General features: G+C 39.2%; 2 protein-coding genes across 2 annotated transcripts; both read left to right on the top strand.

Annotated features, from left to right (window-relative positions):
* Positions 1-48,073: 48,073 nt before the first annotated feature.
* On the top strand, positions 48,074-99,604 carry LOC132562304 (uncharacterized). The gene is made up of 9 exons (XM_060227046.1): positions 48,074-48,154; positions 89,031-89,232; positions 91,686-91,867; positions 92,083-92,214; positions 92,767-92,852; positions 94,969-95,089; positions 95,263-95,343; positions 95,726-95,847; positions 96,144-99,604. Exons 1-9 carry the CDS (start codon positions 48,112-48,114, stop codon positions 96,549-96,551), a joined length of 1,377 nt encoding a protein of 458 aa, XP_060083029.1. The 5' UTR covers positions 48,074-48,111; the 3' UTR covers positions 96,552-99,604.
* Positions 99,605-118,528: 18,924 nt separating this feature from the next.
* LOC132562303 (uncharacterized) lies at positions 118,529-122,233 on the top strand. The gene is made up of 2 exons (XM_060227045.1): positions 118,529-120,166; positions 120,233-122,233. The coding sequence occupies exons 1-2, from the start codon at positions 118,529-118,531 to the stop codon at positions 122,231-122,233; spliced, it is 3,639 nt and encodes a 1,212-aa protein (XP_060083028.1).
* Positions 122,234-134,305: the final 12,072 nt, after the last annotated feature.

The raw sequence follows: 134,305 nt of genomic DNA, 5'->3' as shown, positions 1-134,305 counted from the left end.
AGATTGCGATAATAGACACTAACAGTGTTTCCCTCTAACTGCCCCACCCAATCCAACCCCACCCTCGTCTTTATCTGCAATGCTACAGGCAGGTTTTGCCCTCTGGTATCATTTGTGTGTGATTCATTGGGTATTCCTTGGCCGAGATTGCGATAATAGACACTAACAGTGTTTCCCTCTAACTGCCCCACCCAATCCAACCCCACCCTCGTCTTTATCTGCTACAGGCAGGTTTTGCCCTCTGGTATCATTTGTGTGTGATTCATTGGGTATTCCTTGGCCGAGATTGCGATAATAGACACTAACAGTGTTTCCCTCTAACTGCCCCACCCAATCCAACCCCACCCTCGTCTTTATCTGCAATGCTACAGGCAGGTTTTGCCCTCTGGTATCATTTGTGTGTGATTCATTGGGTATTCCTTGGCCGAGATTGCGATAATAGACACTAACAGTGTTTCCCTCTAACTGCCCCACCCAATCCAACCCCACCCTCGTCTTTATCTGCAATGCTACAGGCAGGTTTTGCCCTCTGGTATCATTTGTGTGTGATTCATTGGGTATTCCTTGGCCGAGATTGCGATAATAGACACTAACAGTGTTTCCCTCTAACTGCCCCACCCAATCCAACCCCACCCTCGTCTTTATCTGCAATGCTACAGGCAGGTTTTGCCCTCTGGTATCATTTGTGTGTGATTCATTGGGTATTCCTTGGCCGAGATTGCGATAATAGACACTAACAGTGTTTCCCTCTAACTGCCCCACCCAATCCAACCCCACCCTCGTCTTTATCTGCAATGCTACAGGCAGGTTTTGCCCTCTGGTATCATTTGTGTGTGATTCATTGGGTATTCCTTGGCCGAGATTGCGATAATAGACACTAACAGTGTTTCCCTCTAACTGCCCCACCCAATCCAACCCCACCCTCGTCTTTATCTGCAATGCTACAGGCAGGTTTTGCCCTCTGGTATCATTTGTGTGTGATTCATTGGGTATTCCTTGGCCGAGATTGCGATAATAGACACTAACAGTGTTTCCCTCTAACTGCCCCACCCAATCCAACCCCACCCTCGTCTTTATCTGCAATGCTACAGGCAGGTTTTGCCCTCTGGTATCATTTGTGTGTGATTCATTGGGTATTCCTTGGCCGAGATTGCGATAATAGACACTAACAGTGTTTCCCTCTAACTGCCCCACCCAATCCAACCCCACCCTCGTCTTTATCTGCAATGCTACAGGCAGGTTTTGCCCTCTGGTATCATTTGTGTGTGATTCATTGGGTATTCCTTGGCCGAGATTGCGATAATAGACACTAACAGTGTTTCCCTCTAACTGCCCCACCCAATCCAACCCCACCCTCGTCTTTATCTGCAATGCTACAGGCAGGTTTTGCCCTCTGGTATCATTTGTGTGTGATTCATTGGGTATTCCTTGGCCGAGATTGCGATAATAGACACTAACAGTGTTTCCCTCTAACTGCCCCACCCAATCCAACCCCTGACCCTCGTCTTTATCTGCAATGCTACAGGCAGGTTTTGCCCTCTGGTATCATTTGTGTGTGATTCATTGGGTATTCCTTGGCCGAGATTGCGATAATAGACACTAACAGTGTTTCCCTCTAACTGCCCCACCCAATCCAACCCCACCCTCGTCTTTATCTGCAATGCTACAGGCAGGTTTTGCCCTCTGGTATCATTTGTGTGTGATTCATTGGGTATTCCTTGGCCGAGATTGCGATAATAGACACTAACAGTGTTTCCCTCTAACTGCCCCACCCAATCCAACCCCACCCTCGTCTTTATCTGCAATGCTACAGGCAGGTTTTGCCCTCTGGTATCATTTGTGTGTGATTCATTGGGTATTCCTTGGCCGAGATTGCGATAATAGACACTAACAGTGTTTTTCCCTCTAACTGCCCCACCCAATCCAACCCCACCCTCGTCTTTATCTGCAATGCTACAGGCAGGTTTTGCCCTCTGGTATCATTTGTGTGTGATTCATTGGGTATTCCTTGGCCGAGATTGCGATAATAGACACTAACAGTGTTTCCCTCTAACTGCCCCACCCAATCCAACCCCACCCTCGTCTTTATCTGCAATGCTACAGGCAGGTTTTGCCCTCTGGTATCATTTGTGTGTGATTCATTGGGTATTCCTTGGCCGAGATTGCGATAATAGACACTAACAGTGTTTCCCTCTAACTGCCCCACCCAATCCAACCCCACCCTCGTCTTTATCTGCAATGCTACAGGCAGGTTTTGCCCTCTGGTATCATTTGTGTGTGATTCATTGGGTATTCCTTGGCCGAGATTGCGATAATAGACACTAACAGTGTTTCCCTCTAACTGCCCCACCCAATCCAACCCCACCCTCGTCTTTATCTGCAATGCTACAGGCAGGTTTTGCCCTCTGGTATCATTTGTGTGTGATTCATTGGGTATTCCTTGGCCGAGATTGCGATAATAGACACTAACAGTGTTTCCCTCTAACTGCCCCACCCAATCCAACCCCACCCTCGTCTTTATCTGCAATGCTACAGGCAGGTTTTGCCCTCTGGTATCATTTGTGTGTGATTCATTGGGTATTCCTTGGCCGAGATTGCGATAATAGACACTAACAGTGTTTCCCTCTAACTGCCCCACCCAATCCAACCCCACCCTCGTCTTTATCTGCAATGCTACAGGCAGGTTTTGCCCTCTGGTATCATTTGTGTGTGATTCATTGGGTATTCCTTGGCCGAGATTGCGATAATAGACACTAACAGTGTTTCCCTCTAACTGCCCCACCCAATCCAACCCCACCCTCGTCTTTATCTGCAATGCTACAGGCAGGTTTTGCCCTCTGGTATCATTTGTGTGTGATTCATTGGGTATTCCTTGGCCGAGATTGCGATAATAGACACTAACAGTGTTTCCCTCTAACTGCCCCACCCAATCCAACCCCACCCTCGTCTTTATCTGCAATGCTACAGGCAGGTTTTGCCCTCTGGTATCATTTGTGTGTGATTCATTGGGTATTCCTTGGCCGAGATTGCGATAATAGACACTAACAGTGTTTCCCTCTAACTGCCCCACCCAATCCAACCCCACCCTCGTCTTTATCTGCAATGCTACAGGCAGGTTTTGCCCTCTGGTATCATTTGTGTGTGATTCATTGGGTATTCCTTGGCCGAGATTGCGATAATAGACACTAACAGTGTTTCCCTCTAACTGCCCCACCCAATCCAACCCCACCCTCGTCTTTATCTGCAATGCTACAGGCAGGTTTTGCCCTCTGGTATCATTTGTGTGTGATTCATTGGGTATTCCTTGGCCGAGATTGCGATAATAGACACTAACAGTGTTTCCCTCTAACTGCCCCACCCAATCCAACCCCACCCTCGTCTTTATCTGCAATGCTACAGGCAGGTTTTGCCCTCTGGTATCATTTGTGTGTGATTCATTGGGTATTCCTTGGCCGAGATTGCGATAATAGACACTAACAGTGTTTCCCTCTAACTGCCCCACCCAATCCAACCCCACCCTCGTCTTTATCTGCAATGCTACAGGCAGGTTTTGCCCTCTGGTATCATTTGTGTGTGATTCATTGGGTATTCCTTGGCCGAGATTGCGATAATAGACACTAACAGTGTTTCCCTCTAACTGCCCCACCCAATCCAACCCCACCCTCGTCTTTATCTGCAATGCTACAGGCAGGTTTTGCCCTCTGGTATCATTTGTGTGTGATTCATTGGGTATTCCTTGGCCGAGATTGCGATAATAGACACTAACAGTGTTTCCCTCTAACTGCCCCACCCAATCCAACCCCACCCTCGTCTATATCTGCAATGCTACAGGCAGGTTTTGCCCTCTGGTATCATTTGTGTGTGATTCATTGGGTATTCCTTGGCCGAGATTGCGATAATAGACACTAACAGTGTTTCCCTCTAACTGCCCCACCCAATCCAACCCCACCCTCGTCTTTATCTGCAATGCTACAGGCAGGTTTTGCCCTCTGGTATCATTTGTGTGTGATTCATTGGGTATTCCTTGGCCGAGATTGCGATAATAGACACTAACAGTGTTTCCCTCTAACTGCCCCACCCAATCCAACCCCACCCTCGTCTTTATCTGCAATGCTACAGGCAGGTTTTGCCCTCTGGTATCATTTGTGTGTGATTCATTGGGTATTCCTTGGCCGAGATTGCGATAATAGACACTAACAGTGTTTCCCTCTAACTGCCCCACCCAATCCAACCCCACCCTCGTCTTTATCTGCAATGCTACAGGCAGGTTTTGCCCTCTGGTATCATTTGTGTGTGATTCATTGGGTATTCCTTGGCCGAGATTGCGATAATAGACACTAACAGTGTTTCCCTCTAACTGCCCCACCCAATCCAACCCCACCCTCGTCTTTATCTGCAAATCTACAGGCAGGTTTTGCCCTCTGGTATCATTTGTGTGTGATTCATTGGGTATTCCTTGGCCGAGATTGCGATAATAGACACTAACAGTGTTTCCCTCTAACTGCCCCACCCAATCCAACCCCACCCTCGTCTTTATCTGCAATGCTACAGGCAGGTTTTGCCCTCTGGTATCATTTGTGTGTGATTCATTGGGTATTCCTTGGCCGAGATTGCGATAATAGACACTAACAGTGTTTCCCTCTAACTGCCCCACCCAATCCAACCCCACCCTCGTCTTTATCTGCAATGCTACAGGCAGGTTTTGCCCTCTGGTATCATTTGTGTGTGATTCATTGGGTATTCCTTGGCCGAGATTGCGATAATAGACACTAACAGTGTTTCCCTCTAACTGCCCCACCCAATCCAACCCCACCCTCGTCTTTATCTGCAATGCTACAGGCAGGTTTTGCCCTCTGGTATCATTTGTGTGTGATTCATTGGGTATTCCTTGGCCGAGATTGCGATAATAGACACTAACAGTGTTTCCCTCTAACTGCCCCACCCAATCCAACCCCACCCTCGTCTTTATCTGCAATGCTACAGGCAGGTTTTGCCCTCTGGTATCATTTGTGTGTGATTCATTGGGTATTCCTTGGCCGAGATTGCGATAATAGACACTAACAGTGTTTCCCTCTAACTGCCCCACCCAATCCAACCCCACCCTCGTCTTTATCTGCAATGCTACAGGCAGGTTTTGCCCTCTGGTATCATTTGTGTGTGATTCATTGGGTATTCCTTGGCCGAGATTGCGATAATAGACACTAACAGTGTTTCCCTCTAACTGCCCCACCCAATCCAACCCCACCCTCGTCTTTATCTGCAATGCTACAGGCAGGTTTTGCCCTCTGGTATCATTTGTGTGTGATTCATTGGGTATTCCTTGGCCGAGATTGCGATAATAGACACTAACAGTGTTTCCCTCTAACTGCCCCACCCAATCCAACCCCACCCTCGTCTTTATCTGCAATGCTACAGGCAGGTTTTGCCCTCTGGTATCATTTGTGTGTGATTCATTGGGTATTCCTTGGCCGAGATTGCGATAATAGACACTAACAGTGTTTCCCTCTAACTGCCCCACCCAATCCAACCCCACCCTCGTCTTTATCTGCAATGCTACAGGCAGGTTTTGCCCTCTGGTATCATTTGTGTGTGATTCATTGGGTATTCCTTGGCCGAGATTGCGATAATAGACACTAACAGTGTTTCCCTCTAACTGCCCCACCCAATCCAACCCCACCCTCGTCTTTATCTGCAATGCTACAGGCAGGTTTTGCCCTCTGGTATCATTTGTGTGTGATTCATTGGGTATTCCTTGGCCGAGATTGCGATAATAGACACTAACAGTGTTTCCCTCTAACTGCCCCACCCAATCCAACCCCACCCTCGTCTTTATCTGCAATGCTACAGGCAGGTTTTGCCCTCTGGTATCATTTGTGTGTGATTCATTGGGTATTCCTTGGCCGAGATTGCGATAATAGACACTAACAGTGTTTCCCTCTAACTGCCCCACCCAATCCAACCCCACCCTCGTCTTTATCTGCAATGCTACAGGCAGGTTTTGCCCTCTGGTATCATTTGTGTGTGATTCATTGGGTATTCCTTGGCCGAGATTGCGATAATAGACACTAACAGTGTTTCCCTCTAACTGCCCCACCCAATCCAACCCCACCCTCGTCTTTATCTGCAATGCTACAGGCAGGTTTTGCCCTCTGGTATCATTTGTGTGTGATTCATTGGGTATTCCTTGGCCGAGATTGCGATAAGACACTAACAGTGTTTCCCTCTAACTGCCCCACCCAATCCAACCCCACCCTCGTCTTTATCTGCAATGCTACAGGCAGGTTTTGCCCTCTGGTATCATTTGTGTGTGATTCATTGGGTATTCCTTGGCCGAGATTGCGATAATAGACACTAACAGTGTTTCCCTCTAACTGCCCCACCCAATCCAACCCCACCCTCGTCTTTATCTGCAATGCTACAGGCAGGTTTTGCCCTCTGGTATCATTTGTGTGTGATTCATTGGGTATTCCTTGGCCGAGATTGCGATAATAGACACTAACAGTGTTTCCCTCTAACTGCCCCACCCAATCCAACCCCACCCTCGTCTTTATCTGCAATGCTACAGGCAGGTTTTGCCCTCTGGTATCATTTGTGTGTGATTCATTGGGTATTCCTTGGCCGAGATTGCGATAATAGACACTAACAGTGTTTCCCTCTAACTGCCCCACCCAATCCAACCCCACCCTCGTCTATATCTGCAATGCTACAGGCAGGTTTTGCCCTCTGGTATCATTTGTGTGTGATTCATTGGGTATTCCTTGGCCGAGATTGCGATAATAGACACTAACAGTGTTTCCCTCTAACTGCCCCACCCAATCCAACCCCACCCTCGTCTTTATCTGCAATGCTACAGGCAGGTTTTGCCCTCTGGTATCATTTGTGTGTGATTCATTGGGTATTCCTTGGCCGAGATTGCGATAATAGACACTAACAGTGTTTCCCTCTAACTGCCCCACCCAATCCAACCCCACCCTCGTCTTTATCTGCAATGCTACAGGCAGGTTTTGCCCTCTGGTATCATTTGTGTGTGATTCATTGGGTATTCCTTGGCCGAGATTGCGATAATAGACACTAACAGTGTTTCCCTCTAACTGCCCCACCCAATCCAACCCCACCCTCGTCTTTATCTGCAATGCTACAGGCAGGTTTTGCCCTCTGGTATCATTTGTGTGTGATTCATTGGGTATTCCTTGGCCGAGATTGCGATAATAGACACTAACAGTGTTTCCCTCTAACTGCCCCACCCAATCCAACCCCACCCTCGTCTTTATCTGCAATGCTACAGGCAGGTTTTGCCCTCTGGTATCATTTGTGTGTGATTCATTGGGTATTCCTTGGCCGAGATTGCGATAATAGACACTAACAGTGTTTCCCTCTAACTGCCCCACCCAATCCAACCCCACCCAATCCAACCCCACCCTCGTCTTTATCTGCAATGCTACAGGCAGGTTTTGCCCTCTGGTATCATTTGTGTGTGATTCATTGGGTATTCCTTGGCCGAGATTGCGATAATAGACACTAACAGTGTTTCCCTCTAACTGCCCCACCCAATCCAACCCCACCCTCGTCTTTATCTGCAATGCTACAGGCAGGTTTTGCCCTCTGGTATCATTTGTGTGTGATTCATGTATCATTTGTGTGTGATTCATTGGGTATTCCTTGGCCGAGATTGCGATAATAGACACTAACAGTGTTTCCCTCTAACTGCCCCACCCAATCCAACCCCACCCTCGTCTTTATCTGCAATGCTACAGGCAGGTTTTGCCCTCTGGTATCATTTGTGTGTGATTCATTGGGTATTCCTTGGCCGAGATTGCGATAATAGACACTAACAGTGTTTCCCTCTAACTGCCCCACCCAATCCAACCCCACCCTCGTCTTTATCTGCAATGCTACAGGCAGGTTTTGCCCTCTGGTATCATTTGTGTGTGATTCATTGGGTATTCCTTGGCCGAGATTGCGATAATAGACACTAACAGTGTTTCCCTCTAACTGCCCCACCCAATCCAACCCCACCCTCGTCTTTATCTGCAATGCTACAGGCAGGTTTTGCCCTCTGGTATCATTTGTGTGTGATTCATTGGGTATTCCTTGGCCGAGATTGCGATAATAGACACTAACAGTGTTTCCCTCTAACTGCCCCACCCAATCCAACCCCACCCTCGTTTATATCTGCAATGCTACAGGCAGGTTTTGCCCTCTGGTATCATTTGTGTGTGATTCATTGGGTATTCCTTGGCCGAGATTGCGATAATAGACACTAACAGTGTTTCCCTCTAACTGCCCCACCCAATCCAACCCCACCCTCGTCTATATCTGCAATGCTACAGGCAGGTTTTGCCCTCTGGTATCATTTGTGTGTGATTCATTGGGTATTCCTTGGCCGAGATTGCGATAATAGACACTAACAGTGTTTCCCTCTAACTGCCCCACCCAATCCAACCCCACCCTCGTCTTTATCTGCAATGCTACAGGCAGGTTTTGCCCTCTGGTATCATTTGTGTGTGATTCATTGGGTATTCCTTGGCCGAGATTGCGATAATAGACACTAACAGTGTTTCCCTCTAACTGCCCCACCCAATCCAACCCGGCCCTCGTCTTTATCTGCAATGCTACAGGCAGGTTTTGCCCTCTGGTATCATTTGTGTGTGATTCATTGGGTATTCCTTGGCCGAGATTGCGATAATAGACACTAACAGTGTTTCCCTCTAACTGCCCCACCCAATCCAACCCCACCCTCGTCTTTATCTGCAATGCTACAGGCAGGTTTTGCCCTCTGGTATCATTTGTGTGTGATTCATTGGGTATTCCTTGGCCGAGATTGCGATAATAGACACTAACAGTGTTTCCCTCTAACTGCCCCACCCAATCCAACCCCACCCTCGTCTTTATCTGCAAATCTACAGGCAGGTTTTGCCCTCTGGTATCATTTGTGTGTGATTCATTGGGTATTCCTTGGCCGAGATTGCGATAATAGACACTAACAGTGTTTCCCTCTAACTGCCCCACCCAATCCAACCCCACCCTCGTCTTTATCTGCAATGCTACAGGCAGGTTTTGCCCTCTGGTATCATTTGTGTGTGATTCATTGGGTATTCCTTGGCCGAGATTGCGATAATAGACACTAACAGTGTTTCCCTCTAACTGCCCCACCCAATCCAACCCCACCCTCGTCTTTATCTGCAATGCTACAGGCAGGTTTTGCCCTCTGGTATCATTTGTGTGTGATTCATTGGGTATTCCTTGGCCGAGATTGCGATAATAGACACTAACAGTGTTTCCCTCTAACTGCCCCACCCAATCCAACCCCACCCTCGTCTTTATCTGCAATGCTACAGGCAGGTTTTGCCCTCTGGTATCATTTGTGTGTGATTCATTGGGTATTCCTTGGCCGAGATTGCGATAATAGACACTAACAGTGTTTCCCTCTAACTGCCCCACCCAATCCAACCCCACCCTCGTCTTTATCTGCAATGCTACAGGCAGGTTTTGCCCTCTGGTATCATTTGTGTGTGATTCATTGGGTATTCCTTGGCCGAGATTGCGATAATAGACACTAACAGTGTTTCCCTCTAACTGCCCCACCCAATCCAACCCCACCCTCGTCTTTATCTGCAATGCTACAGGCAGGTTTTGCCCTCTGGTATCATTTGTGTGTGATTCATTGGGTATTCCTTGGCCGAGATTGCGATAATAGACACTAACAGTGTTTCCCTCTAACTGCCCCACCCAATCCAACCCCACCCTCGTCTTTATCTGCAATGCTACAGGCAGGTTTTGCCCTCTGGTATCATTTGTGTGTGATTCATTGGGTATTCCTTGGCCGAGATTGCGATAATAGACACTAACAGTGTTTCCCTCTAACTGCCCCACCCAATCCAACCCCACCCTCGTCTTTATCTGCAATGCTACAGGCAGGTTTTGCCCTCTGGTATCATTTGTGTGTGATTCATTGGGTATTCCTTGGCCGAGATTGCGATAATAGACACTAACAGTGTTTCCCTCTAACTGCCCCACCCAATCCAACCCCACCCTCGTCTTTATCTGCAATGCTACAGGCAGGTTTTGCCCTCTGGTATCATTTGTGTGTGATTCATTGGGTATTCCTTGGCCGAGATTGCGATAATAGACACTAACAGTGTTTCCCTCTAACTGCCCCACCCAATCCAACCCCACCCTCGTCTTTATCTGCAATGCTACAGGCAGGTTTTGCCCTCTGGTATCATTTGTGTGTGATTCATTGGGTATTCCTTGGCCGAGATTGCGATAATAGACACTAACAGTGTTTCCCTCTAACTGCCCCACCCAATCCAACCCCACCCTCGTCTTTATCTGCAATGCTACAGGCAGGTTTTGCCCTCTGGTATCATTTGTGTGTGATTCATTGGGTATTCCTTGGCCGAGATTGCGATAATAGACACTAACAGTGTTTCCCTCTAACTGCCCCACCCAATCCAACCCCACCCTCGTCTTTATCTGCAATGCTACAGGCAGGTTTTGCCCTCTGGTATCATTTGTGTGTGATTCATTGGGTATTCCTTTGCCGAGATTGCGATAATAGACACTAACAGTGTTTCCCTCTAACTGCCCCACCCAATCCAACCCCACCCTCGTCTTTATCTGCAATGCTACAGGCAGGTTTTGCCCTCTGGTATCATTTGTGTGTGATTCATTGGGTATTCCTTGGCCGAGATTGCGATAATAGACACTAACAGTGTTTCCCTCTAACTGCCCCACCCAATCCAACCCCACCCTCGTCTTTATCTGCAATGCTACAGGCAGGTTTTGCCCTCTGGTATCATTTGTGTGTGATTCATTGGGTATTCCTTGGCCGAGATTGCGATAATAGACACTAACAGTGTTTCCCTCTAACTGCCCCACCCAATCCAACCCCACCCTCGTCTTTATCTGCAATGCTACAGGCAGGTTTTGCCCTCTGGTATCATTTGTGTGTGATTCATTGGGTATTCCTTGGCCGAGATTGCGATAATAGACACTAACAGTGTTTCCCTCTAACTGCCCCACCCAATCCAACCCCACCCTCGTCTTTATCTGCAATGCTACAGGCAGGTTTTGCCCTCTGGTATCATTTGTGTGTGATTCATTGGGTATTCCTTGGCCGAGATTGCGATAATAGACACTAACAGTGTTTCCCTCTAACTGCCCCACCCAATCCAACCCCACCCTCGTCTTTATCTGCAATGCATACCCCACTGAATCACACACAAATGATACCAGAGGGCAAAACCTGCCTGAAGCATTGCAGATATAGACGAGGGTGGGGTTGGATTGGGTGAGGGTGGTGTTGGATTGGGTGGGGCAGTGAAAGGGAAAAACTGTTAGTGTCTATGATCGCAATCTCGGCCAAGGAATACCCACTGAATCACACACAAATGATACCAGAGGGCAAAACCTGCCTGAAGCATTGCAGATATAGACAGGGTGGGGTTGGATTGGGGTGGGGGTGGGGCAGTTAAGGGAAACACTGTTAGTGTCTATGATCGCAATCTCGGCCAAGGAATACCCACTGAATCACACACAAATGATACCAGAGGGCAAACCTGCCTGAAGCATTGCAGATATAGACGAGGGTGGGGTTGGATTGGGTGGGGCAGTTAGAGGGAAACACTGTTAGTGTCTATGATCGCAATCTCGGCCAAGGAATACCCACTGAATCACACACAAATGATACCAGAGGGCAAACCTGCCTGAAGCATTGGAGATATAGACGAGGGTGGGGTTGGATTGGGTGAGGTGGGGTTGGATTGGGTGGGGCAGTTAAAGGGAAACACTGTTAGTGTCTATGATCGCAATCTCGGCCAAGGAATACCCACTGAATCACACACAAATGATACCAGAGGGCAAAACCTGCCTGAAGCATTGCAGATATAGACGAGGGTGGGGTTGGATTGGGTGGGACAGTTAGAGGGAAACACTGTTAGTGTCTATGATCGCAATCTCGGCCAAGGAATACCCACTGAATCACACACAAATGATACCAGAGGGCAAACCTGCCTGAAGCATTGCAGATATAGACGAGGGTGGGGTTGGATTGGGTGAGGTTGGGGTTGGATTGGGTGGGGCAGTTAAAGGGAAACACTGTTAGTGTCTATGATCGCAATCTCGGCCAAGGAATACCCACTGAATCACACACAAATGATACCAGAGGGCAAACCTGCCTGAAGCATTGCAGATATAGACGAGGGTGGGGTTGGATTGGGTGAGGTTGGGGTTGGATTGGGTGGGGCAGTTAAAGGGATACACTGTTAGTGTCTATGATCGCAATCTCGGCCAAGGAATACCCACTGAATCACACACAAATGATACCAGAGGGCAAAACCTGCCTGAAGCATTGCAGATATAGACGAGGGTGGGGTTGGATTGGGTGGGACAGTTAGAGGGAAACACTGTTAGTGTCTATGATCGCAATCTCGGCCAAGGAATACCCACTGAATCACACACAAATGATACCAGAGGGCAAACCTGCCTGAAGCATTGCAGATATAGACGAGGGTGGGGTTGGATTGGGTGAGGGTGGGGTTGGATTGGGTGGGGCAGTTAGAGGGATACACTGTTAGTGTCTATGATCGCAATCTCGGCCAAGGAATACCCACTGAATCACACACAAATGATACCAGAGGGCAAACCTGCCTGAAGCATTGCAGATATAGACGAGGGTGGGGTTGGATTGGGTGAGGTTGGGGTTGGATTGGGTGGGGCAGTTAAAGGGAAACACTGTTAGTGTCTATGATCGCAATCTCGGCCAAGGAATACCCACTGAATCACACACAAATGATACCAGAGGGCAAACTTGCCTGAAGCATTGCAGATATAGACGAGGGTGGGGTTGGATTGGGTGAGGTTGGGGTTGGATTGGGTGGGGCAGTTAAAGGGAAACACTGTTAGTGTCTATGATCGCAATCTCGGCCAAGGAATACCCACTGAATCACACACAAATGATACCAGAGGGCAAACCTGCCTGAAGCATTGCAGATATAGACGAGGGTGGGGTTGGATTGGGTGAGGTTGGGGTTGGATTGGGTGGGGCAGTTAAAGGGATACACTGTTAGTGTCTATGATCGCAATCTCGGCCAAGGAATACCCACTGAATCACACACAAATGATACCAGAGGGCAAAACCTGCCTGAAGCATTGCAGATATAGACGAGGGTGGGGTTGGATTGGGTGGGACAGTTAGAGGGAAACACTGTTAGTGTCTATGATCGCAATCTCGGCCAAGGAATACCCACTGAATCACACACGAATGATACCAGAGGGCAAACCTGCCTGAAGCATTGCAGATATAGACGAGGGTGGGGTTGGATTGGGTGAGGGTGGGGTTGGATTGGGTGGGGCAGTTAGAGGGATACACTGTTAGTGTCTATGATCGCAATCTCGGCCAAGGAATACCCACTGAATCACACACAAATGATACCAGAGGGCAAACCTGCCTGAAGCATTGCAGATATAGACGAGGGTGGGGTTGGATTGGGTGAGGTTGGGGTTGGATTGGGTGGGGCAGTTAAAGGGAAACACTGTTAGTGTCTATGATCGCAATCTCGGCCAAGGAATACCCACTGAATCACACACAAATGATACCAGAGGGCAAACCTGCCTGAAGCATTGCAGATATAGACGAGGGTGGGGTTGGATTGGGTGAGGTTGGGGTTGGATTGGGTGGGGCAGTTAGAGGGATACACTGTTAGTGTCTATGATCGCAATCTCGGCCAAGGAATACCCACTGAATCACACACAAATGATACCAGAGGGCAAAACCTGCCTGAAGCATTGCAGATATAGACGAGGGTGGGGTTGGATTGGGTGAGGGTGGGGTTGGATTGGGTGGGGCAGTTAGAGGGAAACACTGTTAGTGTCTATGATCGCAATCTCGGCCAAGGAATACCCACTGAATCACACACAAATGATACCAGAGGGCAAACCTGCCTGAAGCATTGCAGATATAGACGAGGGTGGGGTTGGATTGGGTGTGGGTGGGGTTGGATTGGGTGGGGCAGTTAAAGGGAAACACTGTTAGTGTCTATGATCGCAATCTCGGCCAAGGAATACCCACTGAATCACACACAAATGATACCAGAGGGCAAAACCTGCCTGAAGCATTGCAGATATAGACGAGGGTGGGGTTGGATTGGGTGGGACAGTTAGAGGGAAACACTGTTAGTGTCTATGATCGCAATCTCGGCCAAGGAATACCCACTGAATCACACACAAATGATACCAGAGGGCAAACCTGCCTGAAGCATTGCAGATATTGACGTGGGTGAGGTTGGGGTTGGATTGGGTGGGGCAGTTAAAGGGATACACTGTTAGTGTCTATGATCGCAATCTCGGCCAAGGAATACCCACTGAATCACACACAAATGATACCAGAGGGCAAAAACCTGCCTGAAGCATTGCAGATATAGACGAGGGTGGGGTTGGATTGGGTGAGGTTGGGGTTGGATTGGGTGGGGCAGTTAGAGGGAAACACTGTTAGTGTCTATGATCGCAATCTCGGCCAAGGAATACCCACTGAATCACACACAAATGATACCAGAGGGCAAACCTGCCTGAAGCATTGCAGATATAGACGAGGGTGGGGTTGGATTGGGTGAGGTTGGGGTTGGATTGGGTGGGGCAGTTAAAGGGAAACACTGTTAGTGTCTATGATCGCAATCTCGGCCAAGGAATACCCACTGAATCACACACAAATGATACCAGAGGGCAAACCTGCCTGAAGCATTGCAGATATAGACGAGGGTGGGGTTGGATTGGGTGAGGTTGGGGTTGGATTGGGTGGGGCAGTTAAAGGGATACACTGTTAGTGTCTATGATCGCAATCTCGGCCAAGGAATACCCACTGAATCACACACAAATGATACCAGAGGGCAAAACCTGCCTGAAGCATTGCAGATATAGACGAGGGTGGGGTTGGATTGGGTGGGACAGTTAGAGGGAAACACTGTTAGTGTCTATGATCGCAATCTCGGCCAAGGAATACCCACTGAATCACACACAAATGATACCAGAGGGCAAACCTGCCTGAAGCATTGCAGATATAGACGAGGGTGGGGTTGGATTGGGTGAGGGTGGGGTTGGATTGGGTGGGGCAGTTATACACTGTTAGTGTCTATGATCGCAATCTCGGCCAAGGAATACCCACTGAATCACACACAAATGATACCAGAGGGCAAAACCTGCCTGAAGCATTGCAGATATAGACGAGGGTGGGGTTGGATTGGGTGGGGCAGTTAGAGGGAAACACGGTTAGTGTCTATTATCGCAATCTCGGCCAAGGAATACCCAATGAATCACACACAAATGATACCAGAGGGCAAACCTGCCTGAAGCATTGCAGATATGATCGCAATCTCGGCCAAGGAATACCCACTGAATCACACACAAATGATACCAGAGGGCAAACCTGCCTGAAGCATTGCAGATATAGACGAGGGTGGGGTTGGATTGGGTGAGGTGGGGGTTGGATTGGGTGGGGCAGTTAAATGGAAACACTGTTAGTGTCTATGATCGCAATCTCGGCCAAGGAATACCCACTGAATCACACACAAATGATACCAGAGGGCAAACCTGCCTGAAGCATTGCAGATATAGACGAGGGTGGGGTTGGATTGGGTGAGGTTGGGGTTGGATTGGGTGGGGCAGTTAAAGGGAAACACTGTTAGTGTCTATGATCGCAATCTCGGCCAAGGAATACCCACTGAATCACACACAAATGATACCAGAGGGCAAACCTGCCTGAAGCATTGCAGATATAGACGAGGGTGGGGTTGGATTGGGTGAGGTTGGGGTTGGATTGGGTGGGGCAGTTAAAGGGATACACTGTTAGTGTCTATGATCGCAATCTCGGCCAAGGAATACCCACTGAATCACACACAAATGATACCAGAGGGCAAAACCTGCCTGAAGCATTGCAGATATAGACGAGGGTGGGGTTGGATTGGGTGGGACAGTTAGAGGGAAACACTGTTAGTGTCTATGATCGCAATCTCGGCCAAGGAATACCCACTGAATCACACACAAATGATACCAGAGGGCAAAACCTGCCTGAAGCATTGCAGATATAGACGAGGGTGGGGTTGGATTGGGTGGGGCAGTTAGAGGGAAACACTGTTAGTGTCTATGATCGCAATCTCGGCCAAGGAATACCCACTGAATCACACACAAATGATACCAGAGGGCAAACCTGCCTGAAGCATTGCAGATATAGACGAGGGTGGGGTTGGATTGGGTGAGGGTGGGGTTGGATTGAGTGGGCAGTTAGAGGGAAACACTGTTAGTGTCTATGATCGCAATCTCGGCCAAGGAATACCCACTGAATCACACACAAATGATACCAGAGGGCAAACCTGCCTGAAGCATTGCAGATATAGACGAGGGTGGGGTTGGATTGGGTGAGGTTGGGGTTGGATTGGGTGGGGCAGTTAAAGGGAAACACTGTTAGTGTCTATGATCGCAATCTCGGCCAAGGAATACCCACTGAATCACACACAAATGATACCAGAGGGCAAACCTGCCTGAAGCATTGCAGATATAGACGAGGGTGGGGTTGGATTGGGTGAGGTTGGATTGGGTGGGGCAGTTAGAGGGAAACACTGTTAGTGTGCCTGAAGCATTGCAGATATAGACGAGGGTGGGGTTGGATTGGGTGAGGTTTGGATTGGGTGGGGCAGTTAGAGGGAAACACTGTTGTGTCTATGATCGCAATCTCGGCCAAGGAATACCCACTGAATCACACACAAATGATACCAGAGGGCAAAACCTGCCTGAAGCATTGCAGATATAGACGAGGGTGGGGTTGGATTGGGTGAGGTTGGGGTTGGATTGGGTGGGGCAGTTAAAGGGAAACACTGTTAGTGTCTATGATCGCAATCTCGGCCAAGGAATACCCACTGAATCACACACAAATGATACCAGAGGGCAAACCTGCCTGAAGCATTGCAGATATAGACGAGGGTGGGGTTGGATTGGGTGAGGTTGGGGTTGGATTGGGTGGGGCAGTTAAAGGGAAACACTGTTAGTGTCTATGATCGCAATCTCGGCCAAGGAATACCCACTGAATCACACACAAATGATACCAGAGGGCAAAACCTGCCTGAAGCATTGCAGATATAGACGAGGGTGGGGTTGGATTGGGTGGGACAGTTAGAGGGAAACACTGTTAGTGTCTATGATCGCAATCTCGGCCAAGGAATACCCACTGAATCACACAAATGATACCAGAGGGCAAACCTGCCTGAAGCATTGCAGATATAGACGAGGGTGGGGTTGGATTGGGTGAGGAACGAGGGTGGGGTTGGATTGGGTGAAGGTGGGGTTGGATTGGGTGGGGCAGTTAAAGGGATACACTGTTAGTGTCTATGATCGCAATCTCGGCCAAGGAATACCCACTGAATCACACACAAATGATACCAGAGGGCAAAACCTGCCTGAAGCATTGCAGATATAGACGAGGGTGGGGTTGGATTGGGTGGGGCAGTTAGAGGGAAACACTGTTAGTGTCTATGATCGCAATCTCGGCCAAGGAATACCCACTGAATCACACACAAATGATACCAGAGGGCAAACCTGCCTGAAGCATTGCAGATATAGACGAGGGTGGGGTTGGATTGGGTGGGACAGTTAGAGGGAAACACTGTTAGTGTCTATGATCGCAATCTCGGCCAAGGAATACCCACTGAATCACACACAAATGATACCAGAGGGCAAACCTGCCTGAAGCATTGCAGATATAGACGAGGGTGGGGTTGGATTGGGTGAGGTTGGGGTTGGATTGGGTGAGGTTGGGGTTGGATTGGGTGGGGCAGTTAAAGGGAAACACTGTTAGTGTCTATGATCGCAATCTCGGCCAAGGAATACCCACTGAATCACACACAAATGATACCAGAGGGCAAACCTGCCTGAAGCATTGCAGATATAGACGAGGGTGGGGTTGGATTGGGTGAGGTTGGGGTTGGATTGGGTGGGGCAGTTAAAGGGAAACACTGTTAGTGTCTATGATCGCAATCTCGGCCAAGGAATACCCACTGAATCACACACAAATGATACCAGAGGGCAAACCTGCCTGAAGCATTGCAGATATAGACGAGGGTGGGGTTGGATTGGGTGAGGGTGGGGTTGGATTGGGTGGGGCAGTTAAAGGGATACACTGTTAGTGTCTATGATCGCAATCTCGGCCAAGGAATACCCACTGAATCACACACAAATGATACCAGAGGGCAAACCTGCCTGAAGCATTGCAGATATAGACGAGGGTGGGGTTGGATTGGGTGAGGGTGGATTGGATTGGGTGGGGTTTAGAGGGAAACACTGTTAGTGTCTATGATCGCAATCTCGGCCAAGGAATACCCACTGAATCACACACAAATGATACCAGAGGGCAAACCTGCCTGAAGCATTGCAGATATAGACGAGGGTGGGGTTGGATTGGGTGAGGGTGGGGTTGGATTGGGTGGGGCAGTTGGATTGGGTGAGGGATACCAGAGGGAAAACCTGCCTGAAGCATTGCAGATATAGACAAGGGGTGGGGTTGGATTGGGTGGGGCAGTTAGAGGGAAACACTGTTAGTGTCTATGATCGCAATCTCGGCCAAGGAATACCCACTGAATCACACACAAATGATACCAGAGGGCAAACCTGCCTGAAGCATTGCAGATATAGACGAGGGTGGGGTTGGATTGGGTGAGGTTGGGGTTGGATTGGGTGGGGCAGTTAGAGGGAAACACTGTTAGTGTCTATGATCGCAATCTCGGCCAAGGAATACCCACTGAATCACACACGAATGATACCAGAGGGCAAACCTGCCTGAAGCATTGCAGATATAGACGAGGGTGGGGTTGGATTGGGTGAGGTTGGGGTTGGATTGGGTGGGGCAGTTAAAGGGAAACACTGTTAGTGTCTATGATCGCAATCTCGGCCAAGGAATACCCACTGAATCACACACAAATGATACCAGAGGGCAAACCTGCCTGAAGCATTGCAGATATAGACGAGGGTGGGGTTGGATTGGGTGAGGTTGGGGTTGGATTGGGTGGGGCAGTTAAAGGGATACACTGTTAGTGTCTATGATCGCAATCTCGGCCAAGGAATACCCACTGAATCACACACAAATGATACCAGAGGGCAAAACCTGCCTGAAGCATTGCAGATATAGACGAGGGTGGGGTTGGATTGGGTGAGGTTGGGGTTGGATTGGGTGGGGCAGTTAAAGGGAAACACTGTTAGTGTCTATGATCGCAATCTCGGCCAAGGAATACCCACTGAATCACACACAAATGATACCAGAGGGCAAACCTGCCTGAAGCATTGCAGATATAGACGAGGGTGGGGTTGGATTGGGTGAGGTTGGGGTTGGATTGGGTGGGGCAGTTAAAGGGAAACACTGTTAGTGTCTATGATCGCAATCTCGGCCAAGGAATACCCACTGAATCACACACAAATGATACCAGAGGGCAAAACCTGCCTGAAGCATTGCAGATATAGACGAGGGTGGGGTTGGATTGGGTGGGGGTGGGGTTGGATTGGGTGGGGCAGTTAGAGGGAAACACTGTTAGTGTCTATGATCGCAATCTCGGCCAAGGAATACCCACTGAATCACACACAAATGATACCAGAGGGCAAACCTGCCTGAAGCATTGCAGATATAGACGAGGGTGGGGTTGGATTGGGTGAGGTTGGGGTTGGATTGGGTGGGGCAGTTAGAGGGAAACACTGTTAGTGTCTATGATCGCAATCTCGGCCAAGGAATACCCACTGAATCACACACAAATGATACAAATGATACCAGAGGGCAAACCTGCCTGAAGCATTGCAGATATAGACGAGGGTGGGGTTGGATTGGGTGAGGGTGGGGTTGGATTGGGTGGGGCAGTTAGAGGGAAACACTGTTAGTGTCTATGATCGCAATCTCGGCCAAGGAATACCCACTGAATCACACACAAATGATACCAGAGGGCAAACCTGCCTGAAGCATTGCAGATATAGACGAGGGTGGGGTTGGATTGGGTGAGGTTGGGGTTGGATTGGGTGGGGCAGTTAAAGGGAAACACTGTTAGTGTCTATGATCGCAATCTCGGCCAAGGAATACCCACTGAATCACACACAAATGATACCAGAGGGCAAACCTGCCTGAAGCATTGCAGATATAGACGAGGGTGGGGTTGGATTGGGTGAGGTTGGGGTTGGATTGGGTGGGGCAGTTAAAGGGAAACACTGTTAGTGTCTATGATCGCAATCTCGGCCAAGGAATACCCACTGAATCACACACAAATGATACCAGAGGGCAAAACCTGCCTGAAGCATTGCAGATATAGACGAGGGTGGGGTTGGATTGGGTGAGGGTGGGGTTGGATTGGGTGGGGCAGTTAGAGGGAAACACTGTTAGTGTCTATGATCGCAATCTCGGCCAAGGAATACCCACTGAATCACACACAAATGATACCAGAGGGCAAACCTGCCTGAAGCATTGCAGATATAGACGAGGGTGGGGTTGGATTGGGTGAGGGGGGGGTTGGATTGGGTGGGGCAGTTAAAGGAATACACTGTTAGTGTCTATGATCGCAATCTCGGCCAAGGAATACCCACTGAATCACACACAAATGATACCAGAGGGCAAACCTGCCTGAAGCATTGCAGATATAGACGAGGGTGGGGTTGGATTGGGTGAGGTTGGGGTTGGATTGGGTGGGGCAGTTAAAGGGAAACACTGTTAGTGTCTATGATCGCAATCTTGGCCAAGGAATACCCACTGAATCACACACAAATGATACCAGAGGGCAAAACCTGCCTGAAGCATTGCAGATATAGACGAGGGTGGGGTTGGATTGGGTGGGGCAGTTAGAGGGAAACACTGTTAGTGTCTATGATCGCAATCTCGGCCAAGGAATACCCACTGAATCACACACAAATGATACCAGAGGGCAAACCTGCCTGAAGCATTGCAGATATAGACGAGGGTGGGGTTGGATTGGGTGGGACAGTTAGAGGGAAACACTGTTAGTGTCTATGATCGCAATCTCGGCCAAGGAATACCCACTGAATCACACACAAATGATACCAGAGGGCAAACCTGCCTGAAGCATTGCAGATATAGACGAGGGTGGGGTTGGATTGGGGGAGGTGGGGGTTGGATTGGGTGGGCAGTTAGAGGGAAACACTGTTAGTGTCTATGATCGCAATCTCGGCCAAGGAATACCCACTGAATCACACACAAATGATACCAGAGGGCAAACCTGCCTGAAGCATTGCAGATATAGACGAGGGTGGGGTTGGATTGGGTGAGGTTGGGGTTGGATTGGGTGGGGCAGTTAAAGGGAAACACTGTTAGTGTCTATGATCGCAATCTCGGCCAAGGAATACCCACTGAATCACACACAAATGATACCAGAGGGCAAAACCTGCCTGAAGCATTGCAGATATAGACGAGGGTGGGGTTGGATTGGGTGAGGTTGGGGTTGGATTGGGTGGGGCAGTTAAAGGGAAACACTGTTAGTGTCTATGATCGCAATCTCGGCCAAGGAATACCCACTGAATCACACACAAATGATACCAGAGGGCAAAACCTGCCTGAAGCATTGCAGATATAGACGAGGGTGGGGTTGGATTGGGTGGGGCAGTTAGAGGGAAACACTGTTAGTGTCTATGATCACAATCTCGCAGATATAGACGAGGGTGGGGTTGGATTGGGTGGGGCAGTTAGAGGGAAACACTGTTAGTGTCTATTATCGCAATCTCGGCCAAGGAATACCCACTGAATCACACACAAATGATACCAGAGGGCAAACTTGCCTGAAGCATTGCAGATATAGACGAGGGTGGGGTTGGATTGGGTGGGGCAGTTAGAGGGTAACACTGTTAGTGTCTATTATCGCAATCTCGGCCAAGGAATACCCAATGAATCACACACAAATGATACCAGAGGGCAAAACCTGCCTGTAGCATTGCAGATATAGACGAGGGTGGGGTTGGATTGGGTGGGGCAGTTAGAGGGAAACACTGTTAGTGTCTATTATCGCAATCTCGGCCAAGGAATACCCAATGAATCACACACAAATGATACCAGAGGGCAAAACCTGCCTGTAGCATTGCAGATATAGACGAGGGTGGGGTTGGATTGGGTGGGGCAGTTAGAGGGAAACACTGTTAGTGTCTATTATCGCAATCTCGGCCAAGGAATACCCAATGAATCACACACAAATGATACCAGAGGGCAAAACCTGCCTGTAGCATTGCAGATATAGACGAGGGTGGGGTTGGATTGGGTGGGGCAGTTAGAGGGAAACACTGTTAGTGTCTATTATCGCAATCTCGGCCAAGGAATACCCAATGAATCACACACAAATGATACCAGAGGGCAAAACCTGCCTGTAGCATTGCAGATATAGACGAGGGTGGGGTTGGATTGGGTGGGGCAGTTAGGCCAAGGAATACCCAGAGGGCAAACACTGTTAGTGTCTATTATCGCAATCTCGGCCAAGGAATACCCAATGAATCACACACAAATGATACCAGAGGGCAAAACCTGCCTGTAGCATTGCAGATAAAGACGAGGGTGGGGTTGGATTGGGTGGGGCAGTTAGAGGGAAACACTGTTAGTGTCTATTATCGCAATCTCGGCCAAGGAATACCCAATGAATCACACACAAATGATACCAGAGGGCAAAACCTGCCTGTAGCATTGCAGATATAGACGAGGGTGGGGTTGGATTGGGTGGGGCAGTTAGAGGGAAACACTGTTAGTGTCTATTATCGCAATCTCGGCCAAGGAATACCCAATGAATCACACACAAATGATACCAGAGGGCAAAACCTGCCTGTAGCATTGCAGATAAAGACGAGGGTGGGGTTGGATTGGGTGGGGCAGTTAGAGGGAAACACTGTTAGTGTCTATTATCGCAATCTCGGCCAAGGAATACCCAATGAATCACACACAAATGATACCAGAGGGCAAAACCTGCCTGTAGCATTGCAGATAAAGACGAGGGTGGGGTTGGATTGGGTGGGGCAGTTAGAGGGAAACACTGTTAGTGTCTATTATCGCAATCTCGGCCAAGGAATACCCAATGAATCACACACAAATGATACCAGAGGGCAAAACCTGCCTGTAGCATTGCAGATAAAGACGAGGGTGGGGTTGGATTGGGTGGGGCAGTTAGAGGGAAACACTGTTAGTGTCTATTATCGCAATCTCGGCCAAGGAATACCCAATGAATCACACACAAATGATACCAGAGGGCAAAACCTGCCTGTAGCATTGCAGATATAGACGAGGGTGGGGTTGGATTGGGTGGGGCAGTTAGAGGGAAACACTGTTAGTGTCTATTATCGCAATCTCGGCCAAGGAATACCCAATGAATCACACACAAATGATACCAGAGGGCAAAACCTGCCTGTAGCATTGCAGATAAAGACGAGGGTGGGGTTGGATTGGGTGGGGCAGTTAGAGGGAAACACTGTTAGTGTCTATTATCGCAATCTCGGCCAAGGAATACCCAATGAATCACACACAAATGATACCAGAGGGCAAAACCTGCCTGTAGCATTGCAGATAAAGACGAGGGTGGGGTTGGATTGGGTGGGGCAGTTAGAGGGAAACACTGTTAGTGTCTATTATCGCAATCTCGGCCAAGGAATACCCAATGAATCACACACAAATGATACCAGAGGGCAAAACCTGCCTGTAGCATTGCAGATAAAGACGAGGGTGGGGTTGGATTGGGTGGGGCAGTTAGAGGGAAACACTGTTAGTGTCTATTATCGCAATCTCGGCCAAGGAATACCCAATGAATCACACACAAATGATACCAGAGGGCAAAACCTGCCTGTAGCATTGCAGATATAGACGAGGGTGGGGTTGGATTGGGTGGGGCAGTTAGAGGGAAACACTGTTAGTGTCTATTATCGCAATCTCGGCCAAGGAATACCCAATGAATCACACACAAATGATACCAGAGGGCAAAACCTGCCTGTAGCATTGCAGATAAAGACGAGGGTGGGGTTGGATTGGGTGGGGCAGTTAGAGGGAAACACTGTTAGTGTCTATTATCGCAATCTCGGCCAAGGAACCCAATGAATCACACACAAATGATACCAGAGGGCAAAACCTGCCTGTAGCATTGCAGATAAAGACGAGGGTGGGGTTGGATTGGGTGGGGCAGTTAGAGGGAAACACTGTTAGTGTCTATTATCGCAATCTCGGCCAAGGAATACCCAATGAATCACACACAAATGATACCAGAGGGCAAAACCTGCCTGTAGCATTGCAGATAAAGACGAGGGTGGGGTTGGATTGGGTGGGGCAGTTAGGGAAACACTGTTAGTGTCTATTATCGCAATCTCGGCCAAGGAATACCCAATGAATCACACACAAATGATACCAGAGGGCAAAACCTGCCTGTAGCATTGCATTCACCTCTCAGGAAATTCATTCAGTTGATGCAATCATTGCAGGGTTTTAAATAAAATTCCGCGTTCATTCAGTTGATGCAATCATTGCACGAAATCAAACTTAATGCTTAAATCAATTTGACAGAAACAGGACAGCAAAAATTGGAAATCCAAATGCCAATTGAGCCTGTATTCCTCATTTTTCATGTACTGAAGCTTATTAAGATTATCAAAAAAGCAACTGATGGATGTCTTCTCTTTAACAAGAGGCCCCCGAACCTAAACAGTCATGTGACCAATTTCAACAATGTCCACCAGTAATAAAACTGCAAAGGGCCATAACTCTGTAAATCGGTTCCATAATACCAAGGTTGCAGACCCAGGTTTCATCAAGGTTCATTGAAAGAAAGTAACAGGGCCATATCTCTGTAAATTATGAATGAATCGGTGACATTGTCAAACTCATCCAAATATATTGTACAATTTTGGAGACTGGAGAAAGCAAAGTGATTAATAGCTATAATGTAATACAAGCAGTTCCAAGTATCCTGTATTTTATTGTTTTTCAGTTCATTCATCTATTTACATTCCACGAAATTAAAGTTAGCCATTTCATGCCTTAAATTTTTTTATAGCAAGTCTGGAGGTCTTATGCAATGAATGGTCAAGGTCATAACTTAAACTAGCGTCAGCAAATTGTCAGGGCCTGTGTACCAAAAATAAAAGACGAGATGTATTGATCTATCTAAAAACACACTACAACAACTTACATTATCTGTCTACAGGATACACACTTTACATGTCATCAAGAAAAAGTGATAGAAACACTATGGGGGTCTAAATGGGTTTTTTAAAACTTTTTAAATGCCTGTGGAGTAAGTATTATGATTAATAATAACTTTGAATATCAATTACATAATAAAAAAGACGATGGTATGGGAAATATGTTAGCTCTTGACATAACTATTGAAAAAAATAGAATTACTCTTGTAAATATATATGGCCCAAATAAGGATTGTCTTGATTTTTATGAAAATGTAAGAAACACTTAAGAGAATTTAACAATGCAGGCAGGATACAGAACAGATCATTTACTAATAACACTGGAACTAAAAATAAATAATTTTGAAAAAGGTTGTGGATTATGGAAATTCAATAATAGTCTTTTATATGACACTCAATATGTAAAGATGAAATAGAAAATTACTGACACTAAACTACGATACGCATCACCAAGGTACAACCAAAACATAACAAATATATCTGATATTGATCTAGACTTGACAAAAAATGACCAGCTCTTTTTAAAAACTCTTATAGAGATTACAGGATTGTCTATACAATATGCATCAAATAAAAAAAGAAAAACTAGTAAAATAGAAAGCAAACTAAAAGTAGAAATCGGATGACATTGAGAACAGTAATACTACATTAACAGACATACATATACAAGAACTTCAAAATAAAAAAAAAAAAAATGAGTTAGAAAATATTAGAAAAGAAAAGTTAAAAGGAAACATAAGATCAAGAGCAAAGTGGATTGAAGAAGGAGAAAAGATAAGTAATTTTTTCTGTAGTCTTGAATAAAAAAACTACATAAATAAAACTATTTACAAACTTGAAAAAAAATAGGGAACTTATCACTAGTCAGGAGGCAATATTGAAGGAAATTGAATTATTTGATAAAGATCTATACTCAAAACACTCTGAAAATATGAGGATGTAGACTTTGAAGAATTTCAGACAGATTATGAATTAATAACAATGAAGGAGATTTGAAAGAAAATGAAGTACTATTAGCTCTAAATAATATGAAAAATAATAAATCTCCACGATCAGATGGATACATTTCTGTATTTTCAAAAAAAAAAAAAAATTTTGGCAAGACCTAAAACATTTTATTATAAGATCTCTTAATGAAGGATATAGAAATGGTCAACTATCTGTTACACAAAAACACCAAAAAAATCATAATTCTTCCAAAACTTAATAAACCAAGACAATATTTAAAACAAGAGGCCCATGGGCCTTAACGGTCATCTGACAAAAAGCAAGCCAAACCTAGAAAGTGGGTTGAGGTCATTCATTTGAACAAACTTGGTAGCCTCTCCTCCAAGCATCTTACGGGCCCAATATCAGCACTCATGGACTTTTGCTTGTTGAGAAGAAGTCGTTTGTATATTTTAACATATTTGACCCCTGTGACCTTGAAAGTGGGTCGAGGTCATTCATTTGAATAAACTTGGTAGCCTTTCCTCCCAGCATGCTACAGACCCAATATCGGCACTCATAGACTTTTGCTTATTGAGATGAAGTCCTTTGTATATTTTAACATATTTGACCCCTGTGACCTTGAAAGTGGGCCAAGGTCATTCATTTGAACAAACTTTGTAGGGCTCCATGCCAGCATGCTATGGGCCAAGTATTAGCCCCCTAGGCCTTCTAGTATTTGAGAAGAAGTTATTTAAAGATTTTAACATATTTGACCCCTGTGACATTGAAAGTTGTTCAAGGTCATTCATTTGAACAAACTTGATAGCCCTTCATCCCAGCATGCCACAGGCACAATATCAGCAATCTGAGCCTTTTGGTTATTGAGGAGAAGTCGTTTAAAGATTTCAACTTATTTGGCCCCTGTGACCTTGAACGTAGGTCAAGGTCATTCACTTGAACAAACTTAGTAGCACTTTATCCCAGCATGTCACAGGCCCAATATCTACACTCTGAGCCTTTTGGTTAATGAGAAGAAGTTGTTTAAAGATTTTAACATATTTGACCCCTGTGACCTTTAAAGTGGGTCAAGGTCATTCATTTGAACAAACTTGGTAGCATCTCCTCCAAGCATCTTACGGGCCCAATATCAGCACTCATGGACTTTTGCTTGTTGAGAAGAAGTCGTTTGTATATTTTAACATATTTGACCTCTGTGACCTTGAAAGTGGGTCGAGGTCATTCATTTGAATAAACTTGGTAGCCTTTCCTCCCAGCATGCTACAGACCCAATATCGGCACTCATAGACTTTTGCTTATTGAGATGAAGTCCTTTGTATATTTTAACATATTTGACCCCTGTGACCTTGAAAGTGGGCCAAGGTCATTCATTTGAACAAACTTTGTAGGGCTCCATGCCAGCATGCTATGGGTCAAGTATTAGCCCCCTAGGCCTTCTAGTATTTGAGAAGAAGTTATTTAAAGATTTTGACATATTTGACCCCTGTGACCTTGAAAGTGGGCCAAGGTCATTCATTTGAACAAACTTTGTAGGGCTCCATGCCAGCATGCTATGGGCCAAGTATTAGCCCCCTAGGCCTTCTAGTATTTGAGAAGTTATTTAAAGATTTTGACATATTTGACCCCTGCGACCTTGAAAGTTGTTTAAGGTCATTCATTTAAATAAACTTGGTAGCCTTTCCTCCCAGCATGCTACAGACCCAATATCGGCACTCATAGACTTTTGCTTATTGAGATGAAGTCCTTTGTATATTTTAACATATTTGACCCCTGTGACCTTGAAAGTGGGCCAAGGTCATTCATTTGAACAAACTTTGTAGGGCTCCATGCCAGCATGCTATGAGCCAAGTATTAGCCCCCTAGGCCTTCTAGTATTTGAGAAGAAGTTATTTAAAGATTTTGACATATTTGACCCCTGTGACATTGAAAGTTGTTCAAGGTCATTCATTTAAACAAACTTGATAGCCCTTCATCCCAGCATGCCACAGGCACAATATCAGCAATCTGAGCCTTTTGGTTATTGAGAAGTTGTTTAAAGATTTTAACATATTTGACCCCTGTGACCTTTAAAGTGGGTCAAGGTCATTCATTTGAACAAACTTGGTAGTCCTTCATCCCAGCATGTCACAGGCCCAATATCTACACTCTGAGCCTTTTGGTTAATGAGAAGAAGTTGTTTAAAGATTTTAACATATTTGACCCCTGTGACCTTTAAAGTGGGTCAAGGTCATTCATTTGAACAAACTTGGTAGAGCTCCATGCCAGTATCCTCTGTGCCAAGTATTAGCCCCCTAGACCTTCTAGTATTTGAGAAGAAGTCGTTTGAATGAAAAGTTTACGGACGGCGCACGGCGGACGGCGCACGGCGCACGACGACGGACGAAGCATGATGACTATAGGTCATCGGACCCTTCGGGTCAGATGACCTAAAAAACTGAAAACCTATCACCCTTCTCAACATATTTTACAAATTAGCTTCTGCATGTATAGCAATAGATGAAAATCAGTCCTTGATTCTATAATTTCTAAAAAAAACCAGGATTTTTAAGTGGAAGATACATTGGTGAAAATACAAGGTTAATTTATGACATAATGAACTATACAGAACAATATCATTCCTGTACAACTTATTTTCATCGATTTTGAAAAAGCATTTGATTCCATGTCCTGGGACTTTCTAAATAAAGTATCAACTTTGGAACTAGCATAAGGAAATGGATTCAAGTTTTTAATACAAATACTTCTGCTATCATACAGAATGGCTTTTTATCTAGTTTTGTTGACATAAAAAGGGGTTGTAGACAAGAGGACCCTGTTTCATCTTACCCATTTCTTTTAGTAGCTTAAATACTAGCCATTATGGTTAAAAATAATAAAAAAATTCAAAGGCATACGAGTAAATGATAAAGAACACAGGCTATCACAGTCTGCTGGTGACACTTTCATTTTAATGGCTCAGAATCTTCAATCATAGAGGCTATAAACATGTTAGACAAATGTGCTAAAATATCTGGGCTGAAAGTAAATACAGACAAGATGCCGCAAAGCGTGGCATTATCCTCCGTGCACAGGTGTTGGTATGGAACCCAAAGATTTACTATATAAGAGATGTAAAACATATAATGATAATGATCACACTCTGAGGGGCCAATGACTTGAAGATGTAGCTCAGAAAAAGCCTTCTTTTGTGGTTTTTAACTATATTTTTGCAAGAACTGAAAAAATATAATAAAAAAATGAAATGTTGTTAATAGCAAAAGGTTCAACTATGGCACCAAGTTAATATGTGCAGAAAGTTTTGTGAAGTTGAGTGGAACAGTTTGGAAGATATAGCCTGGAAAAGCCTCTTTTTGTGTTATCTGACTATGTTTCCATGGAAACAGAAAAAAAGATATATAAAGTGAAAGGACGGAAATAGTTAAAGGCACTAATAGGGCACCCACTTAATATGTGCAGAAAGTTTTGTGAAGTTGAGTGGAACGGTTTGGAAGATATAGCCTGGAAAAGCCTCTTTTTGTGTTATCTGACTATGTTTCCATGGAAACAGAAAAGAAGATATATAAAGTGAAAGGACGGAAATAGTGAAAGGACGGAAATAGTTAAAGGCACAAATAGGGCACCCACTTAATATGTGCAGAAAGTTTTGTGAAGTTGAGTGGAACGGTTTGGAAGATATAGCCTGGAAAAGCCTCTTTTTGTGTTATCAGATTATGTTTCAATGGTAACAGAAAAAAATATAGAAAGTGAAAAGTTGACAATAGCAAAAGGCACAACTAGGGCACCAACTTAATATATACAGAAAGTTTTGTGAAGTTGAGTGGAATGGTTTGGAAGATATAGTCCGGAAAAGCCCTCTTTTGGTGTTTTCTGTTTCCATGGCAACAGAAAAAAAATAAAGTGAAATGTCGCCATTAGCAAAAGGCACAACTAGGGCACCAACTTAATATATACAGAAAGTTTTATGAAGTTGAGTGGAACGGTTTGGAAGATATAGTCCGGAAAAGCCCTCTTTTGGTGTTTTCTGACTGTTTCCATGGCAACAGAAAAAAGTATAAAGTGAAATGTCGCCATTAGCAAAAGGCACAACTAGGGCACCAACTTAATATATACAGAAAGTTTTGTGAAGTTGAGTTGAACGGTTTCAAAGTTATAGCCCGGAAAAGCACTTGGACGGACGGACGGACGGAGCTCAATTTAATATCCCCTACAAATGCGTTTTGCAGGGGATAAAAAAACAAATGTTATTTGGATAGGGAGTAAAACATTTAGTGCCTATGTATACCATCAAAGATGGAAACTGAAATGGGGAACAACCAGATTTACTTTACTTGGAATAGATTTTTCTGTCAATTTGGAAGACATGGTTCATCTAAATTTCAATAAAACAATTACCGCTATTGATAGCAAACTTGTAACACAGTAGGCGTAAACACACATACTTGTTTGTAATAGCCATGTTTATTACATGTTGAATAATAATAATGTTACATGTACAAAAGCAACATCTTATCAACATACAGAGTTCAAATACTAGTGCTTCACATTGTGTCACGTATCAGAACTGTCCATCTTGTGGGCTCCCCCCAAAGGCTGTCTCTGACCGTGCAGTTGGGTGTCCAAACCCCTTCTCTCCTATCCCCAGAATCTAGCTTCTATTTATCTCCTCTTGACCGATTCTGTCCCGTTATCCCCTTATATGGACTTCACTTGTTACTAGATGATACGATTGTTGAAGTATAGCCACCTGTACTCGAGGTGCAATGTTGAGATTCCTCCTGCTAATTTGTTACTTGAAATAGACCCTAATAATTACTCCACCACTAGGTGGCCACTGTCCGAACGGTAAATTACCTAAGTTTAATTATCAAGGAAGTGGGGATAGTCTCTAACTGGCCAAAGCTGTACACCCACTGATAAGATTCTCGGGGCCCAGACTACACCAACCTAAGTGTTTATATGAACTACCTATATGTGTTTTATTGATTGATTATAAGATTATGATTCATAAAAAAACGTTAAAAATTAGAATGTTATAAATTAGTGATATAGCCATGTTTGTAATGGATACGCTATAAAGCTAGCATGTCATTTCATTTCATTTCAGTTTATTTCCAAATGCAGTACAGCATATAGGATTTACAAATCAGGGTACACAACAATATCAATACAGTTTATGCAACATGACGGTGGAGAACACTACACACAATTAAAACGTAAATAATTTCATCAGGTATTCTGACAGTAGCAATTGTTTCCCTATTAATTTCGATTTGATCTCACAAGTTTTTCTAACTTATGAGATACAAATAATTGTAATCAACTTATTGGATACAGACAATTTTACGGATTTATAATATAGTTATATAATTTGTAGTTAAATTACAAAAATAGTCATGCCTTACATCATCATCATCATTATTATCGATGTCAATTCATCATCATCATCATCATCATCATCATCATCGATGTCAATTAATCATCATCATCATCATCGATGTCAATTCATCATCATCTTAATTATCATCATCAACAACAACGTCAATTATCACCATCATCGACGTCATTTCATCATCATCATCATCATCGATGTCAATTCATCATCATCAATTCATCATCATCATCATCATCATCATCATCATCATCTTAATAACAATAACGTCAATTATCATCATCATCGACGTCATTTCATCAACATCATCAGCAGCAGCAGCAACTTTAATTCCAATCAGTTCAAATTCAAATCAGTCAAAAAAATTAAAACCAATATCATAAACATGTATTTAAGATGGCGTAGAACACAACAGACACAGTTAAAACATAAACCTCTACATTCATTTATAAACACACAAATTTACTAACTTGTTCTAGCATTAAGAAGTAAAGTTCTTCTTGTCAAAGCATAACTTAAGTATTTACTGAGGTTTCTCAGCATTTTAACATTTTTAACTGCCAATAATTCAGTTAATTTATGTACAGATGGACGTCGATAATAATACGGTTTAATATATATAATGCTCTTAAATCTGAGTATGTTGGACATAATAAAATAAAATGAATCTCGTCCTCCATTTCTCTTTTGTCACATAATATACAATACCTTAGAGCTCTGGGTATACCATGGTATCTACCGGTCTCAACGTTTAGACTGTGTGCCTGAATCCTAAACTTAGAGAGGATATTTTTAGATTTAAAAGTCAAAGACTTACGAAGATAAAACTGCAGTTCAAACTGGTCAACAATATGTTTATATAGTATACACTTGGATGAATTTTCAAAACTGTTTCTTGTCTCTTGAATGAAAACATCATGTAACCGTTGAGTATATAGCATCAAAAAATGCTTTTCATTTGAAATACACTGAGTCAACCAAACATCATGAAACCCTAAACTACTAAGCTCTTGCTTTATATGGTACATAAAATTCATCTTAAATCCAGGTTTTCTTAGATTTAGCTCTACAAGTTCATTATAACATGACTTTAAAACACAATTATCGGTATGCAGTAATTTAGGCCAATATTTCATAACAGCTATTTTACGATTTATTAACAAAGGGAAACGACCCAGCTCATGGTAGACCATAGAAGAATTCACGTTCTTTTTAACACCCAACACATTTTTTAAGAACAATAGATGTATTTTCTCTAACTGGGGTGCCGGACTAAAACCCCAAATTTCACATGCATAATTAAGTAAACAGGAAATATAGGTATCAAATAATGACAACTTTGTTTCACAAGTTAAACAGAAAAATGAAAAGATTCATGTTAACAGGAAATAAGCTTTTCTACCTTGCACAGCAAAGTTATCCAAAGCAATACTAAATTTGCCATTGAAGTTAAAAAATAAACCAAGGTAACAAAATTGATCAACCAACTCAATGGGTGAACCATTGTAATTCCAACGTTCATTAGGGTAAATATTTTTACTTTTCCTGATTACCACAATTTTCGTTTTGTCCAAATTAACATCTAAATTCCACCTTGCAGAATAAGAATGTAGAAAATCTAACATCTTTTGAAGGTTGTCTATATCTTCCGAAAACAGGACAGTATCGTCAGCATACATCAGTATGAACAGGTTAATCAGCTGCAACTCGTAGCTTTGACAATTGGAATTGATTATTCAGACTCTATGTCTTTAATGAACAAAGAAAATAAAATCGGGGACAAAGATTCCCCTTGTAACAAGCCGACATGGAGGTCGTACATAACAGATAGTTTACCATTCAACCTGACACAAGACTTAACATTATCATATATAGGTCCAACAATACCCAATAATTGACCACTTACTCCAGCTCTCCATAACTTAAACCACAACTTTTTATGAGATATACTATCAAATGCCTTCCGGTAATCAACGAAGACACAATACAACCTTTTGTTATTTTGTAAAGTCGTAGTAATCAAAGTATTTAAAACAAATATTGCGTCTCTCGTACCAAAGCCCGGCCGAAATCCAAACTGGGCGTCTGAAACGACATTTTCATTTTCACTCCATGTTAACAATCGCTTATTTAAAAGAGAAGTAAAAAGTTTTGCTACATGGCTAATAAGAGTAATACCTCTATAATTATTAACATTGTTCTTGTCACCCTTTTTGTGTAGAGGTACAATAACACCTTGTGCCCAAACTTTAGGGAAATAACCTACTTGAAAAATAGTGTTAAACAACTTTAATAATGTGTATTATATAGTAACATGGATAAGAGTATTTCTGATAGTTGTGTCTGAAAGGCATAGTACAAACCGATATAGGAGTTGGTTCTACTGTTAGACGGCAGTTTTGGTATTTTCGTACGTTCCAGCCAATCAGAGCCAAGGATTGACCGCGACAGGGTGTTCCCGGAACGCATACATGTCCATGACAATAGGTAGAAACATCAAAGAGAGGGTAATTATAATCTGTTTCATATAGGTACTGCATTTACCCGAGATATTTTACCTGTGGATCTACCTGTAATTTTTACAGATATTACAGATGTATCATTATAAATCAACAATTATTGATATTTTGTCTCTTAATATAATATGTATGCGTTCCGGGACACAGCCACTGGGACATATACCTGTAGAAACTGATCCTCATGCTGAAGATAGGTCTTCGTGGTGATGATGATTTCATAAAATGACGTAACTAAAGCATCGATTGCTCATATGTTTCAGGTAACGACCTACTGTGCGCCAACCAGTCATTCCATATCGAAACACACCAGTGTTATTCCTAGGTTTTTTTCGGAATCCTTTCCATATGTTTCTTAGCGACATCGTCTGATGTAAGAGCGAAACCAGACCTTGTAGAATTTTGTTTTGTTTCATTTCCAATGCCGATAACGACGGTGTCGGAATAGAATATACCAATTGTGTCAAAGAAATGTCTTCACAGTCCGTTTTCAAAATATCGATAAAATCGTCCCTAAAAATGTCCGCAAGGGGTATCTCAACTGATCGTTCCCCTTGCTGTATGAGATCAGTCACAATATTAAAATCTGCCTCGCTCACATAATACGACATGCTTACACCTGAAGAATTTTCATAAAAATGAACTACGTGGTCGGGAGCAAATAGAAAATACTGCCCTTTTTCAGCATCTTTCAATCAACGCACTGCCTTACATCGGTTAACCAATCATGTGCAAGTATACCCTTAATTGGACCATAATTGACTCCGCCTTGTACCACTCAGTCAGAGCACCGGAGCTGACACCTGCCAGGGTGGTGGGAGAAGGGTCAAAGGTTAAATGCATGTAGCCGTCTAAATAGGTTAGATGTATTAAGTGAAACTGAAATGTATGTTTGGATTGTTATATACCGATATAAGTACACTGTTTATGTGAGAAATAAAACTGAATATGGAGATAAATTCAAGACATAGCACAATTAAATAACAAAGTCAAATTAATTATCAACATTACGTTAAAATCTTAGTGTAAAACATGTACGAAGATGTTCCTTATTAAATATAACGATTACACAGGTATGGTGATTACAACTCTTGTGATTTAATTAAATAACTATTGAATTTTTAAAAAAAAAAAAATGCTGACGCCGCCACTGCCGTTTTCATGAAACGTATTTCAAACGTTTCTGATAGTTTTCACGTTTTACACCCATGGGCAAGATCTTTTACACAAAATTGATTGATTGATTTGTGGAAGACATGTTTTATTACTGAATGAAACGTAATGAAATAAATGGTCAGCTCCCGCTTAGTCACTCACTTGCATATTAAATACCTTAGGATTTTTCTAATGATCTATTTTTTCTATAAGAGTTACTTCCCTTACATCGCATCTAGGGTCCAATTCTTGTGCAGAGAGATAGGCGGACTTAAAAAAAATATATCACCCGCTCCCTGCAGTTGGCCATAAATTGAAATGGATTTCGGAAGAAACATTGTTGAGTACTTGAAACTCTAAAAACCAGAAAATTTATGACATTTGTATCAAAGATTGGCTAAGTCACCATTACATTAAGTGGCCATTTCAATTTTTTGTTATTATCGTATCTTTTTAATTAGATATGGAATATTTTGATCAGCTGTTGGAAACGAGGGCAAAACATCTGCAATATAAAACCAGAATAACGATAGGAGGGTAGGATTTTAAGCATTTACTCACTTTCCCATATGGTGTCCAGCTCCTCCCTCCCCAGGAGGCCGAGACTTACGTCTATACACTTAGGGATGTTAGTCTCTTATAACAGGAATCAATAATGATCACGCCCATAAACCTAAATATATAGGACTAGGGACTATCCTTACCCCTTAGGACTATTAAACACTTGTAATAATAGAAAGCAGTAATGGTCCCGTCCTTAAACCTATATATAGGACTGAGGCCTTCATTACCCCTGAGGACTACTAGTCTAAACCTAAATATATAGGACAAGGGACTATCCTTACCCCTTAGGACTATTAAACACTTGTAATAATAGAAAGCAGTAATGGTCCCGTCCTTAAACCTATATATAGGACCGAGGCCTTCATTACCCCTGAGGACTACTAGTCTAAACCTAAATATATAGGACTAGGGAGTATCCTTACCCCTTAGGACTATTAAACACTTGTAATAACAGAAAGCAGTAATGATCCCGATCATGAACCTTTATATAGGACTGGGGACTATCCTTACCCCTTAGGACAAAAAGTATCTTGTTATAATAGAAAGCAGTAACGATTCCGCCCGTAAACCTATCTATATAGGACTTGGGGCTATGACAGAATTGCTTGAAATATTGTTGATTTTTTTTCTTCCTCCAAACATTTCATTTCTCACGTCCTTAAATTGATACTGTCACTCTTTATCAGATCCCTTAAATTTTAAACCTATATATAGGAATGGAGGCTATCCTTACCCCTTAGGACTATTAGTCTTGTTATAACAAAAAGCAGAAATTATCCCGTCCATTAACCTTCATAGGACTTGGGGCTTCATACATCTTAGGACCAAAAAGTTTCTTTGTTATACCAGAAAACAGTAATTTCCCTCCCAAATTATTTTCATGGTTCTCACAATGTTTTAATTTCAACTACGACATGACTATGGCGAGACTCTCTTTAGCTGTAGGAACTCACAAATGTTCTCTTATTCCCGTGAAAAGAATGAGATATCGACACTACAAGAGTACAGATTTCTATGGCCACACCGGGTCACACAAAGGGACAAACATGTACATTTTCTCGTGTGTGTATACGCTACAGTCACAACATACATGTAAAAGGTATGTTTAAAACATAAAGGAATTCTTATTTCTTCAAGTTTTACACTTAGTACATAAATATATATGAGAAAAATGTCACTTACATGTTAGTTTCGCAGCAGGTGTTTTCTGAATGACCAGTCTCGTGCCCAACGCTAAAAAATTGTCGCAGCACTGAGCAGATTTTATAATAGTCCAAGCTCATTGGTTGTCCCTTTTCCTTAACGTTTTCATTGGTCAATACGATCTTGAGACCCAAAATTCTTGCACGCGCCTGACGCACAGCTCAGGTGTACACTGTGTTACTGAAACAATAAAACGCCCCGGGAAAGCCTGGTTCTTAAATATATCTAAAAAAAACACATTGGACGAAAAGATGAAAATTTTCAAGAGTTTGATGATGATTATATCGATAATGTTTTTGTTTTGTATTTATTGGGATTAGGGTTGGGATGGGGGTGGGGGAAGGGGTCGACTGTAACCCCGGCCCGCTTAATTACAAACTATATATAGGCACACAGGAAATTAAAATATGTATCCACATCTTAATGTGTCAGCTTAAAAAAGAACAGAAGTTTCAAAATATATTTTATATAAACTACGGTACTCTGTATCTTCTATTCACATTAGAGACATTCTTTTAGCCTCATGTGTTTTATGTATATTCAATGAAATTTGACATATTGATGACACATTTATAATAAATTGAACTTCAGTTAAAAAATCAAGAACACCGCAAACGGATGTACGACATCCGTCTGACCAGGGACGTGTAACATGTCACTGATCTGACCCAGGCTGATTTTTTTTCTCTCCGATTAGGCGGGTTCTGCTAGACAGAATTGCTTGAAATGTTATTTTTTTTTCTTCCTCAAAAAACATTTCATTTCTCACGTCCTTAAATTTATACTGTCACTCTTTATCAGATCCCTTAAATCTTAAACCTATATATAGGAATGGAGGCTATCCTTACCCCTTAGGACTATTAGTCTTGTTATAACAGAAAGCAGTAATAATAAGACTGGGGGCTTCCGCCCATAAACAGAAAGCAGTATATAAACTATATATAGGGGCTATCCTTACCCCTTATATATAGGACTGGGGTCTATCCTTACCCCTTAGACTATTAGTCTTGTTATAACAGAAAGCAGTAATTATTCCGCCCATAATATATAAGACTGGGGTCTATCCTATATATAGGACAGAAAGCAGTGGGGGCTATCCTTACACCTTAGGACAATAAGTCTTGTTATAACAGAAAGCAGTAATTATTCCGCCCATAAATATATAGGACCTATATATAGGAGTAATTATTCCGCCCATGGACTGGCTATCCTTACACCTTAGGACAATAAGTCTTGTTATAACAGAAAGCAGTAACGGTTCCGCCCGTAAACCTATATATATAGGACTGGGGGCTATCCTTACCCCTTAGGACTATTAGTCTTGTTATAACAGAAAGCAGTAATTATTCCGCCCATAAACCTATATATAGGACTGGGGGCTATCCTTACCCCTTAGGACTATTAGTCTTGTTATAACAGAAAGCAGTAATTATTCCGCCCATAAACCTATATATAGGACTGGGGGCTATCCTTACCCCTTAGGACTATTAGTCTTGTTATAACAGAAAGCAGTAATTATTCCGCCCATAAACCTATATATAGGACTGGGGTCTATCCTTACCCCTTAGGACTATTAGTCTTGTTATAACAGAAAGCAGTAATTATCCCGTCCATACACCTATATATAAGACTGGGGTCTATCCTTACCCCTTAGGACTATTAGTCTTGTTATAACAGAAAGCAGTAATTATTCCGCCCATAAACCTATATATAGGACTGGGGTCTATCCTTACCCCTTAGGACTATTAGTCTCGTTATAACAGAAAGCAGTAATTATTCCGCCCATAAACCTATATATAGGACTGGGGGGCTATCCTTACCCCTTAGGACTATCCTTACTCCTTAGGACTATTAGTCTTGTTATAACAGAAAGCAGTAATGATTCCGCCCATAAACCTATATATAGGACTGGGGGCTATCCTTACCCCTTAGGACTGTCGTAGCAAAAATAAATCAAGGTTTGTTTGCTGCTATTTAGTTTAGTCCCCTGTCAGTCATGTACGACGCAAAAAATAGAAGGAAAACCACTGACCAATATAAAAAGTGTGGCCTTAGTCAAACGAACTATATATATTTATACTATGTAACTCTCGAAACACTGTTATAGTTAATTCAATTACAGAATATTACTATTTATTGCTATAATATTCAGTGTAGTTACCTTCAACGACGTGGTCGTGTCGAGTATACAATATATAAACGTCTACCGTAGGGACTCCGAAGGATGCGTCCCGCGGTCGTTCCGTGGCCGTATGCGCCGAATGTCTGCGAACTGATAGTTTTGTTGAAAAGCTCACCCACTCTCGCACGATATTCTCACACAACATACCTGTTCACGTAAACAGGTAACTTCCAAATATGGACAGACACGGACACTACTGAACAGGTAACACAGCCATATAAGGACATACAAATCATAAGTAAGAAAAAATGCTATTCTCAAAAAAATATGAAATCTATTTTTTCAACTCTTTTATGGAATTGAGTTATAAACCCTGTGACTTTTTATCTGAGTATGTGTATGAATCTGTCTGTAACCAGATTCTCCCTAGTATTATCAACTTTAATTCAACTTATATTTTCAATAAAAAGGTAACATGCCAGCATTTACACGAGACTAAATCGATTACCAGAGTCGCGCATTCACACTGTTGTTGTAAAATGATTACCAAATCAAGTGGGTCAAAAATTCTGGTTTAAACTACAAAATTTGCTTTTATGGCTTAAACGAAACTTAAAATTAATAAATAAAATGTTATATACATGTATGTCACTCGTTTAAATTACGTATTTTGGTGGCTCCGATCTTCTATTTGAACAGATTTGTGTATGTATATATATATAGCAGGATTAGAAATTATCAGTATTGACAAGTAAGTGTTAATGAATCATATCGGTAATCATTCACGATTTTTTTTTAGACATTTTTTTTCAAGCTTACAGCTAAAACAAATCTATTGATCAGCATCGCAACGCGCTAGGTGTCAGGCTTTAGGGAAGAAAATCAAGTATTCGGACATAGGAACTCATACCATTTCACGTCCAACCGGGGAATCGAACTCCGGTCGTCCAGGTGAAAGGCGCCTTGCTAATTAGAGCACCGTCTGATTACCGAAAATTTTGAATAGAAGATTTGGATTTATTTACAATGGGACTACATTCCTTCCAATTACATGAATACGAAGCGATCGTGATAAATATTTGAAATTATGGTGACCTCTTTTAAAACGCGCAAGTGTATTTCACTTTTAAAAAATCTCAGATTACCAAATTGAATCTTAAATTAACGCACTACAGCTTCAATGATTGCCTATAAAGTTATTCATTTGGTGGAATTGCGTAACTTTTCATTATCTATAAATTTATAATGGCCCATCAGTATAGAGTGGCTATTGGTTGCTTCTACCAACGAACACACGGTATATTAACTATATTATGTTTTTTTCATCTCTATTTCTATTGGTAAAATGTTAAAAAGATGCAGGTCTAGCTTGATGCTTATCACTAATACATTATTATTAGCCATTTATGTTACTCTGTCTTCTATTACTAACAATTCTTGCTTTTTACTTAAATTACAGCTGCTCATTCTATCTTGTAACGACGTTCATCCCAACCCTGGCCCTAACCAAAAAACTGACATTTCTATCTTCCATTTAAACATTCGTCGTCTGAAAAACAAATTATCATTTCTAAAAAATACAGTTTCAGATTGTGATGTTGTCTGTGTCATGGAGACTCACCTTGATACCTCTACTGTAGGTACTGGTATTTTTTTTTTTTTTTTTAGCTTAACGTCCTTGTTCCGGTTATAAAGGACGTTAAGCTAAAAAAAAAAGTACTGGTATACTCCTAAGTGGTTATAATTTATACCGTAAGGACCGTGGAACACCGGGAGGGGGCGTGTTTGTTTATACTTCCAGTCTCTTGTGCACCCGTCGTAGAGCTGATTTGGAATTTCGGGAAGGTGAGATGATTTGGACAGAACTCCAGTTTTCAGAGCAGAAATATCTTCTCTGTACTGTGTATAGACCTCCACATTGTGTTAATCCCTTTTGGAATTTTTTTCCGACACTCAATTGAAAATGTTCTTAATGAAACTTCATATGTAGTAACTGTTGGCGACATAAACGTTGACCTTTTAACTGCTAGTTGTAATCACGTACTTGTTGATATCCTCGACTCCTTTCATCTATCAAATATCATCCACAGACCAACACGTGTAGGACGCACTAGCTCGACCTTACTTGACCCAATTATACTGTCCGACACGTGCACATTTATCTATTCTGATGTAATTGAAATAGACAGTGACATTTCTGACCATAAGGCGACAACCGTTGAATTAACTGTTAGGACGAATTTTAGAAGGACATACGAAAGGAAGATAAGATGCTATAAAGATGCAAATTACGAATTACTCAATTATAAATTAGACGAAACAGACCGGGTGGACTTATACGCGACTGCTAACTCACCTGCTGATATGTGTGACATTTTTACAACACGATACCTCAACATAGCTAGTGAATGTCTACCGACCCGGACAGTGACGATTAGACCTAATGACAAACCCTGGTTTGACTCAAACTTACGATGTCTTTATTTCTCATACCCACATTTTTTGACCGATTCTCATACAAATTGGCATGGTTGTTCTATATTTTATGACTGATTAGGTAGTGAATTAATTTTTAATTCATCACTTCAATTATAATTAAAATTTTAATTAAATTTCAATCTTAAAAAAAATTAAACTTTATTTTCCGCTCGGTGTCCAGTTCAAACTCTGGTACCATGCATGCTGTAGTGTTAGGTTGTCCGGCATGAAGTCTGATGATGTCGTTACACATTTTCACCATCAACACTACGTCTATGATCCTGTTTCCTTCTATCACAGGCTCAGAGTTGGATTCTTCAGCTGTAACAGTTGCTGGCCGTAGTATCCGTGTTGGACATGGTCTGTATCCAGTATCTGTTGCTACCAGGGAAAGGCCATCAGGACTAGGCTTGGTGATCAGCTGAAATTCCTGGGTGGTCAGTCTTCTGGTCAGAGCTGGTCTCTCTTCTCTGGTGACAGGTACTTCAGAAGTAGTCAGATGTATTAAGAATACAAAAATCAAACTGAAGCTGACCATTTGATTGGTCATTGTGATATACACATCATTGCCTGTTTGATAATATAACATCAAAGGTGTTTAAGAAACAGGGAGAGCCCCCATAAGTAAACAGAAAGGCCCAAAGAGAACATCCACCCCCACCCCCTGTCTTTGGCATGGATAGTCTGTGTATGTATACATGTGGCTGTTAGTTAGTCCAATGGGTGTCATTCACTGTGATTGTTTACTGCAAGTCTTTACTGTTATCTATTGATTATTTCATGTCCAAATCAAAGCTGAAAAATGCTTTAAAGCAGATTAAATGTGCAGTTAATATTGAAATTTGGTAATTTAAAAAAAAAAAAAATTCTACAAAAAGATGAAGTTGTAATTTGAAATTGAGAAACGTTTTTGTATAGGTATATGTAGGACTTATTCAAGTTCATATACCAATTTACAGAACTGAAATATCTTAATAATTGCGAAATCTGTTTCATTTTTCCTGACACTTGGTGTCTGTGATATGTACAGCAAAGTGTATGTAAAACTGAGTTAAAATCTCAGTCTGAGAGGGGTTTTTCAATTCTTCATAACTCCTGTTTTATTTGACCTATGCTGATTCTGTTTACGCCAAAATGTTTGAAATAGCTCACAGTTGATGAAAATATTTCTTTTTTAAATTAAAAAAAAAGTGTCCTATAATAGGACTAAGACCACAATTAAATGAAGTCCCTAAAAATGTATGTATATTAGGGAAAAAAATAATATGCCTCTTTGAATTGGATGTTTGCCTATAAATTTGATGTAGATGTGTTATAGAGATGATAATCTAACTGTCAGTGTGTAAATCATTCATATTGAACATGTATTTTGTGCTGCAGGATCCGGTGTAAAAAGTCCTGTTTTCACCTTTACCCCTGACCCGGATGTATATAATTGACGTTGGTGACACACATGGAGGTATATCTCCAGAAAATGCCCAACATGATGGGTTGAAACTTTTACATTTTGCTTCTCAGATGTTGATCTTGGCCAGGTGAAATGGAAATTTGCAGATGAAACTTTGGGACTTAGTTATGAATTTTAATGTTACAATGAAACATATAGTGAAATTAATTGTGGTCTTAGTCCACATACATACATCACCACACATTTCACATGACCAAAAATTTATCAAGATTTGTCTCCCTTTCACCTACGATTTATGTCCAGAGAGAACTTCAACCAAGCTTTCTTCTGCTTAAATTCTTAGTAAATGTACATGGATTTACAAAACCTTGTATGATATTTTACTTGGGATTTGATGTGAGGTTACTTTACACCAAGTCCTTGGTCTATCTGCATGTAAGGTTGTACATACATGTTATAAATACATACTTTATACATTTTACTACTGGTTGTTCTAACCAAACTGACGTCATCCACTTAAAGGCCTCAAGGCAGAAATAGTGGACGTAAAATCCATTTGATAGATAAATAATGTAAAATTACACTAACATCCTACAATAGCATCGATGACACTGACATTAAGAGGTAAAATAAGTTAAATAGTGCCAACAACGGGTCAGAAATGTTCCAATGTATACTAGCTGTTCTTATTTATCAACCAAAGGAGATATCTCCACACGATATCAGAACTTAACACAAAGTCGTCTAATTTCTAAATGTATAACGATAGTATCAACTATTAAGGTAGCGATGTTTCTAGTGTGATGCTGCATATGTAGGGTAGTTTATTGTAGGAAACAGTTTAGACTTGAAACTAACTCGTTGAAGTTTTGACGATGAAAGAAATCTTTATCATTTTTAAAAATGTTTTAAAAAGAATTGTATAATCAAACTGACATTCATGAAAGCAATATTTTAATCTTTTGACATTTGATATTTAGAAAAAAATATACACAACTACATAATTATATGTCTAAGAGCTTGTAATGTATATTACTAAGTTAGCGTACTACATGGAGCAAAATATGTCATACACAGAATTTTAGTGCCGTGAAATATGATCATATTTTAAACGAGAAAGGTGCAGTTGGTTGGTGGGGAGTTACTTACACGTGTTTCAGCCATTGGAATCTCGTTAAGGTGTTACACGACGGGAGGTTTAAGAGATCAATAACCTGGCATGTTTAAGATCAATCAGATTTTGATAATGATCTTCAAGATAAAGGCACAAAACACAACGGTTTATACTAAATTTCAATATGGCCGCTGATTTTCCTCACAACTTTACCTAAGTCTCGTGACGATGGCGTCATTCATTACATACAATACTATTTATCACAAGTTTCTGATCAAATCTTCCACATTGTTCTGTGGACTATAGGGATCAAACTATTTCTTAAGACAAAACTGTCTACGGTGTTTTCCAGCATCTTCTACAGATAAACCGGAACTGCGTCTTAAATAAAACAACACATCGAACAACATCAAATATAACTTAGAGCTGAAATAAACAAACAAAAGATTAGAGAAAACAATGGAGACATATATTTGACAACCACACAATATAAAATCCATTTTTTGACATGGCCGACGTCATACTCATTTACATTTAGACAAGTTATTTCCATTTCTTCTTACTTTCTCGCAAACGTTAGAATCACGAATCAGAAAATACAATAATGCAGTTTGGATTTCACACAATTTTCCACATTTCTGTATTCTAAATAAATTCCCTGAACACAATCTTCTGATTTTGAACATGAGTGTAGTTTAGTCCAAGTTGGTCGGATTTTTCCATTTCTTTAACTTTCTTATGCAGGAGGTCAGTGACGTGTAGTTGGTGGGTTGCATTCCCGTTTCCACTAAATTCTGTTTATAAGGTTTGTATGGGATGGAGATATATCTAAGATAGTATAGACTGTAAAAAGAGACACAGTGTGATGATCATATAAAAACAATAAAGAAAAAATCTGTTGGGGGGGGGGGGGATATGAACAAAAGAAAATTTAGACGGTCATCTATGAAAAAAGTACATAGAGAACAGGTCCGTGAATGTTCATTGGTGATACTCCCGTGAAAATCTCCCTCACTCCAAATTCAATAATGTGAACCTTATTTGTCTGAGAAGACAATCACCATATTCCTTGTGAGGGAACCCCTCTTTTTTTCTGTGTTTTGACTATCTCATATCTCGATGTGTTGATGCTTTGAAAAACAGACACTACCTCAACAGAAGTCTTCTTACACTCAGGGGACGTATGGTAGAATCCCGAGTGTCACGTGATGGCGATGGTGATCGTGTGATAATGGTATCGGAGAGGCGCAAAGCTTCCTCACGTGACAGAAATCTTAATAACAGGAATATCAAAATGTGCCGAAGAAAAATAAGGATGTGGGATAAGCAGCGATCATACAAGAAAAATATATTAACTGCCAACCTGTCAATTTACTCCAATGAACTAAATATTTTTCTGCTACATGGGCAAGAATTAGCTAATGTAACCCTATGTGTGACATTGCAAGTAAAAAATAAAAATATTCATAAGCCTACAAATTTTGTTTGAAGTATAACTGTAAATGGTGTCTTCCTATGTGTAACAAAAAATCATTTTGAAACTTACTTCCGTTAAGAACAAAGAGAATTAATTAATTTAGAGCATGTAACATTGACACTATTCCCAAACTATGATGGTTCTTTGACCTGTTTAAAGGTTAGTATTAGGTTTGTTTATCTCAAAACATTGTCCATCATCTCGACTTAAAAAATTGCATTTTTTAAATTTATCATGTATTTCAGAAATTCTATGAAAACAGGTTTCCTCTTATTGTTCTGTCAATGTTACGTGCAATTATTAAGTGATAAATATAATCAGAATTATGTTCTTGGTAAACAAGACAATTCTTTTTTCATTGTGTTACTGTCGTATAAAGAAAATTCTATCAATATTATTGCAACCTTCTCATTTCAGTAATAAAGTAGTTACACATATGTTGCATGTAACATGGACACAAAAAAATATGAATCATAAAGCATAAAGCATGCCAGAAATACTATTAAAACATATAAAAAGCCCCCCCCCCCCCCCCCCCCCCCCCCCAATACACTATCTGTATGTAAATTATAATTATACTCCCACATATATCAAATATAATATCGTTTGAGTAGTCGCATGTAACACTGACACCAAAAACGTGCAACTATTTATTTTCGAGTCAAGGATACGTACGGAAATCGTTCCCTCCAAAAAATCGCTATCGTGAGGTCAAACCTGTTTCAAATACCAGATCTACTGGGGTTTTTTTTTGTTAAAAAATACAAAGAAAAAATCACACAACATTATCAAAGATCATATTTTACTCCGAATGTGTGCGTAACACTTTGTTATGTGATCAAAATTACCAGATTCCGTGGTCTCCTCGATTTCTTCTACACCGATAGACGCTATTTTGGAAAACTGCATAGCCACGTGTTAACGTTACTTGGAGCGGATCGTAATATCGCAAAAAAAATATTATCGTTACGCGATCTGTTACAGAAATACAACAAAGAGAGGGGGTATTTCAGGGTAGTTTGGACACGAAAATTAATTATATTTTATTACCTGATATATTTTCCGAACTCCAGTTGATTGATGAAAATTATGACAATCATATCGTACCTTGTGTTGACACTTCGTAAAAAATGTCGTGTCGATGATGCGTTTCCGAATAAATTTACTGAGGGAAACGTGCACGTAACGTTTGTTGACGCGAAAAGTTACGTACATTGGTCTATTTTTTGCAGCATTAATAAAATCCTGTCCAAAGAAAAAGCGTTTTTTATCGATAGACCGATCATTTTGCAGTTGATTAACAACTTTTACAGCACCACAATTCTTCAGGCATTTAATAAATACGACTAGAAGTTTCACTACTGCAGAAATGTCACACTTTTTGCCTATAATCTATCCACTGGCGGCGTACAACTTGTGCTGCTTCCTTGTTATTTAATCAATTAGATAAATTTGTTTTTCATATGACGATAAAAATAAAACAACTTTAATATATAAACAATGTTTATTCTCCATACTTACATGATTTTGTTTGTTTTTTATTGGATAAACTATTTTGACACTTAAATTTCATTAGCGAATTCTTGCCCATATACAAATCACGGAACTTTTGGGATATTAACCGTTTTGAATATGGTAGACTTATTTTTAAGATTGATTGTACAAATATTGTGATAACAATATAAAGACAATGTTGAAAAACGGAAATATTTCATCAAAACCTAGCGAATATCTTGGTGAAACAAATACACACAAAGCAACAAACAAAACACAAAATTCGTCAATTAGCATAATTAATTATCTTCGCCTGACTGCATTCTAAATACATTATAACAATGTGTGTTATGAACCCTATATATGTTACACACGTGTGCCTTTAAATGTTGATGAATTAATCTGTGTATGTACGTGTGTCAACATTGATAGACACGTGTAATGTGCGATGCATTTTAATGAGTTACTTGTTGGGATATCTTGACAACAATCAAATATTCCATGTAACCTTTACACAAATATTGAACCTACCTCCGGTTTCATTAATTTATCTATTTGTGTGTGTTTTTTTTTTTTCCGCTTTTTTAGTTTTTTTTTTCTTTTTCACATGCAATGTATATTTAGTAAGACGATGAACTCCAATTCCTCAATCTTGATCCTGCCTTAACATTCTTAAATGTTTTATTTCAATTTTACTATCAGTCGTAGAAGAATATGATTTAAGTGTGTTGTTAATATAGAGCTATGCATTTAAATTAGTATATGTAATTGTCTTTATGTAAGGGAAGCCTGACATGTAAACTGAGTCACTATTACTTCTATACTATTTAATCATAGCAGTAAAATCGACTTCCAACCATGCATCATGTACACCCCTCTCACTTTACATAAAAAATAGAAGCACGCAACAGAAGCCTTTACTTCGCAACCCAGACGAAAACCCGGAGTTATCTCCCTTCATCTCCGCCAAAACGTATGTCAATTTATCCAGGGTGTGACTCAGCTCTGGTAGCCTCGTTTTCAATTCTCAGCAGAAGCAGACGCCGGCTTTTCTCATTCGAATGATCTCTATGTCAACCATGGCTGCTGTATCAGAGACGACCCGTAAGTACGAATATCGAATTTACTTTTCTAGGCATTCTAAGCGATGGAAAATTACGGAATTTGAACAAATTATTCTGTGAATGTTGTTTTATAAATATGAAAGAAGAAATAACGCCTGTATGAAAAGGTAAGTGAGATTTTTGCTGTTTGATATTAACGGCTGTTAGACGAGATTGTCTATTGAAAAGCTGCAGGGAATCGGCTGCATACTGGAATCGCGGCGGCCGCCGGTACTCGTTTCCTTTTCTTTGGAAATTTTCATTTTCAAATAAAATATGCAAAATGTCGCTTTATAATTTATAATTTTATAACAAAGGAAAACAAATTTAAAATGTTTTATCGCAAGTATCATCTCATTTATATATCAAAGATGACAAAATTTTCAAATCGTTTAAAACTAAAATGACATTTCTAATTTTGTGAAATTTACTTATGTTAAAACCTGATTTGTCATATGTTTTTTTTTTATGATAATCAAATCACATGCATTGTCTGGGATAGAATTAGATGAAATTAGCATATAATATTGACTGGCATAATGACGGGGTATATGGGTTTTTACAGTACGTATGATTCAATGGGCGCGATGAAGTCACCGCAGCCGACCGGCTCATGCGCCGGCTAAGTCTTGGATTTTCTGACTCAGGAGCCGTACCACAATATGCATGTCATCTGCATTATAATCTGGGGTGCCATACGGGGGTATTAGATTCAATACCATATAGGTATTTTCTTTTTTGTCTGGGGCTTGGATAAATATATTTTTCTAATTTACACAGTCACTATGATATTTATTTTACTTGACTGACTGGCATATTCATGTGAATGTTATGTGGACCCTGCAGGGGCAATGCACGCCTGTTTTTGCCTTTGCCAGCTGAGAGGCACTATGGGGAGATTTAATGAAATGGGTATTTCATAACTGCAATATGTTGTTCTTTATACAATTACTCGACAAATATAGCTTCCGTACAAAGGAAAATATCGATTTGATTAATTGAAACTGTTTTATAAATAGTAATTAAAACAAAATGGCTTGTAACATCATACAGTAAATATAGGTGACAAAACCGACAAGTGATATATTGAGGAGGAAGACAATTATCGTGAAAACGATTTCCGTTCTTCCTCCAATCTGTATATCTGAGATATTCCTCTTATCTGAAACCAAATCGATACCGAGCGGTGTTAGTGAGTCTAAGAATGGCCCGGGGGTGATGATGTGTGGTTCCGGTTGAGTGGTGTTATTTTGCTTGTTGGAGAGCCATTGATATCAATTACCTGTGTAGGGACATGGCTGAAGGCATGTTGCTATACAAAATACACACATGTATACACACACGTGTATCAGCTGAGGACACAGAATCCGGTCAGATAAACACGATATAGAATTTACTACGACACTTTATAGGTAGGATGAATACATTAAAATATTTAAGAAAGGGGGTTGTATCAATTCAAGGGAAATTACCTACGTTTGAAAGGGTTGTGTTTGGGACCGTTAATAAAGGAGTATTTCGGTTTAATAAGGCTGATTATCACTTACGCTGACAGGGGAAATTTTGTCTGGTTTTCGGCCCGTGGGAAACATCCTGCTTCTGGACCTCAACGATACTAGGCATTGGTGTTCATTAGTATGATTATATGTTTAAGCCATATCAGTGTTGTTTGTGTTGAAGGCATTCATCGTTTGTTTACTAGGACTGTTTATAGATGGTGACTAAGACACTAATCGTTGACATATAAGAGATCTTTAGAACGCGCCAAATTATACCTATCATCATTAATTCCTCAAGGTCTTTGACAGGCGTTCTTAAAAACCACGAACCATGTACGCGATAAATAAATTGCGTCCCTCTCTATTTTTAACAATTAACTTTTGCTAGCTACGTTTTCTAGCCATGATAGAGGAGATCAGACTACTTTTTCAAGCCTCACTTGGGAACACGGAATTTTCTATTCAATAAATGGTTTTTATCAACACCCGACAAAAAACCATCGCCAAAAATTATATGAATAAAGATATATTACCAGACTACAGTCAGTGACCTTTCAATATTGCCTAAAACACAAACCAATCTGTTATATGTAGTGTGCACAACAACATGATTGTGTTAATATTATACTGTAAACACAACGCTATGTTTTGTTTTCCTATTCGGTGACAGTCCCGTAAAGTATCAAATTTATTTTTCACTTTCGACCTTTTTGTTTACCATCATGTGATTTTGATTTGGAACACGTGACCGAACATTATGTCACAAGACTGTCCTTGGCACACGAGCTTTTATTTTCACCATTAACATATATTCCGAAATTTCGAAATCCACGGTATTGTTTTCAGATCTTTTAAAGCTGCAAAGTGCAAAACAAACGGAGCTTATAGACAAAAAAAGGGAAGTTAAATCAAAAGCAAGGTCTGTTTATCGATTATTTTACAGGGATTTGTATGTTGTCCCCATCTGGAGCCTCGCATTGCAAAAGAATTACTGAAGGGCCCAAACAATGTCATATGTTTCGGCGATTTCCTACCTTTTTACTCAGCATCTCGTCCTGTTACCATAGAAACCTTTTTTTTCTGAAGTTTTCTTTAACTTAGTTATGCAATAAAAAATGTTCACAGATGGCAAGCGAGTTTGTCCTTAACAGTGGTCCCCTGTCTCGTTCTCTTGTTACCCCTCCCCCTCCCCCCTCCTCCTTACATATAATCATCAAGTCCAGTGTTTAGCGTCCCCGTCTCTCTCTTATAACCCCGGGCGTCCCTCCCTCCGTCCTTCTCATTACTAATGCTTCTCCCCCATTACATTATACATAATAAATGGGGTTATACAATTTGTTAGCATTTGTAAATAGGTTAATTAACTCAAAACAGGTTCTCTACTTGAATATCCAGATGTGAAAAATTTCACTGACTGAACCAAAAACATCTGTTTACAACTGGTATGTAGGGTAGCTTGACTGATATTTGACACCAGCTCTATACAAGCAGTCTTGACTCAATTTCCGAGCGATTATGACATAGAAATGTGTCCTTGACCGCCTATTTCAGTCTTAGAAAGCGTTAGTCATAATTTGGCTTCATAGCGTTACTCATTTGGATGTTACGGGCTACTACCCAATCAGTCCAAAACGTATATTGAAGATCGATATTGGGATTAGTCATAGATACAGCACATATATATATATATATATATACTTTCATATATATATATTGCTCACCTTGGCTGTCCACCAGAAAGTGGACATGCCCTTATATGGTAGTCTGATCACATTATGACGGACAGATAAATTTGTCACGTCGAGAATTACACGAGAACATGCTTGCAACGTATGACTCAAAAATGTGTATATTTACAGATGTGCTCGGGACACTGAAGAATCGAGTATAAAATCTTGTGTGGAAACCATTTCTGTAAAGTGTGTTTTGTGTTTGTATCCGTGTTCACTTTTCTAGCCTCCTTGTTAATTTCTACATCTGCGGCATTGCGAGCTTCATATCATTAAAGTTTTGACAAGATAACACGACCCTTTATGATAGTATTTTGACAACTGCGTAGTTTTTGTTTGGTTTTTGAGGGAGGGAGGTGGAAGGGATAGCTAGCTTTTGGTTATGATGACGTCATTATATTCCGTTCGTTTCTAACAAAACGTCTGCTTGAAAAAAAAAAAAACAAATAAAAAACAAAACAAAGGTGATATTTGTTTGTAATTGTATATACAGGAAAATAATTCTGCACTATTTTTGAAAACTTGATGACATCGTGGTATTGGAAATGTCTACCTTTATTTACTACTTTGGGAACGGGATGCATGGCTTTGATTATGCGGAAGGTGCCTTAACCCTAAATCTGAGATGATCAATATTTCGTAATAATTAGTATGTTTCTGTTTCCCTGTGTCATATGTAGAAGCACAGTCAGCAAATTGTATACTGTAAACACTGTCATACACAGTTTTTGACAATTTGCTAGTTTTGGAATTTTAATGTTCGGAGCGGGGAACCATAAAGGGATTGCCATTAGGAATGGGGGTCCTATTCGGCCAACAACACAATAATACATTATAATTGACAGACGTATAATGTCGATTATTTTATTAAGTGTATTTATTCCTGTACGGACTAATTGGCTATTTTGTTATCTGTATTAGTTACATTTCCGCTTGAATTGTCGCTAAAATACAACGAGAGAGCATTAGATAATCCCTGGGAGATTCAGTCCCCGAACATCACCAATGATAAGACACCTGATGTTTTACAACCAAAGAGGTACTGAAATATTTATTTGTGAACAAGAGGAAGGATTTAGGCCAGACTACGCGTACAGCATAATCACCGATAATGGGAAATTTATGTTTCATACAGACATAAAATTTGGCACAGAAACAAATGTATCGTAACACGCTAGTATTCAGTAATTTCAACCAGAGAACTATGAATATGCGATCAGATAGTTATTGATCAGACGCACAGGGGCCTGCAAATTAAGATGCAGATAGTTATTGATCAGACGCACAGGGGCCTGCAAATTAAGATGCAGGTAGTTAATGGTCAGACGCACAGGGGCCTACAAATTAAGATGCAGGTAGTTAATGATCAGACGCACAGGGGCCCGCAAATTAAGATACAGATAGTTATTGATCAGACGCACAGGGGCCCGCAAATTAAGATACAGACGCACAGGGGCCCGCAAATTAAGATACAGATTGTTATTGATCAGACGCACAGGGGCCTGCAAATTAAGACACAGATAGTTATTGATCAGACGCACAGGGGCCTGCAAATTAAGACACAGATTGTTGTACCGTAAAATCAAAACAAAACGTTATGTCAATATTATGTCACATTAAGGTGGAATAGAAATGTCGAAAAGCTTCCCTGTTCTCGTAGCACAACGACATCAAATTTCCCTTCGTTTTTCAATGGAAAGAACCGGACGATGAGACAGACGTTTTCGCCTCCATTTCTCAGTTTATTGTTTTTATCATCTTTTTTTTTTGTTGGAATTTGGGTGAGGTTGGAGTAAGGGAAGAGCTGGGGTATAGCTCCATCCGCTTGTTTTACTGACAGTCATACATAAAAGGTGCTTATTGATTAAAGTTGGACATTCTCTAAAATAAATCATTCTTTATAATCAAATGATTAGAGTGAAGAACGATATAATCGATACCATACCCAGTTAGAGTTCCATCGCGTTGCTATTGATATTATAATTTCGTGATCAAAAGTCGGATAATAGATGCAGATGGTCACGTGTTTTCTTACGACCATGTCAAACATAATTAAGAAATGATAAAACCTGTTTGGTTTCTGTAATAATATTGTCCTGACTACACTTCTTGAGCTGTTCGGCGACAGACAAAGAGACAATGTCAGAGATGAATGGAGAGTTATCTAACTCTGTACTTGTAGACAAAAATGTTGGCACCCATGTACAGTTGGCAATTAGGTAGGAACGTCAATTACATCGGCGTGAGAAAGAGGGACGAAAGCGTCATACACACTCATTCATACCCACAGTACAAATCGCACAGTCACTAAATACATCGTGGAACCTGGATCATTTGGAATTCGATGAAAGACATAAAGATATACAACCTGAAATTACACATGAAACACGTGCTTTCCCGCGAAGTACACTCGACATGTCAGGAATCACATTTCACTGACACCTGTGTATTGAAATTGACATGAAATCTACAATGCTGGGATTCTGTTTCCACAATAATTTTACAATATTCCAATCTATATTTAGTTTATCTATCAAAAAACTGTTTTACAAGGTCGTATTCCGAACCGTTAAATTCGTGTTATCGGACACAGAACGCTACAGATTAGAAAGAGTCTGGCTGACATGTATATCCCTGGTAATTATCGAAGTCTGTCGGACGATTCTATCAAACTTAATCCGCCATTACACGAAGCCAACTATCCACGGAATGTTGCCATTTCGATTGATGTATAAATGTTGGGAAGTAGACACATCAGCAGAATTCCCTCAAATATATGTCTTACTCTACGAAATGAAGAGAATTTGTATTGCTTTCATCTCGATCCGTATGACATTAGAAATCAGTTGTACTGCTCAACCAACGACAATTATTACAATTTTATTAATTAGAAGAAAACCTTTAACAAACTCAGTGTTGTTATATATGAATATTTTCGTCCAATTAAAGATCATCATATATTTGTTAGTGTAATCGTTACCAGTCCTATTTAATTTTCCTGACGGTTGGGCGCAGTTAGGAATTTGCACAGAAGTCAACCCACGGAAAATAATTTCTTATCGATGCGTTGATTTAGTGGGCACCGATTGTGCCCGGAATCTAGCCGTCTTTCTGCGTTACTAGTGTAAATGAGGATGTAGGATGTGCAATGTGTGGACAGAGGATAATATCATGCGTTTGTTATGTTTTGTATATTTCTTGTGGTTAGTCAGAGCGACATTCTCAAATTTGCAATTCTTGCTGTGACAAAAAATCTTTACACTGCCAGATCAACTGGGAAAATCACGATTAGTGTTAGACGCATCTCTCTCCCGCCCCATCATTTTCATTTTCTCGTTTATAAGACACGGTTCAGTACAATTTAAGTCCTTCACCCATGACCACGGGTTGGCCAATGACGTCACTGAAGTTGTATTTTGCACTTTAATCGGAACGCCTGTTTATTACCATTGAGAAATAAAACAAGCATGCATTATGTAATAAACCACATTGGCCGATGTCAGTCTCTATTTACGTTTTTGTTGACTGTCCTGATAATAAATCAAGACATGTTTGTTATTTCGAGTTATTTATAGTCATACAGCAGTGTTTGTGAATATCGTAAAATTATGAAATAACATTATACAATATACAAGCAAATTACCTTCAGTTTGTAAGGTCTGAATACTAATTGTTTCTTTCATAGGGAGGGTCATATATAATTTAACGTGGTACAATATAACACCAGGAACAAACGAGTGTTTTCTACTCCGGAAGTGCGTTTCTGAATCAAGTGTTGAAACACTTGAGAATATAATTCCGTGTTAAAACACGGAGGTTGAATTCGAAAGTGTTCCTTGTCAACCGGAATTATAATTGGATTTTATTGCAGTGAAGAATAAAATGACTTTTCCTTGAGATTGGTGTACGAGCATTGTCACGTAGGAGTAGGTGGGCGTGGATTGATGAACTGTTTGACTGTCTCACCGTAAATGTGATGAGCTTAAGGGCCCGTCAGACGGCCAAAGGTCATTTGTTTTAGGGTGTTGGAGGTCAATTACATTAATCACAAGAAACCAATTAAAACAAGTATAAACGTAGAGTATGACACATGTTCTCATGTCACATACCACAAAAAGTTAAACCCTTTGTCTGGGGAAGGGAATAACAGTTCGTATCCGGTTATGTCCACTTTGGCGGTTTAATGACTCTAGTGGTCAACAAATGTATGTTTCATGTACCGATAGAATACATCACGGAGACACCAGACGGTGTATTATCATGTACCGATAGAATAAATCACGGAGACACCAGACGGTGTATTATCATGTACCGATAGAATACATCACGGAGAAACCAGACGGTGTATTATCACGGAGACACCAGACGGTGTATTATCATGTACCGATAGAATAAATCACGGAGACACCAGACGGTGTATTATCATGTACCGATAGAATACATCACGGAGACACCAGACGGTGTAATCACGGAGACACCAGACGGTGTATTATCATGTACCGATAGAATACATCACGGAGACACCAGACGGTGTATTATCATGTACCGATATATTCTTTCGCTTATGGTGTAAGCGGCAAGGATAGCAAAATTGATGACTCATTCTTCTTAAACTTCAGACGGATTACAAACGCTTTAGTCAGCTGGTGATTCAATCACTTGTCAACCAGGCGACCGGGGTTCGAACCATCAGTTGGACGTGAAGAAATATAGGGGTCGGAGAACACTTTTATTTCTTCTAGTAGGGCTTTTGTTAGGTTCTCCACTCCCCCCCCCCTCCCCCCCCCTCCCCCCCTCCCAACATCCTTTAACTAATACCCCACGTAATTTACTGCGAAGGCCAACAAGAAGAGAAGTTGATTGTTGGAAGATAACGTTCACTTTGAGATGATTCTCAATAACTCCTGAATCTTTCGTAACCAAATAATGAATAAATATGGTGTATGTATTCAGAGTATGTAGAGTACATATTCCTGTACAGACTGTGGTAGCCGTTTGATCATTTAATGAATAAAATCTGGAAAGATTCCGGAAAACCAGCTTTCCCAGTGCTGTGTAGTATTGACGGCACGGCACCATATTGCCATCCTGATAAGAAAGGCCACGCCCCTGTGAACTCCCACGTGCGCACGAGGTGTCAGTCGTAATGGACTGTTAACGACGTAGATGATAAGCGTAAGATAGAGATAAAGAGATCCTATTTAAACATATAAACAATTATAATGATAGGACGTCGTCAGAAATCCCCCTACCCCGCCCCCTCCCACCCTCTCTACGCCTTCTTTGTGTTACCGTGACCGTGTCTGGTCTGTTTTCATCATTAAAATAAAATTCCTGCTTTATCCGGTGTATTTTTTGATAATGAAATTTAATTTTAAGAAAAGGAGAAAGACATCAATTCAAAGTTACCAAACTGCTCGCAGACATAAGTTCATACTCATCAAAAAGATGGTTATCTTTGTCACAGTATAGTACAAGCAGCGTGATATCGGGATTTTCTCTCCTACACATCTGACCAACATGATACAAAGTCATGAATCACCGACTAACACTCTACCCACACATTGGGGACTTATTTGTTTCCTATGTGTAAAGTCTCATTACAGCCGCTCCGCTATCCAATGTTCTACCCCAAACCAACTCTCTAATATCTAGACCATGAATCAGAACAACGACTCATCGATCTAGATGACAATTCTTTGTTCATAATCCTTTAATGGGCAACAATTTAATGGCACATGGTCGGATGTACCCTCAACATCATTAAGGATGTTCGCCCCCTATTTATGATGTGTTACAGATTCCCACACCGTAGTAGACAAATATAGAATTTATTTATTCATTAATTTATTTATTTTTAATAAATGCGTACGGAGAGATTGGAATGTGATTTTATTACGCTCTTTCCCCTACAAAGTCTACAAGGCTATCAAACTTATCCATTTCCCATTATGAACATTGCCGTGTGTCCTTTGTCCCTTTAAAGCTGTCGTCATCCGATCGATACAGCTTCTTGGGTCGACCCACCCGGTAACTCATATCAATCTTTTGTTCAACGGACAATGGTTATGGGTCACATGATCAGTTATCGAACATGATGTTTTGGAGCATTTGCTGAGTAAAACCATATCATTGTGGGATCAGACATATTGTTGTTTTTTTTGTACTTCTGTCTGTTTACAAATTTATCTAAACTTGTTCTGTACGACCAATCGGTACCTAAGATATATGCTGTCCTACAAATGTATAATTTTATGAACATGATATTGTGTTTTAGAGTTCACTCTTTGTTTTAAAAGTTAAAAGCCAGCCACTTTGATTATGAATTTTCATTTCTGTTTATATCTGTCGTTACACAATTTTACAGGCGATTTAATCTTCATGATATAATCTGGGTGTCTTAAGGTAATCTATTTTTGCAGTGAATATTTTACCAGTGGAGCTGGCACTAGTTTGCGATGTAATGGATTTGTTACACTGATATGTAAAACGTTCTTACTAAAACCGGTCCGAGGTTGCTGGATTTCCCCCAGTATATCTTTAACTGATTTGTCTATGTACAACATACCCAAAACGACGCACTGGCCACCTATTTTAGTTTACATTAAAACATAATAGATGGTGTCGATTTCATCCTTGTAGCAAACAATCCGATCCAACTTCACAACGGAATTCTTCAAATATTGAGCCACTCCCTTCCTCGACGAATGACATTTTTGACCCAGATTTGTAAGTAGGTCACTGTAACTTGATCTGACAGTCGACACCCTGGCCAAGTGTCATTTTAACAGAAGGAACTTGACATGTGTAACCAAACTCTCGCGAGATTAGAGCAAGTAGATTCTGTAATTAGATATGACGCCTGTGGCTACCCGGCGTTAAGTTACATCTATCTGTTTACATAAACAGGAAGAAAGTATCGCCCATTAGGGCTAAGATCTTGCTTATTTTTATAGTGTGTCATTGAAGCACTCTTTCCTCTCGTGAAATATTTCACATTTTTATAACAGTCAAGTTAACTCGAAAGCTGTAGGTAGACACTAGAGATAAAGTGGCAGACATACCTCGTGCTCATATTATATATACAACAGTCGAGTCAGGCGTCTGTAGTAGGAGGCTATAGTATCTTTTAAAACTTGACAATACGTACATAAATTGACAAAGTTGTAACTGTTCTTGATCTCTAACCAGGCGTTCTTGACTTTAAAATTTTTGTATGTCAATGTTCAAATTTTATTCATCACACGTTTTGAATTCATATGCTTGAAGATGTATAGTACTTATCACTGTATCCGTCATTTAGACAGCATCATCTAAGCGTCGTAACGTGATTTTAAACAAGAGTACTCGAGTTGTATGGGAACTGGGTAAACACATTTTCTTGCATTGTGTATTGTGTAGTATTCCACTTGTATCTTGCTAGGGGTTCTGTGGGAATGTTTTGCGTGTGGAAAGAACATAAGTAAAGGGTCGTGACTGTTATGCTCAAACTTTCCTACAGAGGCGCTTTCTTGGCAGCTCTGAGTGTAGATTGCTTCCGAAGTTACTTCCGTTACAAAATATGTTTAAAAGCTCACAATACACCATCGATTCACAATACTGTCACAGGTAACACATTTGAGAATAGTGCGGAACTCTCCTCAAAGTGAGATACGTAAAATACTTGACCCAAGCGACATCTGGTGGCCGTTTGGCTTCTTCCGCCATTCTTCATGTCTTACAGAAGCTAGCACCTGGTTTGTTTTACGGTGTGTAGTTGTAGCAAGAATTTCAACATCTGCTATCAGTGTATGTTGATCGTCAAGACAAGTTTTGATAACGCATATCTTTTTCATGGAATTCCAGACAGGCACGCACTAATACATGGCCTGGACGCGTGTTATTTTCTTGTTAGTCGAGTTCATCGCCCTATGAACAGCCAGGGCATTTTGAAGTGGCACCTAGCTCCTTGCATTAGTTGGCAGATACCTCATTGAACAACATTTGAGAAGTCCGTCACATATCACCATGAACAATTACATTATTGTAGTTTGTGTTGGTATCTGATAAATCCTTTGAGTCATTGGTTGGCGCAAGCACAATGCACTTTTTTCTTTATTCTGTACCAGAATCATGGCGTAATCTCACAAGATTTTACAAGATAAACTGTAAAGTGTAATTATGTATACGAAACATGACAGCATTTTATTCACTTTGATAATTACAATCATATTGGCTGCCCATGGTCTCGCGTAGATTCAGGTATCGTGTTGACAGCGTTAAACACTGTCATCAATTAAAAGTCTTCAATGTTGTTTCGAAAAACAAAGAATTATCTAAAAATGACTTTTTATGCACATGAATTATATAAAACTAGCGGAGACATGCCAACTAAAAGCGATATCTCGTTATCGGTTATTTGTCAGTAAGAATGGCTGAGTGGCGCAGTGGTAACACACTCGCCTTTCACAAAGGCATCCGCGGTTCAATTCCCGGAATGGAGGTGAAAAGATGGGGGGGTCGCCTGCACGACCACGATGGTTTTCCCCGGTTTAAAATGTGCTATAATGTACCTCATTTTGTACATTTTAATGTGTCTGGTCGGCTAATGAAATGAAATGAAGGTTTCCTTTCTCGGTAAGACCCATTACGCGCTAGCACCCAGGCGAGCAGTTTGTCAGAAGACTTGTAACTTGTTTCGCAATTGTTGTAAAATCAAGTTTATGTACATGTCAGTAAGACCTAATTCAGTGCCTGAGGAATGAACTCTCTCGTTCTCACTCAGTCGGCTACTAGTTGTGTTGAGAAAGTGAAACTTTGGTATATTCCAACTAGTCATAAACACATTTTTCTACTTAAAATAGCGTTAATATGTTAAATCTCGGTTTTAAAACTGCGAGTACGCCGATTTCGAAAATCAATCTAATTTATCACATTAAAATCTGTATGACTTGTGATGACTACGAGTTTTTGGGGTTCAAAGCGTGATCCGGAAAAACAGAAATGTTTAGGGAATATATGGCTAGTTAAGATTAAAAACATTTTTTACACCGCCGAAGTTATTTCATCACTTTCGAAGAGGTTGGTAGGATAAAAGGGTTGTTGATTTTGTCGGTAGCTGCGAACACAGATATACACTTGTAAGTTTTCGATATGGAAGATAAACTTAGTGGGGAAACTTTAAAGGTATGTTATCAAGGGGAGCGGCGAGATATTTTAATAGAAAATAAATTGTAAACAGATTGGCCCATACTGATGTAGAGAGGTTAAAATGGCAACGTCTCGGCAGCAGTAACGCGTTTCCATGATATGTGAGTCTGGGCTGCCACAGAGATAGAAATAATATATATACTACTTATGTGGGATGGCATGATATTGACAACATTTCAGAGGTCAGTTCTTCTGTCAAGGTCATAAATAATACGTAATTTGTTAAATGGAGATCTACTGTTAAATCTTCAATCAGGTATCCCATTTCACTACGGCTGTATAGTTATAGTCACGTGTATAAAAAGGGCATCAATTGAAAAGCTTTGCAGTTTGATTAGATGTCACTTAATAAATAAGGGATCATCGCGTCTTGTCTCTGAGAGATAAATATTACAAATAAGTAGATAAATGAATACATGAATATTAAAATGTCACCCATCAATGTATACTTAACATGTAAACGTGTACTCCGTCCGGTAGGATAAAATCTATTTCACTTACGCGGATCGGATCAACGTTATTTGAGATCAACGTTTGTTTTTCTGGCCGCATGTTCTGCATGGCTGCGTCATGACGTTATGTATTGTTGATGTTTTACATGAATAACCTTGGCCACGGATGAACTGGCCCCTCCTATAACTGACCACTCCTTACGCGGTCATTAGTGCTCCTTGGGCACATGTATGCTCTATAGACTACTGTTAGATTTTGCAAGGGACATACAATATCTGCGTTATAAGTCCATGATTTTCCTATAAATATTCATTACAATCGTTGTTGGTGAGGTGCTTAAACATCAATGTTTAACATTGAGTGCAAGTGTCGAACTTCTGTTAAGAAAGTTAAAGTACATCTTTGATCCCTCTTTATATACTTACTGAACTTAATAAGTTGACCATGCCGTGATTAGCTGGAACCCTAAGGGCGTTATTGACAAAAGGCAATATCACAACGTCCTATTGGTCGGTTATGGGTCAGTTTGAGCTGTCGTATAGGTGTTTTATTGTCTTCGCGGTATGTTATGGTGCAGAGATATTTATATGTGTATCTGTGTGTCTGATGAGCAAACAACAAGGAAGTGAAAATACCGATTCCCCGTCATCTGCCTTAATTTGTTCGGAACATATATAACGCAACATCCAATTTCAAAATGGGTTTCACCTCAATGCACCTGTTTCATATGATTAAGAAAAACTGAATGAACCGAAATTTCACCGAATGTCTCGGTGCCGAATAAGTTTTACTGTGAGCGTGCTACATGTATTACTAGCAAGTGTAGATACAGTACAAATATGCCGACAGATAGCATTTGTAGCTTTGTTGTCATACACATGACGTCATAATATTGACCTGTTGAATCCGTCTTCTTCACTACCACACAACTGCTTCTATTTTTTCTGTTCTTTTTAAAGATCTTGTGTGAATACACCCTCCGTCTGCCATAGCGTTCACAGTTTTGTAATCAACCATGTAAATGAAATTATAGGGATTTCAAACGAAGCCCAGACTGTCGATTTTATCAATATTAAGGGCTAAATCGTGCCCCGTATTCCGTCCAGGTTAGGACCCCTGCCGTACAGTTACTGTTCTATCCTTCAATATTAAGATATTTCCGATTTCATTCTTTGATGGTTGCCCTCTACGATTTATATCAGTATTTGTTTATCAATGCAGTATAGTCCTGTATGACAAGTTTGAAGTAGAAGGTGGTATTGACAAACAATGATGATCAAGTTTCAATTATGTTCCTATTTTGATGATATCGCTTGATGTTATCAATCTGTACAGAACACGCTTTATATACAGTTGTCCGTTTCTCTGTACACGAAACATCAATAATTTCTTAGGTTTCGGTGAAGATTCAGTGTTTAAAGAATGTCGCGGTTTATCCAGTATAAATAGTTCAAGAAGAAATTTCATTCACGTAACATTGGCGAGAGTAAAGTGAGACTTTTATCGATGCCAGCATGTAGGTTTCGCTACGGTCGAATTGATATACTCGCTGAAACCACCTGTTTGTAACACCTGTCTCGTACTAACAAGATCGCACAATTCACACGTTCTCCTGCGCGTGTACCGGAACCGGAAGCAATCGCGAGCACTTCAGTGGTCCTCGTATCTTGAATGTTTTAAAATGGAAAAGATGGTTGACATTACAAAAATCTAATTACGGTATATACATTATGCCAAGCACAGCATTTGATATGAAGATACCGATTACCGTGATTTAAAGACACTAATGTATAGTTTGGAGCATATATTGGACTATCTAGTATTGATATATCTCTGTGTAAATGATCTATAGTTGTTGAAATTTTCCTTAACATAAAAAGACAATTCTATTGGGCTTCATACATGTATGACACTTTCACGAAAATATTAACAATATTAATGGCCATTACCTCTCTACTGTCAACTACTTCTGTAACCTCCACCGTAATGTAGAAATATCTTACAGTCCATTGGCAGAAATTATTGGAGATCTATTCACTTAAACAGAATAAGCCATCGCACAATGCTCTACAGCGGAGAGCTCCGTGACAGATGGCATTTACGGTTACTCTCGTCCAGAGAGCAATTGACGCAGGACGGACACGCGATATAGATTTATTTAGGAGCTTTAAAATCATTCATGTGTAAAATTAACATAATGCCCTCGTATTGATGGACTCAGAACGTGCCGACACAGATAAGAGAAAAGTTGTCTCCTTGTGTTTCCATAACAACACACATCACCCAAAGATGTACTGAAGGAACAGTATTTAAGATAAAAATAAAATAAATTAATCGTTTCTTTCTAAAGGTCTACTAGCTGGATAAGTTACAAAGTAGATGTGTTTTTTTCAAACTGTAGTGCTGTTATTTCGAGTGGAAAAGTTGCTTTATTTAAAAATTATGTTGGTGTAGCTAATAAATCAGGATTGGCCAGATACAGAGACTAATGTTCTACGTGGCATTTTACTAGGCGATGTTAGATATACGTTAGGAGGCTGTTTAAATAATAAAAACATTATCTCGAGGGATAATTTGAGCGACATTTCATAAAAAGGCATAACCTTTGTCAACGCTTCATCATACTCTCGATAACGATGGCGGTTGCTAAGTAACTACACCAAGAGTCACGCAGTGATTGGCTGGAAATGAGAACGTTCACGATGCACGTGTGTGTGTAGCCATATGGCGACATTTACACGCCAAAAGTCAACTGTGTATTTGAAATCATCACGACATACTAATCGTTTGTCTGGAATTTTAGGGCGAGATATTTGAGAAATGTTTATTTTGAAAGACAGAACTTTATTCAAACTATTATCGCGTGGAACATTAAACTCTTTAAATTCTTTAGGTAAGTTTCAAAAATCCCCCCAAAAATCCACTCTTGTAACGAATGAAGAGAAATATTATCAAATTCTAAAATAGATTAAGTGTAAGATTAACATATAAAAGTAAGATAGATTTTCAGTAAGTTTTTGATATCAGTACATCACAAATGAAGTCAAGCACTTTATTGTAAACTAACCCTTCTAACCAACCATTAACCCAGAGCGGAGACATAAAAAACCCGGATGTGGAGGTACTTGATCTTAAAGCAGAGCGAATTGAGGTGAAGTTTTTCTGAAGTTTTGAAATGCAGGTTTCTGATTTCAAACATTAAATACTATAATAAACTCCTCGATGACTGGTAAAATTGAAGCTATGTCTCGAACCAGTACCACGTGAACTAATAGCAACGTGATATCACACTATCATATGATGGATACGGCTCTACGTTCAATTTCAGTATATTCATGTGTGTTATAATTTATATATTTAAGAAATACAAATGGTGTCACGTGATTGATCTTTGTAATGTCTACCTAAAACAGACACAATACTATGTGAAGTCAATCGATGCTGTATCATAAGATGTCAGATAGGCCAGGCCCCACTTGTATAAAACATCTCAACTTGAGATTTCCTCAAGTCCAGATTTTCCTCTGCTGATATCTCCTCAAAAACGGCTTGTATAAAATTTTCTCAAGGAACAGGAGGAAGGCATCGGCTAGGATGTCCTGAAATTCCTTGAGGAATTTTCATACAAGATATTTTCAAGGAGATATTAGCTGAGGAAAATCTGGGCTTGAGGAAATCTGAAATTGAGATATTTTATACAAGTGGGGCCAAAACGAAAGCAAATAGCAACGAGAACGATGAAATAAAGACTGCACAGTTTTCTTCTACAAAGACGAGGTATATACTGCAGACAGAATAATAATAAGAAATACCTCATTTACATGTCTTTTGTAACCCTGTGTAATTGCGATATCCTAGCGATACATGTGGATTTTTAGTTGTTTTTTTTTCCGTTTTCTATGACAGGAAGAATAAATTCTGCAGTAAATGAAATATATGTCACTGTACTTAGTACTTTGTATGTATGTACACTCAAAGGAAAAACCTTCACGTGCTTTTCATCACGGTGACATACGGCCAGGAACTTGAACTCATTATATCATACAGTGAGCCAATTACCCTAGTCTTCATTGTACATCTAGAGCCGTGAAACTCTCCAGACCGCACGTGCAGATTCTAAATTACATGTCCATTCCAATTGATTTCAAAATGTAGGGATTTCTGCTTGCTCTGATTCGGGTGAGTAAGGGATTGATGTGTTTTTGGGAGGAATGGAGATGAAGAAAAGAGAGAGAGAGAGAGGAAGGGAGAGAGAGAGTGTGTGTGTTGTGTGTGTGTGTAAGAAGGGGGCGGTCAAGGTCGAGTTTAAGGTCAATTACTAATAAATTCAACAATTCTTTTGAACAAATAAGGTTTTGTCAAGGTTGAAATATGTGGTTTTCAGTATGTAGATGTGAAAGGTGACATCAAATAGGTTTATCTTAATTGTGAATGATTAGCACGCGCACCGAAACCTTCTTACACTAGCTGTCTGCATAGGGACGTAAAAAGTGAAGGTGTTGTGATATACAGACTGTGTTTCATTACTGAAATCACTGGAAATATGTTAGTACCAACAAGTTGTCTGGTTCATAAAGTTCTAAACGGTTGTCGATTCCCAAACCAGTCATCAATCCTATCGTTATGATCTGGGTGTTTGAATTACCATAAAACCTTGTGCACTAGTGCACCATCGAACGAAGAATGTAAACGGTATTACTTGGCACAGACCAGCACAATGTCGAGGGTTATATACCATTTAAACACTGCAGATAATTAATATTTTCTGTCTGACAAAGTAAGTTATCGTTCCTGATGTAATTGAGACTTGTAGGACGGATAATATCAATCACACAGGCTATGAAGAAAACGGTGCATGAACATCGTGATATTAAAGGGTACATGCAGGTATAATTGTATATTTCTTCAACAAAGAGAACAACAGCTGCAGTAATTGCGAGTTGCATTCCAAGGGTTGTTGTCTCAATATTTTCCTAACCGTTTAAGTAATAAGGCACACGCACCTGGTTGTGTACTTATATGCAGAGTATGGTGTTATAAATTGTAATTATGTAAGTAGGCCTTGGATACTATTCTAACAAACATCTGACGTCCCTCACGAATAACTTTCCATCCTGAAGAATACCTCTCTCCCTCACGAATATATCACCAACTCAATAATTCAACAGATTAATAAATAAATATAATACTGAAATGTTGTAAGACACCCATCCTCAGCATCTCAGCTCAACCACGGGTTTTCTGGTTCAAAAGCTGAAACAGTTTTTTTGTGTCCCATATACGGTACAAACCTACATACAATAGGACTCCAGCATTGTAATCTAGGGCTCGACAGATCACAAACACGTTCGGTGTGCTCGTGAATCGTTTTATGATACCATTCGTCCTCTAAAATAGGACTTTTTTTACCTTCTGTTACGTCTGTGTCAGTTCTTATCTTGAATTTAAACAGTAAGAATGTCGAAATTTCCGATAGCTGTAATCTCCTTTAAAACAGTCACTTACAGCTAACAGCTGCAAGCAGTAAGTTTGGCCCATTACTCAACGGGCGCATAACTCACTAGCGTCACATCGAATCCGACTCATACAATTACGAAAACAGTTTTTCGTTTAACAGTACGTCTGAACGTCGCAGTTACTTACTCTGTATGAGGTCAACATCACAAAATACTAACCTTAAAATCATTTTGGTTTAAAATACCCTGACCGTGTAAGACTGAGGAAATTAAAAACATTCTTGTCGGTGCATTTTTTCTATAGATGAAACCCCAATGGAGATCGGAGGTAGTATTGCAATGCTCTTCCGGTTGTCTGTCTGTTCGTCTGACATCTGTTTTAACGCTGTAACATATTCCAGGTTTTGTATCATATAACCTTACTTACGTGCTATACTGTTTCGTGTACCGGAAATGCTTGTTGATTCTTTTGCGAATGTTATTCACGGGCAAAGTTTAGAACACTCTCAAAAATGCAACGCTTTACGTCATCACTCAAATCCAAGTATAGAGATGTTGGATATCGATTAATGACAGTGCATTTTCGATGCTGATCAGGGGATTAATGTTTCTGCGATGCACTGTTTTCAGAGATATCATTTCTCAATAAAATTGTCCAGATAAAAATAGGAATGCGCCAATAACTAGATGTAGAACAATACATATGTGCAGTCATCCGTTCATCATTTCTACAGAGACATACGAAATATTATCCTATACTGTTTAGAATGTTCTTAGATCCAAAAAAAGGTATTTTGATATCAGAGGAGATGATATATATCAATTACAAATAGGCAGATGTGTAGTTTGGTTTGTCGTTGTGTGTTTAAAGGTTTGTTTATGTGAATTACAAATAGGTAGATGTGTAGTTTGGTTTGTCGTTGTGTGTTTAAAGGTTTGTTTATGTGAATTACAAATAGGTAGATGTGTAGTTTGGTTTGTCGTTGTGTGTTTAAAGGTTTGTTTATGTGAATTACAAATAGGTAGATGTGTAGTTTGGTTTGTCGTTGTGTGTTTAAAGGTTTGTTTGTGTGAATTACAAATAGGTAGATGTGTAGTTTGGTTTGTCGTTGTGTGTTTAAAGGTTTGTTTATATGAATTACAAATAGGTAGATGTGTAATTGGTTTTTTGTTGTGTGTTTGTTTGTATGAATTTGACTTTTACAACAATTTTTAATGTTCTATAGAGCGATACCTAAACGAGGACACGTCATGTTTTTATTTATTTATTTATCTACATATATATATACTTACATTGTAATATCTGAGTTATGACAGCATGTTTTCATTATACAGTACGTACTCTCCATTCTTTACCCAGATTTATAGAATTATCAACATTTAAAAACCGCGTGGGATTTAACCTTTGACACGAGTTATGACATTGTAAGGAACGGTGACTCTGGTTAGAGTTCTGTACAGTTTCTTGCCATTTTCGGAAACAGACCTCCCATGTTCCAGACATAAGACATCCACAACAATGGCGTATCTTAGTTTTCTGTCTTAGTTCATTAGTGTGTGTATAATTGTGATCCCGGGACAAACAAGGAGATTTCTATCTTTAAACAGCGTTATAAGCACGTTGGGCTAACACTTGTTCCTCACACGGAAACATTCATTGGAAACCATTAGCAGATAATGATGACGAGTCTTATGCAACAAAGGAAGTACAAAGCTTTTAAGTAACCAAGATTTCAGTCTAAATCCCAAAGAACCTTGATTGGTACAATGCAGACGACATTATCAGTACGTAACATGTTCCGACGTGCACAGTTATAAGTTTACTTGCATTGTAAGTGCTTTGAACTGTTTTTAATTACTTTTTTTGTAACATTTGTGCAGCGAAGCTTTTGACGGCTTGCAGCACATGAAGAAGATTTCGTTTCAGAAAAGATGTTGTTAGCAAATGTACACAGCGGTGAGATAAGGCTTTGGGGGTAATATAAGTTTGTAAATACATCATAAATACACAGCAGATTTAACCGCAGGGTGTGCCAGTCTATGTTTCGGCATTAAGAACACATTTTACGAATACCAATGTACTGTGCCAAACAGTAGTCATCACATTTGATGCTGGACATTAATTTTATTTTTGTACCTGTATGTCTACAGGTACATGTAGTGTATACTGTAACATTCCTCCTATTTTACAGGAAGATCAACCCAAGCTGGCAGGCCCTGACTATTTTATTGGCTGGATTCGCCTACGTCCAAATGGACAGAGCCGCGTAGGGTCATGTGAACTTAAAACATTATATACATTAATGCCCCAAACCATAATATTTCAAAGCCATTAAAACAATACAAAATGTAATTCTTATTTCCTGTGTGTTGCTTAGTATAGACCATATTACTGTGCCCAGCCTGTGGTATTTCAGTGTGATCGTACTATAAAGGTCCCACCCTAAAGTAGATACTAAAATTTCTAATGCCATTGAGAGACCATGAAACATCAAAATTAAAAATAGTGCTTCAAATGTCGATAGTTGTGGGTTCGATCTGGGTCGGGGATTTCCGACTGTTTACGTAATGAGCCGAAAAAAATGTTAAGTTGTAGTCTGGGTAGTTTGTAGAATCGCGACTGCGACTGATTTTCCATGCCCAGAACTAGTGTTTGATATATTCGTATATTATGACGTGATCTGTTCTTGGTATTGGCAGACTATGTTACATGCAAAGGTGGGGGATTAGGAAGAAAGCTAATTATCCACACCAGGATCTACGATCTTATTGGTATCGTGTCATTTATTAAAAATGCCAGCCACTGTCTCCTATTGTGCAATTCCGTGTGCACAGACATATCGATTGAGGTGAAATCGATCGAGAGGCTGGACACAGTGACATTTGACCTGACTGGGTGCCAAACAAAAGTGCTTTGTCAGCAATGTACAGAGGTTGCTATATATAGACTTTGTTCAAGAGCACATGGCATTTCTGTTCTTAATGATTTCACTTGCATGTCATCTAAACTCGATACTGAATATTTGTACAAATCACATGAACATTCGCTGCAAAATCTCAAAATGTACAAATATATGTGATCGATATTTCTGTGGTTTGCTGTTGTAGTTCCAAGCATTTGCTTGTAGAGAGTCTAGATATGTAGAATGTACATGAACTGAAAACGTGCCCAGCCTGTCAGCGTCAATGCCCGAAGACACTTCACTGTCTCGTAGTTCTTTATAGGTCTGAACATAAATGTGCGCCAAAACTATCCGTGTGCGCCAACTACTGTTGAACGTGCATGCGCTAAAGTCCATTGAGTGTTCTGTTTGGCTTTGTTACTGTTCATTATGAAGCGGTAAGACTGAAATGGTGTATAAAGCATTATTCAACAGGCAAAGTAGCAAACGAGGACTTCAAAGAGTCTGGGATTGGCGACGAATAGTCCACAATACATACTTATTGTTCGCTTCGACTTTTGATCATAGCGACTGGAAAGTCACAAGAGAGGCACAAACAGTTACATGTAATACAATAATTTTCTCATGGATTTGTTCCATCTAGTCAGGTCAGCGTGCTGTACACTGACGTCACGGCGGTACAGTCGTGTTGTACACTGGTGTCACGGCGGTACAGTCGTGTTGTACACTGGTGTCACGGCGGTACAGCCGTGGTGTTCACTGATGTCAAGGCGGTACAGTCGTGCTGTACACTGATGTCACGGCGGTACAGTCGTGCTGTACACTGATGTCACGGCTGTACAGTCGTGTTGTACACTGATGTCACGGCGGTACAGTCGTGGTACACTGATGTCACGGCGGTACAGTCGTGGTACACTGATGTCACGGCGGTACAGTCGTGGTGTACACTGATGTCACGGCGGTACAGTCGTGGTGTACACTGATGTCACGGCGGTACAGTCGTGGTACACTGATATCACGGCGGTACAGTCGTGGTGTACACTGATGTCACGGCGGTACAGTCGTGGTACACTGATGTCACGCCGGTCACATTATTGTCATGGGTATTTAGCCATTTGAAATCATCTATGAGCATAGATGCATTAAATCACAATAAGTTCGGTACCTTAGAACAAAATTGACTGCATGAGATTATTGTTTTTTTTTAAGACCTATCGAGTGGCTTTATACTGTACAGATATTACATGCGGTGTTTTTGTCGCCGATTTTGTGATTTGGGATGCACCGATCGCTCCAGCAATAACTAGACCTGTTGATTCAGTAGTCTAATTGAGTACACTTAAACCGATATACACAAGGTAACGCCGGGGAGCGTCGAAACCTCGATTACCGTCAATAGATTGATTCACCCAGTGAGACTTAACATTGAACTGGAATGTTGGTAATTAGTACTAGCTAATGAAATATTGACGACACGAAATATAATCTTACCAACCACACTTGATACATTGATCCGAAGATAAAAAAAACTAACCTCTCATTGTTACGTCTCTCGTTTCGTTATGTGTCCTCAGTCTGTTTGGAACCAGTGCCCCAGCAAACCTCTCGAAGTTATGATATCTAAAGTACAGCATTCTAAAATATCGGTCAGACATCGTCCGTGTAACAGATTTCTATCTAGAAAATCCAAACCGTTATAACGGCAGTATTCAAGTCCAAACCAGCATCGAGATCTATAACTGCTAATGTATTGAGATTTTTATTTTGTTTTCAAATCCAATTATTCGGGCAGAGTACACTGAAAACATTAACTATATACAATAGTTTCTAGTCTTTGTGCCGCTATTTTTGTTTACATGATACTGATAAACAAGATACATTAAAATGGCAACATGTTACGTGTGTTTACAGTTATTTACAGCCTTGTGTAAATGCTCTGGTTTATGTTATACCGATACAGGTAATAAAAAGAATGGCATGTTCGAATTGTTTACCATCTCAACGCTGACGATAAGAAAATCTAGCTATATTTGTTGATTTCATCAAGCCACAGAGAGCATGTGGAGAGCCTAACAAGTGCAATGGTCACTTTGGCACGTGCTTGACAGGTCTGAAGGACGGCTAATGTTTGATACGATCAAAGTTCTCGTTATCGCACTTACTTACTCGGAGACTTGTGTTTATTTTACGCGTGCATTGTGTGTCACGTTAAAGTGATGTGTCTGGCATGTCTTTATGTAAATAATTCTGATTGGTTGTGGCATATAATCAATATTTGTCAAAAATTGTTAGATGATCAACATTACAGTATGTACATGATTGTCTGAATATGAAGGTGTATGTACAATGTCCATACTCAACTACGTAGGATACTCATTACTTCATAGGCCAAGTGTCCGATGTACGTATTACAGGTTATAATCTTTGCTCATGCACCCTTGCATTGAAGTACTTAATTTACGTGTAACGTTTTCTGTTGACAGAAAGCATATAGAGTCGAATCCCGTTATATCGAAGTCGGCAGGAGCGTGAGAAAACTTCGAGTTATCAAGTTATTCAGCTTAAATAATACAGTATGTTTAGTGTAAAGTCTTGCCGGGACCGACGAAATACTTCTAATTATACAGCGTCTTCGAATTAGAAGAGTTCGAGATAACGAGGTTTGACTGCATATAAAGAAGTGTACATGTTATATACATGTAGTGTTTCGGTATATTTATCACCGACGGACGTAGGTGGAAATATCATTCTACGAGGTCACCATTGTGTCCATCATCATACCGCTCACATACACACACCGGTCAATGCGATATTGTACTGGACATGTATGTAGGTAGTCTATGGTCAGCCTGGGTCAGCCAGGGCATGAATGCTGATGATAATGGCTATAATAGACAGGGAACGGCTGACCGGAACTCACCTGGAATGACTATTTATGACAACTTTATGTGTTGCATACATTTAAGTTAAGCCATGAGGGGTTATTGTAACTTTGTAAGGCTAACTGTTAAATGATTTATTTGTTTGTGATATTTAATCAATATCGCTTTAGATTTGTAAAGGGGAAGATTGTACAAAAAGAACACAAGTGATTAGTTTTTTTTTTCAATACAAATTTAAATTATGTATATGAATTTCATCGCATCAAACAACTGCTTCCGTCAGTGAATTGGGAGGCGACTGGGTAATAACTAGAATGGTACAAATATGGAATATATATTTATTTGTTTTGTAACCAATTACACAGACTGTGTGCTACCGACCTCAACATATTTTGATATATAAACGCCACGAAAAACAAATATCACAGAATTCATCAAATATGATATGGAATATACAGTTAGGCCTTCACTGTAGTTGGGCACAACACACCTGAGAGCCTGTGATTACCAAGTAGAGCAGCCACAACGCTGTGGGAAAACATTATATTACTCACACACCGCTGTGTTAATACTGTGTGGGAATCTTTGAATGACTCACCAAACTCTGAAACAAGAGTGATGATAAAAATTGTCACCATATCGATCTTACCTGCGCCGCGCTCCCGAGACACGAAACCACTCGCTAAACATCGCGTTGCTTTGGTTTGCTGCGCATTTTGAAAAAAAGATATACGAAACAATCGATCGACGTCGGATGATGAAAAAGCAAGAATATCTCGTAGTATTTCCGGTATGGGTGACGTCATCACATCTTATTTGTACAAGCATTGTTGTCTTCCTCGAATCATGTGCGTTTTGGTTACAATGAGCTACGTCGTTTCAGATTTTTCTCGTACGAAAGTAGTAGTTTCCTTTAAGATGAAAGTTAGTTTTGACATGCGGATCATATAATCATGATTGAATGCTTGATTTATGTAATTCTTGAATTGCTCTGTATAAGTAAAATCTTTACTTATAATGATATATACACACACACATATATATATACATTGATTGATTGATCTACAGATTGATAATGATATATATATCGAACAGATTGATTATAAATGTTCAGAGAATGTTGAAACAGTAAAATGAAACATAACACATGAAAACACCAATGCTAGCGAAGCGTGAAACAAACAACGTTTGGACTGTCTGCGAGACAGAACCAGACAAAACTAATCGATAATCTGCATAAGGTCATTCTAAGATCAGGCTGTTCTCACACTGGGTAGTAAATAATCGATGGCATAGAGACTATTCAGTGACGTGACCTTATCATCAGGCCAACGGGCTAGGGAGCTTACGCAGACAGGACTGGTACCAATTTAAAACCGATACAGTCCTGAAACGTCTGGCAGTAATCTTTCCATACAAACTCTCCTTATTGTTACGATGATCAGTTTGAAGAAATGCTTTATAGATTTTAATAGATTTTTTGTTGCCAAGTTTTTTAGTGAGTGTTCGTCTGGTTAAGTAAGTGGCACAGACAGGAAACAGTAGTGACATTTACTTACTCCTGTACTTAATGCGTCAAACTACAAAGATTTCTTTAAAAACCTTCTCGTTAAGAAAACCGTTCTTTCCGATATAATGAGCAACATTTGGTATTTACGGTGAACAGCAGTTTTTCTTGAAAATTTAAATTAGGAATGATTTGGCTTCGTCATGCATTGTGTCGTGTAACAAATCTAGATATTTACAATTTTTCGTTTTTGCAATTAATAAATATGTAAATTCCTAATTAAGAGAAGTATCATCGTATTTGCATGGTGTATTGTGAAGGTAGCTTGGTATTGCATCCGTTTTTGTGCCATTCTCGTTCAAAAACATGTTTTGACCTAACCGGAAGTACAATCAGACGACAAAAGATTTCCTGTTTACTATTTCACAAGGAAATACAATCTAAGTTTAAGTGACACTAAAACCCAAATGTAAGTAGTTAGATGTTTAAAAAGGCCACGTTGTCGACATCACTATATAGTGCATCACATGATCAAATCAGTAAATTTAAACATGATCTATTTTACGACAACTGAGAAACAAGTTTTAAGTTTATATTACTCACTTTATTAACGACTTTATCGTCAGAAATGACGAGGCGCCTCTCTCACTAAGATCGATTTTCACTTCCTGTTACCGTTTGCATGTTTGAGCTCGCCGACACAGCTAAGGTCATTTCTAAGTTAAATGGTTAAGCGACGAATATTAGAGCAGAATGGGAAATGATAATAAGAGAAAACTATATCATACTGTCATCTTAGCGTGTCACTAACTCTTTTTTTTTTAAACAAGTTACCAAGTTCAATGTATTATACTAACAGAGGTCACTGTGCTTAACCTTTCTTCCTTGGCATTATCGGGCTCACGAAGCGCTGAATGCACGTGTAGAGGAAGTATGTAGTTTGTGGTTTTAAGGGATTGGTCAATTTGACGTTTGTGTACGCGTGTTACTAAGTGTAGGTCATTGGGTTCTGTGTCTGTGCGGTTAAAACGTGCATTCCCCCCTTCATTTCGATGCCTGCGAAACTACATCTTTTCTAAATGATCCGCCTTGTGGTATTCCAAATTGTACGCATTCCATCAAGACTTTATCAGTGACGTGGAGAAAATCTGATACAATTTATTCCAACTTAATCTTACGGTAACATTCACGACTTTATATAATGTAGTGAATTTATGGTGGAATTTGGAAGTGACACTTAGTACATTATCATTTGGTGGAGATATTTTCATCATCTATATCTTCCTCTTAAATATTTATCGTAATCTGTGTATATCTTTTGTATATACAATTGACGGTTGTGTTTTTGTAATTGTCATCAGATTACGTAATGTCACGTGCAGTGCACCGTCACGTGACATTAACATTCCAGTCGTGTTTGCCGTACTACCGACCGGATAAGGTGATTATGGACAGTGAAATACTTTTATAGCCGTAAACCACACAAAGGCATGTGTAGTTTTAGTGTACAGTTCATTGATGGGTACAACTCAGTCGACCGTGAAAAAATGTGCTATTATCATGGTCAAATACGGCTCGAGTTTCACCATCAGCTTTAATATTTTAGAATAAGGAAAATAATGGGGACTAAATGTGACACAATGTCCTTTCTGTGTGTCGGACGGGCTGTCTAATTAGGAATATGATTTAAGGGTATATGTTACAATGTAAGTCTCTTTAACACGTGACAGATGTTCTCTATAAAAGAGTTCCATTAGAAAGTTTTTTCTTTAAATAGACATAAACAATGTAGGTCTGGAATCAGTGCCGGGTACAATAAATATCCTATCTGCATTCATTCTATCAATATTCAACCCCTTCACCACTCTTGAAACCTTATCAGGTGCTCAAATCATGATAATAATTGAACAGTTTCTAATTTGAAAATCGTTTCAAATGAAATCAGCGTTGACAAGACACATGTAAAAAAATAAAAAGAAAGGACATATGAGAAATATAGAGTAAACAAATTATTCTCAAAAGCTGCTCGTTGAGTTAAGTTGTTTTGCTAGCTAAAGATGGTCGTAGAATTTAAGAAAGGGATTTACGGTTATAAGGGCACGGGGCTATTTGGAGAAGTCGGGATAGAAGGGATTGAGGATGGCGATAACATGAAGGGGCGAACTACAGCATAGATATGGTACATACATGTAGATATGGCCTCAAGAGAACCTGCATGTCTGGCGGTGTTGATGTAAAGTATATCTGTATCAAGTACGATAAAGGCTCCTAGACATAGCCAAACCATATTATGTGTCAACTAATGGAGGCGAAACCGTTTTTATATTATCTCCAATCTTCAAGTAATTGAAAAAAGCATATTTAACGGAGTCAAAAATTCAGTCTATCTTTGAAAAAAGACTTATCTTAGAGGGTTTTTTTCTAAACAAAAATATATTTTTTGCACCGTTCATTTGTTCTATAATTGTCTTAATTTATGTAAAAGGGACGCTGTACACATAAAGCTCTTACAAAACCCACTACAGTCGTTTTCAATTTGTCTTTGCATTAACTATAATTTATATGAAGTAGCTACAGTTTGTCCGCACATTCCCAAAACATCAAGGTTTTTAATGGCAAACACAAAAATGGCGTTATAACAATATGGCATTGTTTTCTTCAGAGGTGTTCCAAACATCTCAGTATTGCGCGTAAATGTTTACCCTCACGTGTCGTTACGTCATCGATGACCATAATAAGCAGCCTAGGGCTACGTATGAACTAATACATATGTGTACATGCTCCGAGGATTATCGCCCTTGATACTAATTGATGACAGTATTTTGTAGAAAATGATGTATTTCTTTAATAAGAATTGTTTTAAAGCACCAATTTTTATATGAAATGATATATAATAATGCATTGTACGAAGAATCAATTTAAGATATCAAAGTTTTTCTGTCTTACTTAAACCCCAAATATCCCGGTAACTCCGCTGTCCGGATGGTGTCTTACACAAAACATATTAAAAAAATTGTAGAAAGAAATCTCTAGTTTTATTGAAATAAATCATTTTACACACAACTCTCAGACACTACGAAAGCATTTCTGGAGTCAGCACATCCAGTCTGTATGTGCAGGATTACGGATAACAGAGTCTTACACATATATACGATGACACTTTATATAGGGTTGCTTTTCGGATTAAAGAAATCAGGCATGGGTAAATTATATCTTATTTTACATATGAACGAAAAAGTGTTTGAGGAAAAAAATCTCTGAGGAAGTTAACTGTTCGAAATTAATTCCACGCTGTATATTTTTCATAGTTTGGACAGTTCGTCACGACCACAGGTGAAGAATGACGTCATTATAGATGTAGATGTTGTAAACAAGGTTAATAATTGGTTTCCTGTGAGGGTTACCATAAAGTCATAGATTTTCGCGGGGCTTAATTTACGTGGTTAAAAAATGCAGTAAGAAGAAGAATCGTGGGCACTTGATTTCGTGGATAAGTAATAAATCTGCTTACACTAATTAGAACATTTGATGGATTCGATGATTTATTGTACCCACAAAATCGTCGAAAATAAATCCCTCACGAAAATCGATAAATCCACAGTAACTGGTCATGATCCTTTCCAAACGTTGACACAAAGTCTCATAACGCTAAACAGATGTTTAAACATCGGCATGCTTTCGATTATATTCAAGTGGATGCGCGTGCAGAAGACATCGCCAATACACTAGAGTCAAAACACATAATGTAAATGGGCTTTCAACGGGCAAATGACTATCTACCTATCATCATCAACAGGCCGTTTTACCGCAATAGCAGACTTATTATCGAGTCGATATCCATTGCACACGTCATATATATATCAATCCGCCGCTCTAATACGAGGACCATTTACCGCCTCTGTACAGTGCATCACTCCGCTTCAGTTCCTATCACCTAACAACAATCGCGTCCCGGCAAAAATCGATAGAAATATCCATAAGCAGAATTCTAGGAAATGGTCAACATTACCATCAATCACATTTCAAAGGGAAGCAAATTAGAACTAATCGTAATTCTCAAAGCATTACCCATAATGCATTGACCGGATGAATTTTAGCTGCATTGTATGTTTTTTTTTCTCCAGAACTAATGGCTACATTTGTCGAAATGATATTCTTTTGTGAAACACACAAGTGGAACACTTTACAGATTAAGAACACGATACTGTATATCTAACCCTCTACTGTTAATAGAGATATCAAGTCATACAGCTATTTCTTCCTTTCCGAGTTCGTCATCGTTCAGTGTTTCTGGCCCAAATTTTGAAACCAAGGGGACAACTGAGGCAAACATAATTTTTCTCCAATGAAATATCTCGACTGGGAGGTGCACAAACCCCACATCTCAATAAATTTCGTCATTTTGATACATCTGAGAACTTCAAAATGGCGTACACGTATATTATAAATGTATATTAACTGTGCCACTGTTCGCACGAATTAGGCCAGACATTGGTAATGGTAGGAAACTTTGTCATTCGAAATGCTTTCTTAAATGGTAGTTTATTAATTAACAAAATTGAAAAGTTTAGAAAGGGTAGCGCGCTTTTATATCCGATGTAAATGAAATAAAGCTCACTTTAACACGCTTTGTTCATGACTCAGCACTTGAAACAGGATTCATTGTTGTAATGATCATATCTAGTTTTCCTAGATTGAGATATTCAGCCAAGCCTAGTTTACAAACACTACGATATTGATCGGTTTTTACATCTGTATGCATTTTATTTTAGTTCGGTAACCATAGATATTGAAACTAATGAAACGGATGCGATACGCCGTACCAAACAACCCAGGAAAACTATGTAGCGATACCGTTGGAAGGTTTTCCTCTACAAAACTTGATAAATCGATTGAACGACTTTTAAACGGCAATACTCGCCAAGCTGCAGACTCTACGTCGCCTCAACGCTTGCACATCGACACAGGAAATACTAGACAAAAACATTGCTTACGTGAATATTACAAGCGCTAATTTGACTTTGGTTTGTATATATCATTTTTATATCCTGATGATAAATGGAAAGTGTAGATGGCTTTGCTATTTTTTGTTCATGAAAATTTTCCTTTGGAATGTAGGTTAAATCGGAGGTCAGACAGTGATTTGAATTGACAGCTTTCCCGGACTGATTTGAATACATCCCATAATGCATCTTTAATTAATCCATGCCCATGCTATACCTGTCTATATTATTTTTATTTAGCATACACGTTGCTGTTGCGTCAAACTCTGATTTGCCTAGACTTGTTTACCGTCGAGCTAACTCTAAATCAACGTTATGACATTAAAAAAGTGATTAGCAATTCAACATCCGGGTATTTGTATCAGAACTAAATATTTCCAACCTGGCGTAATGATTTAACATTTGGAAACCTGTCCAAGGCGTCGACATGGCTCGGGTCAGAACTCCTGTGTTTCAGCATAGGTCTGAATAGCCCTCGGCCTCGTCTTACAGCTGGACCTGAAACAGTATTTTTTCTCACAACGGAAATCCTGGATCCCAACGCCGTACTCATAACTCGGGAAATTGGTCTTCAAGGCCCAGGTCTTGTTACAGAGATTCTGGTCCATGTCCGTTCATTTCTGTATCGAATTTCCGAGTTTTGGCGCGAGTTTTCAACATCCGGATTTTAATCTTCTGTGTCTGTTCTGAACTTCGGAGTTCTAATAATACAGTGTATATAAAGGATGTCACGTGGTACTCAGTTATACGTGTAAACAAACAAACAAAAACGGACGTTTTATTATGGATTTATCTGATATTGCATGAAGGAAATGTTTCGTAATTTCTGAAATTTGTCAAACTGACATCGTGAATGGCGGAGCTCAAACCAGGAACATACTTGTTGTATACTTTAAGTACTAATTATAATTCAGTCAAGATGACCATATATTTTGAGTTCAAATTGTTTTTATAGAGTTTAGTGTTACCTGACCACTACGTTATCCAAGCCACTTGTATTTATACTCCAAATCCTCAACTTTTCCGAAAACTGTCGAAATTAACGCATGCGCTATATGCGATTTAGGCAGACAGTCATCCGATGTTTGTTGTCATTCTAGCAGACTTGTTCCATTGGATTTATCGATTTGTCTACCAAAATGTAGTTGACTTCGTTAGGTAAATCGAGTTGATCATCATGTCGCAAGGTCTCTGTGAGCGTTCAGCAGTCAGTGTACAAGACGACTTCATCGTGGGCATGTCGTCTTCAGGAAACCGGTTAATGTGAATAAGGATTACTGATGCGTTATAAAATTTCCTGGAAAAATCTCATAAATAATGAGCCGAATTTAATATGATACTTTCTAGAAATATCGTGGTACACAATCTGTGAGAAGTTGTATCCAGTCAGAAGTCGTATGAGGATGTGTGCGATCGACTAAAATGATGTGTAGAACCATATTCAGTCGAGTCGAAATTCGAATAAGTCGGAGTGTGTTCCACGGTCCCTTGACTTTCAAGATAATGAGTTTCGGCTGTATGTACTGCACCAAAAAATAACAGCAGGGAAATATAGGATCAACATACATGTAGATACATAATCATTCCCATACAGTGACTACTGTATAGTCTTATTCCATGTATTATAAAATAAAACTTCTGATACATGAAAACATAGCTAATTTGACAGACTTACTCTATAATGACGTCATGATATCTGTGTAAAAATTACATAACTTATAGCTCATTATGACGTCATGATTGCCGCGCGAGCAGCTACAACTTATAGCATGATTAATCGCTCTCTGCCGTCTGGAGCAAATTAATAAATTGTTCAGCCATAAAAACAGCATATGAGGTCGATCTTAAAACAGTTTCACACAGTTGACGTTGAAAGGCGATAATTGCTGAAATTGTGTATGTTTGTTTTAGAAAGAAGTCAAAGTTGTAACCAACTAATTCATCAAACGGAAGTGTACATAAAAAAAAAAAAAAAACAACAACAAACAAACAAAGAAAAAACGAGATATATAGATGTGAATATATTTATGGAAGCCAAAACCGCATTCATCAATTCCATGGATAGAGAAGGACAATTCGCGATATGAAATCAAACCTTGTTATCTCGAAGTCGACGGAACCGCAAGAATACTTCGAGTTCTCCAATTATTCAATTTAAACGAGATCGAATGTTTAGTGTAAAGTTTGGCCGGGACCGTCAAATATTTATACTGGGTCTTTGAGTTATAAGTGTTGGATGTAACGAGGTTTGACTGTATTTAAACCTTCTCGTTTATGTTGAACGATCGAATATTCTTTTTTACCCTTTATTCCCCGAGTGATTAGCCATTAAAAGGTTATGCGACTGGTCGGAGTCAGCATTCTGACCTATGTCCCACTGGTCATCTTCAATGTATATGACGAAGGAAGATCTCTTGGTGATAATTATTTTATGTAAAACAGCCGTATGTCCGCCTTTGGATGGACTGCAGTGGACATTAGGGAAATAACAGGAATTTAGTTACACATACAAAAATGATGATTCATTGTGCTACCGAAACATCGCATTTTGAAACGTTCGGAAACCATCGGGGACAGATTCTAGTTAATTCTAAATGCATTCGGATGGCCACACATTTTCACCAATTCTGCAGACTTTTTTTATCACAGTTCTGACAGTCTGTAGCGTTATCTATATAATTTTATGGCATTTTGCAGACAGAAACACACACACAGACATATACATGTTTTGATATCCAATGAAGCTACAATATTCTAGCACGGCTGTCAATGCAGTTTAAAAGAAAATCTCGACAATTTATAAAGAAACATATAAATAATAAATAAATAAATAAATAATAAGAATCAATGATATTTACAGAAATGTACAAACAACTTTGACCCTAAATGCTCCAGTGCTTTGTATGCAAATAAAATGTCCGTGTTGTATTGATTTGTTTTTGGGATGTAATAGGATAGACAGCCTCTGAAGGCTCTGCCCCCTTATCTCCATCTGCAGATCTTAATTACGTTTGTTTTACAGCTCCGTCAATTTTCCATCTGACTGACTCTAGTACAATGGGTAATATTTGCTAAATGTACGGAATTACTCGCGTGTTTTTTTCTGTAAATTTATGCAGCTATGCAGTTAAGAGAAAATATCTGACGCTTGGCAGGTAGTGGAGTTATATCATTGAGTTTACTCTACACGGAGGCGACTAATATGACTCTCTGTGTCCTCGGAGCGTTTTGACGACACGCATGCATAATACAATTTTTGACAATCTAATGAAAAGAGATCTCTCATTTAACTTTTCACTAAATAGTTATTTCATTTGTAATCCCCATCTCCATTTTAACCCAGAACATTGTATCTTGCTTTATTTTCCTGTAATATCCAAACGCTTACAGTCTTCCTTTTTCTTCCTTTTCTGTTTAATTATTTCCCTCACTTTTCCTTCTTTTGTTTTCCCATTCTGTTTTCTCCTCACTGAATCTAAATTTTTAACATATTTTCCTATTTTTTCCATCTTTACATGTTTGGATGATGAGACATTTTTCGGATACGAATATAAATTACTAACCACATTTGTGCAGCTAATGTTATAAAACATGATTAATTGAATGGTAGAAGTGAGTAGTAATAGTACACTGCTTACGGGTAGTAAACCAATCTGTGACCAATGACATCAAATATTTTGAAATGTCACCATCTCCGTATCATCCATCAAAATGGTGTCCCATTTCCGTCAGCGTTGGCAAAATCCGACACAAAGGTCAAAGGTTAAAACAACTCCGTTCAAAGGTCAAACAGATATTTACCATCGTTACTCAACTGTAATTTTCGTAAAATCATTTTTGTAAATCTTCCAAATTACACTAGTTAGTGACTGACTGAAGTAAAGTTATATCACGTTAAATACTTCTAAATGTTTAACATCAACCATTTTCCCTATAATTATCAAATTCCATAAACGCCTTTCTCAATACTTGTTAAACACACAGGCTATGGGGTTCAATGAATGCTAACTTTTGTGCTCTGTTAACTGTCAAAAACACAGTTAATTATGTGGAGAGCATTAACAACAGGCGGATAGTTTCCATAAATAAAGTTTCAACAGACACAAAATGACCCTGGACCTTGGGCAAAACCTATGGAATGTTGCTTTTACAGATACCACGTATATAGATGGAACACAATAGATTTTGGAACTGTTTCACCATATATTAGCTGACAGAAATATGTGCGCTGAGCTATTTCCATAAAAAGAGCCGTCGTTTCGTATATCATTTGATTTTTGTACAAATTTTATGGTTCGGCGAGTGAAATATGAATTCATAACCTGTTTTTGGAGTTTAAGACATATTATTGACATAGCCGGAAATGACATTGTCGAATGATCACAGAACAGGAACTATTAAAAGACAAGTTTACTAAACACCAAGGAGAATCTAATCAAAGACGCCGAACAAGTTTCCTGTCAGTGTATAGTGAACATCTTCAATAAATCTACATCATACTTGTCCTTTTTGTTTCATTTTTAGATGGAGCAATTATTCCTATAAAAATCATCAGCTATTTCCAAACAGATGACGTCTTTCTGTACTTGAATGAAATCAAATAAAAACAAAATAATTCACTATGAACATAATTAGTATTTCATGTGCGCTGCCTTTATTAATTATTTAAAACATTCTAATTACTAATCTGTCGGTGCTGATTTGGGAACACGTCTGTTACCAGACCTTGGGAGAATCTGCAGTTTTCACTGGTCTACACTACATCTGTATTACACAAAGCATACCCGTGCATATAAAGAAGCACGTGCATTATATATGTAAATGCATTTCTTAATGTAAGAATGTACGTGTTTGCATTCTTTAGCTTCGGTTACACATACAATTGCACATAAACATATTGCTCGAGCAGATTTCACTAATGTGTGAAATAGACCGTTATGCACGAGCATTTGCATTGTGACGAGGTAAACACACACATGCAGGAGGTATTTCACGTGTACGACGGAGGATTCTGTCAGTGGCTTTTCTTGTACAGGCATGTGTAGATACAAAGCATTCTATGTAGCAAGAAAAAAAAGACAAGATTCATATCAGTATGTTAAGTTTTGTTACGTTGTAATAGTAGGTTTGTAAAGCTCATGAAATAAAAAAAAATATCTAGTAAACATCCTTCACTTCCTTAAGTTGTATTCTCTTTGGGTTCTGAACTGATTTCAAAAGTGACAATTTCTACAAATTGTACAAAATTATCTTTCTGGTTGTATGAATTCTCCCAGAAGGCTATGCCAGTCCTTATTTCTTCAACTACAGTGACTACAGTTGAGGTGTATAATTTAAAAACACCCATCAATTCCTATGTAAATTCTTCCTTTAGCAGAATCCTCGACTTTGGACCCAAGTACACAATGTTTGTTACTACATCTAGGCAGCCTGATAACTTGTACTACTTCTAGAGCCCACTGGAACCTTCTCACCAAAATCGATTTTCTCTTTCTCCATGCAATGTCACTGCGACACGCAAAAGTCCAATGAGCACGTGTTATGTCTTCCTTATCGCACGTCTACGCGTGCGCATGCTTACTAAGCAACGCTGTTCCATATTTGGCTAAAGCGATTTCCAACTCGAATAGGTCTTATATCGTAACGGAACTTAACAAATAAATACATGTATCATTTACATTGTTTATACATAAAATTCTCGAACTTACTTCCCTGCATATGATGATAGAATTGTACAGCTAAGTGCATTATAACAGTAAGGACAATGCTCCATGATCACGAATTAGACAGTTATGTACGATGACATGGGTAGAAAATTTCATTGAAATGAATTTCCGTTCTGGTCTGGAAGCTAGAGTTATGTCCTTACGTGTTTTACTGTGATATATTTGCAATTCCATGTTTTATTAACAAACCATATGGGCGTATCATTGCCAATTATTAAAAGTTTAATGAATTAAATAATAAATAGATATTTTAAGTGTGTTTATAAATATATATTAATGATGATGAAACCCAATGCCATGTTCTATTCGCTTTGAATATCACAATTAAGAGATTTGAATTTCGTCTTTAACAAAATACGTTATTGGAGAACATTTGAGAATATTATTATGGTATTTGACCTACATACTGTTATGACCTTTCTTATCTAATATATCAGATGTAAACCTATTGGAAATGTGGCATTCCTCATATTACAACGATAATTTGATTGAGCGTTCCATAACCGCAGTAACTAGTATATGGCCTAGGGTATACTTACAGGAAAATATATCATACTGTGACCTAGTTCTAGTGTCAAAGTAAGTACACCACACACTTTACACAGGTAAACACACCGTACAGGTGAAACAGTTGCACACCTGTACATAATTCTCACACGTACACATTTACACCTTTGATTTATCACCTTTTCATATGACAAGGTCACGCTGCATTGAATGTTGGTGTATATGATGGATTGTAGCGTAACGCATTTCTTCCTAAACCTTTTTTGAGTGTTCGCGATATTACCTCAAGCTAGAAACCAAAAGGATATCACCTTGAAACAAGGTTTCTCTATTAATTTTGATTTCAGATCCGTTTTTGTTTCGTGTGATTTTATTCCATACTCGAAAATAGTAAAAAGAAAATGTAAGCACCACGAAAACACAAACGTTTACAGTATATGATCGGACTAATCAACAATTTTATACACCAGTTGTGTTGTCTCTCGGTTACGTGTCGTTATTGGGATATGTTGTTTTTTCGATCACTTCGGATTGTCCTCAGTCGCCTAAAAGGCTTTTATAACTTCAGGCCTTATCATCACTGACGAGTCCTAGAAGGACGAAACAGCTGTATGATTTAGTATCACTGACGAGTCCTAGAAGGACGAAACAGCTGTATGATGTAGTATCACTGACGAGTCCTAGAAGGACGAAACAGCTGTATGATGTAGTATCACTGACGATTCCTAGAAGGACGAAACAGCTGTATGATTTAGTATCACTGACGAGTCCTAGAATGACGAAACAGCTGTATGATGTAGTATCACTGACGATTCCTAGAAGGACGAAACAGCTGTATGATGTAGTATCACTGACGATTCCTAGAAGGACGAAACAACTACTTGGTGCCGTTTATTTCATTGCTCGACTCTCCTCTATCTTACTCTAAGTAAATATTAAAAGGTGCTATTCAATTGTGAATCTTTCGTACGGTCTTCGTTGAGAATTCTCTGTGTGGACGTACGGTTACACCGTGGAGCGTTTCTGTTTTGATAACGAAAACCTCTCTTGGGGTACAATACATTACATCATGTTAGAGCAAAGCGCTGCCAAATACTGTCTTTAACGCCGGTTAATACAGCGTGCCTTTAATTTCTTTTACTTGTTATATAACCTTCAAGTTTCGTTGTATTGTCTTTATTTTATTTGAAACGTATCATTTCTAGCAGAGTTCTTTTGAGGAATTCTGCACCAAGCTGTCAGTCAATCAACGTTTACGAAAAACAGGGGCTCGAGTACATGTGTTTAGGTTCAGACCTATTGTCAGCAAGTTCATCTTTGAGTGTGTATCTAGTGCACGGAAAAGTCTAAGGGATTCTTTGAATTCTGTTGGTAAGGCATCTCAAACCTGAACAATCGAATAATGCTTTAGCACCATCAGGCATTCTTCCTAGGACCAGGGTGTTCTCATCAAAAACATGGTAGACACTGATATCGTTTTCTGCTGAAAATATGTTGGTGTGTGTCCAAAGGAGCATTTATCTCGTACAAGTACAATAGAAAAAACATGCTTACAAAGGGCACCAAGTAAAATAACATGACTTATGCATGTTAATCACAACTGACGCTGCCGCCAAAAATCCTATTAATTCCATGGTCGCCACACCCGAGCCGGCCGCACCCAATCTTTATCAAGTGTTTTATATTTATGGCTGTTGAACATGGCCTCGTACAAAAGCTATGCCTTAATGTGCTGTACATTGTATAGGTTACATAAACATATTTTGGTAGAAATATATATGTATATTTACCTTCAGAATAATCCATATCAATTATTTCCCACATTAGTGTTTCCGCGTTGCTACCGATACAGCTGATCTCAAAATGAATGCTGGCTTTGGCCGGATTTTGTATATAAATTGCATTTTCTTAAATCATATGTATATAAGATTTCAGGAGAAAAATATATATCTTTGAAAATATTCCTACAGAAATTTGAACATGAAATTGTGTCATATCCTTTACAGACATTTCCATCACTAAACAGACACATTGGGTCTGATATGTCCTGTATTTCCAATCACATCTCTATCGATTAATTGAAAAGTTGAAAGGGAGAATCAATTTCTCATGAGAGGCCCTGCAGACGCCCGTCTCTGTCGGGTGATGTATTCAGACAACGCAATGCCGCCGACTGCAGCGAGGTTCCCGTGATATATACTCCAACTGTTGTAGAATTCCGATATTGGCGATTATCAGGTCGAGAAATCTAGAATTTTCAATAATAGAATCGATGAATCCAACCTCAGGTGTTCTCTGTCTGACGGTATCCTACAACACAAGGGAATATCATCAGTACCGCGTCAGTGTTCCGACATTTCTCATCTGCTGTAAAATTCAAAGCCAGGCGCCTCTCTGACTATACTTTGTACATAATATATTGATAAATGTCTTATAACACGTTATATTTCGAAAACTAATGGTATTGGTAATTTTTGTATATATCCAGTTTATATTTTGATGACCAGTCCGTTTTGAACTCCAAAGAATGTCACTGTACGGACAGGTTGTTTCTTATGTGATCAACATCAAATGCATACATTGTAGGTAAGATAGACTTTTATCGTGTTCTCCGGTGATGTGTTTAGCGGTAAGGGGTCGACTGAGGAATCTGGAAGTAGTATTTTCTAGGATGAAATAAAAATCAAAAGTCGAAACAACAACACGTGGTCTTTTTATCAGTTTCCGCGTTCCTTCGTAAGTAACGTAGTTGTGATGTTGTCGTGGTATTGTGTCAACCGTATTCATTTTTAGATATTTGCGATATGCTATTATGTCAAAAACAAGACTTTGTCAATTGGCAGTACCAGCTTTGAATATAAACTTTTTATTTCCTCTATAATATTTTGGTTTCAAAATTAGTTTTTGTGAAAATGAGATTGTGTAAACAAATTAATTCATTATATTGTAAAAAGCACGCCAATGCGTTCCTGTTTACAGACAAGTGTCTGGTGACCTCCGAATGGGCACGAAACCGCACAAAACCTAATGGGAAATGTTAAGATGGTGAGCTTTACATTCCTCGCGGAGTAATTTAGGAAGTAGACACATGTTGAGTGAGCACACCCAGATCCATACGCTTATGTGATCAGCTATTTCTATTCCTAACCTACGAATAAACCTTAGCGGACGACATAACGTTAACCAGCTGTTTTATCATGTAAACTTTATACAATTATACTCTGTACATGTTAAGAATGTACATACAATATTTTTTATGATTAGGACGCCTCGACCGGTATAACATTTTTTGCCGCCTTGCAAAGGAAAACGTTTGGGTGCAACTCAGAGAATTGAGCTTTTATGAAACTGACAAAAACAATTTGGAATTCGACAGTGGGAAGTGTTTATATGCCATGATTGCAAAGTTTGGGTTTTTGATCGCCTGTAACTGTCAGCTATAGTTGATTCAATTAAATGAGACAAGAGTGTGAGTCATATTCACGGTAACCATGGTTTTGTTTCCGGAGGAATCGAGTAGTAATCGTTAATCTAACTGTTAACTGTTTTACCGAAAATATCATCAGTTTAATGTAATAAAATAGCTGACATATAATGTTTGTCAGCCCTTTTCCTATGATAACAACGTCTTGAAATAAAATCCAACATTGAAAACAACTCTGTTATAGTTATTTTATTTCAGGAATTTCCAAAACATTTTCTGCGTTTAAGTGACATTGCTTTCAAAATGTGCGTACTTTTTGAAGGTGAAATTGACTTACGACCAAACTTAGACACCGTAACACAGACACATTGCTGATATTCATTTACTATTTTGCACTAGTTTCATGGAATCTGAGTTCGAATTCAGTTTCCGTTGACCTGTCGGTATTTCCTCGTCGTTTCTGTACATAAAACATCACAAGTATTTATGATACAGTATGTCTCAAAGATTCAAGAAAGCAAATCTATTCTTAAATATTGTATTATGTTTTAGTCTATGTTTAAATCAGTAACATGTATATCCTTTTCTCCGTTTACAGTTGTGTTGGTGACCGGGGCATCCGGCTACATCGCCTCTCACATTGTGAGACAACTCCAGGAGGAGGGCTATCGAGTCAGGGGCACGGTCCGCAGCCTGGGAGACGAAGAGAAAGTCAAGCGACTAAATGAACTCTGTCCGGAGGCTGAACATAAGCTGGAGCTGGTTGAGGCTGACCTTACCAAGCCAGACTCGTGGGAACCGTACGTTTAGATATATTGCCTTTACATTTACTTTAAATATTCAATGTAATGACACTCCATTACATCCTGGTTAAGGCACCATTTGAATTAATTTGATTAATCTAGCTTTAAACGGGTTTTTGATAGGAACAACAACATGTATTTTCAGGTTGATTGATTATATCATGCTTGATGTACGGGAAAATGCATTTTATATTACTTGATGTATCGTGTATATTAGGACACATGGAGTTTCCGTGGGATTAAGACGTCTGACCATCTTTATCACTGGTTATACGTGGGGCAGTCCAGGCACTGGCTGCATGTCGGAATTTTCCTCTGGAAATTCCTGGAGTTTCCTACACCACTCCAGCCTGGCACCTAAAATGACCCTGACCTTTGATAAGACATGAAACACCAGTACAACAATAAGCCACTCTATTGGATTCATTTCTTATAGAATGAACAAGATCCTATTCTTATCTTAATAGTCATTTTTGTCATCAAAATACACCTTTGTTGCCTTTTGAAATTGCGTTATCGGATATGCCTCGGTTTTAAAGGCTTTAGATGTTTATTCCATTTGTCTTGTTGCCATGACAGAATGCCACCATTCTATTCTATCTATTTATCTTACTGGTCTTACGTCTGCCACTGTGGCATTCCAGAACACCGGTCGCCACTTTTGATAGAATATACAGATTTCTGTTCCAGTCAAAATCGTGATTCAGTTATGATGGATTATCAACTTTGCCGAGGAAAAACTTTGTATTCTATACACTTAATAGAGGTTGTTATGTAACGTATTGTGTATGTAGTAAAGTGGAACACAGGATGGGAATGTGGAGTGTGTTTATACTCGACCCACTCCAAACCAACCGCAGACACATCAGCTTACCTCATTAGCGTACCAGAATAACCATTGTTACAGGGCCACTTTTAAGTGTGTACTTGACTCGATCAGTTACACGACCCGTGAACACAATCGCTCTCTATACAAGGAGTACAGATAATTCAGAACATTTCTAGATTTTGCCAAGTTTGTGTCACTGTTTACAATAAATCATAGTTTGTTTTCAAACACGGATACTGCGCAATATTCTCTTAAGAGATTTTCAGATTGATGGCAATGATTACATCCTTTATTAAGAGAGATTGTTTCTGGTGTTCTTCGTGTTTTCCTATCGATGACTTTACAGGTGTGCCTTATAATAGATTAATCGACTTGATTCCTTGATTTTGATACCAGAGATTTCGTTTAACTTAAACACATTAATATAGTTCGCAGTGATAGTATGATCACATTTCTGGTAACGACTGTATTTACAAACCTTCATATGCATCAGTATAACTGCTCATGAATGATAAGTATGTCACAACTTGTCCAATAGTATCACTATCACATTTACATTTTCATTCAATTATCCAGCTATATTGATTGTTGTAGAGATTTCTGTTCTTTGTTATACTTCGAAGATGTTTATTTTGTATAAAAATATTTGTAAACAAGTATGACAAAATAGAATAGAAAATAGAATAGAAATTTGAAAAATTGTGGTCATTTGCATCTGGAAAAATCTGTCAATGGTTGTCAATGTCTAATTATTGATACCACGATTTGGGGTAACCGATACGAGTAAGCTGAGGTAATCCGAGTGTTTGCCTGCCGCTTACATCCATCAAAATCAACTTCGATTGGCCACTTGTATCACAGATAAAAACAAGTTTATTCGATAATGTGACTATGACATTGATGGATGGCGGATTGGTCTATCTATGCTGCCAATCAGATATTAACAACTGTCCAGTAGGAACAACTATAGAGAATATTGTCGTTGGGAGAGCATAATAACAAATAGAAAATGGAAATCAATTGACTTACATGATTTTATCAAAGTAAATGATGGAAAGTTCTTACCGAGTATAACTGTATGACAGGGTAAAGGGAAAGTATAACTTACTGATGCTAATCATAAGAAAAAAAATCTTCGTCTCTGAAAACACGATAAGTATGCAATAGATACATTAATATAACCGATGGAATAGTGCTGAACAAATATTACAGAACGACGCTTAGACTAAATGGCAGATGGAATATGTCAAAAGAACTAATTAAACAAAATTTGGATCATTTTTTAATTAACATTCTTTTGTATAGGTTTTCATCTACTTCCTGATGAAAACCAGTGTTATTTCTATAATTTGAGATAGTATTTCCACGTAAGTTTCATAAGCTATAGTATACTTCTTACTGTATACCAATAACAGCCGGCCGGTGAGGGGCTTATTGTTAAATGTGGAATTCCTTCTGCAGAAGTTTCTGGTTCCAAAACATTTCTCAAACCAACACGTGTGCTGAATCCATTTTCGTTTTATTGCTCTTTATTTCTATTCAATAGACATTTGTATTAACAGTTACGTCAGTTTGAATTTTTCAAAATGTTAAACTTTTATTTTCGATCGGTGGTTTACAGGGCCATGAAGGACGTGACGTATGTGATCCACGTCGCAAGTCCCTTCCCATCAACAGCCCCTAAGGACGAGAGCGAGTTGGTCACCCCGGCTGTGGAGGGAACACAGGCTGTCCTTAAGGCATGTGTCACTGCAAAGTCAGTGAAGCGTGTCGTTCTCACGAGCTCCTGTGTAGCTGTTGGATGTAAGTATTTTTGGCATTGTTAGATTAAAAAGAACCCGATCACCATCTCTTTCCAGTTGACATCAGTATAAATGCACATCAACTGCTCATTTTGTTGCGTAAAATAACAGACGTGTTAGTACAGTCTACTCAAGTTTAATAGCCAGGGACTGTATTTCTTATAATACAGCGAATGGCTGCATCATAATTATCGTTTCTTTTTGTTTTGTGTTCAGGGGGTGCAGGTGTCGACCTCTCGAAGGTTTTCAATGAGGATGACTGGACGGACCCCAACAGGCTTGACGCATACGGGAAAAGCAAAACCCTGGCGGAGAAAGCTGCATGGGACTACGTGAAAGAATTACCCGGTAATGTTTCTATACATAGTTCTAGACATGTTAATGACCTGGTTTTGTAGGCTTCTCATTTCCAGAAAAAAATGAATGAATGATCATGTAAAATGAAACTTCATTTTCTAGGGAGAGTATTGCAAATTAAATGTGCTGTACGATTGTGAACATTGACTGGTGTCATTACTGAGTGACTCATCATGCGTTTCCTTGCCATTGTTATTGATGACCATTGCTAATAGACCGTAGCATATTGTCCTTTTTGTAGATTCCTTATAAAATGAAAATGTATTTCTCCAAGTTGCATCATGTTTGGTAGTAGAAAATTGTAATCATGTTATGGTTGTGTCAATTCAATATAGATGTTCAATGCCACACGGCACTTAAATGACAAGATGATTATATTTTGCTGATTTTAAATAATTTTAACTTGTAAATAAGTTTAAGGTTTTGACTCTTTTATCTTTACAAATTAAACAGTTCTCTTTTGCTTAAAGTGCATCATGTCTTAATGTATTTTGTATTTGAAGAAGGGACGGTGATAATTTAATCATCTGCTATTTTTCACAGATGAGGATAAGATTGAGCTCGCTGTAGTGAACCCTTCCTACGTGATGGGGCCTGTCATCAACGGATCTCAGAGCAATAGTCTAGAGGTATGTAATCGCCTTAATCACATGTTTTATGTAGACACTATTGTACTTATATATCTCGATGCTTTATATACTGTGATGGTTATTTTAGATGGTTCAAACCACGGTTTTCTATATGTTGTTTTAAGTTACCATTGTTTTCTCGATTTTCATATAGAATGCGAACATTTCTGTAATTTGTAAACTGAAAATGTGAAAGAAGGAACTGTAAAAGAGAATTAGATCAAAGTGAATAATGGGAATAGAAACAGTTGGATCTATCTAAATGTTCCTGTTTCTGATCAAAGAATTCCTCCGATGAAATCTAAAATCTGGTCTGCTTTGACCTTAGCCTTGACCAACGGCGAACAAAGTATATACATGTTGTATAAGGAGCTTACAGAACTAACGAATTATCGGCAGTGTCGATTTAGTTCATCCTGTGACTAATCCGCACTCTCCAAGCTGTAGTGAGTTTTTTTCTGGAATAAAACACTGGCGAGTGAACAAAGACAATTCGTTTTTCTGAAAACATTTCATACAAACGAGCAGAGACATTTTCTTTGTATCGAGTATAACACAGAAGGGTGGAAAGTGACAATGATTTTGTCCTCAGAATAACTCTGACGAGGGCACAACAGCTCGGGAAAGTGAGGAAACGGCGAGTTCTTGGTAAACAACAAAGATGGTTAAAGAAAGGAGATTGTCATTTCTGCATAAAACGATAGATGCATGAACAATTATACAGCACAAAAGGCCGCCACGTTTAACAGATAAACTTATTCATAGAAGAAATGTAAGATAATGAGATTACTCAAAACTAGCTTTACAATTAGAAAATTAAAAGAAACATTGACTTATATATATATATATCAATCTGACATTTTGTTGTGACGCTAGGAATCTAATGTGAACTTAATATACACATCAAAGTATTCATCTGATAAAAAACTGAACGATTTTCATGTTATACCAATCTCGAGAACCCATAATGTCTTTCAATGATAGCTAACATTTGGCCGGCCGCAGGAGCCAGCGTGACGGGTGTGTTGGTTGTTGATGCTGTTCCTGCGGCCGGTGCTCTGCATCAATAATGCAGCTGTGTGTGTGTGCAGCTTCGTGTGCACGCTGCACATTATTTCCTCTCGGCAGGTGATTTCGCGTACAGTCACAGCACCAAGAGGCCCCGACACCCGTCTACCAGCACAGTTCCATACATATTGCTACAGTGTCAATGACATGCTTTCAACTTGTGGACAAAAATGATATTGTATTCTAATGGTCGAGTTTTAGCAAAAGGAGTAAAAGGGATTTGTTTGATAAAACATATTGGCTTTAAGATATTATAAAATAATTCCTCTGCATTTTGATACCAATGCATTTAAATCGTCTGTATAGTCGCAAGCCATTATAAGAATAGAAATACACAAAGTAAAGGCAAGCAAATAATCGATATTTAGATAGGAGTAAACCAAATCACGTATTCAACTTTTGCCTCCTTTATCATGGTTGTCTATTCTGGATTATTTATCTTGTAAGAACGTACATGCATGTCTGTTGCGTCTGATCAACTGGGCCTTTCACAACAGCTTTAGTTGCTCTAGTTATTGGACGACTGATTTGATTTGATGTTCTCTGATGAAAACAAATCTTATTATGGGTGTTTGGGATGCAGATGAAAATGATGTAATCAAGTTTTATTGATATTAGAAACGAACTCCTTTTTTCATCAGATGGTAAAATAATCGAAAACGTTGATTATTTAAAACCTTGACGGTCTTTCGAGACCTAAACTTTCAGCATGCAGACCTTTCACGATATTCACACATTTCATGGATCGATCTTTTCTTTAGATCAGAACATGGAATCGTACACAAACTTAATCAACGTGAAGTATTTACCGAAATTTTCTTGTTTGTAATTGCTAGAAAATATGCTATAGACAATAGAGCGTTAGATGGATAGTCTTTTTCGGTTACAGAAACCTAAACTAGCTCAATAAAATTCCAGTATTTAATTAATTGCAACTATTCAGTATTCCAAGTGTGCCTTAATTACGATAGATAGGATGCTGCCACGTTGTTATTTAAAGTTGTTTGATACTATTATATTTAGCTGTATGTTCTTTTTTCGTCAAAAGGTGGTAAAAAGACTTATGGAACGCGAAATGCCGCTGGTGCCCAAACTGAACTTTAATATTGTTGACGTAAGAGACGTGGCGAATGCCCACATCAAGGTCATGACCTTGGAGGAAGCTGCAGGTCTGTACAACGCATACACATTCTATTATGATGTGACTTTTTTGTCTTCTTTGAAAATGATAACTAAAAGAGCCAAACAAAATTCGTATATGTCGAAAAAGAAAGACCAATCTTTGTTGACCAAACAGACATAACCGCTGCTGTATTAATATATATATATTTGTTTGATACAGGGAAACGTCACCTCATTACGAACGCCAACATCTGGATGAAGGAAATCGGCCAGATACTTTCCAAGGAGTTCAAGTCGCAAGGTAATACACATCATCAACTTAGTTATTCCGTATTTGTTGGTGTGATCGGAAACCGTACAATATAAATTTAAAAGGGTTTTTTTCGAACTTTGAAGCTGGAAAAGTAATTCATATGTTTGCATTTATCTATTTCAGACATATTTGTATTATAAGGAAGTTTACATATTAAGGCCAATAAAGAATATTTCGGCTGTAAATAGGATCTGCCGACATCGAATTCATCATGCCATGTCTGAAATAACAAAATATTCGATAACGTGAAATTACTTTTTATTTGAAATACGTCGACAAATTTATGATATTCAGTGTAATTTGGGAAGGAAAAGGGTAGTTAATTAACGTTGAATGGAGTATGTGACATGCTTTCGTCTCTCTATCACAGGCTACAACGTTCCTACAACGGGGTGTCCAAATGCCATACTTTGGATGAACAGCTGTTTCAACAAGAACCTGAAGGCATTGATCCCGCAACTAAATAAAGTTTACAAGTTCGACAACACTAGGGTAAGACGATATGCTGGTTTGATTGGTAGGGAGTCCTTACTATCATATACGTAGTATTCACAGGCCTTTAGACTTCATGCATCACCAGATAGTTGTTTTACAATATGTTTCAAACTGCAAATCTCAGGATCACTGATTTTAACAATGAAATATTTAAGTTATAACAGGATATATGGAAAAAATCAGCTTTGGTAGCGATAAGATAGGTTCAATTGTGTGTTCGAAATTCTGGAGTTTACATGTAGAGAGCCTGAAGTTACAAACAATATGAAATATGTTTTTATGTTCATTTCCAGATGAAGGAGGTGTTAGGCATCACACCTAAAGAACCTAAAGAAATTGTTATTGATATGGCCTATAGTCTTATAGAGATTGGACTGGTCAGAAAGGCCAAGAAATACAGAGGACCTAACGCTGGAGGAGATGAAGCAGCTGAGGAGACTAAGGAGGAAGGCGAGAAGGCCGAGGAAAAAGAGGGAGAGGAAAAGCCAAAGGAAAATGGCGATGTTAAGGAGGAAAAGGAGGAAGAAGATGATTTGAAAAAAGAGAGTGAAGAAAAAGAGGAAGAAAAACCAGAAAAAATTGAAGAAGTTGAAAAGGAGGAAGAGAAACCCGAGGAAAAACTCGAGGAAGAAACAAAATCAGAGGAGAAGACGGAGGAAAAGAGCGAGGAGAAAACGGAGGAATCAACGCCAGCTGAATAGAAAGGACTATAAACAATTAATAGGCTGTTTGAGATAGGTATATTTTCTGGGGTGAAAGTGCTGAGGAGGGAAATTACTCTTTTAATTATAAAATGGACCAAGCTGCTTGATAGTTGAGTTAGCCCGGCCAGTGTTATTCGGCAAAAACTGACATCTTCCCTTTCAAGTCGTTTACTTGCTTTGTAAAACACTGTGGAATTCAATTCAGCGCATTCAAATGGGGGAATTACTGAGGATTAAATGTATAAATATATATGTATATATATTCTTATGCCAGTATTTGTTAGAAGTCTATATGAAAGCTTTATGAAAAGATCCAAATGATGTTCATATACTGTCAATAACATTTCATCTGTTCGGCAGCATGCATACCGATACAAGACCATCAAAAGTTATCAATCATAATTATATAAGGCCCCGAATTCTATCAGCACTTCAATATATTTTATAGCGAGGAATGACAGTGGATTTGTGTTTCAAGTCGGTACATTCCATTTTCTTAATAGTGGAGAAGCATGGCACTTACGATAGGGAGGGGTATAGGATTTTATCGTTAACATTTATTTTACACATAATTGATAAAAAATGGAATAATACGTGAATTTTTCATTAAATGTAAACTCTTGCTTAAACAGCTTACTATAACTAGAATGAGCGAATTGAAATGGTAGACTAAGTGAATCATCTGTAGCAATGTTCACATAAGTGTCAGTAAGTCGAAAAAATAGGTTATAAATTTTAGAGGTATACCCAAGGGGAGTTAACTCGTACGCGAGTAATGCTCAGCACGATTGGTAGAATGAATAAACAGCTACATGTGTGCTATATTGAATAATCTTACGTATTAATACAATCATACATATACGCTGGATATTTCCAATGTAAAATGCTCATAAAAGTCCATAAAATGGACACTGTTTGTAAGCGTTTTATCCGTTTAGTAACGCCGATGCATTTGCCTTTCTCAAAATTTATTTTTTAAGGTGAAAATCTTATTTCTAATTTTGTATGAGAATCACACCATGACAATTTTTTTTGTCGTCCACCTTTCGAGAAAGTGATTTATACAATATATTGTCTATATCTTGTGTTTCAATGGTAATTTTTGTACTGCCTGAATGTATTATATTCATCTTAAGGTTTTTGATCAACCATTGTTCATGTATGTAATCGTTTGTGCCCCAGCTAAGCTCGCGTTCCCTACGTCAGATAATTGACTCTAGTTGACTTGACACCTAACTACAGTGATCGGAAGGACAGGTCCAGTTTTTCTTGTCATTTGTTATTTTGTGCATTAAAAACACAACTAGTCATATGGGATTTCCCTACCGGGTGCAATATGTCAAAACAGATTGATTGAAGTCATTGATATTTTGTGGATGGGTTTTTATAGATGATAATATTGCCTATAATATGACATCTAATGGGTGATATGTAAAGGTTTGCATAGTGTCAAATACAGCCCTCTATTTATCGTCAAATATTTCTGTTTATAGCTACGTGTGAAGTAAGGTTCGCGCAAGTTATCAGCACCAAATGCCCTTAAATGGAGTCTATATATGGCATCATGATAGAGAAACATTGTGGTCGTCACAGGAAAACGTGTAAGATACGTACCATCTTCCTGGTGATCGAGGAATGCAAATATTCCTCTCACAAAGTTGAAGTTTTTTTCATATCGATTATGTATGATGACTATACATATATATGTATCATGTATGCTTTTGGTAACAGCAAATCGGTTCTAAGGCAGAGATTGCCTATATGTTGTTGATGTGACGTGACGTCATGCTGAAGTGTTCTCAACGTATGTAGAGTGTTCGTCCCATATTTAATTACATTTTTCTATTTCCCAGCTGCTGTTTAAATTGATATCTATGTCAGGTATGGAAAACAGAATTTATTTGAAAGGATAAGGTCATTTCAATGGATAGTAGTGAGGTCTTCTCAACACAAGGCTGCGTGATGATTTAAATGACGCAATCTTTGTACATAACGAGTTATCTCCCTTCCTTGTGCGCAAGTGATCGTACTGAATCCATGGGGAAGCAAGTTGCATTTGGATTGTTCCAAGATGCCAATTGAAATGTACATCTAAAAGTCCTATTGCTGGGTTCACCAAACAGTAACAACAAAAATGATACAACAAGCTGATGCCTTATGGGAAAAACCGTGATATTGAAAATTCGTTAATCCTGACAGGGAATTGTCAACTTATATCTAGTGCAGTTGTGTGAATTTTACACCGGAAATATAGTTAAGTATATATATCAAATGACCATGATTTTAGCCACCGATCGTCGTGAGCTTTCGTGAAGAGAGCCTTGAAGTGTACTTGTAGATACGATATGCCTGTGTTAGCGCTCTACACGTGAAGGTCAGGCGTGTGTACCAACATTTATATGTACACCGCGTTGTGATGTTGAAGCTATTTTGAAGTGTTTCCATAACAAATTGTGTATTATAATATACTCGTTTGCCTTATATGTTTCCGTATGTGTATACAAATCCAACTTAAACATTTTTCATCTAAACTTTAATATCATTTTTTTTTCTCAAATTTAGATAAATCTTTTCAGGAAAAATATTAATTTATCTTCAGATTTTTTTATCAACGATGTGGCCTTTGAAAGGTCGTGCAATGTCTACTACCCCTGTAGATGTTAGTGGACTGGTCCATACTGTGGTGTAGGATGTTCTACTGCATTATTCTAGGGGCAGAAGAACTTACTACCATTGCAGCATATACATTGCTTCCAAACGGTAGAAAACATTTGAACTTTCACATCATTTAGACTCAAGAGACATAAGAAACTAACTCTATTTTGTTCATCTGTATTCATAGACTCATTAACTGAACATTTCATTTGTTTTTTTCATTCGAATATGTGTAGATTCATGTCTTAATAATAAACATTAAGTATTCAATGTTATGGTAACATTTATAAACCTTTTATTAATTTATTGGTATTTAGACATCATTTCTGTATACTAAGAGCATAGCTTTATGTATGTCACCGTATATCAAGAAAAATAAAATAACTTTGTTTCAATCATTGTTTTTATTGTCTTCAGCATGGTACGTTACTCTCCTTGTTTTGGTTGTGCCTCCAGGTATCCACTATCTACCGAGAAGACAGGTTTGTTAACGGATTATATAAGCTTTACAGGGCAAATACGATATAACATTATCTCTTCCCACTTCTCGTGTTCAGCTGTTATTTTGTGTCAGCCTGACAGCAGTCATCTGAACGTTTGACTGAGACAGAAACTATTCAAGTTGAAGATTTTTAAACCAAGACTCCTAGGACGAATATAGTTATTCTGTCCGAATCATAAGATATAACGCGAGAGCGTTGTCGTGCATCCAAAGCATGTGCATTTTTTAATACTCCTGGTTTATTTTCTGTTATGAAATTTAATCTAGCTCGTTGTTTATACATAGTAGGCACCAACAATACATCCACAACCGATAATGCTTTGCATAGATTAACATGACAGAACACACAAGTGAATAATGCCTTGTGATACAGTTGTCGTAAGGCACAACGCACCAAAACCATCCGTGCGCAGTTCGTGTATACATCGAGCGCACACATGCACAATACAGTATCGTGCGCACAACTTTGCGATAGGATCGCACATTCTGTGCGGTTTGGTAAAAATTGTTAGCTAATATTACGGATTGAAACATAAACGGAAAACTCGTGAAGTAATTACTAAATAGCGATTACATTAACATCAAGGTACTTTTTAATTTGACAGTTACGAAAAAAACACTGGACCTGCATTAATTAGTATCACCATATAAAGTTTCACACCTCAAAAAGTAATGGTGTTTCGGGCAACAAAAGTCTACCTATATACGGGTATATACGTGACAGGTCCGGATCCGTACCAGCTGGGTCGTCAGTGTAACAAACACAACACGTAGGATTTACCTGAGCATATATGTTTTGTTTACAAAATGAATGAAAAATGACAGTAATACAGAAGTAATGAAGATACAATTTCCTTTCTGACGGCATGAGATTTTAAACGATTCATTGCTGTGACATAAAGAGACGTCCATTTAATGTTTCCATATATAATGTGTGCCCGTCCACTAAGGCCGGTCACGTGTGGCTCTTTGTAAACAAAACACTTAAAATTACGAGTGCTTTTAACCATTCAGTGTGTATCTGATATATCTACAAGTGTCCAACTTATATATCAATTATGAAATATTCTAAGTTGTATTCTTATTTATTTAGAAAACAACTAAACCCTATCCCATACTTATTTATAAGCCATTTCTAAATTTGTATCGACCTGAATTTTTATGCCTATTAAGCCAATTGAAGAAAATACAAATTGATCGAAAGAAAAAGTCAACATCTAGCTATTAAGGTGTACGATAATCCAATAAATTCTGTAATTTTCATATGTCAGATAATCTTAGAACAATAACAAGTACACTTGTATATACTGAAACGTGCCAGTATTGGATGGAATCAAACCGTGGCATATATAGATTTCAGCAAACCTCGAGGACTGAAAGTATAGCTGTCGTACAATAGACACACAAGTAAACAACACCTTTAAATATAAATATAGATACAGGGAAGCTTAACAATGAATTAAACTACAGCATACAGCTGTTTCGTGTTAAATTACATCAAATAATAGAATGAAAAATGATCTTGACGGATTGTCTATGCCTCCAGACCTAATCACCAATACAAATGTTATCCTGTTTTGAGAATGGACCAATCGTTAGAGGTGCCTGCTTCGTAACGTTGCGTTACAAGGATTTTATACCACATGAGTTGGTTGTTTTTTTCTACCTCGTTACAGCCAGGGTCACTTGACACGTCAACTGGAGAAAAGCAAAAGTGGTATGATTTTTATCGAACAAATTAATCGTGAAAGATAATCATCGAACTAAACATGCTTCATTTAACCATTTTAAGTAACCATTAATAAACACTTTTTTTCTATTCCCTACAAAAGGATTCCAATGTTTAAACACAAAATCGAATGCCAAACATGTGAATGAACAATAAAAATAGGGAAATACAATTCAAATGTATTTAAATATTACACATAAAGAAAGAAATGATATATCTGATGAATCTTCGTGCAGATAAACGATGGAAAGACCGTATTATACATAATGTATATGTTTTAGAAAGGAATTTGTTTAATGAATGGAAATCATTTGAAATCACTATAAAACACTACGTACTGTAACAGAGGTCATGTTCCATCTCAACGCCTCCGCCAAGAATCGAACCCGGGCCCCCTGGCTTACTAGTCTGGCGCTCAACCAATCAAGCTTAAGAGAAGTTCTCCCTAGCAGAGAGGTATATTGCTGCTCGTATTTTACCAGGGTTACATACTCCCCCTCCAGGAATGAGCACGTCCTCGAGTTTCCAGGGGTCACAGCGACGCCGGTTAGGCATGGCTTAGTAATATTCCCGGGTCCCTACATGGGCGCCAATGTAACAGAGGTCATTTTTCATCTCAACGCCTCCGCCAAGGCTATAACTCATAAGTCTCCAGTTGCACTATCCAGAAAAGAGGAAAATGGAGGTAAGAAAAGAAGAAAAAGAAAGGAAAAAAGGAAAGATTTAGAATAAAGGAAATGAAAAAAGGAAATGTTAAAAAATCACATGAAGGATTATAATGACAATAGAAAAGTGCTTGAATGCAAGGTTTTATAGCTTCCTCTGAGATTTGAACTCTGACCTCTTTCCGTACACAAAAAGTGTTCTTGCCAGTTGAACTAAAGAAGCTTATTTTTCCACAGAACAAGCACATCACAAACAATCCTTAATATTCTTTTAACTATGTTTTGAAGGGCAAATGGCTCAGCTTATCATAGACATGTATGATTCATATACTTTTCATAAAAAAAACTTTTCCGCTGCTTTTACGAGGGCTTGGAACCTTCTACTATATACCAATTTCTTTACTACGATATTTTATATATGGTAGGCAGCATTAACATTTTTTTATGTTTGGTCTTCACTGTTGTTTCTTTCAATGCGTTCATTGTACATATCCATCCTTCAAGCATTCTAATTATATCTTTCTTTTTCTCGCAACCCCTTTTCTTTTAGCTCTGTTCTCGATTGCTCAAAAGATACAGACTGGGTTTTATTGCAGTATCTGTATCCCATATACTGCTGATGGATGGAAGGAAATCGGTAGTCGCCACACTTGCTGCATTTCACTGAATTGGTCTTTTTGGTGTAATGCCGCTTCACAACTCCACTATCACTTGTCATTGCCTTCCTGTTTTGCCCCTGTTGTGGTACACTTGGCACTGTAACCACTGGCGATGTCTGGGAAGCACCTGGTGGAGACAGTACTATAGGAAAGCGTACTGACCCAATGACAGGTAATACTGGCATTGGAAGAAGAGGGCGACAAATAACTGGCGGTGGTGATGGTGCCTTAGTTTTCCTGATCTTCAGCTTTGCCATACCAGCAGTATCTGGAGGACAGACGAAGGGAAAGGGAGATGTCTCATCTATCTGCGAGGAATCAGGCTTTACCCTGGGTAAAGGCGCTCCTTTTCCAGTCATGAGAGCGTGTGGAACCTCAATTCCCTGAAACAGGATTTTGAGATCTCTTTCCTTCCCCTTTTTGTTGTACTTAAAGCAGAGAAAGGATGTGTAAAAAGTTGATAATTTATTTTTTGTTATCCAAAGCAAAGGTTGTTTTTTTCACATATGATGGTATTTTTTTTAGAAAATTTTAACTAAATATAACAAAAAATATTACCTGTAATGAATTATTAGGTTTCAATGTTATTTTGATGGTGCTTTCAGAGAAACTAAGAAAGAAACAACAACATAGACTCATAAAATCATCATCCTACAACCTAGATACAGGTGTAGTAAGGCTATATCCATCCTCTCTCAACTATGTTGTGGTTTCATCAAACTTACCACTGCTGAATGGTCTTTATATTCAGACTTGGCAGCTGAATGTCGGTTTGACTAAGGATCCTTTGACTGGACAAAATAAGTGATTGAATCTGTGAGTAGGATTCTTTCAATAATGTCCATCGTGATTGGAAACCTTTAGCCTTCTTTGACTGTCTGTCACTGGGATGCCACTCCAGCAGCTTCTGTACAGTGGCCTCAACGTATCTATTGCAGTCCGGCCAGCTGGCCCTTGTTGAATTGGGACCAAGTACTGCCCTGAATGGAATAAAAACAATCAGGATATTTCTCTTCCAGACACCTGGTCTTATTCTCCTTTGTACTTTTTCAGCGAGTCTCTTTGTAAAACTTGCATTTGTTTTAATATTGCCCTTGTTTTGATGGTCCTTTGGGTGTGTGTTGCAATTTTGTTACCATGTATATTCTTTGTTCTCATTATTGATGGTACTTATAATGACATGACAGTACTTAACAAATACCTCATATAAATTTGGTTATTTTTCATATGCTACAAAATTACTGAATTTATCTTAGTTTAATTTCAATTAAGATTAAATTTCCATTAGGCGTATTCACTTGAAAATTGTTATAATATGTCTACAAATCAAAAACAATTTTTCTGGAGACACGTAAAAAGAAAGATGTGAACCTTACAATGCTGGTAACACCAAGCGCCACATTTTTCTTGGGACTCCTGAAGCGGCCTGACCCAGCAGATGAATATCTCTGTGGAAACCGAGTTCTCGATTTGTCATGGTCCGACAGAGATTCCAAAAGCTGTATTATGGTCAGCGCCTGCTCCGTTGTCATATTTGACGTTTGATCTTTCAGCGTTACCAGGAAAGATGCCAATCTGCCCACATGTGAGTAGCCTGGGATATTATCTGACCCAACGTCACTCTGTGAATTGTAAATTGCATTTGTAACTTAATAATGCATGCAGCAATGGTAGGACATTCTCTCAAAGTTGGTTAAAGAAATCTTTCAGATACATTTCAATAATCTGAAATTAATATAGCAAAGCAGAATCCAAAATCGATAAAATTTTAATGCAATGAAATCTGAAAGTCACAAAAATAACCCGTACTTCAAATGGAAGACCACTGTAATTCAATAGTTGTGTGTATCATTTTGTTTTTCCTCTATTTTTAAATATTTGGTTTTGTTATTCAGTGAAATATAGTTTATACTTACATCATCAGCAGCATGTTTAGATTGTGACACATGCGCTGTACTGGTGATGACAGGCCCCAAACGTGTTGTAGAAGTCTCACTTGTGGTGGCAGGTGACAGCTCTAAAAGAGACTCAGACTGCCTTCCGGCGGTCCCCCAAACGTGGTGAAGACGTTACACTTATGGTGGCAGGAGACAGCTCTAAAAGAGGCTCAGACTGCCTTCCGGTTTTGACAGGGGTTGGCACCAAACGTGGTGCAGAAGTCCCACTTGTGGTTACTGGAGACAGCTCTAAAAGAGACTCAGACTGCGATAAATCTGGAAAGTAAATATTTTACTGACATTGAGGAAAATGAAAAATATGCCTTAATAAGAGGTACAAGGGCATATATTAAGATATTGCAATTTCAACTTAACAGTGAAAACAAATTGAAACAGACCATACATTTCTGTTTGTAATTATTATGTTACTCTCTAGAAGCACTTGGTTTGAGATATACTAATACTTTTTGAAGCTTGGATGTTATCTTTCCTTAAATGAATATTAGTTGAACGCAATCATAACTACAATGACTGACTGATACTGTGCTTAGGCACTTTCAACGTGGAATTATATATCGCTATTCCAGTTCTATCACTTCCTTCTAATCAGTTGTTTATATTCCTGGCCCCACTTGTATAAAACATCTCAACTTGAGATTTCCTAAAGTCGAGATTTTCCTCTGCTGATATCTCCTCAAAAACGGCTTGTATAAAATTTTCTCAAGGAACAGGAGGAAGTCCTCGGCTAGGATGTCCTGAAATTCCTTGAGGAATTTTCATACAAGATATTTTCAAGGAGATATTAGCTGAGGAAAATCTGGACTTGAGGAAATCTCGAGTTGAGATGTTTTATACAAGTGGGGCCTGATCTGTGGGGATCTGCAGGAGAGGTATGTGAGGTGTAGCTGAAGGCGGAAGAGCTGTCTGGATTGCTGGGATCGTGGGGTCAACAAAATGGCCAGAATCCTCAATTCCTTCATCTTCTTCCTCCTCCTTGACACCCTCTTCCTGCTGTGTGTCTACTTCAATAGACACGGCTGTTGCCCTGTATTTAACATTGGCACCTGTCGACTGGGAGTATAGATACTCCAATGAGTTCACCTGAAATAACACAAACATGTAGTTTGCATTGAATCTATTGAGAATGTTCAAGTGTTTTCTATCTGTTAACTGGCTTTGATGACAATATAATTTTCTTTAAAGACAATGTAGGATTTATATTAAAATTTATTGTCATAGTGTTTACATTATATGGAGTCAGGACCAACAAGTAAATTTAGTCAACTTGGTTCATAATTTCAGGTTAGGATGTTAAGAACAATACATCTTCCCATTGTCAATGACAATGGTTTCTGAAGTTATTACCTTAGTATGTAATGATTAGCTTTATTTGTGTTTTTAATTAATTTTTTGGGCAATAATACTAAGTTCATTCTTGATGTAATAGAAAATTGTATACGTACCAGATAGTTAATATCCATGACATTAAAGAATTTATATACATTGAACATTGAGATAATTAAGTCTCAGATAAGCTACGCCCGAGCTTCTGTGGCGCTCTTATCAAATGTACATTTACATATTCCGATCATTTAGTGATCTGAAACAGATCGCTAATTATCTGCTCTCGGACGAGATTAGTGTATTGGTTTCACGTAATACATAAACATATCCATATATACTTACATGTAGAAGTTGTGGCCTGCATCAATTTAAATATTCGAGAAATTTGATGAATAAAGGGCAATAACTCTGGCCTGGAACAATGGTTGGTCCGGCGAGCGCAGTAGAAACTTGTATAACATCTCCTCCGGCAAGGGACAATAATTTTCGCGTTGTGTCCGTCCTTTCCTCGTCCGTCATCCGCTACCATGTCTGACCTCTACCTCCTACACTACTTGTTACTGGCACTTCACTTCATACATGGGACATGGGTTCACCATGGTGAGGCGGTGTGTGGTGTAGTAAAAGTAGTCACTATGACATAAAACAGAAACTAGTTTGTCCGGGCTCTGTTTCCTACATATCAAAATCTACACCTAATGACTTTATACTTGTATGTAACGTTCCGCTTGTCTCCCTGTAGAGAAAAGCGATGTAGTTTTGACTGTCATTTATTTCTTTTACTGATTTGTCTCCTCCCATTCACTCGCTAATGGAGAGTTATTAAGCTCTACCTTGTGTTATGTATATGCCATATACATAAGGGTTATAGTGTGGGAGGGGAGGCTATGGGAGGGGAGGTAACTCCCATCGCCTATCTTGTAACAGTTATGTAACTCATCGTTGAAGAGATAAAAAAAAGAAGGGGTGGTGGAATAAAAGAGAAGATGGAAGCAAATGGATGGGTTTTAGTCATGTGTGTCTTTAGTCTTTAACATGGTGGAGAATCCTATCGATCTTACGATAAAGGGACAGACAGAATAATCACGAGTTCACCGCCGGATCGTTACCATTACAGTTTTGTCAGAGACTGGAATTTTTCGAGGCTGTTTTCAACTTCTACCACACAACCGGCTCAAGCGCGCAACGTGATGGCCGTTCAAAATGGCGGGAATAGACCTATATTTGCTAGGTGTTTGACTGTAAATTAATGGGGTACCTATTTTTTTTACATGTGATAGATATTTATAATAGTTGTAGAAAGAGGCGCATGTGCACCGCAGGTAACAAGGTCCTGTGTGCAGTAATACTCGTATCTTTTACGACAGGCATCACGACGCTAAGTATAATTCCAGGTTTGTACTTTGATAACATGTGTAAGAGATTAAAGATAATGTATTAATAAGCAGTAACTGTTTTTATGGTGTCGGTACATTACAGTCAGTACCAAATGTGAAACAGAGCAAGCAGAATGACTGCTATGGACGAAAAATCGCAACGCAAACAAAATCTCGATTTCTAGATACCTTTGTAATCTGAAAGAAATTCTGAAAACGATACAGACTTTTGTAGTATTTCTTTATGTTGAGTCATATTTTGTTCTAATTGTTAATTAGCGTCTTGTTATGCAATATTTTCCTCTATAAATTTTATACAAGTTATTCCCCTTTGCATACCATTAAAATTTTCACCCTTATCGACTCTATTCAAGGTTAGGGCTATAGTTACACACTATTACAAGTAAACATCCCTGTATTCAGATCTAACAGTTTAAGAAGTAATTTTCTTCTTTATCCTCCCTTAAAACCGTGCGAAACTTAAAAAAAAATACCCACTAACCAAGATAAAGAACTCGAATTTTGAGCAATTTTTCGTCAGGATAATTATATAGGAGTTTTGGTGACTGTATATTTGCTGACTTCTCAGACTTTCATCAGTGCACAGTGTATTCGTTGAAAGCTCATTTCAAATCGTTTTCCTTGTTCATTCGCATGGTATTACATTTTGAGAAGATGGCATTACTTACTTGGATTGACCAAGATTGACTTTTTACACGACTTTTAGAAAAGCTTTTACCGGATATTAGAGTTAAGTCAATTTCATATTCTTCTTTTTATTTGATTTAGAAAAATTAGTGGAGAGAGAAAAAGGGGATTAGAAAAGGTTATATAGGATTAAATGGATTATCATACTTACAAAAGCTTTATGGATTTCTGAGAGTGAAAGACCATCCCATTATTTCGTTAATTAGAAAATTTGTTTTTTTCCTCCAAAATTATTCAAAAGTTACCACGAGAAAAAAGGGGAGGGAGGTAATGACTAAACAAAGTGATATGTTAGTAAATGAGGTGAAGCTGTTTTTTGAAATCTTATATTCCTTTGATAATTATATTGATAACATAAATAAGGTCGAATTTTAAGATGAGTTTTATCTTCCTTTATTGAATGTTGCAGAAACAGCGAATTTGGAAGGTATCATTACGCTTAAAGAGGCATCAGAAACACTGAGAATTATAAGTTATAACAGCTCAGACTCAAAGGGGTTTCACTTTAAAACTGTTAAGATTATTTTGGAATCGCATAAAGAACAAGGTAAGGTCTATATATCATGGTTATTGGAATGTTCAGTTATCAGGGAAAATTACTTGTAAACCTAAAGAAATAAAAGTATTTTATAAAGTATTTTTAATCTATCTCGCTCTTAAATATTATATGCAAAATTGCTTCCGGTTTAAAAGGTTATAGATTCAAATCTCTGATCAGACATGATTTTTGACAGGGCGTTACTTAGGTGAAACAATATTTATTTTATTAGCTGATATTTTCTTCTTCACTAAATGTATGTCGGTGTATATATCATATGAGTATTGACTTGCTATCATTATATTTGTAATATAAATTGATGATGATGATGTTGATGATGTTGATGATGATGATGATGATGATGATGATGATGATGATGATGATGATGATGATGATGACGACGACGAAGTTGATGATGATGTGATGATGATAATAATGATGATGATGATGATGATGATGATGATGATGATGATGATGTTGGTGATGTTAATGATGATGATGATGATGATGATGATGATGATGATGATGATGATGATGATGATGACGATGTGATGATGATGATGATGATGATGATGAGGAGGAGGAGGAGGAGGAGGATATTGAATTGTGATGATGATGATGATGATGATGATGATGATGATGATGATGACATTGGTGATGTTAATGATGATGATGATGATGATGATGATGATGATGATGATGATGATGATGATGATGATGATGATGTTGGTGATGTTAATGATGATGATGATGATGATGATGATGATGATGATGATGATGATGATGATGTTGGTGATGTTAATGATGATGATGATGATGATGATGATGATGATGATGATGATGATGATGATGATGATGATGATGTAACTAGGAATTATAATGGTGTGAATGTTTTGCATTTGTCTTGTATATATATATATTTCCATATGAAAAGGTGTCGTCGATGAAGCAGAAAACAGTTTAGTCTTGCGGTCTTATTCTCCTTGCAACTTTACAGGATTTTCCGTCTGAGTTTTTCTGAATATTTTTATGTTTTTATTGAGTTTGGATTATGATTATGTTGACATGATGATATTTTCTGGTTGTGTTTTGTCTGAAATAATACAAACCTCTGTATTCTTTATCCTGTTTCCTTTTCTTCAGTAATTCAATATTAATGGTTGTCCTATGTCTCCAAAAGTATTGATTTTTAATAATTGAACGGTTGATCAACATCTGAATGTCATTAAGCATTGATAAAAGCGTTCAAGAACGTAAAACTCAACACAAATTAATAATAAAAGAAATTGTATAACATTAACAATGATTTTCAGAAAAAATATCAAACAGAACAAAGTAATGTCAATGGCAAAACCAACCTATCATACACGCCAATGTTGATCAATTTATTTCAAAATGCATCGTTTTGATTTTATATATCAGGGTAGATTATTGCCTTAACACAGGGCTGATCTAGGATAAAGAAATGTACTATAGAGGTAAAAATACGTGACCAGTTGGTCATTGAAGTTATACACTTATACCTGCGATCAACTCTTTGACAATGTGTATTCTATTTTAACGATGTCACTTAAGACAACTGGACAAATGTAGAATAAACATTAAAATAAGTCAAACGACAATTACACACATCCGGATATAATGACGACGTCACTCTAGAGAAAAGGCCAAAAGGCTGACGTACATCCACAGATAACGGCGACGTACAACCAGACATAAGGCCAAAAGGCTGACGTACGTCCACAGATAACGGCGACGTACAAACAGACATAAGGCCAAAAGGCTGACGTACATCCACAGATAACGGCAACGTACAACCAGACATCAGGCCAAAAGGCTGACGTACGTCCACAGATAACGGCGACGTAAGTAGTAAGAAATTGCCGGTATGAGCGCATTTTCAAATTAGGGTTGAAAACCAACCACTAACACATCTGACTCAACAAGCTCAAAACCAACCACAACAATGTTTAAACATGGTCTAAATGACTTAAAGAAAAATGACGTTTCTAAAAATGACTTAAAGAAACGTCATTCTATAATGTAACGAGCGGTCTCGCAAGCTCGACTATCTCCTTATTGCTGACCCATGAATTGAACGTCTCTGGATAACCCTTCCACTTGACCAGCGACCTCGTTTTACCCTTCTTGACGACTTTTTCTATCCTGTATAACTCTTGGCTCGTCTTCTGCAACTCGGGTTCGTAGAAGGTACCCCGAATTTCTTCTCCGTTTTGGTCGCTAATCTTATACGTTACGGGCGACGTGCGTTGTACCGCCGTTATCGTGAATACTTCTTCCGTCCATCTCGGTTGATAGCCCTTCTCAAAGGTTTTCTTTTTCTTGCTTATCCGCACGGCGTCTCCGACGGAAAACTTGGGGTGAATTATCCTAGGCTCATCATGGTTGGGGTATAGATTCATCCACACTCGGGTTTCATTTTTCTTCTTGCTGGCTTCGGTGGGTGTATGTTTTGTTGACGAGTGTGTCGTATTATTGTACTGATCGACAAGTTCGTCGAGCACATTGATGTAGACACTCGTGGAATTGGAGGAAAAATATTTCCACATTTTTTCCTTCATCGTTCTGATCCATCTCTCCACCACACTCGATTTTTCCTCGTTTTCAATCGAGTATAACTCGACTAAACTCTGCACGTCTTTATTGTAAAACTCTTTGCCCTTATCCACCCAAATCTTTTTCGGTTTCCTCCCCTTGAGTATCTTTTTCAGTGCAGCTGCGACCGATTTCCCCGTTTTATCTTTTAATGGCACTAACCAACCGTACTTGGAGAAAATGTCGATAACGGCAAGGAGATACTTGGTGCCGCGATTAAATTTCGAGAATGCCTGCATGTCTACCAAATCTGCGGCCCAAATTTCATCGATGCCATTAACACGTACCCTCCTTCTCTCAAACTTTTTTCTCACGGGTCTGTGTAATTCTTCAGCCAATGCTTTGAGTGCTGTAGGCGTTGAGCTCATCTCCTCAACCTGCTGCTTTTTTTCACTCCCACTCCCATTCCAAACCTCATCTTAGTGCCAATGATCTTGTCCACAATAGATCTATCCAACCTCTCTCTAAGTGTAGGGTTAACAATTCCACCCAGTTCAGCTAACATATTCTTGTCACATACCCTATTTCTTGTATTAGTGTCCTTGTTTTTCAAGTAACACACATCATGATGGTATGCAACATTATCAACCCTGTTGATAGGTTTACTCCATTCCTTTGGTGTGAGGTCTGGTTTCAGCCTTTTACCGAGATTAGTCCCAGGTCCCGTAAAATTATGTCCCGGGAGATGCATTTCAAACGGTAAATGATTGATGGCTTCATTCACCATTGATCCGCCTACAAATTGTGTTTTTGTAGTCCCACACACGACACATTTACCCCGTTTCATATTTCGTCCATTTTTAGGAACAGTGTTTTGAACATTACTTGTTTCAGTGGCTCTTTTGCATTTAAGACAGTACATTATGTTTTATATATATATATAAATATAAATATTTATATTAAAAATATGGAAGTCAAAGATTTATCGTGGAATGAAATGGTATCAAAACGGTTCAATCACAAGCTTCTGCCAAAGAGCATAAGGGGAGTGATTGTAGGCAAATCGGGGTGTGGTAAAACCACACTTTTGCTCAATCTTTTACTGAGACCGGGTTGGCTTGACTATAACAAGCTAGCAGTATTCGGCAAGAGTCTATTCCAACCTGAATACCGCATCCTCAAGAAAGCTTTTGAAGAGAAATTGCCAAAAGAAGCTATTATGCGCTTGTTTGCCCTGCGCGATGAGGTAATGAGTTTAGATGTGTCACCCGCAGCGCTTGTTGAGGCATGGTCTAAAGAGATTAAAGACAAGTCGGACATACAATGCTGCTTTTACGAATCTGCCGAAGACGTCCCAGACCCCCATGATTTAAGTTCCGAAAACAAGAATTTAATGATATTTGATGATTTGCTGTTGGAGAAACAGAATAAATGCGAGTCTTACTATATTCGTGGAAGACACAGCAATGTAGATTGTTTCTACCTTTCACAAAATTACTTCAAGCTACCACGCCAAACGATAAGAGAAAATGCAAACTTTATCTGCTTGTTCCCACAAGACCTGAAGAATATCAACCATATCTATAATGATCATGTGAGTCAAGACATGTCAAAAGATGAATTCAAAGGTCTGTGCAAGGTAGCATGGGAAAAACCACATGGGTTCGTAGTGATCGACCTGACCAGTAACAGGCAGAACGGTAAGTACAGAAGTGGATTTGATACATTTTATATTCCGAGTTAAAAAAAAATATTATATTATATAAAAAAAAAAAAAAAAAAAAATCAATACTTGAAAAAATAGCTGAAAACACTGAGCCTAAAACCTCGTTTCAGATTGTCCTGAATAGCAACAAGACAAGATTTAGAACTAGGTTCAATCCACCAATTCAACTCGACAAAAAGAAAAAGCACGAGATGGCACTCGTCAATCTCGAGACTTACTACTCTTTTCCTAACATTGATGCGAGTAATAATTATTTTAGATACTCGCCCGATGGCGGAACAACATGGTTCGAAATTTATTTACCAGAAGGTATCTATAACATCGATGACATTAACGACACAATTCAACAAAAGATGAGGCAGAATGGACACTATGGCAGTGTCAATGAGGAATATTACGTTACAATTTCTGCAAACACGAACACACTAAAGACTGTCCTTATTTTAGATAATAATTACCAAATAGACTTTAGGCATCCCAACTCCATTTCCAGTGTGTTAGGATTTAACCACAACATTTACGCACTAGGATTTCAGGAGTCTGAAAATGTCGTCAACATTCTTAGTATTGTCAGCTTGCATGTTAATGTTGACAATATCTCAGGGAGCTACGTTAATGGAGCTTCACAACACACGATATACTCCTTCTTTCCAAATGTCACCCCTGGACATAAAATAGTTGAAACACCACGAAATTTGGTGTATCTTCCCGTGACACTAGACACCATACACAGTCTTGAGACTTCACTCACCGACCAAAATGGCACGCTGCTAAATTTAAGAGGAGATAATTTATCATTGAGGTTTCACATCAGACAAGTGTAATAAAAAAATATTCGTATATATAAAATGTCACGATATACGAATGTTAAATTGAATGTTTCAGAAGGGCAGAAACAAAAATTACGAGAGGCCCTTCAAAACGGTTGTCCTGTCAGTGTCCGTTTTGGTCACGAAGATTTGAACGGTGAAGATGTCTTAGCACTGACAGACAGACAAGTGAAGAGATTAGCCAAAGCCTATGAAGGTGGTAAAGGAATAACCATCAAAATGAGTAAAGCTCAACTCAAACACAATATGAAAGTTGAGGGCGGTTTCCTTGGGATGCTTGCTGGTTTGGCAGCGCGTGCATTGCCTGTTTTGGCAAAGACGGTACTTCCAGCATTAGGCATTGGCGCTCTTTCTGGTTTGGCTAGTTCGGGAGTGCAAAAGGTGGTTGGGAACGGGTTGTATCTCAAGAAAGGAGGTTGTGTTTGCCAGATAGAGACAGACGGAAAAGGACTTTATTTAGGACCCGCGACCGGTTCGGGTCTAGAAGCCGTTGGTGATGGACTTTATATAAATAAAGAAAGGAGATGGTATAATGGGAAGGGTCTTATCCTGGGACCTAACAGCCCATTCAACAACATTCCGATCCTCGGTGCAATATTATGAGTGTTTCATGCATACGTGGTCATGAACATATATATATATATAAAAAATAATATTAAAAAAAAGAATGCCTGTTCACAAATTTGGTGTATATATATTAAAAAATATATATATTAAAAAAAGAATGCCTGTTCACAAATTTGGTGTAAAACCGAAAAATTGGTATAACTTGCCAAGACAGCCGAAGACGATTCACTGGATACCGGTAATGGATGTAAAACATCCTCCACAGAAGGTGCAACCAGTAACGTGGGAAATTTTCAATTATATGACATAAAAAAAAAAAAATTTCACACATATAAAAATATGGAAATCAACAAAGTGAATAATGATATGGCGCTTATCCAAAGTTGCCAACAGCTCCCCCTGAAGATGAGGGACAAGGTTATCGTTTACAGAAAATTAACGAGATTCAGGGGATTCTCGAGGAAGAAAGAGAAAAGCGTGAGACCCTCAGCAAGAAGTACCACAGAGCCGTGAAGATAGTGGATAATGTCGATGTTGGTCTTATCGGCGTCACCATGGGGCTTGGCATCGGTGGTGTTAGCCTTTTATCTACGGTAGTAGCAGCACCGCTTGTTGTCGTGATGGAGGGCGTTGCGCTTGTAACCGGAGTATCGTCGGAAAATATGTGAATAGGAAGTGTGCGGCCAAAGCCGAAAAGCACGAAAAGATCAAGGTTTTGGCACAAGCAAAACTGAACACGATATCGTCGTACATCTCGAAGGTGCTAGCCGATAATGCAGTAAGTGATGAGGAATACTAGCAGAGTTGGACAAGTACAGCGAGATGAAGGAAGAAATAAGAAAGGTTTCCAAGAAGCACATGGACTACGGCCTACAGCAATCCCTGATCGAACAGGGAAGGCAGGAAACCCGCGAGTACTTCCACAAGTTGTTCGAGAAAAAGTGAGATGAAAATCGAGATGAAAATCGAAATGAAAAGTGAGATGAAAAGTGAGATGAAAATCGAGATGAAAATCGAGATGAAAAGTGAGATGGAAATCGGGATGAAAATCGAGATGAAAATCGAGATAAAAAAAATATTATCTTTAGAAACAAAAAAAATGTCATTTCTAAAGATTACAGATCCCGAGAAAAGGGATTTAATCGTAAAAGATTTTCTCGAACTGAAAAAGAGGCTCCAAAACAGAGAGATAGAGAGACGGACTGGTGAACGAGAGTTACAAACAGATCTCAGTAAAATATTCAAACCCATAACGGACGTACAAAAAAGTACGGCAGAAGACATAAGGTCTGATATTAGACCCATCAAAGAAAACATATTGGAATTGAAGAAAATCACATTTCCAGCGTTTCTATCTATAGAGGGGTTTCAACAATAAGAAAAGGAAGATACTGATACGAAGTTTATCGGACCAATCGCGCGCAAATATTTAAGGAAGTTCGCTTCCAAATCCGAGGCTGATAGAACGTACGAGCTATAGGATAAGAACGGCAATTTTTATATAGGCAATAAGCCCGTCGCCTTTGTAGATGATAACATAGTAGTGGATAGTGAAGAGTACCAAGGAACACCGGGATTGTGGGAACTCATCGTAACCAAGAATCCAGACGATCAAATATACACCGACCAGGACTACGAAAATTACGCGAAGATGATGATTGAATCGAACGCTCTCAAAAAAGGCAACGATCCAGAGAGTAACAGACCAAAGGCCAGCAAGGGGTTGAAATGGAAGAATGTGCTTAGAACCATTTGGACTAATAGGGATTATTACGAAGGGAGCTGCACATCTGTTGTCATTCCTAGCGATCCTAATGCATTGCTCGAAAGACTAGACCTGCTGATGGCAAGCAAGGCAGCGGGTAACACAGGCGTTCGGAACGAGCTTGTATCGATTTGCGATGAACTAAAAAGACAAAAGGTGCTGGACGTCAATGCATATAAAAAAATAATATCTAGACTATAAAAAAATAATGTTTATAGCAAAGAATCGTGAATTTAGAAGACAATATGTCTATCGCGGTGCTGGAATGTTTGATAGCATCGCAAGTTTTTTCACTAGATTATTTACTAGCAATGCTGCGAAACAGATTGCCTCTACCGCTCTAGATGCTGGTAAAAGCGTTGCTAAGGAAGTTGGGAAGAAAGCTATGGATGCTGGAAAGACTGCAGCTCTTGATGCTGGAAAGAAGTTCCTTGAGAAAGGAGTGCGAGGTCTCGCACGTAAAGCTCTTACACCCAAATCTCGAGCAATTCTACAAAAGCATGCTGGTACACCGGCGAAGCAGTCATTCCCAGTTGATCAGAATATCCATTCACTAATAGATGGGAGCGGAATGCAGCAACAGAGGGCGATTGCGATTCAAGACCTCGTCAAAAGATTGAATCAAGGATCTGGTCTAAAATTGACTTAAAGAAAAATGAAATCTATAATTTAAAAAAATGGCTATCGAATTCAAGCGTCATGATTACCAAACACGCGATTCATGCATTTTTGTCAAGAATGCAAGGATCAGCCTTGAAGGGTGTGAATTCCTTGAAACTGAAGATGTAAATGGGCATCATAGAGGTGTTGTCTTGAAACTACCCGAAGAGAAGGTAGACAGGATGAAGAGATTGAGGGAGAGGTTAATGATTATCTTTATAACGGGTTTAGGCAAGATAAAGCTTGTCTACGAAAACAAAATTTGTGCAATGTATTGGAAATGTACTCCTAAAGAACACCTTGATAGTATTGTGTTGTCGGACGTGTATGTTAATAATGCTGGCAGGGCGCTCGCCCATTTGTGGGTTCTGTAAAATTTTTTATATCTGTAAAATGATATAAAACAATTTTCTCTTGCTAATAAAAAAATAAAATATGATGAACATTCTAAATTTTACTGAGGCTCCCATGAAGGATGAGAGCATTGAAGACTGACTCTGGTGCGGAAAACGGACAACGATGCGATCTTCAGGAATGCAAATGTTGATGATGGGAAAATTACCCTCGAAAAGGTGTCGTGGTTTATGCCTCATGTACTACCCGCAGATGCTGAAAAAATTCAGCTTTACAAGACACTCGATTCAAATGCGCTTCTACCCGTAATGTACAGGATCAGGCAATGTGATTCCATCTCCGTAACACAGTCAACTAGCTTCACCTGGAGACTATTTGTCAAATCAGCGCCTGAAAGACCACGCTATATCATTGTCGGTTTCCAAACTGACAAAGACGGTGACCAAGAGCAGAATCCTTCCATCTTTGACAACGTCAATGTGAGGAATATATTTGTCATGCTAAACTCGGCTAGATACCCCGCAGTTGACTACAACCTCTCCTTTCCCAAACAGCAATTCAGTCGGGCGTACGGTGATGCAGCAGCCTTCAGGTCCAAGTTTTACAACATGGACGAGTTGGTGTCAAACCCCAACATCACCCCCGCCGATTACAAGACTCTTTTCCCACTGTTTGTGTTCGACGTCAGCAAGCAGAGTGAGCGACTGAAGACCGCAGTCACTGACATCCAAATAAAAATGCAGTTTAATGCCAACGTGCCAGCGGGTACCGAAGCATTTGCTGTTGTGATTAGTGACAAGATGATAAACTTCAAGACCGATTGGAAGAAGGTAAACGTTGTATATAGCTAGATTTCTACATTTCTTGAAAATGACTTTAAGAAAATTAAAATCTATAATAAAAAAAACAATGTTGAAACTGTCTGAATTGAAAAAATTCTTCGTGAGAATAAAATCAAAGGTTATTCTCATTGCGGCAAGAAGCGGCTGATCGAGCTGTTGAAAGGAAAGGAATTAATACCAGAGGAACCACCCAAACCAGTGAAGACAAAGAAAGAGGTAGATCCAATGGCAGTTAGAAATAACCCCAAACCTGTTGTGTTGAGGGATGTTAATACTGGAGAGGAGATTACATTTCCATCCATTTATAAGACATCTCAATTCATAGACAAATCCTCGAGGATAATAACCTTTTGGGATGGAAGGGTGTGGAAAAACAAGTATGAGATTAAAGTGGGTGACCCCAGAGGAATTAGCAAGATGTAAGCAAAAAAAATGTTGTATGTGGGTTAACATATACAACATTCATGAAAAAATAAAATGTTTTTGAAAATGGCTTATAGAAAAAAAAATCTATATATAATAAAAACAATGAGTCTTTTCAGAAGAATTAGTAATGCGGCTATGAATGCTGCAACAAACATTGCTAGAGGAGCAAGACGACTGGCATCGGCTTTCATCCCACAGAGGAATCCTCCAGATCAAAATTTCTTAGATGCAGATGTACCTAGCATCAATGTGCCGACTCTTCAACCTATCCTTATCCCTACAACCAGGGACAAGGTTAAACAAAAAGTAAATAAATCGATCAAAGCTGCTGTAGATTGGGTTGAATGGCTGCATGATGCAGACAGAGAAGTTGTTAAGAAGGCCCCATCGAAATTAAAAGCCTTGAAGGAAAAAGTAGATGCTTTATTCAGAAAGCAGCAGATGTTTGAAATCAGAGAGACAAGATCTGCTCTGAGGAAATTTACGACTCAATATACCATAGATGGCAGAGAGGGGTTTGATGCTCAATCGTTTCTCAACACAGCCCGACAAAATGTAGTTAACCTCTTGAGAGGAATCCGAGGCACTAAGGTAAAGCTAATTCTTAGATGTAACATGGAAAAAGTGAACCTTGTTAGTGCCTCGGAAACAATCGTAGAGCCTGCAGCCTTTCACTCTAATGTCGAGATTAACCTCGAGGGAACAGATGCAGATGAGCTGTATGATGCAATGGTAGATAGAGTCATGGAGGCCATGGCGACATTCCAGTTGCGAGGCAGCAACTGGACATTTAAATCTATCATTGCCATTGAAATTCATACAGTTGCTTATAAACCGTTGAGGGGGAGCTCTTACATCCCTACTCCGGAGGCCCTTGCACATCCTAAGAAGGGAGTGATCAATGTCAAAAATGATGACAACAGATGCTTCCTCTGGGCACTGGCTCGAGCATTACATCCCGTAGAACCTGATGCTTGCCGCATAACTAAGATGCTCAGAATGCAAGCAGAAAAACTCAACATGGACGGTATTGATTACCCAGTTAGTCTTAAGACAATAGATCATGTCGAGAAGCAAAATCCAGACATATCTATTAATGTCTTTGGCTATGAAACTAGTGTTTACCCCCTCCGAATAAGCAAACACGTTGATAGGGTAACAATAAACCTTTTATTGATCTCTGATGGGGAAAAGCAGCATTACAGCGTCATCAAAGACATGAGCCGTTTGTTGTCCAGCCAAACCGGAAACCACCAACACAAAAAATATTACTGTCTCAGATGTTTGAACCCCTTCTACTCACAGGAATCGTTGAATAAGCACATGGAATACTGTTATTCAAACGAGGCCGTCAAGATAGAGATGCCAGAAGAGGGCTCGACCATTTCGTTTGGGCACATACACAAGTCCATGAGAGTGCCGTTCACAGTGTATGCTGACTTTGAATCTTTCATCAAACCCGTAGATACGTGTGAACCGTGTCCGGGAAAGAGCTACACGAAGAAATACCAGAAACACACCCCATCGAGCTTTTGTTACTACATCAAATGCTTTAATGATGGTGTCTTCTCTAAAGATCCGGTTACCTACACCGCGAAAACTGACGACGAAGATGTCTCCCAAATATTCGTAGAAATGTTGGAGAAAGACATCAAAGAAATTGGCAAAATTCCGGCGAAACCAATGATTTTTGGGGAAAATGACCGCAAACAATTCCAAAAGGCGACAAAGTGCTGGATCTGCCAAGGTGAGTTCAGTAAGGATGACAAGAAGGTGAGAGATCACTGTCACTTTACTGGGAAATACCGAGGTGCAGCTCACAATTGTTGAAACTTGCAGTACAAGAAGCCGAAGTTCACTCCCGTGGTGTTCCACAATCTGAGCGGCTATGACAGTCATCTGTTCGTCAAGAACCTCGGTAAAACTGAGGGGAACATCAACTGCATCCCGAACAACGAGGAAAAGTACATCAGCTTCACCAAGGAGGTTGTTGTCGGTTCTTATACTGGCAAGGACGGGAAAGAGAAGGATGTTAAGCACCAACTCAAATTCATCGACAGCTTCAAGTTCATGGCCTCTAGCCTGGATAAGCTGTCCGGTAATCTGGATCAGGACTGCTTCTCTAACACTTCGAAGTACTATAACGGAAAACATCTAGACTTACTAATGAGAAAGGGTGTCTACCCATATGAATATATGGATTCACTCAAAAGACTAGATGAAACAGCCCTTCCACGAAAAGTAGCGTTCTACTCCAGACTCAGTGGAGAAGAGATTAGTGACGATGACTATGAGCATGCACAAACTGTGTGGAAAGAGTTTGGCATGAAGTCACTCAGGGACTACCACGAACTGTACAACCAGTCGGACGTGTTGCTCTTGGCAGATGTCTTCGAGAACTTTAGAGACGTCTGCATCAAGAACTACGATCTTGACCCTGCCTGGTATTATACAGCGCCTGGACTAGCATGGGACGCTGCCTTGAAAATCACCGAAGTGAAGTTGGAGCTGTTATCAGATCCAGACATGTTGCTCATGGTGGAGAAAGGTATCAGAGGCGGGATATCGATGATCAGCAACAGATATGGCAAAGCAAACAACCCATACATGGGTGAAACATTCAACCCCCATGATCCTGCGAAGTATATTGCCTATTTGGATGCCAACAATCTCTATGGTTGGGCCATGAGCAAACCGCTCCCTACACACGGATTCGGGTGGATGACAGACAGTGAACTGGACTCTTGGAAGAACCACAGCTGTATACTGGAGGTTGACCTTGAATATCCAAAGGATTTGCATGATCTCCACAATGACTATCCGCTCGCTCCAGAAAGTCTCAAAGTCCATAATGTGGAAAAGCTTATTCCCAATCTCAATGACAAAACTAACTATGTCATTCACTGCGAGAACCTCAAACTATACGAGGGCTTGGGAATGAAGATTACAAAGATCCACAGGGGCATCAGGTTCGAGGAAAGTGCATGGTTGAAGCAATACATCGACCTGAACACCAATCTCCGAGCAGAGGCAAACAATGAGTTTGAAAAGGACTTTTTCAAGCTCATGAACAACTCTGTTTTCGGAAAGACTATGGAGAACATTAGGAGCCGAGTGGATATCCGACTAGTCAACGACGAGACAAAAGCGAAGAAGTTGGCAGCAAAACCCAATTTTAAACATTGCACCATCTTCGACGAGAACCTGGTTGCCGTACATATGAAAAAGACGAAACTGAAGTTCAACAAGCCCGTTTATCTCGGGATGTGCATCCTCGATCTGAGCAAGACGTTGATGTACGACTTCCATTACAACTACATGGAGACAAAGTACGGAGAAAAGGCAAAACTCCTGTTTACCGATACCGATTCCTTGGCATACGAAATCCAGACGGAAGACTTTTACAAGGACATCTCTGGTGACGTGGCAGCCAAGTTTGACACCAGCAACTTCCCAAAGGATCACCCATCGGGCATCGAAGTCGGTCGTAACAAGAAAGTGGTGGGGATGTTCAAGGACGAGGCAGGAGGTAAGATCATCCGAGAATTCGTGGGGTTGAGAGCTAAGTTGTACAGTTACAAGTTGCTTGAGGGGTATGAGGAGAAGAAGTGTAAGGGGGTGAAAAGGTCCGTTGTCAGAAAGAGTATTTCGTTTGAGGATTACAAGAAATGTTTGTTTACGGGTGAGGATCAGTTGAGAAAGATGAACGTCATCAGGAGCCACTGTCATGATGTGTACACCGAAGAAATTAACAAAATAGCTCTTTCGGCAAATGACGACAAGCGAATCATCCTCCAGGATGGGATGCGCACACTAGCCCACGGACACTTTAAACTTTAATAGATATATATAAAAATGAACATTTCAGTGGGAAAAGTCGTTCTGCCAAATAAACCGCTAAGTAATATCGAGTTAATGAGGGCTGCAGATGAATTGAAAATACCAAACTTTAGAGGAGTATTTCTGCGCGATACACTTCCGAAGAGACCAAAGAGAAATGAATGTGGGATTCTGAATTTAGATTCTAGTGACGAAGGAGGAACGCACTGGACCGCCTGGTACAAACAAGGAAAAAATAAATACTATTTCGATAGCTATGGCATACAACCTCCGAATGAGTTGATATCCTATTTGAAGCGAGGGATCTTGTACAATACAGAGCAGGTTCAGCCAGCCGATCAGGTATTTTGCGGTCATTTGTGTTTATACGTTCTAAAAGAGATGAGCGCGGGGAGAGAGCTTCAAGAGATCATAAACGGATTGTATTGATTTATAAAATACATATATATATATATATATTAAAAAACATGCCTATTCACAAATTTGGATATATGACGTCAGAGTACAACATCCCACCACCAGAACCCGGTGTGTCTCTGTCGTACGTCAATAAGAATTTCCAAAGAAAAGCTGATGTGACTAAATTAGAGATGGATATCCAGGATCTAAGAGTCAAGTATTCTCAGCTATTAATGAATACACAAAATTACAAAGGTAAAAAAATATATAACTATCTGGGCTGAAGAAAAAGGTGGACTGGTGAAAGGGAAGTACGAATACTCGTTCGGTGATGGTACAACAGGTAAAAACGCTGGCTATACCGTGCTAGCACCATCCAAAGTTTTGAAAATAGGTATGTCGGTTACAACACCAGAATCCACTCCCGAAGAGGCTGGTGTAGTCCTCGTGGTTAATGGTAGTAAAACTCAATGTAAAATTTTAAAGCCACAAGGAGAATTTAATCACGTTTCGGATGTGAGAGGAATCAGTTTAAATGTAGGTGATGTGCTCAACTTTGTAACCAACGTAACAACAACAAAAATTACCGGAGCTAATATTTCACTTCTATTAGAAATTAATTTATAAAAACATACATATAAAAAAAGAATTCCTGTTCACAAATTTGGATATATGACGTCAGAGTACAACATCCCACCACCAGAACCCGGTGTGTCTCTGTCGTACGTCAATCAAAATTTTCTACGAAAGAATGGGGCTACCGTAACTGGTTCCATCGATATGGCGGGAAATACGTTAACGAACGTGTCGGATCCCGTGAACGCGCAAGACGTCTCTACTAAGAATTATGTCGATAGTCAAATTGTTAACCCTACACCCGTAACCACCCTCGTTACAGCAGGTTTGTATAATCTGGATGATACGTAATCATATTATTCTAGCAGATACCACCAGCGGAAACGTTGTGCTAAAGTTTCCGCCAACAGCTACCGTCGGTAAAGAATATTTAGTTATTCACGAAAAATACGTTAATCAATGTTCAATGTGGGATAATGAGAATAGAATAGTAAATCCGGATGACAGTACTGATACATCTGTTGGGACTTTACAATCTTTGATTGTTTTTGGTGGAGAATCGAGAACATTTACGTGGAGTGGTAAACATTGGATGGTTACTTCAAAGTCCATTCGTGAGGTAGCTAGAGTTAGTAAGAGAGGAGACACTATGACTGGATCTTTGCATATGGGAGGCCATGAAATAACTGGCCTATCCTTGGCTCAACCCTCGACTGATAGTCACGCCGCAACAAAAGGTTATGTGGATGCTGTTCTAGTTGACTCGTGGAGAATTTATGGTCCATATACTTATTTGCACACTCAAGCAGAAACTATCACCCCATCAAATACGACAACTTATCAAACTTTACCTTTTATAAAATTAACGATCCCAAATGTAAAGGTGGGGGATTATTTAGAAATTTCCACCTACCTGGGTGTGGATTATAGGAGTTACTATTCTATTGGTGATTTGGTGATGGTAGACGTTGAGACGGGGGATGGGTTGTTTGAAAACGCGCCCCTGATAAGTCAGTTTGCGGCTGCTAGTAAAGGTACTAAGGTAAAAACAAAAACGGCCTACATGATGTATATGTCATCCGTTCCTATTACTCGTGATGCAAATGCTGTATGCACAATTAAGGTGAAAGCAAAAACAATATCACCAAGAGTATATCAAGAAAACCGGTGTGGATTTTATGTGAAGCACATGAAAAAATTTACTACCTAACACGGAGAAGACGAGCCAAGAGTTATACAGGATAGAAAAAGTCGTCAAGAAGGGTAAAACGAGGTCGCTGGTCAAGTGGAAGGGTTATCCAGAGACGTTCAATTCATGGGTCAGCAATAAGGAGATAGTCGAGCTTGCGAGGCCGCTCGTTACATTATAGAATGTTTTTTCTTTAAGTCATTTTTAGAAACGTCATTTTTCTTTAAGTCATTTAGACCATGTTTAAACATTGTTGTGGTTGGTTTTGAGCTTGTTGAGTCAGATGTGTTAGTGGTTGGTTTTCAACCCTAATTTGAAAATGCGCTCATACCGGCAATTTCTTACTACTTACGTACAACCAGACAAAAGGCCAAAAGGCTGACGTACATCCACAGATAACGGCGACGTACAACCAGACATAAGGCCAAAAGGCTGACGTACATCCACAGATAATGGCGACGTACACCAAACATAAGGCCAAAAGGCTGATGTACATTCACAGATAACGGCGACATACAACCAGACATAAGGCCAAAAGGCTGACGTACATCCACAGATAACGGCGTCGTACAACCAGACATAAGGCCAAGAGGCTGACGTACATCCACAGATAACGCCGACGTACAACCAGACATCAGGCCAAAATGCTGACGTACAACCAGACATAAGGCCAAAAAGCTGACGTACATCCACAGATAACGCCGACGTACAACCAGACATCAGGCCAAAAGGCTGACGTACAACCAGACATAAGGCCAAAAGGCTGACGTACATCCACAGATAACGGCGACGTACAACCAGACATAAGGCCAAAAGGCTGACGTACAACCAGACATAAGGCCAAAAGGCTGACGTACATCCACAGATAACGGCGCCGTACAATCAGACATAAGGCCAAAAGGCTGACGTACAACCAGACATAAGGCCAAAAGGCTGACGTACATCCACAGATAACGGCGCCGTACAATCAGACATAAGGCCAAAAGGCTGACGTACAACCAGACATAAGGCCAAAAGGTTGACGTACGTCCACAGATAACGGCGACGTACAACCAGACATAAGGCCAAAAGGCTGACGTACATCCACAGATAACGGCGACGTACAACCAGACATAAGACCAAAAGGCTGACGTACATCCACAGATAACGGCGACGTACAACCAGACATAAGGTCAGCGATGTATCTTGGTGGCCATTTTATAAAGACTTTATATGACTGTGAAAGCAAACTTGTTTTGTTTGTTTCTTTGGGGTTTACCACTTCATTCCCACTTGAAACAGGTGAGAGGTGAATTTTCACGGGAAAGAAATTGCTGCTGCCGGGATTCAAACCCACCCGGCCCTCTGCACCCTTCTGGTCGTGGAGCCTATGCTCTACCAACTGAGCTAACCCTGCATGGCGACTGTTTTTATTTTTATTTCATTAATTCTGCTCCATAGAAAACTATCACACCACTTGAACTTTTTTTTTTATCTTTTTAATTATTAGCAAAAATGTAAAGAGGAAAAAAACCATAAACACATTCAACATTGTGTGATGTTTAAAGGGTATCTTCAGCGAAAAACATTTTTTTTATATATGAAAATATAGGTTACTATGACCACTTTACAAGAAATAAAAATGTTCAAAGATGAACCATAAAAACGAAATTGACTGTTAAAATGGCAAAATTATCGATTTCACGGAAACAGTTGAGTAAAAATCTGAAAACCCAATAACTCTCTTTTTCCATTGCTTTCTTAAATCTACCTTTTCCTTTATGAAACTGGGAAGTTTTTTCCTACCAATACTTGTTTCCTTACTAAGCTTTGCTACACATCTGTACTTTTGTACAATTTTACCTGCGAGTGTGCTATACAACATGTTTTTCTTCATTCTATCCTGTTCTATTCCACTGTTCTGTCTCAGCTGTTCAGTGATGACATTACTGAATAAGAGTTGCTTTCTGATTTTAGATCTGTGAGGTTCTTTTAGTCCAAATTCATTAAAAATTCGATCAGTTTTCAGTGGCGTAGCAAAACATTTTTAAGAGTGTATGCTTTCAAGAGAGAATCCAAGGGCGAACCTTTGTTAGATTTTTCTTTAATCGTTGTAATTTTCTTTGCGTTGTTTTCAATTTTTTGTGCATGTCTGTTTTTTCATTTTGCAGAATTTTTAATGTTTCTCTGCGCAGTGGATAAGGTTCTACTTAATCGTTTCCTTGGACCGTTCCTTCTTGCATTTGGAAGTCTCACTATTAATTTCTGTGAGCAGCTTGATTCTTGTGTTTCGTAACCACTAGTAACTTCAGAACTCTCATTCATTTGAACACGATCCTCTTGCAAGCTAACTTTCTTCTGAAGTCTGTGTTTTTTTTAACTCTTTGGCTTATTTTTTCATTTCTTTTCTTTCTTTGGGAATTTGTTAGGGAAGCTGCAGGGACATAATTTTTCTTTTGTCTGGCTCTTTCTTTGGCTAAATACGCTTCGCCATCCTGTGCCTTTTTTCTCTCCCTGTATAATTTTTGAATTTCTGCTCTAGTGAGAGTCATGTTTGAGCTGAAAAAGGGCGGACATTTGATCATTCATTTCATTTGAAACATACGTTACATTTATGTAAAAGAGGTTTATGAGTTGGAAATAAATAGACTATTGAAATATCTGGTTTATCCATCAATAGTTTTGCTTGGGGGACCCTTACACTTTTTTTTTCGAAGAAGAGTGCAATGTTGTTTGTAGAAATAAAACAAAATTTTGTGAGAATTTTAATCTGAAATTTCTTTTTACATTAATAAGTGTCTAATATGTAAAAAAAAAACCTTATTATTCATAGATTTGTAAATATTCTTCAAGAATACTATACATTTTCAGAAATGTATAATTTTGCTTGTTTAGAAATTTCGGATATGAACAGTAAGTCATCATGGAGTAAGCTTACCACGCTGTGACACACGAATCTTTCAGATTTTTGTCAGGATGCGCTGGCTGATGATTTGCGCATCTCCCTGCTCAAGTTATCTTATTTAATTGTTCTGGGTAACGTAGGTTTCACAAAAGTTGGCGACGCTTGATCATCCATACATAAAAGTTTTCATAAATGAATAATTCAATCAAAACACCTTCTTGTAATCAATTTAGGTCTCAATTTTGAAAAATAAAAGTTTATATGTGATGATATTTGCCTTAAAAGAAACTTATGTGCAAATTCAAATAGATACAAAGTCTGGCGACAGTAACGAATGTTACGTTTCAGTACATTTGCCAACATTTTTTTTTTTTTTTTTTGGAAATTTCTGTCTTGAAAACATAAATTTTCATCAGTAAATGCTCAGATTCATGAGTTCTTTGATTTTATGAAAGTATATGGGTATTTTGTACAAGTTCCAGCGACATCGATTGGGGCATATTGATGAGAATACGTGTATACACGTATTTTTTTAGAAGACACTCTCATTTGCTTGGGTTTCACGTGCAGTGTTCGCTTTAAATCGACTGCGCATGTCCCTGGGTATGAGTTTCCCGGATGTTCTGCTGCGGCGCCATTAAAATGACAATCAAGTAAAGCATGACTCTCCTTGTTTTGTAGGTAAGTACTAAAGGATGTTGTTTGGTTGTGATTGCATGTGGTTAAATAGCGTGATAAGTAACCAGGATCATAATTGCTAAGGGTAAGTGTTCAGGAAATCTATCATTTGAGTAATTTTACGCATAATTGAAGCGAGGTGTTTGATAGCCTTATCACATACTTACTTAGCGATACTTTCTGGTACAGGATTTTTAGTCCTTTACACCAGACTCCTTATTTGTTTGATCTGGCTGTGTTTCTATCACGCCACCTCCGATGTTTCTATAGTTGTCATAAAGGAGTTCGGGGGTTAGTCAATCTTAACGATAGTTGTCGGGAGTTGTTGGAATTTCATTGTAGCATGTTCGTATATTCCCCATTTCCATTGTAATGATACATATTAACATAGTGTTGCATGGTTGCACAGCAGTTATACTCTGATGCAGTTTGATTAACAGATTGGTGTATTGTATGTTGACGGAGCCTCAACTTTTGTTATTCGAGTTATCCCCCTTTATATGGATGGTACATGTCAGTTGGAGATTATCAGGCCAATATATATGAATATTGTTACTATACCAAGTTATGGGTCATTTTAGAACTTTTATTGAAATGATGTGTATTGATTGATTGAATTGATTGTCAGAGTAAGATTGATTTGTATGATAAGAAATAACACTCAGTGAATACAAATTGTCTTCAATCCAATAACACATTTCTAGGTAATTACATTGATGTTATTCTAGTTCATATTTCTGTTCATGCTATGAATTGATGTTGAGGCATTTTATCTGATCTAATTTGTAGGATCATTATCAGTGATGAGTTAATATCGTAATGTTATGGAGTATGAATTATTATTGTGACAGTATCAGTCGAAACTGGTGTGTAGTGCCATGTATTGCTCTAGTCACTTTCTAGTCATCAAGTTACTTAGTCACATATTTGATTTGAAGTCAGAATCTATTGAAGTGCGTATTAATTGTTGGTACTCGACTTGTCAAATTGGATAATAGCGACATATAGAAGAGAATGAGTTGTCACTTTATTTACTAGGTTGGTGATTGGTCACAATCAGTCACACAGTTATGGTCATTATAACATTCATTATAACAGGTGGATTGAGTCATATATAATTTGTCTGTTTAATTAATGAGTGACAAGTCATGAGATAGTGTTACATAAGGTCACAGGGTACAATGTCATTTATAGTCACATTGTCACCTTTGTCACACTTGGTCACACTTTATCATGTCTTGTCACAGTTTAGTCACAGTTGCCTATTAAGTTTATTCGGTGAGTGGAATCAAGTCATGTTGTAAGATGTGTTATAGAATGTACTTTTGTAGTATGAAATGATGTTCTGCTGCGGCGCCATTAAAATGACAGTCAAGTAAAACCTGACTCTCCTTGTTTTGTAGATACTGTACCTGTTAGCCCACACATACATCTTGTCAAAATATCCAGCCGTAACATAGGCAAGTACAAACTTTTAACTGTTATGCATTTAAGGACCCTTGCAAATTTTTACAAGAATTTACATCTTATGTCATTCTACAAGGCTTAGAGATGAGAGACGCCCAAATTATTTAATAGCATAAATAATGGATGCAGGCTTCACAGCCTCTATGTCCATATCATGTACATTACAAAGCGTAATAAAAACAAATTTAACTTCCAGTTTAACGGCTACAATGTACAAACATGTTAATGATCGTATGTTATTTTTTCAATGTTCATCTAACATAATTTCAAATTTATTTACAGATTTAGCACGAACAACAGTTTGTGGTAAACTATTCCACAAGTCAATTACTCGCTGACTGAAAAAATGCTTCCCGCCGTCAAGACGACATCGTTTTTTTGAAGATTTTCTTATCATGACCTCTGGTTATACTATTTTTGTCCATTTGGAAGAAGCTTTTCATCTTCATCTATCGGGGCCTGCACTCACATGGTTCAACCAGTTATCGGCCAGGACATTGCTGACATGGCCAAGGGTAAAACAGGCTTTTGAGCAACAGTATTTATCGACTGACCTGTCTGAACCCGCAGTTAATAGCAGATAGTGAATTTTTCAATACGATTGTGTTGAAGGCTTGTCAACCCATTGAGGACTTTCACTCAGTGTTAGTGCAAAAAGGGCAACATTTGAGGAAGCCAGATATTTACATTATGAAAAGATTTATAGATGGATTCCCTGATCAGCTGAAATTGTATGTGCGCACCAGCAGACCTACATCTTCCGCAGAGGCCCTGTCTCCGGCCAAAATGGGGGAGGCTTACAAGCTACGTTATACAGCATCTCCCTTTTCTGCATCACAGCCCCAGGTTCAACCAGTACCAGTCCCTGTAGCCACACCTACCATTCAGTCAGTACCAGCACCGACCCAGCATGTGACACCCGCACCACCCATGGTGCAGGCAGCTATGCTTCAACAGGAGAGCAGCAGTGCTATGGTCAGTGCAGGTAAATTTCTGGAACAGAGAATGGAGGCTATCGAGTCAACGTTATCCACTCTCTTGAACTCTCAGTCGCACCAGCAGTCTTTCCAAGGTCAAGGACTGACATTTGGTGGTTCTGGACGCACATGTTTTAAGTGTAAAAGACAAGGCCACACTAAAGCTAAGTGTAAATGGAATGGCCAAAGGTTGTGTACCCCATAAACTCGGTGCCAATTATGTGACTAATATAGACATACCGCAGCTTTGTGTGTGGGAAACTGACTTCTCCCAGGCAAATACAGGCGCCATCGTCTGAGGAAAGACTAGAATGTAATCACTTTCAACGCCAAGTATACAGTGACCAGGAAAATGATGTATGTAACAATTACAGTTTTTCACATTTTTTTTTCATGCCTCTTACTATTGGTGACATAAAAGTGTCATCATTGTTAGATTCAGGAAGTTCAATTAATTTGATCTCTAGATGTATGTAAGAGTATAGTTCATAGCTCAGAAAATGAAAGTATGAGATTGGCTAACAATCAAGTTGTAAGTGTTGAAGGTCAAGCACAGGTCAAGGTCTAAACACATACCCAGGGTACCTGTACAATTGCAGTATATATTATTGACCAGGTATCACGCCCGCTTATTTTGGGTACAAATTATTTGAAAGCAAGCAACATTGTCTTAGATTTTTCCGAAAACTGTGTGAAATTGACATTTAATGTGAAATGTAAACAAACCACTGAAATATTGCCCAGTACTGAGATGATTGTTTGGGGCAAAGTGTGTGAGGTATTAGGTTATGGTATGCAAGGTGTATGTACGATAGGTTCTCACATGTCAAAAGCTGGCTTGTTAGTAGCCAAGGCTGTAGTTACTGTTACTATGAATAACATAGTTCCAGTGAAAATTTTTAACCATACAAGTTCTACTGTTATTATATTCAGGGGTAACAATTCATCAAAGTTAACATTTCTTGATAGTACACATGGTGTGTTAGTATGTAGTGATTCACAAAATACAGTACATAAAGTGTGTGCTAATGTACAAGTACATCAAAGTACTGAGAGTACTGCAAGCGTTGACAATGTACAGAATGATTTTCAAGATTTTCCTTGTATAAAAACAGTACTTCTAGGTATATTACTAACATACCCACTCCTTATACTATCCATCATGGTATAACCTGTCTGTGAGCTGGTCTGGTGGGCTACCTAGGGCCCATCTATTGGGGTGTCCTAACCCCTTCTTTAAGCCATCTATGACCGTGCTGTCTGGTGTCCAAACCCCTTCTCTGAGCCATCTATGACCGTGCAGTCGGGTGTCCAAACCCCTTCTCTGAGCCATCTATGACCGTGCAGTCGGGTGTCCAAACCCCTTCTCTCCTATCCCCAGAATCTAGCTTCTATATATCTCATCTTGACCGATTCTGTCCTGCTATCCCCTTATATGGACTTCACTTATTGCAAGCTGATGTGATTGTTGAAGTATAACCATCCACGCTCGAGGTGCGAGGTTGAGATTACCCCTGCTTAGTTTGTTACTGGAAATAGCCCTTGATATTTACTCTTACACCTAGTGGTCACTGTCGGAATGGGCAATTGCATAAGTTTAATTATCAAGGAAGCTACGCCCATTCCGTCTGATAGTATAATTTACACCACATGCTCTACAAACCCTGAGCTACTGCACTCCTCGCCTATCACCAGTAATGATTAGCCTGTTTAATTGATCTACTACAGAACCATGACTTAGCTACAGTGTCTTACTTCCCAATACCAATACTACAATAAGTTGAATGAATTAATATATAAATAGCAATACCTTACTGTGTAACATCCAGATTTAAGATTTACCAATGTAGTTCAACATACTATATGTTGTATAGTGAAACTCCTGATAAAAATAATGTATATTTTTCAGCTTTTTCTGTCACTATTGCATAAGTTTCGATCTTGGTTGGTAAGTCGTGTCGTTTCTATTTCTGAATTATGATAATAATAATAGACTTTATTTAAAGAGGATTATACATGTTTAGCCAAAGGCTTATCTACCACATGGTCCTCAAGTTAGTAAAATATTGCATTCATTAGTAAAACATGATATCACAATCATATATTAAAATACATACAAAATTATAATCGTAAAAAACATTATAACATCACAGTCAGTATTAATTAAGATTATCACAGATAGCACAAACACATATTTGTGCTAATTTGATTTGTCAATTAAATGGCTTTAAGTAAAAATCACCAGGATATATGCAAATATAGCATTGATTAAAAAAGGAAAATTTGCATTAAAAAGAACAGTTAAGAATTCCAAAAGTAATGAAGTACTTGGTCTCTAAAAGAACTAAAATTTTGAATGTCTTTTAACAGACTGGGTAGACTATTCCAGTCCTGAGCACCAGATATGAAAAATTGTTTTGAGTAAAATGTAGTTCTGTGCTTAGGAACAATAACATTATTTGCCATGGAGAACATGGTACATCTTCTGTGTTCATCATTAGCAAGTTTGATATTGTGGCTCAAAAGATTTAAATAAGAATTTTCACTAAAACTCCTTTGACTGATATTACTGTGCCCCACCAAACTCCAATGGGCATTACGTTAAAGTTCTTCAGGCAGAAATTTATTACCATTGGTTCTGCAGATAGGATTTCAATTAGTTTCGTGAGTTTTCAGTACACATGCTCATAAAACCAATAACATTAAAAAGTTTCATAATTCTCCTCAGTTGCAAGATGGGACATTGATATGTTTGACACATGTAGCCTTAGACATTTCTAAGTATTTGTGTGTCCTCCTGTGCCGTACTGATTTGTTATAAGAAAATAATGTAGTGTTTAGATGTTCAAAAAGTATGATAATTTGTATGTGTTCTGCAAAATTTTTTATCAAAATGTCGGTATGACGCCGTATTGAATGTAAGTGCTAGCAAGGAAGGTTTCTTGGACTGAATTTACATCCGCTTGAGTATACAGTGTCTGTACTGCGTCATATTTTCCGACTCTGTTGGAAGCGGATAATTTGTAGGGAAAAGTAGGCTATTTGCTATATTTCCCTTTATTTTGCATAAGTTCGTCGGATATGAGCCCCTTAGTTATTTGTTCCCGTTTATCGCAGCTATTTTCGAGTTGCTGTGTTTTCCTATATTCATTTTGTTACTTGGCCTTCCAGCCTCCACAATGAACCACCAAAAAAAAAGATTAACGTAACTCCCTCGTAATTTGGTCAGACAACTCTTGCATGTCAATGAACAGCTTGGCTGTCGTAAAAAATGGTACTGCACTACTCGGACTTGCTTCTAACGTCAAAAGATCCAAAGGGTGGTGTTTACAGTATATATACATAAACATACACACACATATTTATATATAAATATACACAATCAAACATATATATGCTGTCATTGCGATATGGAGTAATTTTTCAAAAGTAGGGTTTTTGTTAGCACCTTGGTACAGACATTGAGTATGTTATTGGATGTACAGGAAAAGGTCTGCTTTAGTACATATGTCCGACTTTTATCTGTTTGGGTGTAATTAGATGTAGAGGGAATGGTCTGACTTAGTACATATGTCCAACTTTTATCTGTTTGGGTGTAATTAGATGTAGAGGGAATGGTCTGACTTAGTACATATGTCCAACTTTTATCTGTTTTACTGTAATTAGATGAACAGGGAAAGGTCTGCCTTAGTACATATGTACATTTTTTATCCGTTTTAGCCTGAGTACATATGTACAACTTTATCCATTTTAGTGTAATTAGATGTACAGGGAATAGTATGCCTTAGTACATATGTACATTTTTTATCCGTTTTAGCCTGAGTACATATGTACAACTTAATCCATTTTAGTGTAATTAGATGTACAGGGAAAGGTCTGCCTTAGTACATATGTACATTTTT

Source organism: Ylistrum balloti, unplaced genomic scaffold (assembly GCF_031769215.1).
Source record: "Ylistrum balloti isolate Yb309-2 unplaced genomic scaffold, AGI_CSIRO_Ybal_v1 Utg371390, whole genome shotgun sequence".
NCBI lineage: Eukaryota > Metazoa > Mollusca > Bivalvia > Pectinida > Pectinidae > Ylistrum > Ylistrum balloti.
Note: the sequence above shows the minus strand (reverse complement) of the source record. Positions and strands in the feature narration are given on the sequence as shown.

Excerpts from the sequence above, each read along its gene's own strand:
- LOC132562304 (XM_060227046.1), top strand. The coding sequence starts at position 48,112 with ATGATCTCTATGTCAACCATGGCTGCTGTATCAGAGACGACCC. Across the intron at positions 92,853-94,968 it reads CTCAGAGCAATAGTCTAGAG|GTGGTAAAAAGACTTATGGA; the intron begins GTATGTAATCGC and ends TTTCGTCAAAAG. Across the intron at positions 95,090-95,262 it reads GACCTTGGAGGAAGCTGCAG|GGAAACGTCACCTCATTACG; the intron begins GTCTGTACAACG and ends TGTTTGATACAG.
- LOC132562303 (XM_060227045.1), top strand. The coding sequence starts at position 118,529 with ATGAATGCTGCAACAAACATTGCTAGAGGAGCAAGACGACTGGCATCG. Across the intron at positions 120,167-120,232 it reads TCAGTAAGGATGACAAGAAG|TACAAGAAGCCGAAGTTCAC; the intron begins GTGAGAGATCAC and ends TGAAACTTGCAG.